Source organism: Rhinoderma darwinii, chromosome 5 (genome assembly GCF_050947455.1).
Source record: "Rhinoderma darwinii isolate aRhiDar2 chromosome 5, aRhiDar2.hap1, whole genome shotgun sequence".
NCBI classification, from domain to species: Eukaryota; Metazoa; Chordata; class Amphibia; order Anura; family Rhinodermatidae; genus Rhinoderma; species Rhinoderma darwinii.
Genome location: NC_134691.1, coordinates 86517559 through 86661737, shown reverse-complemented (window position 1 = coordinate 86661737; position 144179 = coordinate 86517559). Strand labels below are relative to the sequence as shown.

The 144179-nt window shown below is 41.5% G+C and overlaps 1 protein-coding gene across 1 annotated transcript; it reads left to right on the top strand.

The window, feature by feature from the left end:
* The first annotated feature begins 46062 nt into the window (after window positions 1–46062).
* Window positions 46063–124380, top strand: RGS20 (regulator of G protein signaling 20). The gene is made up of 5 exons (XM_075828326.1): window positions 46063–46535; window positions 103265–103413; window positions 120366–120452; window positions 120824–121058; window positions 123441–124380. Exons 1-5 carry the CDS (start codon window positions 46431–46433, stop codon window positions 123627–123629), a joined length of 765 nt encoding a protein of 254 aa, XP_075684441.1. The 5' UTR covers window positions 46063–46430; the 3' UTR covers window positions 123630–124380.
* Window positions 124381–144179: the final 19799 nt, after the last annotated feature.

Sequence of the window (144179 nt, the reverse complement as noted above, 5' to 3'; positions counted from 1 at the left end):
CTTTTTGTTTTTGTCTTACTATATTCAGTAATTCCATATTGATCCATATTGGTCTCCTTTTATTCCGAGATATTTTGTTACTAGTGGGTATAAACTTACTACACGATTCATGTAATATATCTTTAAAAGCTCCCCATTTAGCGTCAGTATCCCTATTTATCATTACATGAATCCCAGTTAATAAGACTAAGTTTTTCGCTCAGTCAATTGAATTTTGCTTTTCTAAAATTTCAGTATTTGTTGCTCCCCTTCGTATTGTTTTATTGAAAATGATATTAATTCCTAAACTATTTCACGTAGTTTCCCTCGCTACTACAAATCCCACCATGCACCCTGCTATATGGGCAAATTGTTCGGCGGTTAATGAAGGCTCCCAGGTCTGCCTTCTTTCTGCCTCTATTAAAGAGGCTCTGTCACCAGATTCTCAAATCCCTATCTCCTATTGCATGTGATCGGCGCTGCAATGTAGATAACAGTAACGTTTTTGTTGTTTTTTTTTAAAACGTTAATTTTTGGCCAAGTTATGAGCTATTTTATATATATGCAAATGAGCTTTGAAATGGACAACTGGGCGTGTATTGTGTTTTTAACTGGGCGTGTTTACTTGTTTTACTAACTGGGCGTTGTGAATAGAAGTGTATGATGCTGACGAATCAGTGACCAATCAGCATCATGCACTCCTCTCCATTCATTTACACAGCAGCATCACGTTCTTACTAGAACGATGTGCAGCCACATGCACAAGTGTCCTGATAATGAATACACATGACCTCCAGCCTTGGACGTCATGTGTACTCAGAATTCTGACACTTCTGAATCCTTTCTGTGAGATTTCAGCAAGCCGCGCGTAATCTCGCGAGATTACGAGGTAAACGAGATTTCGTTTCCCTTGCTGGAAATCTCACAGAAAATATTCAGAAGTGTCAGGATTCTGAGTACACATGACGTCCAGGCTGGAGGTCATGTGTATTCATTATCAGGACACTTGTGTATGTGGCTGCACATCGTTCTAGTAAGAACACTATGTGCTGTGTAAATGAATGGAGAGGAGTGCATGATGCTGATTGGTCACGGACTCGTCAGCATCATACACTTCTCTCCACAATGCCCAGTTAGTAAAACAAGTAAACACGCCCAGTTAAAAACACAATACACGCCCAGTTGGACATACGAATAAAAACACGCCCTTTTGTCCATTTCAAAGCTCATTTGCATATATATAAAATAGCTCATAACTTGGCCAAAAATGAACGTTTTTAAAAAAAACAAAACGTTACTGTTATCTACATTGCAGCGCCGATCACATGCAATAGGAGATTGGGATTTGAGAATCTGGTGACAGAGCCTCTTTAAGCTTAAAGGGACTAAAAGTGTCCACTATTACTCCTAGTATAGGAATCCAAGTGACTTAACAATATAATTGAATTTTCAATTCTCTGTAGAAAGGCCGCCCGAAAGCCCAATCACAAGATGCGGGAAGTTCTGTAGTTTCATTCTACATGAAGCGCTGACACAGCCCCACGTGACTTCTGCCTTCCCTTCTCCTGTTAGTGGCGCATCATCAATCAGGTGACCTAATGGGCTGGCACGGAGACTGCTCCTCTCTTAAGCCAGCCCCCTCCTTAGTTCTGGCCACATGCATAGCCTATCAGAGGCAAGGAATAGACAAGGAATAGGCTGCAGTCAAGTAAGAAAAGCATGATGGGATATGTAGAGGAAGTAGAGGAGCATTTGTGCCGCAATATCGTGGGATCGTTAATGGCACAAAATTATTATTTTCTCTTACAAAATGATGTAGTACCATAAGGGAAATTATATATGTTTTTTTCCTTTTGGGCCGTCGGACAACCCCTTTAACAGGAGCCTGTAAAAATGACAATGTACTACAATACATTAGTATTGCAGTGTATTGTACAAATCTCATATAGGGACTAATTAATTTTTAATGCACAGAAAATGTTAAAAATATTAAGTTAAAAAAAAGAATTCTCTATATTAACCCCTTTAGGACGCAACCTGTTTTGGCCTTGTGGCACAGCTGATTTTTTCAAATCTGACATGTGTCACTTTATGTGGTAATAACTCCGGAATGCTTTTACCTATCCAAGCGATTCTGAGATTGTTTTCTCGTGACATATTGTACTTTATGATAGTGGAAAAATTTGGTCGATAAATTCAATATTTATTCGTGAAAAACACCAAAATTTAGGGAAAATTTGCAAAAAAGTGCATTTTTCTCAATTTAAATGTATCTGCTTGTAAAACGGATAATAATACCACACAAAATAGTCACTAGTTACCATTTCCCATATGTATACTTTATATTTGCATCGTTTTTTGAACATCCTTTTATTTTTCTAGGACGTTACAAGGCTTAGAACTTTAGCAGCAATTTCTCACATTTTCAAGAAAATTTCAAAAGGCTATTTTTACAGGGGCCAGTTCAGTTCTGAAGTGGTTTTGAGGGCCTTATATATTAGAATACCCCAATAAATTACCCCATTTTAAAAACTGCACCCCTCAAAGTATTCAAAATAGCATTCAGAAAGTATTTTCACCCTTTAGGGGTTTCACAGGAAATAAAGCAAAGTAGAGGGGAAATTTACAAATTTCTCATTTTTTTGCCAAAATTCATTTGTAATAAAAAAAATTGTGTAACACAGAAGGTTTTACCAGAGAAATACAAATCAATATTTATTACCCAGGTCCTGCAGTTTTTAGGAATATCCCACATGTGGCCCTAGTGCGTTAATGGACTGAAACACTGGCCTTAGAAACAAAGGATCACCTAGTGGATTTTGGGGCCTGCTTATTTTTATATTATATTTTAGGCACCACCTTTCGAGTTTGAAGAGGTCTTGTGGTGCCAAAACAGTGGAAACTCCCTAAAAGTGACCCCATTTTGGAAACTAGACCCCTCAAGGAATTTATCTAGGGGTATAGTTAGCACTTTGACCCCACAGGTATTTTGCTATATTTATTGGAGTTAGTCTGTGAAAATGAAAATCTACTTTTTTTCTGAAATAACATAGACATTTTTAATATTTACAAGGAATAAAGAAGAAAATTCAACCAAACATTTGTAAAGCATCTTCTCCCGATTACGGAAATACCCCATATGTGGTAATGAACGGCTGTTTGGACCCACGGCAGCGCTCAGAAGGGAGGGAGCGCCATTTGGATTTTGGAGCACAGATTTTGCTGGATTGGTTTTTAGTGACATGTCGCGATTGCAACCCCCTGGAGGGAACAAAATAGTGGAAACACCCCAAAAGTGACCCTATTTTGGAAACTAGACCACTCAAGGAATTTTTCTAGAGGTTTAGTAAGCATTTATACCACACAGGTCTTTTGCAGAATTTAGTAGAATTAGGCCGTGAAAATGAATATAAACATTATTGTCCACTAAAATGTTGAATTTTTTCATTTTCACAAGGGATAAAGGTGAAAAAGTCGCCCTACATTTGTAACGCAATCTCTCCCAAGTACGTCAATACCCCACATGTGGTAATAATTTATTTTTTTAATAGAAATTAATTAACCTTTGCAGGACTGATCCTTTTTTGCTTTTCCATTTTAGTTTTTCACTCCCCGCCTTCCAAACGCCATAACTTTTTTATTTTTCCATGAATTGAGCGGTGTGAGTGCTTATTTTTGGCAGCACGAGCTGTAGTTTTTATTGGTACCATTTTTTGGTAGATGAAAATTTTTGATCACTTTTTATTACATTCAGTGATTTTGGCGTTTTAAATTCTTTATTTCTTACGGCGTTCATAATGCGCTATAAATAACTATTTTATTTTATTCTGCGGGTCGGTACGATTACGGCGATACTATATGTATATAGGTTTTTTTTATGTTTTGCAGCGTTTGCACAATAAAATTACTGCTTTATAAAATAATTTATTTTCTGTGTCACCATATTCTAAGAGCCGTAACTTTTTTATTTTTCAGTCAAAAAAGCGGTGTAAGGGCTTGTTTTTTGCGGGACGGGTTGTAGTTTTTATTGGTACTATTTTCGGGTACATGCGACTTTTTGATCACTTTTTATTCTATATTTTGGGAGAGGTGGTGACCAAAAAATAGTGATTCTGGCATTGTTTTTAGTTGGGTTTTTTTGCGGCGTTCACCGTGCGGTAAAAACAACATTATAGTTTTATAGATTGGGTTGTTACGAACGCGGTGATACTAAATATGTGTACTGTTTTTTAACGGTTTCATTTTTTTCCTATAATAAGAGACTTATTATAGGGAAAAAAAAACGGCTGACAGGAAATCTATCAGGAGGCTGATCCTGATAGGCTTCCGTACATGGCAGACACGGAGGCCATTACTTGGCCTCCGATCGCCATGCTAGCCATCTGAAAACCTCACGATTTATCGTGAAGTCTGCCGATGAGCTAGAAACCCCTGAATGCGGTGATTGCAATCAATCACCGCAATCAAGGGGTTAATTGCCGATATCAGCGGAAATAAGCCGCTGATCGACATACAGTGGAGTGTCAGCTGTCAGGGACAGCTGGCCTCCCGGTTCCCGGAGCACTCTGTCGCCGACAGTGTGCACCGGGAACCACTCAGTAAATGTACGTCCCTGTGCGCTAAGACAATGGCCGCATGGACGTACAGTTGCGTCCTCGTGCGCCTAGGGGTTAATGTAAAAAATAAAAACATAAACAAAATTGGTATTGCCACATCAGTAAAAGTTCGAACTATTACAGTATAATATTATTTAACTCATACGGTCAATGCCGTTTTTCAGTCACCTTAGCGCTAAAAAAAAATCATAAAAAGTGATCAAAAAGCTGTACGTAGGAAAAATTGTACCAATAAAATGTTTAGCTCGTCCCTCAAAAAATAAGCCCTCACACCACTAAATAGACGAAAAAATAATAATGTTATGGCTTTCAGAATCTGGCTTACAAAACTATTTTTTTTTTTACAAATAGTTTTTTCATTGTAAAAGTAGTAAAACTATTTTGTAATGCGTTTTTTTCAGAAAAAAAATCATGTGTTGCAAAGAGGAATTTTTGAAGCAAAAACTATGTGTAAATAGAAGACTTATATTTTTTTTTTTTATTATAATGCATTAATATATATATATATATATATATATATATATATATATATATATATATATATATATATATTAGTCCTTCTCAATTAATTCGAATATCATCAAAAAGGTAATTTATTTCATTACACACAGAGTGATCTATTTCCAGCACTTTTTTCTTTTAATGTTGATTATTATGGCCAACAGTTAATGAAAACCCAAAATTTAGTCTCTCAGAAAATGTTAATATTATATAAACCCAATTTCCAAAATTATTTTTAATCCCGAAATGTTGGCCTACTGAAAAGTATGTACAGTATATGCGCGCAATACTTGGTTGCAGCTCCTTTTGCATGAATTACTGCATCAATACGGTGGATAGGTCATAATTTGTCTGGTAGTGGTCAACCCCTTTAACCACTTCCGGACCGCCCATAGAATATAAACGTCCGGGCAGTCCGCAATTAACTCTGCAGGGCAGTTCCAGAACGTCCTGCAGAGTTAGCAGGTTTGCCGCTCCCCGGCGGCCTTTAGCTCTCAGATACAGCTTTCTCTAGACAGCTGTATCATGGAACTTTAACCGCAGACCACTCATGGGACATGCCCTATTTTCGGCCGTTCTCCCGGCCCCCATTGAAGTCTATGGAGTCGGGCAATACATGGCCATCATTCATTTGAATGAGTTCAGAGTGACGGCCGTGTCTTCCGTCGCTCGCTCTCTTCCTCCTCACAGTGCGAAGTGCATGTGAGGAGGAGGCGGAGGGTATTTTTTTGCTCCCCGTAGGAGCGGAATCCCCAATCCCCGGCCACAGCTTCGGCAACACTCCAGGAGAAGTCCTTGACTTCACTGTCCATATATGGACACAGTGACGTCAGGGACTTCTGAAGCGGAATCCCCACTGCTATGGCCGGGGATTCCGATCCAGGAGAAGTCCCTGCCTTCACTGTCCATATATGGACACAGTGACGTCAGGGACTTCTGAAGCGGAATCCCCACTGCTGTGGACAGTGAAGTAAGGGACTTCTCCTGGAGCCATCCCCTAAAGGAAGGTAGGGGGGTACCATCTATGCGGGGTGACTTTGTACAAGGGGGCTGTGTAGCACTACCTACAGGGGGGCTTTGTGGCATTGCCTACAGGGGGCTGTGTGGCCGGGGATTCCGATCCAGGAGAAGTCCCTCACTTCACTGTCCATATATGGACAGTGAAGTAAGGGACTTCTCCTGGAGCCATCCCCTACAGGAAGGTAGGGGGGTACCATCTATGGGGGGTAACTTTGTACAAGGGGGCTGTGTAGCACTACCTACAGGGGGGCTGTGTGGAATTACCTACAGGGGACTGTGTGGCATTACCTACAGGGGGCTGTGTGGCATTACCTACAAGGGGGCTGTGTGAAATTGCTTACAGGGGGGCTGTGTGGCATTACCTACAGGGGGCTTTGTGGCATTACCTACATGGGCACTGTGTGGCACTACCTACAGAGGGGGCTGTGTGGCATTACCTACAAAGGGCTGTGTGGCATTACCTACAGGGGCATTGTGTGGCACTACCTACAGGGGGGGCTGTGTGGCACTAGCTACAGGGGGGGCTGTTTGGCACTACTTACAAGGGGGGCTGTGTGCCACTATCTACAGCGGGACTGTGGCAGTATCTACAGAGGGCAAAACTGATGTTTTTAATCGGCTGACACTCGGACCCTGTCGTATGAATAGAGCCTTAGCCATCAATATCTGATCGGTGGTGGCCCGTCTCCCAGCAGCCCCACCGATCAGCTGTTTTGAAGGGGCCGCGATGCTTGTCCCATCATCGCTTCCCCTTCATTTCCTTTACTGCTCAGACTGTGAATCGCGGACACACTTGTAGCGGCGGTTCACAGTATTACAGTATACACTTGAATGGGAGAAGGCTGTAATACTGTGAACCGCCGCTACAAGTGTATCTGCGATTCACAGTGTGAGCAGTAAAGAAAACAAAGGGGAAGCAGCGCTCGTATAAGCACTGTGCCCCCTTCAAAACAGCCGATCGACGGGGGTGTCGAGTATCGGTGCCTGACCAATCAGATATTGATGGCCTATCCTGAGGATAGGCCATCAGTTATTGTGGACCGGAAACGTCACAACATCTGTAATGGTCGTATGGTGTCAGCGAACCAGGTTTGGAAATTTTTTCTCAAAAAGACAGTTTGCGCACCATTCATTGAAAGCACCACCTTGCGCCCAGCGTCTAAGAAATGCACACATATTTGGTGTCATTGAAGTCGGTAGAAGTTGCCAAATATGTATTGTGGTGTGTTTACCCAGTGGCATGCACCAGATGTAAAAAAAAAACACCTAAAATCACACATTCACATTTTTTTTAACTTTATTTAACATTTTTCCTTCCATATTTTTAAGAAAAGTAAAATATATCTATTATTTTTTTACACAATATGGAAGCCCAATATGTTCTGAAGAAAACAAGACCAAATACATGTAGTTTGGAAAAATAATAGAACAACAATTTGCTTTTAAATTGGCACATGGCTAAAACTTAAAAATGGGCCTGGTCAGGAAGGGGGGTAAAGCTCCTGGTCAGGAAATGGTTAAAAGGGTTTTCCTACAGGATAGGGGATACATGTGTGATCGCTGGACGTCCGACTGCTGGGACCCCCAGCAATGAGGAGGGGACGGGGGGAGGCGAAAGTCCCCAGAAGTGCTCCATGAGAATAGAGCGCGGGTGTGCATGCTCGATCAGTGCTCCATTCATTTCTATGGAACTGCCGGAAGCGGTCCTGGAAGTCCCATAGAAATGAATGGAGCACTAGCCGAGCATGCGCACCAACTCTCCATTTTCATGTAGCGCACCAGTCTCGTTTAAATGACCATAACACTAAAAGCAATTAATGCAATATCAATAGAATGATAGTATTTGTGAATAAATAGCCAAGTCAGATGTCTTGTGGTTACATAGTTAGTACGGTTGAAAAAAGACACATGTCCATCAAGTTCAACCAAGGGTTGGGAAAAGGGAAGGGAAAAATTTCTACTCATTGTCATAGGAGCTAATATTTTTTCGTTCTAGGTAATTATCTAAGCCTTTTTTAAAGCCATCTACCGCCCCTGCTGTGACAGCTCCTGCGGTGACTATTCCATAGATTCACAGTTCTCACAGTAAAGAAGGCTCGTCGCCTCTGCAGATTGAACCTTTTTTTCTCCAGACGGAGGGAGTGCCCCCATATTTTTTGAGGGTGTTTTACATGGAACAGGATTTCACCATATTTTTTGTATGTGCCATTCATATATTTATATAAGTTAATCATGTCCCCCCTTAGTCGTCTCTTTTCAAGGCTAAATAGGTTTAATTCTTTTAATCTTTCCTCATAACAACTTAGATTCTCCATGCCCCTTATTAGCTTCATTGCTCTTCTTTGTATTTTTTCCAACTCCACGGCATCCTTTCTATGAACTGGAGCCCAGAACTGAACTGCATATTCTAGATGAGGCCTCACTAATGCTTTGTAAAGTGGTAATATTACATCCCTGTCCCGCGAGTCCATGCCTCTTTTAATACACGACAATATCTTGCTGGACCTTGAAGCAGCTGATTGACATTGCATGCTGTTATTTAGGTTATGATCTACAAGTGCACCCAGATCCTTCTTAACAAGTGACTCCCCCCAGTATAGCCCCCCCCCTAGGACATATGATGCATGCAGATTATTGGTACCCAGATGCATAACTTTACATTTATCTACATTAAACTTCATTTACCAAGTGGACGCCCAAACACTTAGTTTGTTTAAATCTGCTTGCAATTCACAAACATCTTCCATAGACTGAACATTACTACATAGCTTGGTGTCATCTTCAAAAATAGAAATAGTGCTATTAATCCCATCCTCTATATCATTAATAAATAAGTTGAATAATAGTGGTCCCAGCACTGAACCCTGGGGTACACCACTTATAAATGGGGACCATTCAGAGTAGGAATCATTTACCACAACTCTCTGGATACGGTCCTTGAGCCAATTCTCAATCCAATTAACAAAGATACTTTATAAATCTATAGTCCTTAATTTACCCATTAGACGTCTATGAGGGACAGTGTCAAATGCCTTTGCAAAGTCCAAAAACACTATATCCACAGCGGCCCCTCTGTCTAGGCTTCTGCTCACCTCTTCATAAAAATAAATTAGGTTGGTTTGACAACTTCTGTCCTTAGTAAAACAGTGATGGCTGTCACTTATAGTACAATTTTTTTGTCACATAATCCTGTAAATAGTCCCTCAATAGCCCCTCAAACATTTTCCACACGATTTAGGCTTACTGGTCTATAATTACATATGGTTACAAAGGGATTGCTGCAATCGCCATTCACCACGACATTGCAAGGATTAAACAACCAGGATCAGAGATTTTTCAGGCCAGTGTCAGGGGGAGGTAGCTGACACATACACATGCACACACGCACACGCACACAAACACGCACACATACGTGATTAAAGTAAACAATGGCTCCCATCGCCGTGAATTAATGTGCATGGTGCCAATGGGTTATATGTAGGAATATAGGAGAACACTGAGTTGCACGTAGTGTTGCACAAAAAATATAGAAATTTTTTTTTAGCAAGTTCTACAAAAGTGATGAGACAGTTAAAATTGGAGCTGACACTCTACATATAGCTAGTGTGTAGCCCGAGCATAAAAGGGCTTGGCCAACCAAAAATATATATCACCTATCCACAGCATAGGTCATAAATGTATGATCGCTGGGATCCCACTGCTGAGACCTCCACCGATAACTAAAACAAGGGTCCCTTATCCTCAACTTTTAATGGAGCGGCGGTCAAGTGTGCGCACTACCATTCTATACAATGTCTATGGGGAGTGACAGAGAAAACTAAGCACTGTACTCCGCTATCTCCGCCATTGAATGGAGTGACCACTGCTCCATTCCAACAAAACGTCTATGATGGGTAAGGGAAATTTTGTTTAGGTGCTGCTTAGCTGTCTCTGTAGTTGCAAAGATTATTCATTAAAGAGTCTCAAGGAATCCTAATAAATAATTTCATTGAGAATCTAAGGCCCCATGCACACGACCGTAAAAATCGTCCGTAATTGCGGACCCATTCACTTGTATTGTCCACGGACACCTTCCGTTTATACACGGGAAGATGTCCGGGCCATAGAAGTGTACCGCAAAAGATAGGACATGTTCTATCTTTTGCTTTTTACGGCCCGTGCTCCCATACTTTGTGATTACGGGCACGGCCGTGTGCATGGGGGCCTAAGATAGTGGAAAATGTCAGTGAAATTCATAGTGGAAGTTAAGAGCCACTGATGGAGTTAGGTATGGGGTCAGATGCCTTGATAACTATTTAGCTGACTTGGCCAGCTGAGCAGCGTAGTGAGAAGCTCTATCTGTTGGCAGCACATGGCAAATCAGGATCACTGAGAGGGCTCACAATGCTGCTGATTGCCAAGAACCTTCACACAGAAAGGTCTTCCATTACTTTACCCGTTGTCACGCTGCGGGGTTTGGACCCACTGGGCCGTACCCTGCGTAGCGGGATAGCAGCTGGCCAACTAGGTAAAAAACAATGTCTATAGTCCAGAACAGGTACCTGAGGCAATGTAGACAGTAGCGGTGACGCAACTTGACTTTCACTGTAGATGGCACAGTAGATGCAGCGGAAGACACGACTTGACTTTCACTGTAGATGGCACAGAGGCACGTTAGCACGGGATACAGGGTACAGGCAGCAGGAATGGGTAACACTGGGAACTGGAAAACACTCGGAGACCATTTGCAAGACAAACTTTAGGTAAACAACAATGCTCAGGCAATGATTAAGTGGGCAGAGCCCCTTTTATAGTCCAGCAGCATTCTGGGCTAATAGATGATTAATGACAGCAGGATGCGTACTGGCCCTTTAAGGCTGTGCACGCGTGGGCGCGCGCACCCTGCGGGAAACAGTCCAAGAGCCCGGAAGTGAGTGCCGGCGTCTCCCTGGAGAGAGATGCCGCCGAGAACACAGATGTCCATGGCCGGGGCCGTCAGAGGGTAAGTCTGAACGACGGCCCTCGGCCATAGACGTTACACCCGTCACTTCAACTGGTATGCAAATGCAGTGTATAGCCCCCCTTTTTCATACATTATTGGACATTTTGCACATGTCTCTCTTTAGCCTTCCTTCGCAGCATTTTTCACAACAACAAAAAATTGCAGAAAATAGGCAGAAAAAGCAGCAACAACACGTCGAAATGCTGTGTGTGCAACAAGCCTTAAAGTGCACCTTGAAGTGGCTGCTGTACTCAGAACAGGATATGGATTTTTGCGTTTTATCTGCAATAATGTTCTGTTCTGATGCTAGAAAATGAGAAAGTGGGTTGTGTGTTACATGTAGAGAGTAAATGGTAAGCATTTTATGCTGTTGGTTGAAGGTTATGATGAAGGTTACAAAATATCACCTATTAGCACATACAATGGCCATTGTAATATGGTTTTAGACCCAGTTGCATATGTTTTCCTTATCTTTACAATTTTCCCCAAAAGACTACAAATTTGTCCTATTTAGTTAATCTTCCGATAATTGAACATAACAATCTGTAGAATCATTGGCTTGATTGAGAATGCTCCTGGGGGCATGATGGGGATATTTTATGGGTATAGGCATTGCAAAGTGTATATACCATGCTAATATTGGATGATGTACAACCATGTGTATCTAATGCCAAATAAACACAGAAAGGCTTAGACTAATGCACACTATAGAGCCAATTCCCCAGAGCCCTTTGTCATTAATACACAATACAATATGTTGATACTTTTAGGCCTGTGTTGTGCTATATCATACAGTTCATAGCTTTTCCTTATATCATTTACATCTACATGATTGGTAATCTGTTATATCTTCTTGTGTGTCCTAAAATGTAATTAATATTGTGACTTAAGCTTTAAATTGAAAAACGCAAACAATTAAAAACCCTAATCCTTCTGGAAATCAATTAGATCTATGCTAAATACTGGATCAAAGTTAACATTCCACTTATGGAGGTAAAGGTCAACATGAATTGAGAATGTGGCTTTTGATAATGTACATACAAAATGTACAAAGCTAATTTCAGCAATCTGATTGATTCATTCCAGTAGAGACAGCCATGTTATAGATTTTTAGTAATGATCTGTTCTGGATTTAGTTATACATTCTAATGCACTACTGGAAACATGGTCGACCGCATAGATGTGGAAAGAAGGAAATTATTCAGGTAATAATGGAGAATTATGCACAGGGGACATATCAGAGGTTTGAGGCTCAGTCTTTAATTTGCTTTTCCAATCCATTAGTAGATGAGTGACTCGAACATCTAGATAACGAAAAGAGATGACTTGCAATTTCAAGATGTACTGTTTCTGTGGTGTAAAATCAAACACTGGAATACTATTTGATTTCTCCATACTGGATTTGTGCCATGCCAGTTCTGTGGCCCAGCGTAAATCTAGATTGGATTTCTACAAGTGTACTCACCAGGGTGTACTGGTTTATACAGCAGGTAGCAGAGTTGTACAGATCTGCCTGTGCTGAGGCTGACCTGTTGGAGATGATAGCTGGAGATCCAAATATTTATAATGAAACTGCTATCATTGGAAGGGAATGAGGTCCTTCGGTTGTCACAGGTGTCCATCGTGCAAAGGATTCGGCACTGCGTCAAGGTTTCCGTTTATGTCGGAAATCATGCACAGAAGTAAACAGAACATAAATGGGCTTAGGTGTTTAGCATGACAGAAAAATAAGGACAGAAAAAAGACATGGACCACACATCCACTTTTTACTAAACATTTTTACCAAACTGTATAAGCCCACGGCAACCAGGGGCGGATTGGGAGCTTAAAGTGACCCTGGAAAAAATCTAAAAGTTGCCCCATGTTGTGGGTGTGGCCAGCACAAGTAGGCGGAGTCAGCAAACTGTTAGCTGTAGCCACATCACATTGGTGATAGATGTAATAATGCAGCCTTATTATCATTGTGAGCATTGGGCTGTGTTCACATCTGCATTGGACACTCTTAGGTGGCTTTCAGACCACAGTATTTCTATCAATATAATGTATATGCTGATAAAGCTCACAGGAGAGCTTTTGTAGCCTCCGTTGGGTGTATGGGGGTGTATGGATCCATTTATCTTATGTGTCAGGAGATTTCCCGTCACATACAGTAAACGAATATAAATACTATGGTGTGAAAGAAGCCTTAGAAGCTTCCACTGCAGTTAAAAAAATCTTGACCAAAATACTGCAGAATGCTGCGCTATTGTGTCCTGTAAAATGCCAGGCAGCAAGTGGTAGGGGTACTATGGGGAACAGAAAGTGTCATGGGGTTCTGATGGGGTGCATGGGACACTGAAGAGGATTTTGAACTTTATTTGTGGTGGGGGGGATAGATGGTGGCAGAGTCTCTGTGGAAGGAGGGAGAGAGGGGCATAGGAGGAGGCAGAGGTTAAGTTGGGTGCCAGGGGGAGAGTGTAGGTAAAAGCAGGGCCATATTTAGAGTTGATGCTGCTCTAGGCACTTTTAGTGCTGATGCCCCCTATAACTCCCGAAGTTATGGAAACAGCGTAGCTTGCTGACATTGTGGCTCCAGTGCGGGTCCCAGGAAAGGGAAGTATAATAATTGTTTTACTTTTTTATGTGTTACAAATTATTTATGTTTTTACAGGCTCGGTTGTTGGACTACTTTGGATTCGAGGACTACTTAGCTGACGGCGGTTTTCTATGCTCAATAAAATAGTTAATGAGGGTTGCGTGGGTTTTTTACTTCAATAAAATATTTTCTTTAATGTCTGTTTTTTTAAACTATATTACTACTGCCTTACTAATGGTCGCTGGCTGATTGAGAGCGTCCATTACTAAAGAGGGGCTAAGTGTTAGCTGTTGAAAAGGCTAACACTAACCCCGCATTATAACCCCAGTACCCACCGCCACCACGGGTACGAGAAAGAGCCAGGTACAATCCAGTATGCAACCATCTGTAGTGATGGTCGATGACTGGGGTGGCCGCAGGCTGGTATTAATAGGCTAGGAAAGCTCAAAACCGTGGCCTTTCCCACCCTGGTAATACCAGTCTGCTGCTGTTATGTTGTATCTGGCTAGTTATAAAAAATGGGGGGGACCCCATCTTGTTTTTTTCTAATTATTAATTTCTTTTTTTTTTCTTTTTAAATGCCGTGGGGTCCCCACCCCTCCATTTTTCATAACCAGACAGATACAACAAAGCAGCAGCAGCCTAGCATTACGAGGGTGGGAAAGGCCACGGTTTTTAGATTTTCCCAGGCTAATAATACCAGCTTGCCGCTGACCCTCAAGTCCCAGCCATCACTACAGATGGTCTGGTACTGGATGGTACCCGGCCCTTCCTGGTACCCCTGGTGGCGGTGGGCACCAGGGTAATAATGGGGGGTTAGTGTTAGCCTTTTCACCAGCTAACACTAAGTCCCTTCTTAGTAATGGACGCTGTCAATCAGACAGCGGCAATTATTAAGGCAGTAGTAATATAATTTTAAAAAATAGAGACATAAAAAAAATATTTTATTGAAATAAAAAACACCCCACACATTCCTTATTAACCTGTTTATTGAGAATAAAAGAAACTTTCTCATTTAAGTAGTCCTCGAATCCGATGTAGTCCAACAACCGAACCTGTCACAAAAAAATAAATAATCAGTAACACATATAAAAGCAAAACAGATATTATACTTACACTTCCTGGGTCCAGCACTGGAGCGATGGGAAACCACTGATGTCCCTGCCCATATATGGATAGTGACGTCAGGAACAGTGCTGGAGTCCCCCGGGCAGAGTGCTAGCTGATGCTCTGCTCGTGGACTTCAGGGCAGGAACCCATTCTAACGGCCGTTACTCGGATGGCATCCAAGTGACAGATGTTTTTTACACAGCCCCATTGAATTGTATTGGGAGCCGTGTGGCCGTGAGAACAGTCTGAAATAGGGCATGTTCTATTTTTTGACGGCCCGGTAAAACGGGGCCGTCTTTTTCTACCACACTTTTTCCTTCCTCTCAACTTTCCATTAATATGCTTGTGAACAGCCAGCTTCTTTTGCAATGTCCTTTTGTGGCTTACCTTCCTTGTGGAGGGTGTCAATGACTGTCTTCTGGACAACTGTTAAAGAGACTCTGTCACCACATTATAAGTGCCCTATCTCCTACATAAGGAGATGGGCGCTGTAATGTAGGTGACAGTAATGCTTTTTATTTTAAAAAACGATCTTTTTTCACAAAGTTAGGAGCGATTTAAGTTTATGCTAATGAGCTTTCTTAATGCCCAAGTGGGCGTACTTTTACTTTCGACCAAGTGGGCGTTGTACAGAGGAGTGCATGACGCTGACCAATCGGCATCATGCACTCCTCTCCATTTATTTACACTGCACTAGCGATATAGATATATCGCTATGTGCAGCCTCATACACAAGCCCTAACATTACTACAGTGTCCTGATAATGAATACACATGAAATCCAGCCTGGACGTCATGTGTACTCAGAATCCTGACACTTCTGAATCTTTTTTGTGAGGTTCCAGCAACGGATACGAAATCTCGCGAGATCTCGGAGCTAAACGAGATTTGGTTTCACTTGCCGGAATCTCACAAAAACAGATTCAGAAGTGTCAGGATTCTGAGTACACATGACGTCCAGGCTGGATTTCATGTGTATTCATTATCAGGACACTAGTAATAAATAAAAAGCATTACTGTCACCTACATTACAGCGCCCATCTCCTTATGTAGGAGATAGGGCACTTATAATGTGGTGACAGAGCCTCTTTAAGTCAGCAGACCATGATTATGTAGCCTACTGAACCAGACTGTTAGACCATTTAAAGGCTTAGGACACCTTTGCAGGTGTTTTGTGTTGATTAGCTGATTAGCGTGTGACACCATGAGTCTACAATCTTCAACTTTTACCCAATATTCTAATTTTCTGAGAGACTAAATCAACATCAACATTAAAAGAAAAAAATGCTGGAAATAGATCACTCTGTGTGTAATGGATCTATATAATATTAGTTTCACTTTTTGAATTGAATTACAGAAATAAATTAACTTTTTGATGATATTCTAAGTCCTTAAGAATGACTAGTATAGACACACACATATACATGCGTACACACACGCACAGACAACAAATGCACATATACACTACTGTTCAAAAGTTTAGGGTCACTTAGAAATTTCCTTCTTTTTGAAAGAAAAGCACAGTGTTTTTCAATGAAGATAACATTAAATTAATCAAAAATACACTCTATACATTGTTAATGTTCAAAATGACTATTCTAGCTGCAAACGTCTGGTTTTAAATGCAATATCTACATAGGTGTATAGAGGCCCATTTCCAGCAATCACTCCAGTGTTCTAATGGTACATTGTGTTTGCTAACTGTGTTAGAAGGCTAATGTATGATTAGAAAACACTTGAAAACCCTTGTGCAATTATGTTAGCACCGCTGTAAACAGTTTTTCTGTTTAGAGGAGCTATAAAACTGACCATCCTTTGAGCTAGTTGAGAATCTGGAGCATTTGTGGGTTCGATTAAACTCTCAAAATGGCTAGAAAAAGAGAGCTTTCATGTGAAACTCGACAGTCTATTCTTGTTCTTAGAAATGAAGGCTATTCTTGCCAAGAAACTGAAGATTTCCTACAACGGTGTGTACTACTCCCTTCAGAGGTCAGCACAAACAGGCTCTAACCAGAGTAGAAAGAGAAGTGGGAGGCCCCGCTGCACAACTGAGCAACAAGACAAGTACATTAGAGTCTCTAGTTTGAGAAATAGACGCCTCACAGGTCCTCAACTGGCAGCTTCATTAAATAGTACCCGCAAAACGCCAGTGTCAACGTCTACAGGGCAGAGTGGCAAAGAAAAAGCTATATCTGAGACTGGCTAATAAAAGGAAAAGATTAATATGGGCAAAAGCACACAGACATTGGACAGAGGAAGATTGGAAAAAAGTGTTATGGACAGACGAATCGAAGTTTGAGGTGTTTGGATCACACAGAAGAACATTTGTGAGACGCAGAACAACTGAAAAGATGCTGGAAGAGTGCCTGACGTCATCTGTCAAGCATGGTGGAGGTAATGTGATGGTCTGGGGTTGCTTTGGTGCTGGTAAAGTGGGAGATTTGTACAAGGTAAAAGGGATTTTGAATAAGGAAGGCTATCACTTCATTTTGATACGCCATGCCATACCCTGTGGACAGCGCTTGATTGGAGCTAATGTCATCCTATAACAGGACAATGACCCAAAGAACACCTCCAACTTATGCAAGAACTATTTAGGGAAGAAGCAGGCAGCTGGTATTTTATCTGTAATGGAATGGCCAGCGCAATCACCAGATCTCAACCCCATAGAGCTGTTGTGGGAAAAGCTTGACCGCATGGTACGCAAGAAGTGCCCATCAAGCCAATCCAACTTGTGTGAGGGGCTTCTGGAAGCATGGGGTGAAATTTCTCCCGATTACCTCAGCAAATTAACAGCTAGAATGCCAAAGGTCTGCAATGCTGTAATTGCTACAAATTGGGCATTCTTTGACGAAAGCAAAGTTTGAAGGAGAAAATTATTATTTAAAATAAAAACCATTATTTCTAACCTTGTCAATGTCTTGACTATATTTTCTAGTCATTTTGCAACTCATTTGATAAATATAAGTGTGAGTTTTCATGGAAAACACAAAATTGTCTGGGTGACCCCAAACTTTTGAATGGTAGTGTATATATATATATATATATATATATATATATATATATATATATATATATATATATATATATATATATATATATATATATACAAAAAATAGAGACCAGAAGCAGCACTCAAATAGCAAAAAATGTGAATTTATTTACCCAACAAAGCAACGTTTCACTTCCTCCATGGAAGCATTTTCAAGCAATCAATAAAAACACATAATGACATATATAGGAAGAGCAAAGCTTAATTAACAAGTGTTCTAAATCATAGTAGTTATACACTATATGTAAAAATATAGTAATGTGTAACAATGTAACGAAATATCAAGTGCATATGTGCATGAGTCAATCACTGACAATAGGTATGCTTTAACATTTCTGTCATACGCTTTAACATACGCTTTAACATTTCTGTCAAGTGAGATATGTGTATATAGAACAGTGAAACACATTAATTGCATATTAATAAATAATCACAATACAATACACAAAAGCTGACACTCACCAATCTGGATAAACAAGGAAGTTCTAGCCACGAGATATACAGACTGCGATTTCGGCGCCATCGTCACCGATCTGCGCATGCTCCAACAGTAACTATCTATTGGATACTGCTCGCATGTGTGAATCAGGTAGTGATGACAACGCACATAGACGTAACAGCTGACCCGAATGTGTAACTGCTTGGAGATCAAGATCCCACGCAGACGCACTAGGGTACAGAGCTTCAAATTACGCCATATTTAATAAGGGAAAATATGCCAATGTATTAACATTAGTCAGACTATAATAACAACTTAAGTTAAAGTTGTGAATATCATGCTCCCGGATTTATAGGTGAAGTATGTAAGAGCTATAACCAGACATACGTGGTAATTTTGTCAGCATTTAACTCCTTGTGTCCCTAGAGACAAGAAAACGTCCGCATATAAAATACAGAAGTCACAGATCTCACAAAGCGTACTCCCACCTATGTATCGATTCACCATCAGCACAAAGGTACAGGATATCACTTATTACCGGGATCTTTGGGAAAAATGAAGATCGATACCACAGATCCAGCTCTAAAAACTCCCCAATATAGAGCAAGCATTCACAACTATAGTGATGACTAAAAAACATCAATTATACTGACAGCTAAATATAGTAAAATAGTGCAAAATCAGCACCCCATATTCAAACATATGATTCAAACAGTATTTAAATTATTTAATTTTTCAAAATTTTTATTCTGAAATCAGTAGTTTAGACAAAAAACATATGTATATAGCATTCCTTGTTCCAGTTGGCAAACGTCTTCCATAAACAATTTCAAGTCTCCCATCTACAAAAGAAAGACAGATAAGTACATTAAAATCAATCATACTGAAATAACTACTATCCCCATACATCAAAACAAATATTTTTCAGAGTAATGAATGGAACATAGAAAGGTATCACCAGGCAAGGGAATTCCCAAGGGTAGCACAGGTACGATTAAACAGAATATGGGTAGACAATGGAAAGCTTCATAGACAATGACCGGACTCACTCTTCCTAGAAATAAAGATAAACATTATCTGAATACATTCAAAGGGTAATCCATATTAAGACCGTTTGGATGGAGAGAATTCAATCTATTGATCCATTGAACCTCCCGTTGTTTGAGGATCAATTCCCTATTACCCCCTCTCTTAAGGGGGGGAACCCTATCAATAATGCAGAATCTAAGCTGGTGTACACTGTGTCCCATCTCCACAAAATGTCTAGTTACAGGAAGTTCAACTTTCTTCGTCCGTATGCTCGATTTATGATTGTTAAAGAGGCTCTGTCACCAGATTTTGCAACCCCTATCTGCTATTGCAGCAGATAGGCGCTGCAATGTAGATTACAGTAACGTTTTTATTTTTTAAAAACGAGCATTTTTGGCCAAGTTTTGACCATTTTTGTAGTTATGCAAATGAGGCTTGCAAAAGTCCAAGTGGGTGTGTTTAAAAGTAAAAGTCCAAGTGGGCGTGTATTATGTGCGTACATCGGGGCGTTTTTAATACTTTTACTAGCTGGGCGTTCTGATGAGAAGTATCATCCACTTCTCTTCAGAACGCCCAGCTTCTGCCAGATCACGCTGTGACGTCACTCACAGGTCCTGCATCGTGTCGGACGAGCGAGGACACATCGGCACCAGAGGCTTCAGTTGATTCTGCAGCAGCATCGGCGTTAGCAGGTAAGTCGATGTAGCTACTCACCTGCAAACGCTGATGCTGCTGCAGAATCAACTGTAGCCTCTGGTGCCGATGTGTCCTCGCTCGTCTGACACGATGCAGGACCTGTGAGTGATGTCACAGCGTGATCTGGCAGAAGCTGGGCGTTCTGAAGAGAAGTGGATGATACTTCTCATCAGAACGCCCAGCTAGTAAAAGTATTAAAAACGCCCCGATGTACGCACATAATACACGCCCACTTGGACTTTTACTTTTAAACACACCCACTTGGACTTTTGCAAGCCTCATTTGCATAACTACAAAAATGGTCATAACTTGGCCAAAAATGCTCGTTTTTAAAAAATAAAAACGTTACTGTAATCTACATTGCAGCGCCTATCTGCTGCAATAGCAGATAGGGGTTGCAAAATCTGGTGACAGAGCCTCTTTAAGTCTTAATCTACATTCAGTTGTGGTTTCACCCACATATATCAAGTTGCAAGGGCATTGTAGGATGTATATTACAAAATCACTTCTACATGTGTAGTGTGAAGTAATGTTGAAGGTTCTACCAGTGGTGGGATGTGTAAATGAATTACCTTTCAGAATAATTGCGCAACTGTCACAGGACATACAGGGGAAGCAACCATTACGAGTCAAGTCCCGTGGTGTACTTTTGACCCGACTGTTCTTTATACTGACATCACTCCTAACAAGTTTATCCCTTAAATTCCATGATCTCCTATAAGAAAACAAGGGGGGCGATTGAAATTCTGTCACTCCATCATAGAAATTACTTAAGATCCTCCAATGTTTTTTAATGATCCCTGCCACATCCGAACTGTATATATTGTATGTAGAGACCATAGGGAGTCTAGCAACGGTCTGCTGATTTTTCCTGCTGACCTGTCTCAGTTGTGTCCTGTCAGCTTTCTGCACTTTATAGGTGTGTTTCCTCAAAAGTCTTACTGGATACCCTCTGTCCAGAAACTTCCCTACCATCATGTCAAGTTTATGTTCTAAACAAACCGGATCATCAACAATCCGCTTTACCCTCAAAAGCTGGCTATACGGTAGAGAATTGATCATACCCCTAGGGTGATGACTATCGAAACTAAGTAAGTTGTTACAGTCAGTCTCTTTAACATATAAATCCGTCATGAGTTTGTTGTTATGTATATATACCATGGTGTCAAGAAATTGGACATGGGTATCAGATACCACCATAGTGAATTTGATATCTGGGTCAATTGAATTCAAGTAGTCAAAAAATGTATTCAAGCTAGGCAAATCATCCGTCCAGATGAGGAAAACGTCATCTATGTATCGCCACCACCCCAGTACCGAGGTGAAGTGGTGGGATACATAGATCGACGTCTCCTCCATATCCGCCATAACGATGTTGGCATACGTAGGGGCCACATTGGACCCCATAGCTGTGCCACGGAGTTGCATAAAGTATTCATCGTTAAAAAGGAAGTAGTTGCAGGTTAACACTATATCGAGAAGGCCCATCAGGAATTCCCTGCACTCACAGGAGAACTCAGTGCCACTTAGAGCTTTATCCACACTAGTCATACCTCTCCCATGGGTGATTGAGGTATAAAGGGATGTCACATCAAATGAGACCAATAAGGCCCCAGTAGGAATAACAATGTCCCTAATCTTGTTTAAAAAATCAGCTGTGTCCCTAATATAGGATCTAGCTGACACAGCAAACTTTCTCAGAATTTTATCAAGAAAAATAGCAGGAGGATTAAGGAGCGAATCCCTACCCGAGACAATAGGTCTCCCAGGGGGATTCGTGATACTTTTGTGTATTTTGGGCAGACAGTACAGTATAGGGGTTATCGGATATAGTGGAGTTAAAAAGTTATAAAGATCCCTATCGATCATATCGTTTGCAAACGCATTGTCAACTAGCACCCTGATTCGTTTCTGAATATCCTTAATTGGATCTGACGCAACCCTCCTATACACAACCATATCATTCAGCTGTCTATAAACTTCTGTTAAATATAGGGTTCGGTCCATAACGACGACCGCTCCCCCTTTGTCAGCAGGTTTAATGATAAGGTCGTCATTGTGGACCAATCCATCTAAAGCCACTTTCTCTCTGACGGACAAATTATGTCGGGTATTTGCAGAAAGGCCCGAGAAGCATTCACGTTTAAATTCTGCAACATCTTTGAGTACAGATGAGATAAATGTTTCAACCACCTGCATACAAGTGGGTGGTTGAAAACTGCTCTTGTTAAATAAACCCCAACGTTTTAAACACAATTCTGTATCCAACTCTGTATTAATAACAGGATTAGACTGCTGGGAAAACCATGTCTTGATTCTAACTGATCTGAAAAAATTATTCAGATCAATGTCAAGTTGCAGCCAATCCATATTTTGAATGGGGCAAAAAGATAGCCCTTTATGTAAAACCGACATTTCATCAACAGACAGAGTATGGTTAGAGATATTTACCACTAATTAATGGTTGGAGGAAACTTCTTTTTCAATAGTGCTGTTGACCTTAGCTGTTTCACTTTCTTTACTCTTGTATCCTCGGTTGTACCTTCTGCCACCTCTCCTTGTACGTGTTGATTTGCCTCCACTGTGGTAGACGTCTCCCCTAAAAAATCAGATACAGGAGAGTCCTTATTTCTTTGGAATCTTCCTTTCATATCCCTCCAGGTGGATTTCTTCTGTTGTGGCTGTTGATCCTTCTTCCAGTTATAAATCTTGCCTGTAGCATAATCATCTCTATCCCGAAACCATTTATGCCGTTTAACCTCCTCCTGTTCACGTTGAAATTTGAGTAGAATACCCTGAAATTTGTCATGATATCCTGTAAGCTCATCATTCTCCATAACGGTATGCAATTTTTCTTCAAACTCTGCTTTTTTGGATCTACAGCATTCAATCTCCTTCTGGAGAAATTCAATGTTGAGTAAAATAACATCCAAGGCATACTTATTAGATAGACCTTCCAGACTAGTACAAAAGTCTGCATTATTCGGAAAAAGGTTAGGTTTCAAATGTGATCTTAATCCTCTTGGAATAATCTGGTGTCTGTAATATTCCCCCAGGATGGACAGATGTAATCTCAAGTTGATGTATCTTCTTGACTCATATTCAAAACCACGTTTGATGTCAATCTTAGCTGGAATCCCAAGGAAAGTCCCATCTCCTAATGAACCATTCAGGATCCTATCCACATCCTCTGTGGTGTAGGAAAAAATGTTGGGTGAAATATTCAGAGCCCCCGACGGCTCCATGTTGTAATATACACGTGCTAAAGACTCCTCGTCCCACTAGTATAAGCTCAAAAAGATAGTAGGAGCAGCACAGTGTAAATACCAAAAACGGCTGGTGCTAGCTTCAATAAAAGGAGGGACGCACTCCTCATGAATATACAAAAAATAGAGACCAGAAGCAGCACTCAAATAGCAAAAAATGTGAATTTATTTACCCAACAAAGCAACGTTTCACTTCCTCCATGGAAGCATTTTCAAGCAATCAATAAAAACCACATAATGACATATATAGGAAGAGCAAAGCTTAATTAACAAGTGTTCTAAATCATAGTAGTTATACACTATATGTAAAAATATAGTAATGTGTAACAATGTAACGAAATATCAAGTGCATATGTGCATGAGTCAATCACTGACAATAGGTATAGACGCTTTAACATTTCTGTCAAGTGAGATATCTGTATATAGAACAGTGAAACACATTAATTGCATATTAATAAATAATCACAATACAATACACAAAAGCTGACACTCACCAATCTGGATAAACAAGGAAGTTCTAGCCACGAGATATACAGACTGCGATTTCGGCGCCATCGTCACTGATCTGCGCATGCTCCAACAGTAACTATCTATTGGATACTGCTCGCATGTGTGAATCAGGTAGTGATGACAACGCACATAGACGTAACAGCTGACCCGAATGTGTAACTGCTTGGAGATCAAGATCCCAATAGTTTTTGCGTTGTCATCAAACGGATCCATTCACTTTCATTGAACGCGGACACCTTTCCGTAGCACTACGGAAGGGTGTCCGTGCCGTGGAAATGTTCCGTGAATTATGGAACATGTCCGTTCTTTTGCATTTTGCGGGCCGTGCTCCCATACTTTCTATGGGAGCACGGCCCGAAAATGCGGCTGTCAGTCGGCGGCCGGCCGTGCCCGCAATCGCGGGCCGTGATTGCGGGCACGGTCGTGTGCATGGGGCCTAAATGATTTCAGTTTGTTTTTCAATGGAATTGTACAGATTGTGGGTCACATTAAAGGTGAAAAAAGTACTGAAATGATTAATCTTGTACAGATTTTGTAACATGACAAAAACTGGCATTTTAACAGGGGTGTGTAGACTTTTTATATCCACCGTATATATACACACACACACACACACACACACACACACACACACACATACACATAAGATGGCATTCTTCCCTAGAAGCATTATCTCCATAATATAGTTCCATATGGAGCACAATGTAGCATCACAAGGAGGACTGTATGTGCATTGCCACACCTGTTATTTCTTGTGAGGTGACTGACTAATGCTACTGTCGTATCATTTTATCAGTAATGACCCAGATACATTTAAAGAAGGTTATGTTTGTGGGAACCTAAAAAAGACCTCATCACTACCATCATGTGTTCCATAATCTATGCGACTGTGTCCACTCTGCGGCTTGAAAGACTTAGCCTTGTAGATATCACAAGAAGAAATGCTAAATATTGTGTGATGATATGATTAGAATCTGTAAAATGGGAATGTATAAATCCCTTATTTTTATCAGATTACATGATAAATTGAGCTGATACCGATCACATCTAGGTTCATAACATATAAAACAAAAGGAAAGCAGCACTGCTTCAGTTGTTGGGTGCAAATCAATCCTCCCAGACTCCTGCAACGAGTCTATGGATGCAAACAGGAAAAAAATAGAGGCAGCATTCCAAGTTGTGAATAAAAAAAGTGGTGTGTATTATTCACCCCAGCAATGTTTCAAACCAACTCAATGGGATCCTTCTCTCTAGTTCATAACATAGATGTGATTGATAAGAGGTGGATCCTGCATGTCAGAGGCACACAGGACCCACTGACACTTAACCCGTCAGTGCCGCTGACCTGACGGATTAAGATCTCAGCGCATGATACAGCTGCTCTGTATACTGAATACAAATCAGATGTATCTCAAAAAGTAAAATATAATTTTTAATGAAAAGTAATTAGAAAGTTGCACCAAGCACACTGTTAGACATTTCTATTAAAAAAAAACAAAAAACACGTTTTCAAAGGTGTACATTGCCTTTATCTTTCCTATTCTGGGTGGAGCTTAGCTGGAGGAGACACCTGTGTGCGGAATGGCAATTAATATACAGCAGCACATTTTATCATACGGGGGAAAAAAATTGTAGTATCTAGTGTCTCTATGAGGCTTAAATCACACATGCAGTTTTTGATGTACTTTGTGGAGCCAAAGCTAGAGATGGATCCAACAGCAAGAAATGTGTAAATCCTTCTTTTATTCTTCTAGTTCCTTTGGGATCCACTCCTGGCTTTGGCTCCAAAAACGCAACAAAAAACTGCATGTGTGAATCTACCTCATGAAGACACTAGCTGCAACATTGTAGAAACCATACTGCAACAAACAATATAGTTAGAACAATTATTTTCCTATGTTTAGTGTATAGTATGGTATATGACATATGTGATAATGTGAGATAGAATGAAGACCTTACATGTTTTGATATTTTAAGGCTTTGTTCACATCTGCATTGGGACTCCGTTCATGGGTTCCGTCTGACCTTCCCTGTTTACACAGGGAAATTATCGACAACAAGCGTTCTATGAAAGCTTGTCTGCCCAATAATCGCCCAGTGTAAAACCCCCTTTACTTAACATTTATCCTTATCTTTAGAATGTACAGTGCTTACTTTTTTATTATTTGACTTCATTGAGAATTCGAACTTCTGAGAGAAATACAGTCCTTTTCACTGATATGTAAGAGGGAGGTTCAAACAAACAGAAAGTTCATCAGCTCACCAGTCCTTGCATGTGTCCAATCGGCTTTTGGTGCACAGATTTTAGTCTGGTAACTGGATCGATCAAAGTTGAGGAAATAGTATTAGACTTACCAGTAATTCGATTTCTATGAAACCCTCCATGACAGCACCACAGGAGGTAAGGGCTCTGTGAAAGTGATTAGAATATGTTTAAAAGATAACATTTTGCATGGACTCCATCTTGTATGGTAGGCGTCCATTTTGGATTGTTGGAATCCATCTTGTGGCCTGAAGGAGCCATCTTGAGATTAATAAGTAAAAAGTAATATGTCAGCAGATGTCTTGAAGCAATTCTATGTTATGTGTTCTTGAATTGAATGTTTTATTACTCTTGTGAGAAGCAGATCAAATAGCCTTGGCCGAATGAACAATGACATTGTTTACCATGAGGGAAGGGGATTCAGCCCTCTGTTTAAATGATTTAAACTTATCTGCAGTCTCCATTCTCTAGTGAGATAAGAAGGAGACAAATTAACTTGTGTCTCTGAAATGTGTGTCTTCCCATGGGACAAGGTTCAGGCCACCAGGGGCTTGGAGGGTGAAGAATTATTATAATGCATTGAAATATTCTCATTGGCTGAATCAGAGTCATTATCATATTGTAGATGATTGGCTGAAACCAAAGCCTACACCTTTCCTGTCATTATACTTATATACTTGTTTGGATCAATAAAGAGCAGAGAAGGATTTTGAGCATACAAGCATGGTCTCTTGTGTCGTCTTTTCTCTCAGATATATATATCTATCACCTATGATTTGGAAGCTGGATAAATCACTGGAGGGCGGGTATCGGTTGACATACCCATTACAAATTTCAGTCTAATATATTTTGGCCGATGATTGCGTTAACAGTTTTTGGTGCCGAAAACGCGGGAGATTGCTCGTCTGATACGCTGTCGCTGGAGGCCTGACGGCATTTGCATCAGTGAATGTCAAAAACCGGCCGGTACGTAAGAAGCTTATTCTTACAAACATGGTTCACTCATTCATTGCCGAGGCCGGAATTAGCGGTCATGACGTCACATCTCCTGATACGCAGTGTTTATCCAGCAGGTATGTTGAACGCTTTTAATGTGATGAATGATTGCAGATACGTACGTTATCTTGAGTTGTTGTACAGATGTGTGAATCTTGGAGGTTCATGGTATGGGAGAATTTTTGCCGGCATTGAACATTGAAATTGTTAAGATTGAGAACAGAAGCTGTGAGGAGTGAGAGCGTGACCCCCTCCTGTGAAATGTGATGATGTGGGAAGAGGGAAAAAAAAAAAAAAAGAGATAAACTTGTGTAGAAGTAATGTGAATCCATGGCATACATCTGTCTGTGTAAGATGAGGAAGCTGAATGCTGTAGTGAACCTGCAATGAACTGTGTATTGTTATTGGTCTGTTGAAAATTGTATTTATTATTTGGCTGTTGTGTAGAAACTGTTAAGGATCAAATGGGAATGTTTTTCTGTTACCTGGTTGTTCTGAGGGAGCCGAGTATCAGGGACGCCTGACTTGGCAACTGTCCGAATAGACAGACTGCGCGTTAATAGCAGAGAGTTGCGAACATCGACAGACTGCGCGAGTATAGCAGAGAGTCGCGGATAGACAGACTGCGCGTTTATAGCAGAGAGTCTGGGACAGAAAAGTTGGATATTCAGAGGTGATATCCAGTAGTATCATTAGGACTTCTGTGGTTAAGTCCTGATAATGGAGAACTTGGAGAGCAGAGCAACAGGGGAAACGCCGTAGTGTGACGTACAGCCAAAGATTATTGTGACAAACAGGGGAAGAAAACGCTATAACAACTAAAAGGGGTTCTGTAATAATAGGTTCTTTGTCAGGATTGTAGTAATCAAATGAATATATATGAAAGTGCATGTGAGATGTGTGATAAGGGTGTATGTACCATTACCCAGTGCAATAGGGAAAACTTTTTGAATGTTGTTTTGAATAATCATTGATACACTTTTAGCACACACTGCCAGCTTGTAATATTATGTGTAAGGGTCCTTAACAACCAGTTGTATGCATTGTCAGACTGGCATAAGGTGGGGATCAGTACAGACTGATTTCTAGCACGCATTTGATAATCTGGTATGGACTTTTGATGTAGTATAACATCCAAGTCAGTCAGTCTGTATTAATATGAGACCGCTGGAAATGAATACCGTTCTAACATAACAATCTGTGTTCAAAGCAAAGAATGACCCACATGTGTCGTAGTAGTATAACTACCTACACAATTACAGTGAAGGACATTGGTATTGGCGCACACCCGAGGCCCTTAAAGAAATAATCACCAACATACATAGCAAATCCCTGGACTACAGCCCACAGAGTAAATGGCTGAGTGGGGAGGATGAGATATGTGATCAAATGAGATGATTGTTCAAAAATGTAGGTGGATGTTAATAAATGGCTGTTTGTGAATAAACAGAGACAGAAAATGAATCCGGAGTGCTGCATATAAGGAATTGATGATGATGATGATGATGACAAATATCGATTGTGACTGAGAGGGGCTGTGTGATGTAACATGTGTGTGATATAACATGTGCAGTGTGAAGTCTGAAAAGCAGACTGATATAAGCTTATATATAGAGCATGGACTGATGAGACAAGTAATTACAATATTGGACTGATTTTAGATCTATATTGTGTACAATTTTTAGTGTTTTGTGTATAGGGTTAAATTGGAGTCATTTTAGAAAAGCATTGGCCTGAAGGAAAGGGGGGTTATATGTGTGAGACAGGGAGAAGACCGCTCGCTGGTTGTAGTGGTTAGGAATGTTTCTTATCTTTGCGCATGCGCTGTTGTCCATAAGTACCGAGTGTGTAAAATATTATGTCAGGATTTGTCTGCATAAAAGATAAAAGTTACGTTGCATATTTGTGTTATGGTGTGATAAGATTTAACGTTGGGATGTTTTGAACTTTATTCACATGAATTAAAATACAGATATTGTGAGACATGGGGTCTTTAAGATGTATGTACCCCTACTGTTCCCTACTCCCACATATGGTTTATTTGTTTGCAGTAATTAATATTAGCAGATATATTATTTTCTGTTTTATTGGATAAAGAATTATAGTTGTTGTTTTTGTTTTTACATATGGATAGGAAGTGCTCTAGTGCTGTCTAAGTGTAATTTTTGAAAATGTATGAGGTTTTAAAAGTATATGGTTGCAAGGTATCTAAAAAGATAACATGCTGTTTTGCCAGGAGAAAGTCACTTTTGTTTTAGGCTATTGTGTATTAAAAGGGGGAAAACTAGTGCCCCCCAGATAGAGTGTCCAACCTTATTATGTTGAGAGATATAGTTTTGAACCCTGCTACATTACTTTCGCAGAGTCCAAAAAGTGAGAGTAGTGATATGACTGATCAGGTACAATTTTATTTTGTTTGGAATTAATGAATTTGGTTTGAGGAGGTCTACAAAATGTATATGAGACCCCAATGAGTAATCCAGATTAAATGTGTATGAGAGTAACCTAAATTTTGAGTTTTTTTGCGTGTAGATTTTTCCAGAATGGTAAATATGGAACTGGTTATGCTGTGCTGTAGTCTCCACCCAATATGAGGTATTGTGTAAGAGACTATGAGTCTTTACAGATTTAGTTGGGAAGGAGGTGAAAATTATCTGAATATTGTTAATTTTATGCAAGATTTGAATAATTTTTATTTGTTTTTGTATTAATCAAGTATTTACAGAACCTGATAAAAGTGAGATTTACAAATATTCTGGATTATCAGATGAGTGTGGAGAAGTGTATAACATTTGTTTTTATTTTTGAGAATGAAGACGCCATCCTTTTGAAATGTTCTATCTATATGTGATATGGGTTTTTAATGTAAATTTGTAATGTAGAAATACTTCATAGAGTATGTACAAGACAGGATACGAGGCACAAGGTAAATTACCCAGAAACCACTCTCACCTTCTTGTTTATCTCAAGGATTGGAGCTGGAGGTGCTCGCTGAGGCTTGTAACCTGGCAGAAGGTAAGGCGGCCGACGTTTACACTGACTCTAGGTACGCTTTTGGCATCGCCCACAATTATGGGCCCATTGGTAGTAGGAACTTTATTGGATCATCGGGTAAGCCAATTGAGAGCGTAAGAGATGAAAGAACTGACAAGAGAATGTGCAGCCAGGTGTCAGTAAATTGGCTTGTCCCTGGATACAATAATGCCACCACTAGGTTTGTAGCAGCCGGCATGATGTGCGCACGGCATGACATAGGTAAAACAGCAAAGGTACCTGTGAAAAGTGCAGCCCGGCCAGATTAACAGTCCCAGCGACTGCAGAACATACAACTACCCGAGGTAGAAGTGTATGAAAAGGTGCTCGTGTGTGTAAACCTGTTCTCAGGGGGGCCTGAAGCCCGGCCTGTATCTTCCCCACTGCAGAAGTTGTGTGTAGTGACAGGGGAATAGTGTTCTCCCAAGTATTGAAGTGGTGTTTGTACAATAAGATATCAGCAGTTCTCTAGATGTTATTCCAAAGTTAGTTTGTTTGATAACGATATTCAAGAAGTATTGTGGGAATATTAAATACTGAGGTTGTTTTATGTCAAGTTCTGGACCAGCCTTAGCATTGGACTATTGGAGGCGTCAGTGTTATGTTTGTGTAAATGATAACTTCTCAGTGCAAGTAAATTCCCATTTGAAAATATTTTTGTTGTGATAGGATTCTGTGCAGTAAAAATATGTAAAGAAGAAGAATCAGTTTGTATATATCAGTTTTAGTTACTGCCCAGTGTGAACATTTAACATAAATATGTAATTGTTAATGTTTTTCTTCAATTGAATTATCTGATTAAGATCAATTAATGGTTATCGGATGAAAAAGCTTGTTCTCCACAGGAAGTGTTCAACTGGGAGCGGAAGGCGTGAAAACCAGATTCTAACAGAATGTGGATGATAAAGGAAGGTAAACCGGTAGGCATTCTTGATGGCACTTGTATTGATGGTGTATGACCTCACATATGCCCCAAGACTGAAAGGATCGATTTGGTAAGATCTAATTGGTATGTCCCAGGTTTTACAGCTGTTGCTGCTAAATTCTGTTAGAGCTGTTTGATTTGCCTAAAGAACAGTCCTGGCAGACCGGTGCCAACCTTATACCCGCCTCCCACGAAGAGAACAGATCTTGAGAGGCCTTCCAAGGCAATACAAACCAGAGTAGGAAAAAATTGGTTTGAGACACTCGTCAGATAAAACGTATGGTATCTGTGATTATTTATGTGAGTAGGAGCTGTTAAAAGTAATCAGCTCAGAATATGGTATAAATCCTGCTGAAAAGTGTAAACACCAAGTGCAAATGAAATGTACCCAGTAATTACACATCTTCTAGGTGCCCTGTCCAGTGGAACAGAGAAGTTTTTCTTACATAAAGGTGTTTGTTTGATGTAGTTTAAGGGCCTGTCATTATTATTGTATGTACTTAGAACATCGTTTATAGTGTATGCGGATGATGTTATCACCAGATTAGCATTTATTTTAACAATTGACGAGGGTTGGGGGTCCCCAGCAAGTGCCAGTAAACATGAACTAGAAGACTTTTAATATGATGAACTCCATCACTGAGATGCGGCAGGTGCAGCCTGAGCCAATACAACGCGTTTGTCATGAACTGACGGCAGTGTCACAATTCTAAGCAGCCTTGCAGACAAGTAACTTACCGGAGGAAGAGGACAGATACGGAGGGTTTGTGGTGGTCACAATAAAACCCCACTAATCCGTCTACGTGGGATCTCACCCCAGGCTCACAGCATGAGGTGCTATGTACAGCCCGGTGACGTAAACTAAAAGAGACGGTGTCTGACAGATGAGAAGGACCAAACCAAGTCCTGATGACATCAGCAAAGTTCAAAGTAAAGACCAAAGAAATGAGTGTATCCGTCAGCAGTAGCAGAAGACAGAAGAAGAAGATGACGATGATGTACAGGACTTGCAATGAACTGATGGGACCCAAAACCTGAGAGTTGATAGCATGAGATTGATGATAGCATTATATTATTAATTGAGGCCCTATTGTATATATTGTCTGAGGTTTATAATTATAATGTATGTAAACATGCCACGGTACTGTAAATTACGATCTATGGAGGTATGAGATGAAGGTCACTGGTTGTTGTCACTCATAAGTAAGAAGTACATGGCAGCAATGAGAGCCCGGAGGTTATGTTACTCGGGTGTCTTTAGGTTTGAGGAAGATGCTGCCCATGACCTGTTATATCTGCAGGGGTAGAAGTCCTATTAGGACAGTAAGTGACAGTGCAACAATTATTACCAATTCAAGTACCATAGAGGAGAAGTTTGGATTATTGCCAATATTAGTAGGTTTAACAGTAAAAAATGCTCATAATATAGAGAAAGTGGCCGACAGATGGGACACTTCACAGATTATGTGTTTGATGTTTTTAATGCTGCCCAAGGGGGGATGTGTATGTGCCAAGTAGTTGTCCCAGCCTGTTGCCATTATATAGACCCTACTGGCATTATGCAGGACAAGTATGACTGTAGATAAAGCTGAGAAAATAAAGGAAGAGTTCAGGAAAGACAATTCTAAAGATGATTGAACCTGGAGTGGCCGGATTGGTTGTCATGTCTCAATCCCTCTAACTGGTGTAAGGGTGTTGGGGGATGGGTAATGGGTCTGCTCCAGAGTGTCCTGCAGGTTGTGTTATTATGTATTACATTATATTTGCTTCTGAGGCTCATATTTTGAGGCCTGACAAAACACTTGCAATGCTTCGTAGCAAAGGTTAAAATGATTACCCAGCATCCTGGATCTTTTGATCAAGTGTACCCCATGAGTGAAACAATTATTGGAAGGAATTTTGTTGAAATGACCAGGGGATGAGGTGGAATGGTTAGGTAAGTCCTCAAGGGGGGATGAGCCCTCCTTTAAGTACCTGGCGTGGATGCAAAATATCCTCATATAAACAAAAGGAGGGAAATGTGAAAGTGATTAGAATATGTTTAAAAGATAACATTTTGCATGGACTCCATCTTGTATGGTAGGCATCCATTTTGGATTGTTGGAATCCATCTTGTGGCCTGAAGGAGCCATCTTGAGATTAATAAGTAAAAAGTAATATGTCAGCAGATGTCTTGAAGCAATTCTATGTTATGTGTTCTTGAATTTAATGTTTTATTACTCTTGTGAGGAGCAGATCAAATAGCCTTGGCCGAATGAACAATGACATTGTTTACCATGAGGGAAGGGGATTCAGCCCTCTGTTTAAATGATTTAAACTTATCTGCAGTCTCCATTCTCTAGTGAGATAAGAAGTAGAGACAAATTAACTTGTGTCTCTGAAATGTGTGTCTTCCCATGGGACAAGGTTCAGGCCACCAGGGGCTTGGAGGGTGAAGAATTATTATAATGCATTGAAATATTCTCATTGGCTGAATCAGTCATTATCATATTGTAGATGATTGGCTGAAACCAAAGCCTACACCTTTCCTGTCATTATACTTATATACTTGTTTGGATCAATAAAGAGCAGAGAAGGATTTTGAGCATACAAGCATGGTCTCTTGTGTCGTCTTTTCTCTCAGATATATATATCTATCACCTATGATTTGGAAGCTGGATAAATCACTGGAGGGCGGGTATCGGTTGACATACCCATTACAAATTTCAGTCTAATATATTTTGGCCCATGATTGCGTTAACAGGCTCCGTCTCTAATTGGGACACGAAACAACACAAGGGGTTAAATAGCCCCTCTCCGCCTCCCTCCTCAGTGTATTTCAAATTACCATATGGAATAGTGATTCAACATATTTATTCTTTCATAATCACATTGATCACTTATAAAAAATAATACAGGGGGAAAACTCAGGGTACTGTCAAGGAGGGTTTCATAAAAACCGAATTACCGGTAAGTCTAATTCTATTTTCTCACTTTCCCTCCATGACAGCACCAAAGGAGAGTTAACAAATTAAAAGTTATTAGGGGGGGGACTATGGCATGAAGAACCTTCCTGTCAAAGGAAAGATTTTCAACTGAAGCAAAATTAAGTCTGTAGTGGTTAATGAAAATGGACGGAAGATCAAGTAGCTGCTTTGCAGATCTGGTCCAAGGTAGCCTCACCTCTTTCCGGCCAAGATACAGACATTACTCTGGTGGAGTGAGCTGTTAGATTTTCTGGGGGATTAAGATTTTGGATCTGATATGTGTCTATGATTGCTTTCTTAATCCAGTTTGCGATGGTAGTTTTGGAAGCTTTTTTGCCTTTATTTTACCGCCAGAACTGAACAACGAGATCTGATATCTGTCCTCCAAGAATCTGTCAATTCTAAGTATTTTAGTACAGTTTTGCATACATCTAATGAGTGGAACTTCACTTCCTTTATATTTTTAGGATTTTGACAGAAAGATGGAAGTACAATGTCCTGGGACATGTGGAATTCTGATACCACTTTTGGTAGAAAGGTGGGGTCTGGACGAAAAATGATTCTGTTTTTCAGATATGGTTTTCTTATGGAAAGGGCTTGAATGTCTCCTACACTGCATGCCGTAGCAATGGCCACAAGAAGAGCTGTTTTCCAAGATAGTCTCCTAATTTCAGTAGGAGGTTCAAATGGAGGTAAAGTTAGTCCATTTAACACAATATTTACATCCCAGGTGGGAACTAAAATCTTCTTTTTTAAAGGTAGCCTGTAGGCTCCTAAGAAAAATATTTTGATCCATCTGTGGGCAGCAAGATCCTGATTGAAATATTAACTTAGTGCAGATATGGATGAAAGAAATGAAAATGCGGCACTCACCCGTTTGCAAATCTTTTTAACTTTATTGTGTCACCTTGGCGAGGGTAAAAGCATTACAGGGAGGACAGCTAGTTGTAGGTTACAGCCTGTTTCGCGCTGGAGATGGCGCTTCTTCTGACCTCTTAGTGCAGATATCTGTACTTTTGGCGTTCTTTGTTTTAAACACTTCTCAAGACCTGCTTGTAGGAAGTCCAGAATTTTTGATGTGTTGGGATGAAGAATGTTTGGTTTTTCATTCCCACAGGCGGGGAGGGGCTATTTAACCTCTTGTGTTGTTTCCTGTCCCAATTAGAGGCGGAGCCCTTACCTCCTATGGTGCTGTCATGGAGGGTAAGTAAGAAAATCTTGCGCTCAATGGAAATTCCATAAAAGATATCTTTAATAGACAAAACAACTTAAAATCCCCCTAGTAACAGCCTATGCTTTTCAAACATTACATGTTCTTAGTCATAGCCTCAATGACTAAGAACATGTAATGTTTGAAACTCGTAAGCTGTTACTGTTTGGATTTTAAACTGTTCTGCCAATTCTGGATACCTTTTATTGAATTTCCGTAGAGTGCTGGATTTTCTCCTTGTAAGAAGGAGGTTGTCAACTACTGCGCACACAAGTAGTCCCACTCGTTATAAAGAAATGGCATATTCTAGCGATATGCTATCACTTTCTAAGATTTGAAAATCCCTTTAATAGAAGTAATGAACCCATTCTGATCACTTATATATGGTCATAGAACATATGTTTTATTAAAAAAAACACATTTCTAATATGGTGAACTACAATGTAACACTTTTATGATTATGCAGACAAAACACATTGGGGCATATTTACTAATACTAGTGTATTGCAGGGTGGTACACAAGTATGGATTGTTAGGCTGGGTTCACATGGAGTTTTTTGCAGGCGGAAAATCTGCCTCAAAATTCTGTTTGGAATTTTGAGGCAGACTTTCCTCGGCCTGCACGCCGATTTTTGCGGCCATTGAGCGCCGTGGGCATAAAACGCTGTGAAATACGCTTTCTCTGCCTCCCATTGATGTCAATGGGAGGTCAGAGGCGTAAACGCCCAAAGATAGGGCATGTCCTTTCTTTTTTCCGCGAGCTGGTTTGTCTGCTCGCGGGAAGAAAACGCCAACGCCTCCGCCTCCCATTGAAATCAATGGGAGGCACTTTCGGACGTTTTTTGGCGCGTCTAGCGGCGCGGTTTCCGCGTCAAAAAACTCGCCACAAAACTCAGTGTGAACTCTCCCTTAGTGTAGTATGAGACATATTTAACAACTCAGTGCACAAAGATTGAACATAATGCAGTTACTAAGCCACACCAGGTTGCACTATGTCTGCATGATAAAGTGGTGGAAATCTGTAGTAAATAAGTTTCATAGTTAAAATATGAGTGTCAGAAGAAGTTGCAGGGGACTTGATAAAACTGGCTTAGCTGCATTGATAAACATCCACCAATGCATATATTAGGGTCTGTTCACACTTGTCCATTTTATCATCTTTTGTGACCAGAAGTCATTCAGAAACAGATGTCAAAATAGTTGATTTCAATAAGATTCTATTTTTTACAACATTGTTTTCATATCTGTCGTTTTGTCTGTCTGTTTATTTATGTATCTTTCCTATAATCCCTACGGACATCATTTGAACCAGGCAGGAAACATTGCATGCAATCTTTTCATGTCTGGTCCTGACGGCCATTGTCTTATTTGGTGCCTATTGTTTTCACACTAAGGCCCCATGCCCACTTCAGTTTTTTCCTTCAGGGTGCTAGCCGTTTTTCTGACAGCTAGCACACTGACCCATTCATTTCAATGGGGCCATGCACACTTCAGTTTTTTTGACGGTCCCGTTGCTCCGTTCCGATCAAAAGTAGAGCATGTCCTACTTTGGTCCGAGATTCCGTGACCGTGAGGCCCATGCAAGTCAATGGGGCCGTCAAAAAAACTGAAGGCACACGGAAGGCATCTGTATGCCGTCCGTGTGTGACGGAGCCGTTGCCTAGCAACGGCCGGGCGGGCAGAAAAACATTACAGAAATATTACACTAATCGGCAGCCACTTGTCTCTATCAATCACTGATAGAGAAAAGAGGCTGCTGATTAAAAATAAAAATCAGTTCATACGTACCCAGTCGTTGTCTTGGTGACGAATCCCTCTTCTTCCTCCAGTCCAGCCTTCCTTTCTGACGTGGAAGCCTGTGATTGGCTGCAGAGGCCGCTGCAGCCTGTGATTGGCTGCAGAGGCCACTGCAGCCTGTGATTGGCTGCAGAGGCGGTCACATAGTATGAAGCGTCATCCCTGGAGGCCGGCCTTCTGACGTCATCCTGACGTGCGTGACCGCCACTACAGCCTGTGATTGGCTGCAGCGGCGACATGGATGAAACGTCATCGCTAGAGGCCGGACAGGAGGAAAGTAAGTATGAACTTTATTATTATTATTTTTTTATTACATTAAAATGTTATTTTCCGAGCATGGTACTGTCCAGGGTGCTGAAAGAGTTACCGCCGATCAGTGCAGCCCATTAACTCTTTCAGCACCCTGGACAGTACCATGCTCGGTGCTCGGAAACACGGAGTGCACACTGCCGCTAAAACGGGACACGGATCCGTCAAAAACGGCCGTGACAACGGTGTCGGAAGTGTGCAGGAGGCCTAAAGTCAATTGATCTACTTTTTTTACGATGGATTGAAAAAACACGTGATAAAAACGTTTTTCCACCCAATGCTTTTTACAATGAAGTCAATGGGATGAAGGATGGAAAAACTGATGCAACTGATGACAACGTTCTCATCAGTTACATCAGATTTGATCATTTTTTATACCTTCTTCAATGGAAAAACTACAACAACAACAACAACAACAACAGTGAGGAGAACAGAACATTAGTATTTCTAACTTCTCCCATATAAAGCAGTTCAGCTCCATTAGATAGTGACGGTTGTTACAGGCTGTCATGTCCACGGGGAATGTGAACCCACTGGGCTACTCTGTGTAACAAAGTAGCTGCTGGCCAGACAAATATATGACAGTCACTGGTCAAAGGTACCTTGATGGCAGGCTGGTGCCGGAGGACTGGAAGCTGGCTTGTGCTGGATATCGGAAGCTGGCTTGAGCTGGATTCTCGGAAGCTGGCTTGTGCTAAATTCTCGGAAGCTATTTTGTGCTGGATTATCGGAAGCTGTTTTGTGCTGAATTATCGGAAGCTGTTTTGTGCTGGATTATTGTTAGCTGTTTTGTGCTGGATTATTGTTAGCTGTTTTGTGCTGGATTATCGGAAACTGGTTTGTTCTGGATTATCGAAAGCTGTTTTGTGCTGGATTATTGGAAACTGTCTTGCGCTGGATTATAGGAAACTGGTTTGTGCTGGATTATTGGAAGCTGGTTTGTGCTGGATTATCGGAAGCTGAACTGGTCACGAACACAGGACTGGTCACGAACACTGGGCATGGATACCGGTGTCGTCACGGACAGTGGAGTCGTCACGGACATGGATGCTGGACTTGTCACAGACACTGGACATGGACACTGGAGTCGTCACGGACACTGGAGACGGATACAGGACTTGACACGGACACTGGACTCAAGATACAGGACTGGACACGGATACTGGATAGTCACAGGTTTCAGGGAACTGGATACGGAACTTTCACATACTAACTCTGGGTTAGAACTCACATTGCTCAGGCACTGAGAAAGTGGTCCTCAAATGGTCCAGGATGTGCCAGGATACGCTGGGGGCAATATTCCTGGTGCGCGTGCTGGCCCTTTAAGAGCGGGAACGAGCGTACGCTATGGGCATAGGCCGGAAGCGGAGGAGAGAGTAGTGTGCGCCGGCGTCCCTGGGAGGGAGATGCTGGCGATGCGGACAAACAGGCTGGCGAGCGCTGGGGTGAGTGTGACCCGCAGCCACCAGCGCTACACACGTAAAGAAGAGGAAATACAGTTTTATATTGCCCTGCCCTTACTAAAAACTAGCATCACTTTGGTAGAAGTTTCACCAATGTTGTAATTTTTTTACCCTCAATAACTACATAATTATGTAGGCCCGTCAAAAAATTTTATTCCTTGAATCAGAAATGTACTAATGGCTTTTTTATAGAATGCAGCCACAGATGCAGCACCTGTCCTTCCATAAGGACGTGCATGCAGCACATTTTTCTATCTGGTTTGCATCTATTTGAATGGTTATCTCGGTCCTCCCGTTTCATCAGTACAATGACAGAACTATAAAGAGGACTGATACTTACACAGGCACAGCAGTAAGGGAAATGACACACGTAGGTATAACTTTGTGCAACATTGCAGATTTATAATCCATACAGACTCAAGTTGGCCTACAATACTAATGTTACTGGCATTGGTGGTTGTCACTCAGCTTTTGACACCAGTGTCAAGAAAAACAAGTCTTCACACGAGAAAACTAGTCAGACATTTCCTGGTAAGGCTCTTTCCACATGAATATCATGGCTTCTACTCTTAATGGAGCCATGACCGGAATAACAGATCCATTTTGAAACGGATCCTACCAAATCCTGGGGGACCCCTTTGACTTAATATGGGGTCCGTCGGATTTCTGTAGAGGTTCTGGTGTTTTTGATGGCAAGAATAGAGGTTCAGACTACAGTATTACATCATTTCATAGTAAGTACAGTTGAAAAAAGACATATGTCCATCAAGTTCAACCAAGGAATGGGAGAAAGGGAAGGGATTCTTAAAAAACCCGGGGACCCTGATAGAGCAGAAAACAACTATAATGTGAACCAAGCTATTTTTTAAGTGAAAGTGCTCTGTAATATTTTTGCTTCTGGGATATTTTATGTACATAACAATGTTCTGTTAACAAAAATAAAAGAAAGTGAATATTGAAAACATTTACTGTTAACAGGTTACATACATATGAACAAATCAAATGGACTGATGAACGTCATACAGTCTGATCAAAATATGTTGCCATGGTGGTGGGTGGCACAAATAAATACAAGGAAGTAATGAGAGGGAGTTGTCCATTATTATGTGCAAAGTGCTTGATAAAAGCAGCCAGCATCCATGTCATAGTCGCCTGAGATAGAGATAACCTGTGACAAATGAACACCAGTTACTGTGCACAATGTGTGCAGCAATATCTGCTGTCCAAGGTCCTGAACATGGCTCAGTACAGTGTACTCACATGGACTTCACGGAAGAAGAATGACTTGCTGTATGCATTGTGTGCGTCTTACTGTGACTGTATATTTAGATTACAATTGTTCCGTGTAATCTTTCTGATACATCATCATTTCTAAATTACATCAATACAAAAACATATGCTACTGACATAGAAAATTGTAGATAACTCCCCAGCGGTTATTATAATTTTGTTCTTGTTGTTATTACATATTTATCTATTTCTTTATATAATTTATAATACTACAAGAAAATTGTGTCTTTGAAAACACCAATGTAGAACAAAAGGTGTTAATTTTTATGGAATCCAAAAACATAATATATATATATATACACTACCTTTCAAAAGTTTGGGGTCACCCAGACAATTTTGTGTTTTCCATGAAAACTCTCACTTATATTTATCAAATGAGTTGCAAAATGACTAGAAAATATAGTCAAGACACTGACAAGGTTAGAAATAATGATTTTTATTTGAAATAATAATTTTCTCCTTCAAACTTTGCTTTTGTCAAAGAATGCTCCATTTGCAGCAATTACAGCATTGCAGAGCTTTGGCATTCTAGCTGTTAATTTTTCTGAGGTAATCGGGAGAAATTTCACCCCATGCTTCCAGAAGCCCCTCACACAATTTGGATTGGCTTGATGGGCACTTCTTGCCTACCATACAGTCAAGCTGCTCCCACAACAGATCTATGGGGTTGAGATCTGGTGACTGCGCTGGCCACTCCATTACAGATAGAATACCAGCTGCCTGCTTCTTCCCTAAATAGTTCTTGCATAATTTGGAGGTGTGCTTTGGGTCATTGTCCTGTTGTAGGAAGAAATTTGCTCCAATCAAGCGCTGTCCACAGGGTATGGCATGGCGTTGCAAAATGGAGTGATAGCCTTCCTTATTCAAAATCCCTTTTACCTTGTACAAATCTCCCACTTTACCAGCACCAAAGCAACCCCAGACCATCACATTACCTCCACCATGCTTGACAGATGGCGTCAGGCACTCTTCCAGCATCTTTTCAGTTGTTCTGCGTCTCACAAATGTTCTTCTGTGTGATCCAAACACCTCAAACTTCGATTCGTCTGTCCATAACACTTTTTTCCAATCTTCCTCTGTCCAATGTCTGTGTGCTTTTGCCCATATTAATCTTTTTCTTTTATTAGCCAGTCTCAGACATGGCTTTTTCTTTGCCACTCTGCCCTGAAGGCCAGCATCCCGGAGTCACCTCTTCACTGTAGACGTTGACACTGGTGTTTTGCGGATACAATTTAATGAAGCTGCCAGTTGAGGACCTGTGAGGCGTCTATTTCTCAAACTAGAGACTCTAATGTACTTGTCTTGTTGCTCAGTTGTGCAGCGGGGCCTCCCACTTCTCTTTCTACTCTGGTTAGAGCCTGTTTGTGCTGTCCTCTGAAGGGAGTAGTACACACCGTTGTAGGAAATCATCAGTTTCTTGGCAATTTCTCGCATGGAATAGCCTACATTTCTAAGAACAAGAATAAACTGTCGAGTTTCACATGAAAGCTCTCTTTTTCAAGCCATTTTGAGAGTTTAATCGAACCCACAAATGTAATGCTCCAGATTCTCAACTAGCTCAAAGGAAGGTCAGTTTTATAGCTCCTCTAAACAGCAAAACTGTTTACAGCGGTGCTAACATAATTGCACAAGGGTTTTCAAGTGTTTTCTAATCATCCATTAGCCTTCTAACACAGTTAGCAAACACAATGTACCATTAGAACACTGGAGTGATGGTTGCTGGAAATGGGCCTCTATACACCTATGTAGATATTGTATTAAAAACCAGACGCTTGCAGCTAGAATAGTCATTTAGCAGATTAACAAGGTATAGAGTGTATTTCTGATGAATTTAATGTTATCTTCATTGAAAAAAACTGTGCTTTTCTTTCAAAAATAAGGAAATTTCTAAGTGACCCTAAACTTTTGAACGGTATTGTATATATATATATAGCAGATATAAAAAAATGGCGACAGCACCCTGCAACACTAATGCCACCTAAACCACTAAATATAAATAGATATGCACTAAAGCTAAATCTACCTACAAATAGGGAGGTTCTTAGTGCACATTTTGATCAAAAAGTGTTAGCCCACCTGCCACGACAAGGCGACCTCTGTAAGGTGGGAACCTACGCTGCACATACACCCGGAACTGGGACTAAGCCTACATATATACCTGGGGATGGTAGGATCCAGCATTGAACTGATTAAAATCACCCATATATATATATAAATAGAATTCAGACATGATTTTCGGAGATGATTTCCACAGTGTGATAAATGAACACCAGGTAGCAGCAAGCTCAGATGGACAAAGATGTGGGACTGATTAGGTCACATCATAAAAATATATTTATAGCATGTACCCATATTTAACAGTGCTTAGGATGGGGAAAAAGAGAGGAGTAGTACAATCTCCATGTAACCTCCCACACCTAGTAACAATAGCAATATAACATTACAATTCCAATCAAGTAGTGTTGACCCATGAAGCAATTAATAAGAACATATATAGCATATATTAATGCATAATAGTGGCTCACTCATAAGAAGTGTAAATGGCTGCCTGGCGTCACAACCTGACGCGCGTTTAGCCATGTGAAGGAATGCTCCGCAAAACTTGACTGATGTGCCAATTGTGACCAGTGTTGATAGCACCCAGTAATGAGCATCTACAAATAGTGAAAGACTATTGGATGCTGTGCTGCATAATACACTACTCTATTAAACTAATGTGTGTGAGAGTGCATCACTAAAATATCAGAGAATTGTGTAAAGCTAGCAACAATGAAATGCCAGAATTACAGTATGTATTACAAGAAATGCCAAAAAACAAACAAACTCTGTGTTGGTTGCAGATTTTGTATATGACACACACACATGCACGCACACACACACACTGTAACGTCCGCGGTTGCTGACCACGAACTCCTTCCACCCAGGCGACGCCCTTCTCTCTAGAAATGTCTGCACATACGGCCATCCTGTTCCACAGTGACCACCAGGGTGCGCTCGCGAGCTCAGTCCAGACTTAAGAAGCCAAAGCGCACGCAGGTGGAAGATTGAGCTGATTGCTCCCAGAGCACCCCGGGCTATAAGAAGGGCTGTGCCCCTCCCTGCAATGCCTGAGCGTTGTTTGTCGTATCCAAAGTTTGTCTATGCAAATGGTCTCCTAGTGTTTTCCAGTTCCCAGTGTTCCCCATACCTGTATCCCGTGCTATCCTGGTCAAGTGTCGTGCTGAGCTGAGCTGTAGTCGTGCTGTGCTGTATTCCACGCATGTCCTGCTGCCTAGTCCCAGCCGAGCCTGCCTTGCTACTGTCCGAGCTGCCACAAGTACACTATACGAACTATAGACTGTGACCTGTGTCCTGTTGGCCAGCTGCCATACTGTCAAGGCGGTACGGCCCAGTGGGTCCACGAACCCAACGTGACACACACGTCGTGGATAGATAAAAAGGATGAAGAAGAAAGCTAAAAGTCAAAGGGATAAGGACAGGGACCATCGAGGATGGATCTCCTTTCAATCATATCAGAGTAATGTTCCAACCCTTCTGGTCAAGGTGACAAATACGTCACAATGGACTCATAGGATCATCCAATGGTAACCTGAAATAAAACTAAAAATACATAAACAATTAAAAATAACAATGGACAATATAATATTACTGGACACCATAATTGATATAAAGCCAACATATTTTGCAGTATTGCAGAAAGAACCTTTTCACTCATCTCAGTCCCTGTGCCTGCTGGGATTTACAGTATCATCCCTCTATCTCAGGCACATACACAAATAGTGCTGCTCGGCTGTTTTCGTATACAACAAAATAGAGAGAGAAACGCACGCAATGCGCAGCCCCCTCCTGGAATCTGCAGCCAGTGGCCGTCAGGGGGTCAGGTGACCGTAGTTCTCAATATATGTGAGGCTCCCAAAGTTGGGTCCCGAATCAATCAGACATTAATGGCATATCCTGTGGATATGCCATAAAAGTCTATATTGGGAATAAACCATTATCCAATTATCTAGTATGTTTTTGAAGTGTATGAGGGAACTCGAATAAACCCAAAAAAGCACAAGGTTCACATACACTTTATGTACAATATCCAATGGTTGGATTCTAATTTGGGGTCACAGTTCTGCAAGGCAACAGTGCTAACCACTAAGTCTATTATTATATTAATAATTCATATTACTACAACTATTAGTTCCACTTGGTTTATTGCATGCATGACCAGTGACTTTCCATCAATCAATGGGCGACATGGAAACAGCAGATCAGGCTCACTCAGTTATTATCTTATATCCCATTCACTTTAATGGAGGGTCACCAGATTTGCGTAATCTTGGGCTGTAATCCAAGATCACAGACCAGACATTGCTTTTCTCAGGATTGGTGGGGGTCCCCAGAATAATTAGCCTTCTATGGGGTATCACATTTATATGTCATAAATGTTTTTAGTGGAAATACCCCTTTAAGAGTTTGTTAGTGGTCATAGCTCTGCAAAGGTCACATATTTTGGGGCACCCCTGGTTTGTGCAAAAATGTGGGACTTTTTTAGGCTGCTCTTGCCTCTGCCATATATTTCAATTAGTGGTGCACGGACAGCCCAAAATGTGACAAATGTACAGTACACAGTGTACCAGAAATATAACATGGAGCTGTCCTCATCTGGTGTCCAAAGGAGCAACTCATCCTGGCGCAGGTATAGGACATGTAGTACTGTACTGTAGAGGCGCTACTAGACAGCCAATCAGGACATGCACTGCATTACAGCAGGTGTTTTACCAGTAAAATGCCCATGCTGATTGGCTGGATCTTCCAGCCAATCACACGCTCCCGGGATCCAGACCTTTTGTGGCATTGTATGCTGAATGTGGTTTCAAGTTACAATGGCCCAGGAAAGACCGTTGTATGGTGAAAATATTGTAACCTGAGGCCATTGTAACTTGATGGACCACTGTAATACGAGCATAAAATAAAAAATCCTCTGTAATTATAAGTCATTCTCCTGTGTAGTATCATTGAGCTGTTTCGTAAGCCGGCCACATCTGTCATTGGGGGAGTCAAGAGGCCCTCATACGCATTAGATCATCAGCAGATCCCTCAAAATTCGGGAGATTTGGTCGAGTTTATATGGCCACTTTTAAACTCTGTTCACACTGATGTCATTGTTTCCATTTTTACAGGCGCCATGATGGATATGACAGATCTGTTATGATTCATTACAATATACATCCTATTGACTTATAATAGGTCTGGTGTTTCTCTGATCTCCAATTTGGTTGCAGCACGCTACATCATTTTGGCGATCAAATTACTTGGTAAACAACGTAACTGAACAGAGATGATGAGAAAGCTGGGTGATAACAAATATGGTTGTCTTAAGACCTCTATCGACATAGTCACCCTGCTTTCCCAGAATCCTGAATGTCAGTTCTGCAGCTACGCAGCCCTCTCTATACTAGTGCTGCATGCACTTGCTGGGAGATCTCCATGTAATGGCAGTCATGGTTGCAAGCAAAATCAGATATAACTAGAATATATATTAAATATATTCTGAAATTATTTATAGACGGCGTATTGTCACATATCCCGGGACTTCCCTCTCCACAGAAACAGTTAACTGCTCCCAAACCCTTTCTTTGCTTTCCCTCAGTAACCAGGGAACCCTGATTTCTGTACTGGTGACACCAGAGGAAGTGACGTGAATGTTATTTATATATCAACTAAATTTTTGCTGCAGGAAAGACTGCACAGCCGCCGTGTGTGTATACAGCGCTGTGTGAGGGAAAGACTCCATGTTCTCCTTACATCACAGGAGCTGCTCCCGCCACATCGAGACCCTCAGGGGAATGACCATATAAGGAGATTAACCAGTGCACTGCCACGGGCTTCAGTAACCATTCCAAGACACGCAGATATACTGCCCGTATCCACCTGTATAACAAGTGACCCGCCATTTCTGCCATAACCAGTATATGCATATGCAAATAATATTCATGAAATAATGTGTCCACCTCATTATGTATGCATGAGGCTGGCTGACACACTCAGTTTTATGTACATACACCTTCCCTGGGTGCACACACTGCTGTGCGCCGCTGACTGTAATGTCTAGGGACTCCATGGAAAAAGCAGGCAATTCTGACAGAGGAGAAGCCTTTTAATCCCACTCCCTGGCATTCACGGTCCACTTCTCGTTTACTCCTGGATAATAATCACTGCCATCCCTGTGCTGGGCTCCATCCAGCCGCTGCACTACAGCACCCTGCACCAGCCTGACCACTCACCCGGCGCGACATCACATTTTATTTTTTCTTCCAAAATATTTGCCATAATTTGCAGTGGAATTATTAGGAATAACAATAAAATAATAATAATAATAACCATCCGTATACTAGAAGCAGGAGCCTGAGACGCATGCGCATGGATGATGAGCAGCCTGCCCTGGGTGATCAACCCAGCTTCAACGGATGTGATCAAGGCAAAGACTCGCAGCGATCTCCCAGCATTGATGGTGACATTGTAAGTATATTCCGGGCGGCGGTGACCATTACTCCGGATGTTATGCTCATCATCATCATCATCATCATCATCATCGCACACTGCCTGTAATGCATCGTGTACCACTACTTGCATGGATGGGGAGCTTCTTTATCCATCAATGGGCTCCATTTTTAGATCTCCTATCTCTTATTATGATGCGAGTGCACAGAGCATTTGTAATGGGGATGATGTATTTTGCATTGAATGAATGAGAAAATGCTGCTAGGTGAATATCGATCCGTGAATTCAGTCTATTACTCCATGTATATATGTGCTGCTTGCTGGTGTAGAGGTTTGTGATGGTAGAATCGGTGTAGAGATTGAGCATTGTATACACTGTACTGGTGCGGGGCTCCTCAGGTATGTATAGTAGCAGCACAGCCTTGCCTTGTGCAGAGGCATCCAGTGCAGGCAGCAGACACAGCCTAACACATGCCAGAGTGCTGCTTACATGTCACTACAACTACATGTCACACTACATATCACACTACATGTCACTACAACTACATGTCACACTACATGTCACTTACAACTACATGTCACACTACATGTCACTACAACTACATGTCACACTACATGTCACTACAACTACATGTCACACTACATGTCACTGCAACTACATGTCACACTACATGTCACTGCAACTACATGTCACACTACATGTCACTTACAACTACATGTCACACTACATGTCACTACAACTACATGTCACACTACATGTCACTACAACTACATGTCACACTACATGTCACTACAACTACATGTCACACTACATGTCACTTACAACTACATGTCACACTACATGTCACTTACAACTACATGTCACACTACATGTCACTACAACTACATGTCACACTACATGTCACTACAACTACATGTCACACTACATGTCACTACAACTACATGTCACACTACATGTCACTACAACTACATGTCACATTACATGTCACTACAACTACATGTCACACTACATGTCACTACAACTACATGTCACACTACATGTCACTTACAACTACATGTCACACTACATGTCACTACAACTACATGTCACACTACATGTCACTACAACTACATGTCACACTACATGTCACTACAACTACATGTCACACTACATGTCACTACAACTACATGTCACACTACATGTCACTACAACTACATGTCACTACAACTACATGTCACACTACATGTCACTACATCTACATGTCACACTACATGTCACTACAACTACATGTCACACTACATGTCACTACAACTACATGTCACACTACATGTCACTACAACTACATGTCACACTACATGTCACTACAACTACATGTCACACTACATGTCACTACAACTACATGTCACACTACATGTCACTACAACTACATGTCACACTACATGTCACTACAACTACATGTCACACTACATGTCACTACAACTACATGTCACACTACATGTCACTACAACTACATGTCACACTACATGTCACTACATCTACATGTCACACTACATGTCACTACATCTACATGTCACACTACATGTCACTACATCTACATGTCACACTACATGTCACTACAACTACATGTCACACTACATGTCACTTACAACTACATGTCACACTACATGTCACTACAACTACATGTCACACTACATGTCACTACAACTACATGTCACACTACATGTCACTACAACTACATGTCACACTACATGTCACTACAACTACATGTCACACTACATGTCACTTACAACTACATGTCACACTACATGTCACTACAACTACATGTCACACTACATGTCACTACAACTACATGTCACACTACATGTCACTACAACTACATGTCACACTACATGTCACTTACAACTACATGTCACACTACATGTCACTACAACTACATGTCACACTACATGTCACTACAACTACATGTCACACTACATGTCACTACAACTACATGTCACACTACATGTCACTACAACTACATGTCACACTACATGTCACTTACAACTACATGTCACACTACATGTCACTACAACTACATGTCACACTACATGTCACTACAACTACATGTCACACTACATGTCACTACAACTACATGTCACACTACATGTCACTACAACTACATGTCACACTACATGTCACTACAACTACATGTCACACTACATGTCACTACATCTACATGTCACACTACATGTCACTACAACTACATGTCACACTACATGTCACTACAACTACATGTCACACTACATGTCACTACAACTACATGTCACACTACATGTCACTACAACTACATGTCACACTACATGTCACTACAACTACATGTCACACTACATGTCACTACAACTACATGTCACACTACATGTCACTACAACTACATGTCACACTACATGTCACTACAACTACATGTCACACTACATGTCACTACAACTACATGTCACACTACATGTCACTACAACTACATGTCACACTACATGTCACTACATCTACATGTCACACTACAACTACATGTCACACTACATGTCACTACAACTACATGTCACTACAACTACATGTCACATTACATGTCACTACAACTACATGTCACACTACATGTCACTACAACTACATGTCACACTACATGTCACTACAACTACATGTCACACTACATGTCACTACAACTACATGTCACACTACATGTCACTACATCTACATGTCACACTACATGTCACTACAACTACATGTCACACTACATGTCACTACAACTACATGTCACATTACATGTCACTACAACTACATGTCACACTACATGTCACTACAACTACATGTCACACTACATGTCACTACAACTACATGTCACACTACATGTCACTACAACTACATGTCACACTACATGTCACTACAACTACATGTCACACTACATGTCACTACATCTACATGTCACACTACATGTCACTACAACTACATGTCACACTACATGTCACTACAACTACATGTCACACTACATGTCACTACAACTACATGTCACACTACATGTCACTACAACTACATGTCACACTACATGTCACTACAACTACATGTCACACTACATGTCACTACATCTACATGTCACACTACAACTACATGTCACACTACATGTCACTACAACTACATGTCACTACAACTACATGTCACATTACATGTCACTACAACTACATGTCACACTACATGTCACTACAACTACATGTCACACTACATGTCACTACAACTACATGTCACACTACATGTCACTACAACTACATGTCACACTACATGTCACTACATCTACATGTCACACTACATGTCACTACATCTACATGTCACACTACATGTCACTACATCTACATGTCACACTACATGTCACTACAACTACATGTCACACTACATGTCACTACAACTACATGTCACTACAACTACATGTCACACTACATGTCACTACATCTACATGTCACACTACATGTCACTACAACTACATGTCACACTACATGTCACTACAACTACATGTCACACTACATGTCACTACAACTACATGTCACACTACATGTCACTACAACTACATGTCACACTACATGTCACTACAACTACATGTCACACTACATGTCACTACAACTACATGTCACACTACATGTCACTACAACTACATGTCACACTACATGTCACTACAACTACATGTCACACTACATGTCACTACAACTACATGTCACACTACATGTCACTACATCTACATGTCACACTACATGTCACTACAACTACATGTCACACTACATGTCACTACAACTACATGTCACACTACATGTCACTACAACTACATGTCACACTACATGTCACTACAACTACATGTCACACTACATGTCACTACAACTACATGTCACACTACATGTCACTACAACTACATGTCACACTACATGTCACTACAACTACATGTCACACTACATGTCACTACAACTACATGTCACACTACATGTCACTACAACTACATGTCACACTACATGTCACTACATCTACATGTCACACTACAACTACATGTCACACTACATGTCACTACAACTACATGTCACTACAACTACATGTCACATTACATGTCACTACAACTACATGTCACACTACATGTCACTACAACTACATGTCACACTACATGTCACTACAACTACATGTCACACTACATGTCACTACAACTACATGTCACACTACATGTCACTACATCTACATGTCACACTACATGTCACTACATCTACATGTCACACTACATGTCACTACATCTACATGTCACACTACATGTCACTACAACTACATGTCACACTACATGTCACTACAACTACATGTCACTACAACTACATGTCACACTACATGTCACTACATCTACATGTCACACTACATGTCACTACAACTACATGTCACACTACATGTCACTACAACTACATGTCACACTACATGTCACTACAACTACATGTCACACTACATGTCACTACAACTACATGTCACACTACATGTCACTACAACTACATGTCACACTACATGTCACTACAACTACATGTCACACTACATGTCACTACAACTACATGTCACACTACATGTCACTACAACTACATGTCACACTACATGTCACTACAACTACATGTCACACTACATGTCACTACAACTACATGTCACACTACAGACATACATATGTAGCAGAGCTGCTTACATGTCACACTACAACTACATGTCACACTACATGTCACTACAACTACATATCACACTACATGTCACTACAACTACATGTCACACTACATGTCACTACAACTACATGTCACACTACAGACATACATATGTAGCAGAGCTGCTTACATGTCACACTACATGTCACTACAACTACATGTCACACTACATGTCACACTACATGTCACTACAACTACATGTCACACTACATGTCACTACAACTACATGTCACACTACATGTCACTACAACTACATGTCACACTACATGTCACTACAACTACATGTCACACTACATGTCGATACAACTACATGTCACACTACAGACATACATATGTAGCAGAGCTGCTTACATGTCACACTACATGTCACTACAACTACATGTCACACTACATGTCACTACAACTACATGTCACACTACATGTCACTACAACTACATGTCACTACAACTACATGTCACACTACATGTCACACTACATGTCACTACAACTACATGTCACACTACAGACATACATATGTAGCAGAGCTGCTTACATGTCACACTACATGTCGATACAACTACATGTCACACTACAGACATACATATGTAGCAGAGCTGCTTACATGTCACACTACATGTCACTACATCTACATGTCACACTACATGTCACTACAACTACATGTCACACTACATGTCACTACAACTACATGTCACACTACATGTCACTACAAATACATGTCACACTACATGTCACTACAACTACATGTCACACTACATGTCACTACAACTACATGTCACACTACATGTCACACTACATGTCACTACAACTACATGTCACTACAACTACATGTCACTACAACTACATGTCACACTACATGTCACACTACATGTCACTACAACTACATGTCACACTACAGACATACATATGTAGCAGAGCTGCTTACATGTCACACTACATGTCACTACATCTACATGTCACACTACATGTCACTACAACTACATGTCACACTACATGTCACTACAACTACATGTCACACTACATGTCACTACAACTACATGTCACACTACATGTCACTACAACTACATGTCACACTACATGTCACTACAACTACATGTCACACTACATGTCACTACAACTACATGTCACACTACATGTCACTACAACTACATGTCACACTACATGTCACTACAACTACATGTCACACTACATGTCACTACAACTACATGTCACACTACAGACATACATATGTAGCAGAGCTGCTTACATGTCACACTACAACTACATGTCACACTACATGTCACACTACATGTCACTACAACTACATGTCACACTACAGACATACATATGTAGCAGAGCTGCTTACATGTCACACTACATGTCACTATAACTACATGTCACACTACAGACATACATATGTAGCAGAGCTCGTTTTATCATTCATCTCTTTTCTTTCTGCACCATTATAATTCCCTAAAATAAGAAAACTGAAGTGTCCTATAGAAAATCACAGTTAACACATTCAGATATCTTAAGTGCCAAATGTCAAACTCATCTCTGCTACATATCTATTTATAATCACTTTATATGAGCCGCTGTATATCATGAAGCTCTTGGCACTTTCCACAGTAAAGGCATTGATGTCTGCTGGTGGGAACTAAACATACACTGACGGGTCGTGCTGGGACTTGTAGTTTGTCTTCACTAAGGGCTTGTGGTGCATTTTTCCCTCAGTTGGGAAGATGTAAATTGTTTGACTATGAATAAGATCTCACACATTTACTGATTGACATTGGTGATCATTGTGTGGGTCGCCTGTGTGCAGGTTGTAGAACATGGGTGCTCTCACAGTGTAGTTTATCCTCTGCACTATGGAGCTGTGGGATCAGTATTATAATATGAAGGTATTAAGACTTAACAGACCCCGTCCTCACAGTCCATTGTACGGATATTTCCTGCTGTATAATAATCCTACATCAAATGTTTTATCTATCTATCTATCTCTCTCATATCTCTCTCTCTCTCTCTCTATCTATCTATCTATCTATCTATCTATCTATCTATCTATCTATCTATCTATCTCATATCTATCTATATATCTCATATCTATCTATCTATCTATCTATCTATCTATCTATCTATCTATCTATCTATCTATCTATCTATCTATCTATCTCTATCTATCTATCTATCTCTATCTATCTATCTATCTCTATCTATCTAATATCTATCTATCTATCTATCTATCTATCTATCTATCTATCTATCTATCTATCTATCTATCTATCTATCTATCTATCTATCTATCTATCTATCTATCTATCTATCTCTATCTATCTAATATCTATCTATCTATCTATCTATCTATCTATCTATCTATCTATCTATCTATCTATCTATCTATCTATCTATCTATCTATCTCATATCTATCTATCTATCTATCTATCTATCTATCTATCTATCTATCTATCTATCTATCTCTATCTATCTAATACCTATCTATCTATCTATCTATCTATCTATCTATCTATCTATCTATCTATCTATCTATCTATCTATCTATCTATCTATCTATCTCTCTCCCTCTCTCTCTCTCTGTCTCTCTCTGTCTCTCTCTCTCTCTCTCTCTCTATCTATCTATCTAATTTTGACTTTTTCACTATGACTGACGGAACTCCATACATGTATCTCTTATATCTGTATATGAACGTCTTACACAGAGCATTATTCCGGGTGGTTTTGATTTTTATGTAACAGTTTATATTAAAAACCACAAAAGCCAAATGTTAGCTGTGGATGAATGGTGAAGTATTTTCGCCCCCACAATACCAGCAAAAAACAGCATTTCAAACATGTGAAGGTTGCTGCAGACATTTCTTCTGTGATCCTAGCGCGATTCTCATTCTCTTGTTGGCCCTATAAGTGTATTCCCCAATACTGTACGCCTGTTGCGCAATACTTGGCATCTTACGGAACACCCGGCTGTACCAGCCATTCTTGTCAAACACTTTTTTCTTTAGAAGATTGAGACATGAAATGCTCTGTTTAGCTGGAAGGCCAAGGTCCTTTTACAGATTCAAATGAAAATTGCTTGTCGGTAAAACTGTCAGGGGACCCCCATAAATAAGACATCTCGTACAAACACCATTCTCTTCAATGAACAGAAAATCCCCCTTAATGTATTATTATAAATTTACTAAACAAATTGTTAGCCATATACATCGGAGCGCTCCATATTAGTTTATACTATATACAGTTTACAACCTATGAAGACTTTGAAAAGTTCTAAATGTTTATTTGGCTCTTCAGATAAGTTTTAAAAAAAATATTTGACTATTCTTTAAATGTACATATTTATTTATGTGTACTGTTGTAACATATGTGAACATTGTATTGTATCTCCCATCCCTGTCACATTAGTTGATACATTTGACAAAAATATAGGCAGAATCTGTACATTACGGTGTGCATATATTCATCCCCAGTTTACACCTTGGTTCACGTTGTTTGCGGGCCACATCTTTCTATCCACTGTAAAATAATTTTTTTGTTATTGCTTATTGACACTAAAGGGGTTAATGTGATAAAACACCTCTTCTTTCCCCGGGCAACCCAATGATGACGCTCCAACAGTCCTCCAGGTCTTGGTTTACAAGCACCCAGTATGTGGCCGCTGCAGCCAATCAACATGTCATACTCTTGGCATCAGCGATGTGAGCCATGATGCCAGGAAAATACAGCACGTGACCACTGAGCCTTCTGATTGGCTGCAGTGGTCACATGCTGGGCACGTATAAACAAATAGAGAAGCGTCAGCGCTGGATCACCGGGGAAAAAAAGAGGTGAGTACAGGTTCTTTTTTATCTTATCACATTTGCAGATATTTGTAAAAAAAAAATGTTCAAGTCGAATAATCCCTTTAAAATGAAAAAGAAAAAATTGAACGAATAAATAAAAAAGAACTAATTAAAATTACTAGTGTGAATGTGGCCATAAAAAAGCAAATCTGCTCATGTTGTATTGACAAGTGACCTCGCAAGATGGCAATGGATTGATTATCCGTTACTGGTTTTGAAGGTACATCGGGTTATAACGTCTTGGACGTGAGGTGATTTAGTAATACTAGTACTCGTTGTGAGAACCGCTGCCAGTCTGTAGGCACTGGGACCCATCATAAGGGGGTTTTTACACTGGATGATTATCGGCCAGACAAGCGTTCATAGAGCGCTCGTTGCCGATAATTGCTCTGTGTAAACAGGGAAAGGATCAGCAGATAAACAAGCAAACGCTCGATCATCTGCTGGTCGTATTGTTTTAAAAAAGTAAAATATCGTTATCGGCAGCACATCTTGGTGTGTAAACAGGGAGACGCGCTGCCGATATGATAATAATGTATGGGGATGAGTGATCGGAGTAACGACCGTTCGCCCTATCCATAGCTTCGTGTGACCGGAGCAAATGAGCGCCGATCAACGATGCCTCGTTGATCGGCGCTCGCTGCATCGGCCGCTTATCGGCCAGTGTAAAAGGGCCTTTACACTGCTTTATTCTAAATAATTTTAAGGCATCTGTCATAGGACGATAAGGAGAATGATAGAGTGATATATAAAGCACCAGGCAAGCGAAAGTTAAGGCCCTTTTACACCGGCCGATAAGCGGCTGATGCGGCCGAGCGCCCATCAACGAGACATCATTGATCGGCACTCGTTTGCTCCTGTCACACGGAGCTATGGATGGGGACGAGCGGTCGTTACTCCCATCGCTCGTCCCCATCCATTATTATCATGTCGGCAGCGCGTCTCCCTGTTTACAAACGATAATATTTACTTTTTTAAAACGATACGACCAGCAGATGATTGAGTGTTTGCTCGTTCATCTGCTGATCGTTCCCCTGTTTACACAGGGAAATTATCGGCAATGAGCGTTATATGAACACTAGTCTGCATGATAATCTGCCAGTGTAAAACCCCCTTTAGGGATTAAAACAAAATCGTCTCTTTTTCCTGTAACTGTGGAATATCTGTCCATGGACTGTGTTTGGTTTTGTAGCTCAGCTGCTTCCACTTCAGCTGCAAAACCAGACAAAGTCATGGCCGGATTATAGGGAGCGCTAAAGGGGCAGTTACCTGGGGGCCTGGACCTCCCAAGTCCCACAATGCTTTGCAGTTACTTCCACAGGCAAGATATAGGAGATTGAAAACCTTTTTACTGTACCGATAATACATGTTTTAATATGTGTCAGAATCGGTGATTATGCAACTCTTACTAATATTTATTGCCTATGTATGGAACTCTGGCCGAGCGTTCATGTTTATTACCATAGGGAGAGGGGGATAAGTGGCTGCCACACATCTCCAAGTCCTCTTACTTTGGAAAGATCAAAGGATCCGGAAATATTAAAATACAACATGACCAATCCTTGTTTTTGTTTTTTTGGCGGACAGGCTGCCTCCATACACATTAGATTGTCTGCAAATCCTGTCTTACAAGGGCAGGATCTGAGAAAATTATCCAATGTGTATAGTCAGCTTAAAGAGCACCTGTCACTAGGCCATATAAGTTGAACTGGTTAACTGACCTGAATAGTGGTTCTCCCTGATTAATCGCTGCTTTTCTTTTTTTCTTGGACCCCATGCCCGTTCCAGAGACGTGGCCCACTGTTTTGTTGGCTCCCTATATTCTAATTTGCTGTAGCTAGCCAACGATGCTTTAACTTAACCACATCATTATATAACAGTATTTCTGGGGAGGGGGCTTCCACAAACCTTGATCCAGCTCTGTACATAGCCCAAGGACAGACATTGCACTGTTTCTGAAAAAAAAGCATTTTATTTTTTTAACGCCAGCTCAATACCCCGCAGCCACCACTCTTCTCACTTTGGAGTGTCCTTAATCCCCTCCCTTGCTCCTTCAGCTTCTCCTTCCCACCTACTCAGGATCTGCAGGGCTATGGAATACCTTCTCCATGAGTCACAAGGGAGAAGGCCAGCTCTGAAATGTCCCTTACCCAAGCGCTTGTAATAGGTACGGTTCAGAGATGTTTTTTTGGTCTGTCTACATAGAAGGTACAACGCTGCTGCAAAACCTGACAGTTTTTTTTCTAAAACATAAAGAGTGAAAACAAGAATGATGACAAATGTCTATCACCTCAGCTCTTCTGGGAAACTGAAGCACCACGCAAGGGAACGAGATGCAGCCAGAGTCAGCCCTGGTCTCTGTCTCAGGATATTCAGGAAACTCCATCAATATACAATATTGGCTTTAGGGAGAAATAATGTCAATTTCACTTAAAATGTAATGAATTTTTTTTGGGGTCAGCAATTGTTGACATGAAGAGCAGTGGCATCTTATATAAACCCCCTGATTTTATTGAAGACTATTTTTGTCTAAAAGAGTATGTACACAGGGATGTAATCAGCATGAAACAATAAAATCCAGGGGTGATTTAAAGTAGAAAAAAAAAACTAAATTTTATTTGCCTGAATCTGGGCAAAGTGCCAAATTGTAACTGTGTCTAGCTTGGCAGGTCTTCTACTAGATTAGAACCTCAGTCCTGCATTGAGTCATGCTGGGCAAGATGCACGGCAAGCCCTAGAAGAGCTGAAAGTGGCCACATTTTGTGATCCTTTTTGTTGCTTTGTTTATAGCAGTTGTCACGTATTCGTGACATTCACTGCTTAGCCTCCATGAGACTTCTATGGGACTATAGAGAGATGAGGGCAATTCCAGGTTGGTCTTGTCTCCGTTTTGATAGGCGGTAAGAACCTGCTTATGGATATGGTCTCCACAGGTGCCACAATGAAAGTGGGAAATGTACTTTAGCCATGAAAATGGGAAGGGGGCCCCAGGATCTCCTGTTACGGGTGGTTAGTAGTGTGGGAGTGTCAAGCAGCACCTGAAAGTGGTCTTATTTTTTTCTTTTTTCAACCATCCTCAATGTATGTCACTGTTGCAGGCTGTGAGGCATTGCACTTTAAACACAGATAAACTGTATTCCTCTGCCATAATCAATCCCAAGCATTGGTTAACATTGACTTTAGAGGATAAGAATTGTTCTTAACAGTGGTGTACAGTGAGGCGGCTTATAAAAGAAAGGCCAAGCTTTGTTCATCTGTCAGGCCTGGTATGTCAGCCTAATATTGGAGATGTCAAAACCTATAAAGCAGACCAAAAAAGTAGGCTAAACTCTCTATGTTATATAATCAAACATATCTTTATTGAATAAATATATAGCGCTTATATCAAAAATACAATTAAAAATAGGTGAGACAGAATGGAAAATATAGAGAGACACAGAAATACCCCACTCCATCAACTCCAACACCATTCATGGTGTATGTGAAGTAGGGATGTCACGATACCAGAATTTGGACTTCGATACCGATACTTCACTTAGTATTGTGATTTCGATACCAATTCGATACTTTGTCAACAGTAATAAAAAAAAAAGTTCTTCCATTTTCTGATGTGAGGCGCGTGGTATGATGAGGAATTTAAAATCCACGTGCCTCACATTAAGGCCCTGTTCACACAGAGTATTTTGACAAGCTTTTTGGTGTGGAAAACGCTCCGCAAAACGTCAAAAACCGGCCAAAAATTCCTGCCATTGATTTCAATTGGAGGCGGGGGGGCGGTTTTCTCCCGCGAGTGGTAAAACCGCCTTGCGGGAGGAAGAAGGGACATGCCCTATCTTTGCGCGGTTACGCTTCTAACCTCCCATTGACATCAATGGGAGGCAGAGAAGCGTATTTCGCTGAGTTTTTTGCCCGTAGCACTCAATGGGCGCGAGCGAAAAACACAGCGAAAATCGCGGCAAACGCCGTGCAGGAAGGTTAAAACCTGCCTCAAAATCCCAAACGGAATTTTGAGGCAGAATTTTCCTCCTGCAAAATACTCCGTGTGAAAAGGGCCTTATAGTAATTAACCCCATCATGTTTCTCAGTCATAATGGGTTAATATGTAAGGTACATGATGGGGTTAATTACTATTAATATGCGGCACATTGAGGTTAAATTCATCACACCTTGTGCCCCACAATAAGTGATAGAAAGCAGTTTTTATTTTATTTATTTACAGCGTACACATCATAAATGATGCAAAAAAATTGTTGTGCAGGTTATTACGGCCGCACCAATACTGAATGTGTGTATATTTTATGTATTGAGACTTATTTTAATGTTTATTGTAAAAAAGGTGTATGTGTATTTTTTTAAAATCTAACATTACTTTATGTTTTTACTTTATTTGTTAAACTTTAATGTACTGGCATATATCTATATACTGATAGTACACAGGCATATATCTATATACCAGTACATTAGCCTGTGTATCTATAGTACACAGGCAGCTGTTAGAACATACCTAAGTATGCCCTAACAACAGGAAATATGGTAGGACAGCCCTGGGGTCCTTCAATGGACCCTGGGCTGTCTGCCCATATATGGTATGTCCCTCAATCGCGTCACAGGAATTCCCTGTGATGCGATCCAAGGGGCATCCCCCTTCTCATTTTCCCCTTGAATGCTGCAGTCCGCTGTGATCGCAGCATTCACGGGAATAACGGCGGAGATGAGAGGTTTCTCTGATCTCCGCCGTTATAGAGCGGGGCTGGGGCTGTGCGGCGGTTCAGGCACTGAAGACAGAACATAGGGGTTTTTGCAGTGCGCCCTCCATGTTCTGTCTTCATTGCCGGCAATCATTAGTGCAGCGCCGGCCGCATCACATCATCCTGACGGCGCACACTTGTTATCAGGACTCAGGAGCGGGGCAATGGCTGTATTACACAGCCGCAGCCCCGCTCTCATACATTCATGTTTTTCTATATTGGGCTGTGCGGCCGCACAGCTAAGTATCGAAATACATGAAATAACGGTATCGAACTGTTTGAGGATGCAGAGTATTGAAACAGTATCGAAGTTTCGATGCATCGTGCATCCCTAAAGGTGCACGCATGCCTGTGCACACAAAACAGGAATATATATCTGCAAATACATATGCAAAAACTTAATGCAGAGGATGCAATGCAGAAAGAATGTCAATACAGATATTGAAAAAGACGAAATATATCTAAAATATCTGTCCAAACACAGGATGGGATCATGAATAAACATGAATTATTCCGAGTATTATAAACTGAATCTGGTCCGTGTTTGTTGTGTATGCATCAGTGTGCTTTGCGAGTGGCACGCGTTATTCACACACTTGCAAAGCACATCTTTTTTTTTTCTCAATTGAATTGATGCGCAAATCGTGCACAGCACACGGATGTGCATCCGTGTGGGGTGCGTGGTTTTCACGTACCCATTGACTTCAATGGGCGCGTAGGTGCGTGAAAACGCACCAATATAGGACATGCAGTGAGTTTCACGCCGCGGACTCTCACTGCGTGAAAACTCACGCATGTGTGAACAGCCCCATTGAAATCAATGGGTCCGTGTGCTGCGCGTGATTTCCATGCGCAGCTCACGGATGTTATTCACATTCGTGTGAATGGGCCTTACTGTGGCACGGCCTGAAAAAGGACTGTGCAACAAATAGAGATCACCCCTAAATAGTGTAATTAGATACAGATATATGTATATGCAAGCGCCCAGTCTGGATAGACCCAAGGATGTTGATAAATGACAAACATATGCAGCACTAATGCATATAATTGACCTCAAATTAAAAAAAAAAATGGACCCAAAACAAGGTGTATGCATAAGTGACAAATAATGGCACATATCCCAAAGAACTTGCACATACAGTTGACCCTGATGATGAGGTGGAGGAGAGGAAGGAGGGAGTATAGTTGCATGCCTCGACACGCGTTTCGCCTATGGCTTCGTCAGGAGACAAAGTCAGGTTATAGTACTCAGAATAATTCATATGGGTTTTTGCATGAGCTCAGCCTGGGTTTGGATGGATATTTTTGTGGCAATAGACTTGATTTTTTTCTATATCTGTATTAACATTCTTGCTGCATTGCATCCTCTGCATTTCGTTTTTGTATATGTATTTGCAGATGTATATTCCTGTTTTCTGTGCTCAGGCATGCGGGCACCTTTAGCATCGTCTTTAGAATCGTCTTGATGGAGTGGGGTATATCTTTCTCTGTGTTTCTGGATATTTTCCATTTTGTCCATGTTTGTCTCATATATTTTTTTATTGTATTTTTTAAAAGTGCTATATATTAATTCAATAAAGATATTTTTGATTATATAACTAGGGCGTTCAGCTTTCTTTTTGGTACGCTTTTTTGGTTTTGATGTCTATTTATAAAGGGCTCTACATGGTTTAGGTTGAGGTTAGTTGTAGGTTGTTTTTTTAATATTGGAGATAACCTCCAGTTAATTGATCAGAAGATGTACAGTATGTAGGATGTTTTCATTATGTTTATTATGAATCATGCATTAAGCTAAATGGGAAGATTTTCCTTTGATCTGAGAAACATCTCAACATTTTCCACGCTTAGAACGCTCATCATTAGGTGAGCTTACGTGGTTTGTTTTAAAAAATGGAGATGATTCTCTCCGTGGAACATTGTTTTTAAAGGGTTATTCTCGACTCAGACATTCATGGCATATCCACAGGATATGCCATAAATGTCTGATAGATGCAGGTACCAGCTCTGGGACATGCAACTATATTGTAACTATCATAGCCACATGCGTAGTTACTGCTCCACTTAGTCTTTGTCTAAAATCGTCAGCCAGCAGCCGACTCACCAGGCAAAACAGGGATTGGGTGACCACCGTTCTCGTTGTTGGTGCGGATATGCCATAAGTGTATGCGTTGGGAGTAGCCTTTAGGCTACATGCACAAGTTGCGTAATTTGATGCGAAAAATCCGTACCAAAACCGCAGATGTATGCACGTAATTTCGCAGCTAAAACCGCACCTAATGGTGTGTTTTTTGATTTTGCGTATGAACATACCATTACCCTGGCACAATCAGGCAGGTGGTCTGAAATATGAAATTTAAACATTTCCACATAAATCAGACATTGTTATCAAAACCTAAGGAATTGTATTGTGAGTCAGAGGTAAATTTTAGAAAGCAGCTACCCATGGAAAGTATAGCATTAGTCATTACAAGTGTAAGTAATTCTGTGAGTCAGTGTGCAATACACTGCAGTAAACAATATGAGTCAGGCCCTCATACAGTAGACGGTTATTAAATTCATTCATAGTACTGGTCAATAAACAGTTATCTTGAATGTTATTTCAGGATTACTAAAGGAAATCAACCAAAACTTCATAACTGTTTAGGTAGAAATAAACATGTACTATGCATGTATATATACGTAAAGAAAAGTATAACTTGAAGCTCCTGGGCCCCAATGCAAAATCTGATACAGGGCCCCACAACTACCATGTTCCTTTTATAACACTGGTGTCTACATATGGGGCCTTTGGCCACCCCCAGGCAGCAGTTCAGACCTGTACGTAAACCATTCAGGAGGTAGATAGATAGATAGATAGATAGATAGATAGATAGATAGATAGATAGATAGATAGATAGATAGATAGATAGATAGATGATAGATAGATAGATAGATAGATAGATAGATAGATAGATAGATAGATAGATAGATAGATAGACAGACAGACAGACAGACAGATAGATGATAGATAGATAGATGATAGATAGATAGATAGATAGATAGATAGATAGATAGATAGATAGATAGATAGATAGATAGATAGATAGATAGATAGATAGATAGATAGATAGATAGATAGATAGATGATAGATAGATAGATAGATAGATAGATAGATAGATAGATAGATAGATAGATAGATAGATAGATAGATAGATATGAGATAGATAAATAGATAGATAGATAGATAGATAGATAGATAGATAGATAGATAGATAGATAGATAGATAGATAGATAGATATGAGATAGATAGATAGATAGATAGATAGATAGATAGATAGATAGATAGATAGATAGATAGATAGATAGATAGACAGACAGACAGACAGACAGACAGACAGACAGATAGATGATAGATAGATAGATAGATAGATAGATAGATAGATAGATAGATAGATAGATAGATAGATAGATAGATAGATAGATAGATGATAGATAGATAGATAGATAGATAGATAGATAGATAGATAGATAGATAGATAGATAGATATGAGATAGATAGATAGATAGATAGATAGATAGATAGATAGATAGATAGATAGATAGATAGATAGATAGATAGATAGATAGATAGATAGATAGATAGATATGAGATAGATAGATAGATAGATAGATAGATAGATAGATAGATAGATAGATAGATAGATAGATAGATATGAGATAGATAGGTAGATAGATAGATAGATAGATAAATAGATAGATAGATAGATAGATAGATAGATAGATAGATAGATAGATAGATAGATAGATAGATAGATAGATAGATAGATAGATAGATAGATATGAGATAGATAGATAGATAGATAGATAGATAGATAGATAGATAGATAGATAGATAGATAGATAGATAGATAGATAGATAGATATGAGATAGATAGATAGATAGATAGATAGATAGATAGATAGATAGATAGATAGATAGATAGATAGATAGATATGAGATAGATAGGTAGATAGATAGATAGATAGATAAATAGATAGATAGATAGATAGATAGATAGATAGATAGATAGATAGATAGATAGATAGATAGATAGATAGATAGATAGATAGATAGATAGATATGAGATAGATAGATAGATAGATAGATAGATAGATAGATAGATAGATAGATAGATAGATAGATAGATAGATAGATAGATAGATAGCTCTGTATTAGAAAGCTTCACCCATCTCAATTCCAGCCTGTAGCTGCATTTCATATTAGTGTAGAACCCCTTCAAAAATGATGGTAAGAACTTAATCTAACTTGCAGAAAATTAATGATGATGAAGCAATTTCCAGCTACATGGGTAACGTTGCTATAAAAATTTCCCATATAAATTTTTCATGTGAAATACCCCAAGAAATGATCTTGATTTCAAAACCTCACAGTGCCAGTCACAGCGATTGTCCAGATTCTTGAAGTGCCCCATGCTTTTGGTCATTACCAGACCAGACTACCTCCGTGCCAGAGTGTTTCTCCAAAATGTATTCTTTACATGTAGAGAAGCCAATTATTTTGTGGACAATATTTGAGATCTTGTGGTGCAAGAAACCCAATTCCAGACAACACATGATATACTGTGTTTGTAAACTAGAGGGCAATTATTGTTATGATTCGTTTGTTTCCGAACAATTGTAACAATATTTTTTGTTTCTGTATAAAAGCCCAACAAGATCAATGATAAACAATTGTTGATCTAAATCCATTATTCCTACATGAAAAACGTATAATTGTATTGAAAATTTTAAAATGATTTTCACTGTTCATTTGTCACTGGTTCAGAGAAGTATTTCATGTAAATGAGTCTTTTCTAAGATCAAACTCCAAAACGTTACAATAATGTAATAAAATAACTTACAACTTATATTCTTTTGTATGGTTTCTGTTTTTAAATTTATAATAAAAAGAATTCAGTAAATAGTCCTAGATTTGACTACTTATAAATTATTTCAACTTTAAAAAAAAAACAGCAACAATTTGAGCAAAAATGATACACGGGGGGAAATTTATCAACAGTTTTACGAACTGGTCTAGAAAAGTCGCAAAAAGGTCCAAAAGTCGCAATTTGTGGACTTTTTAAAAAAAGAGTTGTGGTTTACAAAAACGGGTCATGGTAACCCCAGTCTGACAAATTTATTATAATTTATGTTATTGAACTGGCGTAAATTAAAGTGGAAATCACCAGCTCCTAGCTGGCGTAGAATTCACTCTGTAGGTCGTCGAAAGGTAGAGGCCTGTGCCGGACCTCGTACCATGGCCCCCCCAGATCAGACTATCCCCACGCCCGTCAGACTACCCATCATCGGGCAATAAAATTAATGAAAAATAAGTTCACTTACCTCACCACTCCTCTTCTTCCTTTCCGGGTCCCCTCAGGCTCTCACTGCCAGCCGCAGCTGTCACAACGGACTGACGCTGGGCAGCGTCAGGTCGTTGTATATGATGCAACACTCATGAGGTTGAGTGCTGCATTGCATATAAGGCCCTGACGCTTCTCGGCATCAGGACCTTATGTGAGCTGGAGCATACAGAGGGAACCCAAAGGGGAGAAGCGAAGAGGAGTGGTAAGGTAAGCATCCATTTTTTTATTTTATGTCCAATCTCTGGGGGGGTGGATGGCCCACCGCCCACAGTGTTCAGCCAAGTGTAGGGCTTAGGAGGCCCTTCACTAGGTGTTATACAATGTATCGGTTCTGCCCAGAATGTTTCTTTATTTAACTTGTTTCTTCGTTTCTTTTATATCTGGTTGAGAATTCTGGATGTGAATTGTACCTAGTTATAGTGTGATAAATTAAATTCCCTGATCCTGTTTTGCTGCATAACAAGATATATTTAGCATTTCGAATTCGGGCATCTGTGTGACAACTCCTGTTTGAGCTGTAATGATGGGTCGTCACCCAGTTTTTCTAAAAACAGATATAACTAACACAGAAGAATGCAATATTTAACAGCTTGACGGACTTAAGGACTTTGGGTGTATTCTCACGCATTTTACTGCAAATAACCACAGGTTTTGTTTTTGTACAAGTCAAACAGGTTGAAACCATGTGTTTTATCTGTATAAGCTGTACGGCCAAAATCCACATGGCAAAATAGAACTAATTCTCTGTAAAAGATCTGTGGTTTTCACGAGCGGAACACTACCACATACAATACATGTACATATACCCTACCATGTACATTCAATATATGGGATAACTCCCCTAGTGTTACTGGGGATATAATAATCACTATCTTTCATTACAGGACACTTCAAACTGATGCTTTGTGTAAGTGGGAAAAAAAGCTTTTCCTGGGAAGACAAATAGCACTTATTTGAAGTTATAAGTACCATGGGACACATGAGTCAATGAGATGGTGATGCAAACTGTTACTAAATTATTCAAGTGAAATTTGCATTTTTATGTGTATCTTTACTAATGTTAGAGGTTTAAAAGGTGCATCGTGAATAGTTACATAAGTTAGAAGCATCTATACCAGTTATTGGCACCAATGGCAGAAACTGCAGCAAACTGTATCTGTGGAGACCTATACACCCGTATTCTGCTGGGGGTAGGTGAAAGGTAAACATTAAAGGGGTATTCCCACTTCAGACAATTATGGCATATTCACAAGGTATGCTTTAAATGTCTGCTAGGGGGAGTCCCACCACTGGAAGCCTCACCTATCAGGAGAATTGGGGTCCTCTGTCCCCATTCAGCAAACCAGGGCACCCAATGGAGGCCACATATAGGAGGAGATTTAGTGGCCATGTACATGTGCACAGCTGTCTTTATTGAGCTCTATTCGAGTGACTGAAACAGCCGAGCAATAGTGTAACTCCTATAGACTTTAACGAAAAAAAACTGCGCACATTGGCCACCATCGCTACAATAAATCTCTATCCTATATTCGGCCATCGTAGGGTCGCCAGGGCACTCCCGTTCTTCTGATGGGTGAGGGTCCCAGAGGTGAGACCCCTTCTTATCAGCCATTTATGGCATAGCCTGTCAAAGATGTTTAAAGTGGGAATACCCCTGCAAGGAAAAATACCAAAAACATTACTATAACATAGTTTATATTGTAACAAAAACACCAACACTGACGTATTTACCCCGGTGGACGCATAGATCATTCTCTCATGAATATCTAGGTTAACTTATGCGATGCTTGATTGCTTACAGTGAGTAATCTGTGTAATTAGAGTAAGCAGACAAATATGTGATATAAAAGCAGGATCCTATTCTCAAAGCAATTATCTGCTTATCTACCCTGCTTAACAAGCTTAAAACAGCGCAGTTTATACATATATGTATGTGCTTGCTCATAGGTTTACACAGTAGCAGCATGTTAATGAAAATATCTTGGCCATGTATTCGGCAGCATTATTAATCTAATTACGAAAATATCCAAAACACAAGAAAAAAGAGAGTCAAGTGGTATCTAAACATATCAAATTTTATTAGATAACATAAACCGATATACACTATAAAAACATTGATTCACAGAGAGGACTCCAGTACAAAAACACTGAATGGTTTACAATGGCTCCTAAAAGTCATATCCGACTTGTTTACATACCTATCACATAAAACCTAGTGGTTTATGTAGTAAGACATGGGATGACTAGTAAGGAAGGGCACAAAAGTAAGATTAAGGGCATGGCCAGACAGGGCGGAATTGCTGTGGAATTCCGCTATGGACAGCCAGCAGTGGAATTCTCCTGCGGCCGTTTTTTACAGTTGATTCAATACATTTTTAGGGAAGGTAGTTCAGACGTTGCGGAAAACTCCGCTGCGGACCATAGGCTGTCTGTTGCGGAGAAGAAGCGGAATTTCACTGCGGATTATAGCCTTTGCAATGCAAAAACTGAAATCTGTGGCAAGTCCGCTGTGATATCTGCAACGTCTGAATTACCTGCCAAATATGTAAATGTTGGTGCAGATTCTTTGCGTAAATGCCCAAATCTGCACCAACATTTGCGGTGGAAAAACGCCGCCACGTCTGGCCGTGCCCTTACGGACATGCTATCTATTTAGGTATAAGTAAACCATTAGTGTGAACTTAATTCCTGGAAAGGATACTTTGTGTCAAAGACGTGAAGCAATTCTGAGGTAGGTAATTAATAAAAATGTGCCTTACCCATGAATTATAGGTAGTCAGCCAGTAAATCAATAGACAGTGTGCTCCCCAATGCGTGTTTCGTGTGGATAGCTTCTTCAGGGGGTGTGAAGTGTATCTAAAAGATGCAGATTGGAAAGGTGCAGAGTGGATCGGAGGAGCCTCCATCAGACTGTTGGCAATCCGCAGCAGAGACCTGAAGTCAGAAAAGGAGTGATAAGATGAGCAGACCCCTGCGCCTATTTACACCGTTTATTGACTCAATGACCCGCTCGTTTACCAGCGTCCAGATTGCAGTGTGATATAAGTCGCACCAAGCGCTTGCACCACACACAAACATCAATAAAGTTTGTACATTTTGCACTGTCCCTATTCTGTCCGTACCCGATCCTTAGCGTCAAATCTGCTTCCCATTTGCCTAGCGATACCCGTTACATGTTTATCACTAGAGGGGAATGTCTAGTACATTTCTGACGGATGGAAAAGATTTCCGTCAGTCAGGAAAAACATTTTCATCTACTGACAGTTGCCATAAACATTTGTTTTTAACTAGTTCCACTAAAGAAAAATCTGTATTAGTTAATGTAGGTTAGAGGTGAAGCTCTGTTGGATCTGGTCATTTCTAATAATGCAGATCTTGTTGGGAATGTCAATGTTCGTGAAAACCTCGGTAACAGTGATCATAATATAGTTACATTTTACCTATACTGTAAAAAACAAACGCAGGCTGGGAGGGCAAAAACATTTAATTTTAAGAAAGCCAATTTCCCCAGGATGAGGGCGGCAATTCAGGATATGGACTGGGAAGAACTAATGTCAAATAATGGGACAAATGATAAATGGGAGATTTTCACATCTACTTTGAGTTATTATAGTGCAAAATTTATTCCTACAGGTAACAAGTATAAACGACTCAAATTAAACCCCACATGGCTTACACCTTCTGTGAAAGGGGCAATACCCGACAAAAAAAGGGCATTTAAAAAATACAAATCTGAGGGTACAGCTGTAGCCTTTGTAAAATATAAAGAGCTTAATAAAATCTGTAAAAATGTAATAAAATTAGCAAAAATACAAAATGAAAGGCAGGTGGCCAAGGATAGTAAAACAAATCCCCAAAAATCTTGAAGTATATAAATGCAAAAAAGCCAAGGTCTGAACATGTAGGACCCCTAGATAATGGTAATGGGGAGTTGATCACAGGGGATCAAGAGAAGGCAGAGTTACTAAATGGGTTCTTTAGCTCTGTATATACAACAGAAGAAAGAGCAGCTGATGTAGCCGGTGCCAGTGCTGTTAATATATCAGTTGATATACTGAATTGGATGAATGTAGAGATGGTCCAAGCTATATTAAATAAAATAAATGTTCACAAGGCCCCGGACCAGATGGGTTACACCCTAGAATTCTTAAAGAGCTTAGTTCAGTTATTTCTGTCCCCCTTTTCATAATATTCAGAGAATCTCTAGTGACTGGTATAGTGCCAAGGGACTGGCGCAGCGCAAATGTGGTGCCTATTTTCAAAAAGGGCTCTAGGTCTTCCCCGGGTAATTATAGACCAGTAAGCTTAAAGAGGCTCTGTCACCAGATTTTGCAGCCCCTATCTGCTATTGCAGCAGATAGGCGCTGCAATGTAGATTACAGTAACGTTTTTATTTTTAAAAAACTAGCATTTTTGGCCAAGTTATGACCATTTTTGTAGTTATGCAAATGAGGCTTGCAAAAGTCCAAGTGGGTGTGTATTATGTGCGTACATCGGGGCGTTTTTAATACTTTTACTAGCTGGGCGCTCTGATGAGAAGTATCATCCACTTCTCTTCAGAACGCCCAGCTTCTGGCAGATCACGCTGTGACGTCACTCACAGGTCCTGCATCGTGTCAGACGAGCGAGGACACCGGCACCAGACACTTCAGTTGATTCTGCAGCAGCATCGGCGTTAGCAGGTAAGTCGATGTAGCGACTTACCTGCAAACGCTGATGCTGCTGCAGAATCATCTGTAGCCTCTGGTGCCGGTGTCCTCGCTCGTCTGACACGATGCAGGACCTGTGAGTGACGTCACAGCGTGATCTCTCGAGAACACGGCTGTGTCTGCACTGCCAGAAGCTTGGCGTTCTGAAGAGAAGTGGATGATACTTCTCATCAGAACGCCCAGCTAGTAAAAGTATTAAAAACGCCCCGATGTACGCACATAATACACGCCCACTTGGACTTTTACTTTTAAACACACCCACTTGGACTTTTGCACGCCTCATTTGCATAACTACAAAAATGGTCATAACTTGGCCAAAAATGCTCGTTTTTTAAAAATAAAAACGTTACTGTAATCTACATTGCAGCGCCTATCTGCTGCAATAGCAGATAGGGGTTGCAAAATCTGGTGACAGAGCCTCTTTAACATCCATCGTGGGGAAAATGTTTGAGGGGCTATTGAGGGACTATATACAGGATTATGTGACAATAAATAGTATTATAAGTGACAGCCAGCACGGTTTTACTAAGGACAGAAGTTGTCAAACTAACCTAATCTGTTTTTATGAAGAGGTGAGCAGAAGTCTAGACAGAGGGGCCGCTGTGGATTTAGTGTTTTTGGACTTTACAAAGGCATTTGACACTGTCCCTCATAGACGTCTAATGGGTAAATTAAGGACTATAGGTTTAGAAAATATAGTTTGTAATTGGATTGAGAATTGGCTCAAGGACCGTATCCAGAGAGTTGTGGTCAATGATTCCTACTCTGACTGGTCCCCGGTTATAAGTGGTGTACCCCAGGGTTCAGTGCTGGGACCCCTATTATTCAACTTATTTATTAATGATATAGAGGATGGGATTAATAGCACTATTTCTATTTTTGCAGATGACACCAAGCTATGTAATATAGTTCAGTCTATGGAAGATGTTCATGAATTGCAGGCAGATTTAAACAAACTAAGTGTTTGGGCGTCCACTTGGCAAATGAAGTTTAATGTAGATAAATGTAAAGTTATGCATCTGGGTACCAACAACCTGCATGCATCATATGTCCTAGGGGGAGCTACACTGGCGGATTCACTTGTTGAGAAGGATCTGGGTGTACTTGTAAATCATAAACTCAATAACAGCATGCAGTGTCAATCAGCTGCTTCAAAGGCCAGCAGGATATTGTCGTGTATTAAAAGAGGCTTGGACTCACGGGACAGGGATGTAATATTACCACTTTACAAAGCATTAGTGAGGCCTCATCTAGAATATGCAGTTCAGTTCTGGGCTCCAGTTCATAGAAAGGATGCCCTGGAGTTGGAAAAAAAACAAAGAAGAGCAACGAAGCTAATTAGGGGCATGGAGAATTTAAGTTATGAGGAAAGATTGAAAGAATTAAACCTATTTAGCCTTGAAAAAAGACGACTAAGGGGGGACATGATTAACTTATATAAATATATTAATGGCACATACAAAAAATATGGTGAAATCCTGTTCCTTGTAAAACCCCCTCAAAAAACAAGGGGGCACTCCCTCCGTCTGGAGAAAAAAAGGTTCAACCTGCAAAGGCGACAAGCTTTCTTTACAGTGAGAACTGTGAATCTATGGAATAGCCTACCGCAGGAGCTGGTCACAGCAGGGACAGTAGATGGCTTTAAAAAAGGGTTCGATAATTTCCTAGAACAAAAAAATATTAGCTCCTATGTGTAGAAATTTTTCCTTCCCTTTTCCCGTCCCTTGGTTGAACTTGATGGACATGTGTCTTTTTTCAGCCGTACTAACTATGTAACTATGTAATAACTATTCAATTAGTTTTAGGGATTTACAGTTATTAATCCAGGTTAGGCTGTGTTCACGGGTCAATTTGTGTTTTTGCCTTGATTTTTTCAGAATCTCTGCAAAATTAAGCGGTATTTCCACAATTTATTTCAAATTGCAACAAAAAATATGATTTGACTGTGACATGCGAACCCATCCATAGGGTGGTAAAAATTACGCAGTGTATCTGACCTGAACCCGTAGCACATTCTATCCGTAAAACCGCGCCACAATGTGGTGTGGTTTTTCGGGTGGAAATTAGCGCTAAAAAAACTAAACTTTTATACTTACCCCCTCCCTCTCTTCTGCGCGTAGTCTTGCCTCCTAATATGATGTTGCAGGCCATGTGACACTGCAGCCTGTGATGGCTGAAGCAGTCACATGGGATGAAACGTCATCCCAGAAGGCCGGACTGCAGGAAGATGCAGGGAGTTCTGGGTATGTATTTTTTTTTTTTTCCTGATTTGCGATTTTTGCGATAAATTGACATGCTGCGGATTTAAATTCCGCACCGCAGGACAATTTAGTAACGTTTACGCTGATTTTTTTTACCGCAGCGTGGGCATGAGATTTTCTAAATCTCATCCACTTAGGTACCCAGCCTTAGAGTTTGTATAGAGGGATGGAAAAATATAGATCTAATCACCAATTTAATTTGCAAGCAAAAATTAGTTGGTGCATTCCTGTAGTTTTGGCACCTGTGAATATAGACATAGGTGGCATGTATGAACAAAGTTGAAGTTTCATGCAATTTTTGCTTGTAATCACTGTTTTATGCAAATTTACATCAAAGATGGTTATATGTGGTTATGTGTATATATTATGTGTATAAATGATTAGGTTATATTTGTATTTGCTGTGTGCTTTTAAAAAGTATATATTTTTTTAGCATAGTAGCTGCTTTTTATGTGCAGTATATATTTTTAACACATTGTAGATGATGGCCAAATATTGCATGGCCCCTCTTTCAGTATTTTTGAGAGCACAGGCTCTAGTTGATGTAGATGGTATGTGGTATACGAGGTGTGTCCCAAAATTAAGTATAAGAGCTAACCCACTGATTTCCAGTATTAAAACTTTCAAATTTGTACAGAAACGTGCCCTTTTTTCCAACGATATAATATAGACCTTCACAGACCAAGTTTCCTTGCCTACAGCGATGCAGGTCCTAGAAACATTTGGCAAGGTGTCGTATTACTTAATATGTTAAACTGCCAAGGCCTCAATTTAGGTATTCCTGTTAGATCTCAAAGCTTTTACAATGTCAAGTATGAATCTCAGTGGGATAGAACCTATATGACTTACCTATAAACCCAACTAGTTTAGCCCTTTTCAGCTTTGTTATCTACGAACCATAAATCTCTCTATAATAAATTGAAAGCAAATATGCAGAGAATATCCGATTTTGAGGTGTCTTGGCTGGGCCACATCTCAACAATTAAGATGATACTTAAGTCACATATCCTTTATTTATTCAGAACTCTTCCTGTTTAGATTCCTATGAAATATCCTAAAGAATGTCAAAGGAAAGTTTATTTAGCTAATCAAACATTCTCAGGTTCAGGCTGACATTTTATATCAACCAGTTAAGAAATGAGGTGTGGGCCTCCTCATTTGAACAATATTACAGAACCTGTTTATTCGACCAAATGTGGCACCTGTGGCCTCAGGACTCAACTAAGCACTGGGTTTCAATGGATAACTCATTGGTTAAATCTACATCATTCAATTTATATTTACATGCTGAGACCATGTTTAGGATGCCTTCTCAAGGGCTCACCCCTACAATTCTGGCATTTAGTTCAAAAACACCTTTTCATAGTTTTCCACTTTCTAGCTCAATGAAAGATTTTAAACTTGGGATTCCATAATTTGTACCTATCCCAGTTTACTGCTATGCGAATTTCACATATAAGTGACTTGTGTGACCAGAAGCGACTTCTTCCCTTTTACTTTACGCTATTACATTTTGTTCGATGCATATCGATCTGTGCCTTACTTCTTTATGTGCAAAAGGGAGAAGGACTATGGGTTCCCTATTTCTGAAGATCAATGGCTTGAGGCATTTATAAAGATATCAGAGCTGTCCAAGGAGTCTAATCACCTTAAAATTCAAGGAAAATACAGTAAAGATGGTAGTATACTCCCCATAAGTTACCAAGAGTATATACAGAACTGACAATCTTTTGTTTGGAGGTGTAAAAAAGGATATTGTAACATCTATGGCCACAGGCCGTCGTTCTGACTTACACCTCGACGGCTGTGGCCATGGACTTTTGTGAAGCGTCGTCCTCCTGTGAGGCGCTGGCACTCACTTCCGGATACTGAGACTGTCTCTGGAGAGCACGCGCGCCCGCGCGTGCACGTTCTTAAAGGGCCAGTGTGCGCATATTGCAGGAAGTCTGCAATCTGGCCCTGGATGCTCTGGGCTATAAAAGGGGCTCTGCCCTCTTGTTCCTTGCCAGAGCGTTGTTTGTTTCCCGAAGTTTGTTGTGCTAATGGTCTCTTAGTGTCTTCCAGTTTCCCAGTGTACCCTGTTCCTGTATTCTGTTTCCTGTACTTTACCTGTTTGGCCAGCTGCCATCCCGCTACGCGGTACGGCCCAGTGGGTCCACACCCCGCATCGTGACAGATATGCAGACATGAAACAGCTTTGGTGGAGTTTCCCGATATTAGCCCAAATTTGGATTGCTATAGGTGACTTTCCTGAACTGAACGTTTGTCAAGCTTTACTATCCATAAATTTGGATTCCTTATGTTTTGAACATAGAATGGTCATATCTCATACGATTGTACTCACTAGAACTAAAAAAAGCCAAATATTGCAAAGATGCACATCCCCCACCTTTGAGGGAAATTCTAAACATAATTAATGAAAACTGTCTATATGAAAAGATTTCTGCTTCATGTCTGCTTCATATATAGCAAGCTTCTGTAGAAGTGGGAAGTATGTCTTACTTCATGTCATAATGAAGCAAAAATGGTGTGTAGAAAAGGCAGATCCAGCACTCGAATAATTAAAATTCCAATTTTATTTAGGTCATATTTAAAACCAAGGATAAAACAAAAATCCCGGGACCACGCTTACGCGTTTCAGACCGCTAGGGTCCTTAATCATAGCTTACTATATAAAAATTCAACCACGATAGGTAATAGAATTTCACCTAGTATTTTCCCTAAAATTCCTGATAAAAAAAGTACGTGGTTAAAATACACAGGTTCATGCAAATGTGGTGGCAATAAATGCACTATTTGTACATTTATGATGATTTCCGATAATTTAACATCTTTTTCCAGTAACATTTCTTTTCCCATAAAGTCCTTTATCAACTGTAACACTACTCATGTGGTATACGTCATATTTTGTAACACTTGTAATACACAATACGTAGGATGCACTATAAGACCTCTCAAGAGAAGAATAGCTGAACATTTAGCAGATATCAAGAATTTAAATAAAATTAACATCTCAGGAGCAGCAAAACATTTCAGAGAAACACATCAAGGTAACATCAGTACATTGAAAGTCTGCGGCTTGGAGAGAGTATTCTGCCCAAAAAGAGGAGGAAATTGGAGAAAACTCCTGCTAAATAGAGAAGCATTATGGATTTTAAAATTAGACACTCGTTTTCCAACAGGTATGAATTATAGGAATGATTTGATGTACATTTACTGATCAAATCTAGAGCATTTTAATTTAAAAAGTCCTGAATTTAAATAATCTTCAAATAATTTATGAAATTACAATTAATATCAACTTACTATTCAGGCAAAAACCATACTTAAGTTAAATTAAATTAAACTAATAAATGTCTATAAAAATCTGAGGAAAATCCATTTTTTCATTTTTCTCACTTCTGGACAGTGCTTTTGCAGTTTCGTTAAAGCGGAGCTGTCCATTCAGCACCATGGAGATAATATACATTGGGAATCTAAACACATGTATAGCACATTAGTTAGCTTTACTAAAGATAACAATTCTTGATCAATTTTTTGTTTAGATTATACCAATCATTTCAGCAGATACTACTTTCAATCAGATTGATCAATGAGATAGAATAGTAATGTTCTATACTCATATCTTCATTGGTCACAGCACCATGAGTGTTACACATTTAGAGAAATTCTGTCATCTTAATATCGAACAACTTCTATATTATTATTAACTATTATTGATGTATGATACATCCCTGATACAATTATAATGACACTTTTTTTATATAAATTTTTTTATACACTCTCTAAACCATCAACAGGAAAATCACCTGTCTCTCTTGAACCATGTCTGACTGCAACACACACCTGAAGTTTAATGAATCAATTCACCAAGTCACATGTTTCAATTTACAAAAACACAACAAAAAGATTATTTTTGGTGTACATTAAAATAGTTTTCTTTATGTGACAGTCATTTATCAATAAGCTATTTATGATGTTTTCACTACTTCAGTATGATAACTGTGCGATTTCTAATATTATAGGGTAACTACAACACAAATTTCGTTACATACAACATAGAGTTAAATTTTCAAGTCCAGCCCAAAATAGTCACCTGATTGAATGTCTTTGACTATATATATGTGAATCTTATTTTTATATAGTAAAGAGGCTCTGTCACCAGATTTTGCAACCCCTATCTGCTATTGCAGCAGATCGGCGCTGTAATGTAGATAAGAGTAATGTTTTTATTTTTAAAAAACGAGCATTTTTGGCCAAGTTATGACCATTTTTGTATTTATGCAAATGAGGCTTTCTAAAGTACAACTGGGCGTGTTTAAAGTAAAAGTCCAACTGGGCGTGTATTATGTGCGTACATCGGGGCGTGTTTACTTCTTTTACTAGCTGGGCGTTCTGACGAGAAGTATCATCCACTTCTCTTCAGAACGCCCAGCTTCTGGCAGTGCAGACACACAGCGTGTTCTCGAGAGATCACGCTGTGACGTCACTCACTTCCTGCCCCAGGTCCTGCATCGTGTCGGCCACATCGGCACCAGAGGCTACAGTTGATTCTGCAGCAGCATCAGCGTTTGCAGGTAAGTCGATGTAGCTACTTACCTGCAAACGCTGATGCTGCTGCAGAATCAACTGTAGCCTCTGGTGCCGATGTGGCCGACACGATGCAGGACCTGGGGCAGGAAGTGAGTGACGTCACAGCGTGATCTCTCGAGAACACGCTGTGTGTCTGCACTGCCAGAAGCTGGGCGTTCTGAAGAGAAGTGGATGATACTTCTCGTCAGAACGCCCAGCTAGTAAAAGTAGTAAACACGCCCAGATGTAACACACATAATACACGCCCAGTTGGACTTTTACTTTAAACACGCCCAGTTGGACTTTAGAAAGCCTCATTTGCATAAATACAAAAATGGTCATAACTTGGCCAAAAATGCTCGTTTTTTAAAAATAAAAACGTTACTGTAATCTACATTGCAGCGCCGATCTGCTGCAATAGCAGATAGGGGTTGCAAAATCTGGTGACAGAGCCTCTTAAGCTATGATTAAGGACCCTAGCGGTCTGAAACGCGTAAGCGTGGTCCCGGGATTTTTGGTTTATCCTTGGTTTTAAATATGACCTAAATAAAATTGGAATTTTAATTATTCGAGTGCTGGATCTGCCTTTTCTACACACCATTTTTGCTTCAATTGCCTGCAGTCGACACAGGATCAGTTCAGGAGTATCTACAAGCACCCACAGCTTTTGGATTAACTACATACTAAAAAAGCATTGGAAAACGCAACCATAGCGTGGTGGTTATGAGGTGAGCTAAACTTTTAGTAAAATATTTTTCATTTTTTCATGTCATAATACATAATGCTATCTACTTTGGTTGAAAGTATAAAGCACAACATATACATCTGAATGACGATTAAAGTTAAATGTCAGTATTGAAAATATATATTGCGCTTATTGAACCATATATCACCGGTATATTTTCTTTATCACTCTAGATGATTTTATTCATTGGATAATATGTGTACTATGTACTTGCTTGAAAATCAAGAAAAATGTATTGTTAAAATAAAAGTTAGGGCCTGTTCACATCAGCGTTGGGCTTCTTTTTGGCTTTCCATTTACCTGTTCCGTCAGATGAACGGAAAGACAAACGGAAAGTATTGTTTCCGTTTTCATTACCATTGATTTAAATGGTATTTTCTGTTTCAGTTTGCCTTTGTTCCGCTAGGTTTCCATTTTTTTTTTCACGAAAACAATAGCGCAGCACACTACCCTATTCTTGAAAAAGAGAACGGAAACCTAGCGGAACGGAGGCAAACTGAAACAAAAAATACCATTGAAATCAATGGTAATGCAAACGGAAACAATCTCTGATGGAACAGATGAATGGAAAGCCAAACGGAAGCCCAACGCTAATGTGGACATGCCCTTAGTGACGATTTAAATGAACATTCATAGGACCCAAAAAGAGCAGGTTTTAGAGCTTTTTCAAAATCAAAAACAGTGAAGTGTATTTTAATGTGTTTAATAATTTGCTGTAAATATTGTAACACATAGTTGGTGTGTGGGATTTTTCTGCACTACTTTTTTCTTAATAAAGTTTAGTAATTGTATAATTTGTGTTTCAATTCTGGCTTGCTGTCTGTGAATAGAAAATGTATTGTTTACATCCTGGGGCTGAAAACCTGTCTTGTAAGGGTGTGTTTACAAGGCTCTGATTTGCTGCGGAAAACGCTGTAGCAAATCCAACCCAGATTCCGCCGTGAATTCCGGACAAAAGTTTGCACCAAATAGTTTGGTAATTGGTGAAGAGGGGATTCTTTTTTTTCTATAGTCACCTCCCCTAGCGCTCCCATGGTGACGTGTCCCTGTAACAACGGCTAGTCTTTGTGCAGCCGGCCTACTGCGATGATGTTTGGTCAGTCACATGGGACTAAATGCCATCCCAGAAGGCTGACTATACGGAGACCAGCCAGGGGACTAGGGACGCATCGCTGCAAGAGCGCAACGATTGGTAATTTTTGGCACAGTTTTACTTTCCAATTGAATTCAACTGGAAAAATCTGCATCAAATGTCCATCCATTGCGCAGGATAAATTGACATTTAAAAATTAAAAAATCTGCACAACAGGTCAATTTCTGCACGGAAATTTTCCGCAGCGTATAGATGAGATTTGTTTTTTGCAAATCTTGTGCACTTTGCGGCTTTTGTAATACGCTATGGATTTTCCACCAACAAATCCAGATGGGAAAGCTGCAGCAATTCCGCTACATGTGAACATATCCTAAGGGCACCCACATAGTGGATCTGTTGCAAAAATCATTACAGGAAAATCTGCAGCATTTGCATCTCATGTGAACCCTTCTTAAGGCTGGGCTCGTCCTGTGCATTTTTATTGCATTTTTAACATGAGTTTTATTGTTTTGGGGGAAGAGGCATCGGGCGTTTTGATTGTTTTTTTACTGCAGTTTTGTAGCGATTTTCATGTGCTTCTTAATTGCTGCGAAAAATGCCGGTTATTACAGGTAAAGCACCAGGTTTCAGAGACGCGTCCCTTTTTTTTTCATTTTTAGCGTGTAGGATAAATTTTATGGTTTACATTACTTTACATAAAAGTGGGAAAATAGTTTAGAACTTTAGAATTTTTTTTTTACATATATTCTTGAAAATGTTAATAATACTCCCGTATGGCTGTATATTGTCCATTTAGCATACTCCTATTAAGGGGTTAAAGAGGTCCTGCCAGCTCTGATGTGTTTTGTCAATAAATTGACCACTGGGTGTTTACATTCCCTTTGTCAATGTGGGGTGGCCCTACACACTCTGACACTGTGCAATCAGTGCTGACAGTGTAGGGATACCTCCCATTGACAAAGGCAATGTAACACCCAGTTGTCAATTTATTCATACATTTCCAGGCAGAATAACTGAGGATTGACTCATCACAGAGTTCTAAGGAAAGGTGTTCCAGAATTGTTATTTTGCTAGTATTTACTAACAGTCTAACAGGCATGTCAGGAGAGCTGCAGGTCATCTTTAACCCCTTAGTGGCCAGCCTATTTTAGACCTTAATGGCTAAGCTATTTTTTACGTTTTTCCTTAGTCTCATTCGAAGAGCTGTAACTTTTTTATTTTTGCGTCGACATAGCTATATAACGTGTTGTTTTTTTTTGCGGGATAAGTTTTCTTTTTTAATATCACCATATTGGGGTACATATAATGTATTGATTAACTTTTATTAACTTTTTTTGGCTGGAATAGAAAAAAAAAACAATTTAGCCACACTTTTTTGCGTCCTACATTTACGCCGTTTACAGTGTGGTATAAATAACACCATAGCTTTATTCAGCGGGTTGTTACGATTGCAACAATACCAAATTTATATAGTTTTCTTATGTTTTACTACTTTTACACAGTAAAAACTATTTTTTTTCAAATTATTTGTTTTTGTGTCTCCATATTTGAAGAGCCATAACTTTTAGATTTTTCTACTGATGCAGCTGCATGAGGGCTTTTTTTTTTCCATATTCAAAATTTATATTGAGTTTCAATACACACAGATACAGAACATAGTGGAGGGAAGGCCTCCACACATTAAAGGAGAACAAAAAACAAGGCCAAAGCCAGGGGCGTAACTAGGAAAGACTGGGCCCCATAGCAAACTTTTGACTGGGCCCCCCCTCCCCTGGGTGTCACACAACCCCCCCTTGTAGATAGTGCCTTTTTTACAGCCCCCCCTGTAGATAACGCCATACAGCCCCCCTGTAGATAACGCCATACAGCCCCCCCCCCCCTGTAGATAACGCCATACAGCCCCCTAGGTAGATAACGCCATACAGCCCCCTCTGTAGATATCTGCAGGGGGATGTATGGTGCTATCTACAGGGGGATGTATGGCGCTAATGCCATACATCCCCCTGTAGATAACGCCATACAGCCCCCACTGTAGATATCGCCATACATCCCCCTGTAGATAACGTCATACAGCCCCCCCTGTAGATAACGCCATACAGCCCCCTTTGTAGATATCTACAGAGGAGGCTGTATGGCGTTATCTACAAAGGGAGCTGTATGGCGTTATCTACAGGAGGGACTCTGTATGGCGTTCTCTACCGTGGGGGCTGTATGGCGTTATCTACAGGGGGGCTGTATGGCGTTATCTACAGGGGGGGCTGTATGGCGTTATCTACAGAGGGGGCTGTATGGCGTTATCTACAGAGGGGACTGTATGGCGTTATCTACAGAGGGGCTGTATGGTGTTATCTATAGGGGGGGCTGTATGGCGCTATCTACAGGGGGATGTATGGCGTTATCTACAGAGGGGGCTGTATAACGTTATCTACAGAGGGGGCTGTATGGCGTTATCTACAGGGGGGTCTGTATGGCGTTATCTACATGGGGGGCTGTATGGCTTTCTCTACAGAGGGGGCTGTATAACGTTATCTACAGAGGGGGCTGTATGGCGTTAGCTACAGGGGGGCTGTATGGCGTTATCTACAGGGGGGGCTGTATGGCGTTATCTACATGGGGGGCTGTATGGCTTTCTCTACAGAGGGGGCTGTATGGCGTTCTCTACAGAGGGGGCTGTATGGCGTTATCTACAGGGAGGGCTGTATGTCGTTATCTACAGGGGGGTCTGTATGGCGTTATCTACAGAGGGGGCTGTATGGCGTTATCTACAGAGGGGGCTGTATGGCGTTATCTACAAAGGGGGCTGTATGGCGTTATCTACAGGGGGGACTCTGTATGGCGTTCTCTACAGTGGGGGCTGTATGGCGTTATCTACAGGGGGGCTGTATGGCGTTATCTACAGGGGGGGCTGTATGGCGTTATCTACAGAGGGGGCTGTATGGCGTTATCTACAGAGGGGACTGTATGGCGTTATCTACAGAGGGGCTGTATGGCGTTATCTATAGGGGGGGCTGTATGGCGCTATCTACAGGGGGATGTATGGCGTTATCTACAGAGGGGGCTGTATGGCGTTATCTAAAGAGGGGGCTGTATGGCGTTAGCTACAGGGGGGGCTGTATGGCGTTATCTACAGGGGGGCTGTATGGCGTTATCTACAGGGGGGGCTGTATGGCTTTCTCTACAGAGGGGGCTGTATGGCGTTCTCTACAGAGGGGGCTGTATGGCGTTATCTACAGGGGGGCTGTATGTCGTTATCTACAGGGGGGTCTGTATGGCGTTATCTACAGAGGGGGCTGTATGGCGTTATCTACAGAGGGGACTGTATGGCGTTATCTACAGAGGGGGCTGTATGGCATTCCCTACAGGGGGCTCTATGGCGTTCTCTGCAGGGGGGGCTGTATGGCATTCCCTACAGGGTATTTGAATTGGGCTGTGAAATAAGAAAAAAAAAATTTTTCCAGTAAGATGTCATTTTTGATCAAAATTTCTTATTTTCACAGGGAACAAAATACCCCATTTTATTGCCTAATTTCTCCTGAGTGCAGCAATACCCCATTTGTGGTGATAAACTGCAGTTTGGGCCCATGGGAGGGCTCAGAAGGAAAACACCACCATTTGGCCTACTGGAGCTTTTCTGGTGCTAAGTCATGTATGCAGAAGCCCCTGAGGTACCAGTACAGTTGAAACCCCGAGAAGTGACCCCATTTTAAAAACTACACCCCTTAAGACATTCATCTAGAGGTGTAGTGAGCATTTTAACCCCACAGGTATTGTGTAAAAGATAATGCGCAGCAGATGGTGCAGTGTGAGATTTGCAATTTTCTATATATCTATGCCATTTCAGTGTCCGATATAGTGTGCCCAGCATGTGCCACCGGAGATATACACCCCATAAACTGTAATGTGGGTTCTCACAGGTACGGCAATACCCTACATGTGGCTGTTATTATCTGCCTGGGCACACAGCAGGGCTCAGAAGGGAAAGATGAGGGGGATAAGCTGTGCGGAGTGCATTAGGGTGGATGAAAAATCTAAGGGATCTATGATAAATTTTAAAACACTTTCATACAGAGCCCTGGTTTTTCGGGACATGTGTCACATGGTTTATATTGTGTCCTCCCTTATCCCCCTCTTATAGCAGACTTTGCACCTCTTTTGACTTTTTCCATTCTTGTCAGTTTGGGGAACTTCTTCTGGAAAGTGTTGCCCTGGTACGATGCGTGTGGCCTCACTTCCAGAAGTACTGGGTGCCCCCTTCTTGGTCCCTAAAGATTAGGTTCTTGATAATGATGTGCACGGCCAGCTTCTTATACCACACCGCATGGCGCTGTAGGGCTTCAGGACTTCATCTGACAAGTCCACCCCTTCCATGTACCTATTGTAGTCCAGGATGCAGTCTGGTTTGGGGGTCTCTGTACTGGTACCTCGTACAGGTACATGGGTACTGGTGTGGGCATGTATTTTTGTCAATACAAGGACATCTCTCTTGTCTTGTACTTGACACACAATATGTTGCTGCTAGATTGTGCCCTGCTCTCACCTCTTCTTGTTTGCCCAAGCAGTGTCTTAGAGAGGCCTCTCATATTTCTTCTAGCAGTGCCACATGCCACAGTACTTCTGGAAGCGAGGCAGTTGAAGAGTGGGACGTTGGTATAAAAATTATCCAGGTAGGGTTGGTAACCCTGGACCAGCAGTGGGTGCACCAAATCCCACACAATTTTTGCATTAACTCCCAGTAAAGGGGGGGGGGGGCATTCTGGGGGCTGAATACTGCTGTCCTTCCCTTCATATATCCTAAATTTGTAGGTATACCCTGATGCACTCTCGCACAGCTTATACATCTTCACGCCATACCTTGCCCTCTTACCCGGCAGGTACTTGTGGAATTGAAGCCTCCCTTTAAAATCTAGAAAGGACTCATCAATAGAAATACACTTCTGGGGGGGGGAATCCTTGGGAAAACCGGGCACTGAAACGCTCTAATAAGGGTCTCCGTTTATAGAAACGGTCAAAACTGGGGTCATCCCGGGGTGGGCACGGCTCATTGTCAGTATAATGTAAGAAGCAAAGTATTGCCTAATTTAGTTTTTTTTAGGTTCCAGTTCAGTTCTGAAGTTGCTTTGAGGGGCCTATATATTAGACACCACTATGAAACACCCCATTTTAGAAAATAGACCCCTCAAAGTTTTTGCAACAGCATTTAGAAAGTTTATGAACCCTTTAGGTGTTTCACAGGAACTTAGAGCAAAGTAGAGGTGAAATTTACATTCAAAACAGCATCAGTTCTTCTAGGTATGCTTGCCCAAAGTCATGGATTTTGTAGGATTATAGTCAGGTGTATAATTAACCAATTATATTGGTTCAGTGTCAAAATATAACAGGCGATAATGATCATCATTTTCATACATAGGTTGAAATACAGTCATTACATGTAACAGAAACAGATGTGTATGAGGCTTAAAACTGGGTGAGGAACATCAAATCTCTGCTACAAAGGTTAGGTTGTGGAAGACAGGTTATGTCACAGGTCCACCAAGGCAAGACTGAGCACAGCAACAAGACACAAGGTAGTTATACTTTATCAGCAAGGTCTCTCCAAGGCAAAAATTTCAAAGCAGACTGGGGTTTCAAGATGTGCTGTTCAAGCAGTTTTTGAAGAAGAACAAAGAAACGAGCAAGGTTGAAAACCGTAGACGCAGTGGTTGGCCAAGGGAACTTAGTGCAGCAGATCAAAGACACATCATGCTTACTTCCTTTTGATCGGAAGATGTCCAGCAGTGCCATCAGCTCATAACTGGCAGAAACCAGGGGGACCCAGGTACACCAATCTACTGTTTGGAGAAGTCAAGCCAGAAGTGGTCTTCATGGAAGAATTTCAGCTAAAAAGTCATACCTTTGACGTGGAAGCAAGGCCAAGCGACTCGACTATGCATGAAAACATAAGGAATGGGGTGCAGAAAAATGTCAGCATGTGCTCTGGACTGATGAGTCAAAATGTGAAATATTTGGCTGTAACAGATGGCAGTATGCACGCTGAAGGGCTGCAGAGTGGTACAATAATGAGGGTCTGCAGGCAACAGTGAAGCATGGTGGAGGTTTCTTGCAAGTTTGGGGCTGCATTTCAGCAAATGGAGTTGGGGATTTGGTCAGGATTAATTGCGTCTTCAATGATCAGAAATACAGCCAGATGTTTATTCATAATGCAATACCATCAGGGTGGCATCTGATTGGCTCCAAATTTATTATGCAGCAAGACAATGACCCCAAACAAACAGCCAATGACATTAAGAAATATCTTGAGCATAAAGAAGAACAAGTAGCCCTGGAAGTCATGATATGGCCCCTGTAGAGCTCTGATCTCAACATCATCGAGTCTGTCTGGGATTATATAAAGAGACTGAAGGATTTAAGGAAGCCTACATCCATATAAGATCTGTAATAATTCTCCAAAATGTTTGGAACAACCTCCCTGCCGAGTTCCTTTAAAAACTGTGTGCAATTGTAACTAGAAGAATTGATGCTGTTTTGAAGGCAAAGGGTGGTCACACCAAATATTGATTTGATTTATATTTCTCTAATGTTCATTCACTTTTGCATTTTGTTAATTGATTAAAAAAAAAGATTAACACTTCTTTTTTTGAAAGCATTCTTACTTTATAGAATTTTTCCACAACTACCTAAATCTTTTGCACAGTACTGTGTATAAACAATATATTGGAATGTATTGATTTAATTCAGATGTTATGGGTAATGTACAATTCCGGTTCTACCAGAAAATCTATTATCTACTAACATTGTTGTATAAACTTCGGTGAAGTAGGGATATGTGAAGTAATTGTCCTTTCTATCGTTTGTCCTACAATGAATGATACAGCGTGGAATTAATAAATGTTATAACTGATTAAATCAAACAGCGGTAAGCTGCTTTTGTCCATGAAAATAACTTTTATCCCCGATTTTTGCCTGCAGCTGTATCTAAAAGTTTAAAGACTGTATTCTATAATCTTCATGTAATGGGGAGATTGGAATCAGTTTAATTCCTCTGCATTAAATACAGAAGACAAAACTGCATTATTTTTCCATTCCGGTATACAGAAAAAAATTGTATACACACATAGTGCATCCATTCTTTATAATCAATAAGAGAAGGTTCCATTAGGACATTATTTCAACCCATTTATATTAGTAAGCCAGTCACTCTTAGGGCTTGTCCACACGTAGCGGAATTGCTGCGTATTTTCCATCCGGAGTTGCTGACGAAAAATACGCAGCAGAATACAGTAGTAGCAAAGTGGGTTAGAGTTAATAAATCTCATCCACACGCTGCGTAAAATTCCTGAGCAGAAATTCACCTGTGGTGCGTATTTGTTTGTACCGCAGCATGTCAATTCCTGCTGCGGAAAGTGGACTGAATTGCTGCATTTTTCAGAGGAGATGTCACCATCTCCCAGCATTGAGAAAAACGCTGCAAAATCCGCACCATTTTCTCCAGTAAAAAACGCAGGAAATTGTGCGGTTTTTCCGCAGCTAAATATTTGCTAGTTTTAACGGAAATGCTGCAGAAATTTTCTGCAGCAATTCAGTTAGTTGTGGACAATCCCTTATACCTCTGCTTCTCCTGTCTTAAGAGCTATTGTATATCCAGAGTCATAGCCAGGCTTTTCATCACACAGGACATAGATTTAGTTCACTGCCCTAGCCCTGTGTCTAAATACTGTGGTCAAGTCAAAGTGACTTGTTGGCACCCAGGTGCTTTCCCGCCAGCACTTCCCCAAAATACAGCCCTGTATATCTGGTCCCTGTGGAGGAATATCACAATAATAAAGTACCAGAAAAGAGTCCTGAGATGAGTCCTGCTGTATCGGCCTCGGCTTCTTCTGAACATGTGCAGGATGCCGTTGGACTCATCTCAGGACTCTTCGCTGTTAATTTACATACAGCGCACGCTACATTATAACTTCCTTTTAGACTAAATGCTAAAACAGACTTGAGGGGGGCATGTTTAGGACGCTATTCCTCAGCAGTATAACTACATGCTGGTGGTTTAGTGCCCCAGAATCTAGCAACAGTTTCCCTCTAATATATAGATAAAATCCTGTTACGGTGCTCAGCGCCCAAATAGTCATAACATACCACATGTCAAGTATTAAAATTCAATCAGAAGTAACCATTGCAATGGCCAATTCAATGAATAACTTAACCTGACCACTGCAGTGGTTCCTCCTTAGTGAATTCGATTACTTGACATTATTCATTTATATATTTATTTTATGAATTTTAGATTGAGATTTCCTAGTAGGGCAATATATGGATGAATTTTATGCCCTGTGCCTTGTATGTTTTATTAATTTATTGAATCTATGGGCAGAGAGTCCTTTTTTATATGAATTTTGATAATAAAGCAACATATATATATTTTTTTATATGAATTTCTTCCAGCTTGAGTGCTTGATTTCTTTACTCAAAATACTTGTGGTTTTCTATGATGATAGGAAAGCACAATAAAAAATAAGATATGAAGCGCTGATAGCTGGAAAAAAAAGGAACCCGTGTGCTTTAATAAACCATTTAAATCCAGAAACTGTAGTGAACACAAGACAAGACTGATTCTTCTTAGGGCACATTCACACGTGGCAGAATTGCTGTTGAATAACGCTGCGGACAGTCCGCGGGAGAATTCTGCAGCAGCCGTTTTTTACATTTGTTCTATACATTTTTAGGAAACTTAGTTCAGACGTTGCAGAAAATAACTGCGGAAATCAGGCTGCGGTGCAGAATTTCGGAGAAGCAGCGGAATTTCACTGCGGATTTCAGCCTTTGCAATGCAAAAGCTGAAATCTGTGGCAAGTCCGCTGTGAAATCCGCAACGTCTGAATTAGCTGTCAAATATGCAAATGTTGGTGCAGATTCGTTGTGTAATTGCCCCAAATCTGCACCAACATTTGCAGCGGAAAAATTCCACTACGTCTGAACGTGCCCTTACTGTATTGTGTCATTTCCAGGAAAGATTAATATAGCCAGCTGAGACCGATGTCATTGATGATGTAATGACATGTCATTATACAAGGCCACTTCATTTGTTAAAACTCTGTTATTGTTCTCGGTGTAATGCCGTGTAATTTCCTGCCAGCTGCATTGTGTGGAAAGCGTAATTATATGTGTAGGACATTGCAGATACAAGACTGCTGTACTAAGTGTTTGGGATATCTAAGACTTGGTGAATTTGGTTTTCTTAGCAATTTAACCCCTTAAAGTCTATGTACACCTTTGGAAAAGTGGGGTTTTAAAAAAAACAAAAAAAAAAGTGTATCAGTGTGTTTGGTGCTACTTTCTAATTATTTTTTATTAAAAATTATCGTTACAGCTGCTTTGTATCCTGTATACAGAGAAGCTGTATCTAGCGCTTAAACCTGTATCCATCAGGTCAGCGGCACTGACGGGTTCAGTGTCAGCGGGTCACGCAGGATCAAGCTCTTACCGATCACATCTAAGTTCATAACTTAGATGTGATCAATTACAGGTGGATCCTGTGTGTCTCGCCGACACTGAACCCGTCAATCCCACTGACCCGACGGATTCAGGACTCAGCACACGATACAGCTGCTCTGTATACAGGATACAAAGCAGCTGTATCTCACGTGTGTAAACTGAGACGCGCTGCCGACATGATGATAATGTATGGGGACGAGCGATTGGAGTAACAACCGCTCGTCCCCATACATATCTTCTGACAGGAACAAACGAGCGCCGATCAACGAGCTGTCTCGTTGATCGGTGCTCGTTGCACCGGCCAAAATTAGCTGGTGCGATAGGGCCTTTAGTCTGGAAAGCACAAGGATATATCTGAAGGAAATATGGATATGTATATATTTTGGCTTTTTCCGGACGGCACCATGTAGCATTATTTAACTACGCTTTCATTGAGGTCATTTATTGGATTAAATATATACTTTATTATAAATACGGATAACACAATACATTGGAAGTGTGTATCTATACGATGAGTATTTAATTTTTTTTCTTTTTACTATAAAAGCCTCTTTTGAAATGCCACTGAATTGGTGTTTTAGGTGGCGGTCAGGGCTGTTGGCTCTATAAAACTTAGCCCTTATGCACACGACAGGGTTTCCCGTTCAAAAAACGGGCGTCACACGGCTGCAGTAGGAACAATAGACCCCTAATGGGGCTATTCACGCTCGGGAAACCTGGCCGTCAAAAAATGGGACATGCCCTATTTTCGGCCGTTCTCCCGGCCGCTCGGCTCCCATAGAAGTCTATGAGGCCGGGCAATACACGGCCATCACTTGAATGTGCTCTAAGGATACAAGGAGTTGCTTTTCCAATAAAAAATATAAAGCAAGAAAGATAGTTGTGAATGGAAATAGGTTGATATGAACTTTGTATTTTTGTTACAAAGGCTGAAATCTGCGGCAAGTCCACTGTGATATCATGTCTGAATTAACTGTCAAATATGCAAACCTTGCGTAATTGCCGCAAAATCTGCAGCGGAAAATTTCTTCCATGTCTGAACATGTCCTTTAGCCCTTATTCAGACGAACCTGGGGAAACTGACCGTTTTTCACGTCCGAGTTGCCCCCTGTGAGGGTCCCGTTTTCACAGATCCCCATAGACTTGAGTCTATGGAGGGATCCGTGAAAACTGAGGAAAATAGGACATGTTCTATTTTTCAACGGACCCTTCACACGGTCCGTTGAAACGATGGCCGTGTGAATGACCCCATTGAAATACATGCAGCCGTCTACCAGGGAATTTTAGAGCACTTCATGCTTCTCTCTGCTGACAAGCTTTATGGAGATGCGGATTTCAGTTTCTAGCAGGACTTGGCACCTGCTCACACTGCCAAAAGTACCAATCCCTGCAAAAGGATCACTTTAATCACCACATGTGAAGTTTCAGCCCTACTCCATGGGGCCTTTCTCAAGCAGAGACAGGCCCCATGGAGTAGGGCTGAAACGTTGCATGTGGTGATTAAAGTGATCCTATTTTTCACTAAATTTGGAGTGCTGCCTTGTATTTTTGAAGAGTTACTTACAAATTTTGAGACATTGGTCACGTGTTCAGACAAGGATATTGCACCTTCCGTTCATCTTAAACAGTGCTGCTTTTTTATTTATTTTGTTATATCTAATTCATTTTTTTCCAATATATTTTTTACTATTATCGAATTATACCAAAGTACTTCGTACCACATAACAGAAAAAAAATTGTCAAAAATTAACGTTATATTCCAAGAAAGTGTTATATAATACAAACATTTTCCCCATAGGGATTTATTGACATTTAATCCCTGAGATCCCTGTGAAACAACTCCGAATAGCCTGTAGCTGGGGTAAATCGTCATGTATACTCAATATTCCGCGATCACACCAATGACAACACTAAACTGGCCAATTACTTAATACGAAAGAAAGTTTATTATAGTAAAGAGCCTCCCGAGCCATGCCATTCTGCTGTCCACAGGCCCTCTTAGGGAGAAATAGACACAATTAGAGAGACTTTTCCCTAGAAAACCCTAGAAACTATCCTGTGGGGGGGGGGGGGGGGGAGAGAAAAAACCTTACTTGATCAGCTACTCACACAAATTATGTAACCAGACATTGATCCAGCCCTATGGTCGTTTTCTCCGCGCACACACACAGTTTCTCCAGTGGCCACTTACCGCCCCCATTGCTAGATTTATTGACATTCAATCCCTGAGATCCCTGTGAACCAACTCCGAATAGCCTGTACCTGGGGTAAATCGTCATTTATACTCAATATTCCGCGATCACACCAATGACAACACTAAACTGGCCAATTACTTAATACGAAAGAAAGTTTATTATATTAAAGAGTCCCCCGAGCCATGCCATTCTGCTGTCCACAGGCACTCTTAGGGAGAAATAGACACAATTAGGCTGGGTTCACACAACCTATTTTCAGACGTAAACGAGGCGTATTATGCGTCGGCAAACAATACGTCGGCAAACATCTGCCCATTCATATGAATGGGTTTGCCGACGTACTGTGCAGACGACCTGTAATTTACGCGTCGTCGTTTGACAGCTGTCAAACGACGACGCGTAAATTGACTGCCTCGGCAAAGAAGTGCAGGACACTTCTTTGCAACGTAATTTGAGCCGTTCTTCATTGAACTCAATGAAGCACAGCTCAAAATTTACGGCTGTCAGAGAAGCCTCGCAAAATGCGAGGAGGAGCAATTACGTCTGAAACGAAGCAGCTGTTTTCTCCTGAAAACAGTCTGTCATTTCAGACGTAAAAGCCTGCTACCGTGTGCACATACCCTCAGAGAGACTTTTCCCTAGAGAGAAGAGAAAAAAACCTTACTTGATCAGCTACTCACACAAGTGACCCAGAGCAGTAAGCGCATCTTTCACCATGGCGGACTGACCTGTTTATGAATTACATGGTCGGCTATTCATTTAACTGGTCAGCATGTAGTACAACATTTTCCCAATCATTGTCGTAACGCTAGCCCTGATACAATTACCCTAAAATAGAAATGTGATATATAAAAATGTATGGTAGACAATGACGATCACAAATAAAAAGTCTTTTTCAGAGTAACTATATTATTACCACCTGAAAAAATGAGCTAAATGTAAAAAAGTATATTTTTTCACTATTTGTTTTCAAACTATAAGCCTAATCATTCTAAAAAAGGCAAAAATGATGCATATAAAAATTATTAGAAAAGAAACCTGCATTGTTCACAAAACAAGTCCCAAAAATCGTTTCAAAAGTTGCAAGCTCAACAAATAAAAAGTTTTAGCCATTTAACGCGTGCTAAAATTGACTAAATGGTGTCTGGTCGTGAATCGGGTAAGTATGAAGGGGGGCATGTGACCCTGGGGCCACAGTAAATTATTTTTAATTTATTAAAACCAAATTCTAAGGCCTCATTCACACGACCGTAGCCATGTGCATGGCCATGATTTTCGGGTCGACCGGCAGCGGAGTGTCACCCGCAAGCCGCCCACAAGTCGCGGGCCGTGTACATGGCCGCGTGCATTATTTCCTATGAGCCTGGTCTGCAGAACACGGCCGTAATAAGACATGTCCATTCTTTCTGGGGTCCGGGCTCCTGGGCCATGCACGGACCGCGGAAACCACGGTCGTGTGCATGGCCCCATAGGAATGAATAGTCCCTCAATTCTCCCATAGATTTTCGAGGGAATTGCGGCCGCAAAAGCACGTTTGTGTGCATGGGGCCTAACAAAGGCTGATTGTTCCTCTGTAGAATCATAACCCCTGTGCGAGCAGTGGAAAAGAAAAACAATGTCCACTGGGGAATAAGTGCAAAACAAGACAGGAACTGGCTACTCTCTAAGGGGGCAATTTTCCAATGGGCTTCTGCTGTTAATAAATGGCCCTGTATACTTACAACCGCTGCTAACCATACTGTAGTGTATTGCACGCATAAAATCATTGAAAGTGTAAAGCTTGCTCATGTCTGACCTGCTATCATTTAGGTATCATATATTATTAGTCAGTCTCTTTGCTCTCTGTACATCTTTCTATCTAATCATATATTTTCTCTCCCTCTTTCCCTGTTTCTTTTATCCTATGAGTGATTTATAGATACAGTTGCAAGAAAATGTAAGTGAATTCTTTGGAATTACCTGGATTTCTGCATCGATTAATAATAAAATGTGGTCTGATTGTTATGTAAGTCACAATTATAGACAAACACAATGTAACTAACTAATAACACACAGTCGCTGTTCATGTCTTATTGAGCACACGAGTAAACATTCACAGTGTAGGAAGAAAGGGTATGTGAACCCTTGTATTTAATAGCCTGTAAATCTCCATTTAGCTGCAATCACCTCTACAAACGTTTCTTCTAACTGCAAGTAAGATTTGCGCAACGTTGAGGAAGAATTTTGGACCATTCCTCACTGCAAATGTGTTTTAGGTCATCTATATGTTTGGCATGCCTTGCGTGCACAGTCCTCCTCAGGTCATGTCACAGCATCTCAATAGGGTTAAGGTCAGGACTCTGACTTGGCCAATCCAAAACACAAATCTTCTTCCTTTTCAACCATTCTTTAGTTGATTTACTTGTGTGCTTTGGGTCATTGTCTTGTTGCGTCACCCAACGTCTCCAGCTTGAGGTCATGGATTGCTTCTTACATTCTTCTGTAAAAGGTTTTTATACACCTTTGAATTCATTGTTCCCTCAATCATCTCAAGGCCCTGAGACAGCAAATCAGCCCCAAACCATGACACTCCCTCCACCATGCTTCACAGTTGGGATGAGGTTTTGGTGTTGATGCGCAGTATTCTTTTACCTCCAACCATAGCGTTGTGCATTTGTGCTAAAAAATTTTAACTTTTGTCCCATCTGTTCATAGAACATTTTCCCAGAAGCATTGTGGAACATCCAGGTGGTCTTGGGCAAACTTGATATGGACCGCAATGTTTATTTAGACAGCAGCAGCTTCCTTCATGTTGTCCTTCCATGTCCCAGTGATTTTCTCTTAGTGGATATACATGAACAGAAGTTTTTGCAGTTTGTAATCTTCAGTAGGTCTTATGATAAAGAACCCTTGGGTTCTTTATCACTTCTTTCAGGATTGCCACTTAATCTCTTGGAGTGATTTTAACAGGACGCCCACTCCTAGGGAGAGTAGCAACAGTCTCTATTTGTAGACAATTTGTCCAACCATTTATTGATGTTCCCTCAGGTTCTTTAGTGATGCTTTTCTAGCCTTTTCTATATTCATGGATCTCTATAGCATGTCTTCTGAAAGTTGTTTGCCTTGAGGCATGGTTAACACTAACCAATCTTTCTTGCGAATAAAAGACTTGTCAGTAACCAGGCTTTATGTGCCTTTATTTAATTGGAAAAACACCTGTGAAACCCACACTTCCAATCTCATCTCATCATCTTAATCGAAACACCTTTTACCAATGTCATTGACACAGAGGTTCACTTACTTTTTCTTCCTGCACTGTGTATGTTTACTCAATGTGCTCAATAATAATCATGAACAGTACAACTAGATAGTGTTTGTCTTTAATTGTGACCTAGATTATAATCAGACCACATTTTCTTAGTAATCAATACAGAAATCCAGGTAATTCCAAAGGGTTAACTTTGCTTGCAACTGTATATAAACCCCTGAACCTCTTAACAGCCACCGATGCACCTTTGCTAACGGCGGTCAAGGAGCACCCAAAATATTGGCAGTCATGGATAGAGTGTCAGACTATCAGAGATCAGATACACCTGAATACCCAGAAGAGACGGCAGAAGTGCAATTTTATCATTTCTGCTTTCGTAGTTATTACATACACACATGAGCATGTGTATACAATAGAGTAACCACTATGCTGCTGCCTCCATTGATTCCAACAATCACATGATCGATTGGCGACTGGTCACATGACTGAGCTTCTGGGTCTGAGTAGAACTAACACCGCTCTGATTGTGACAACTATCACATTACCAGGGCTGTTTTCCCCTGTAACTGAGGCTGCTATAAAACTAGGCGTTCTTTTACTCGGAGCAAATATTCAGTTTGGAGCTTCTCCCTCACATAGTAATGCATAAAAATCTTTGTTTGCTGATGTACATACATGAATTTGTAATTCAGATGCCCAATCATCAGCCTCAGGCACTTCTATGGCTGGGTGGTTGCCCCACTTTCCTCCACAAAGTTTGTCAGCTACCAACATAGTTTGTTATTAAAACGTTATTTAAAAAAGGGTTTATTACTGGATACATTTTAAAAATCTATCCTGAGGACGCAAATACAGTTGACATAAGGACATACCTCCGGCCGCCCAGAATTCGGGACTGTCCCGCTGAATCTGGGACGGTTGGGAGGTATGTTTATGGCCTTCCACCACAACCCCCAACTTCTTCCTTAGTGGCTCATTGCATATAAACCTTGCAGTGGTATTATTTGGGCACTATTATGTAGTTATCTTATAGCAGTCTTATAAGGCAGGGTGGCATTATTTAGGCTCTGTAATTTGAGCAGAATTACTCTCCATTTCCTTCATGCCAAAATGGGGTCTCCACAGACCTTGATCAAGCCCTCTGACGTAAGAATGACATTTAACTTAGTCTTGGTTTATCAGAATAGTACTTATGGCAATTTCACCTATATTCCTTCAAGGATTATATTATAAGATTATTTTAATTTAGCATCCGATTCACCAGAATTTTGATAGTCCAGCATTTACCGTATTTCATGAATAAAACTGAAAAATAATCACAGATATTATTATAATGATGGGTTTAATGTTGAAATTGCAAATAATTACAATGAACTGAATGGATGGCGCGGCTTTCTGATGGACCTCATGGCAAGGGACATTGACAACCAAGCAACATCTGTTAATAGTTAATATATTGTTACAGGTCAAGGCTTTAAAAGGAATGTCTCATGTATATGAAATCAATTTCATTAATTCAATTCATTTCTGGAAGTTTGTAGAAATATAAATAATGTGTTAGCTCTTTTTTTAGCTTTTTATTTATAATTTTATTTTCACTTCCATAGTGGTGGCCATATTGGAGACACACACTTCCTTCCTGTATTGTCTGTATAGACAGTACAGCAAGTTATGTATGCTTTATGGCAGCTGAAATGAATAGGAGTCAATTGACAGAGGAATGTCAGAGATTATGACTTTCTCCAGGTAGTGATGGTGTACAGTTCATTCCCCAGAGTGACCGGGAAGATGCATACAGAGCCTTATCCGTGTGTATAGTGTTGCTATCCTATCTTATATAGGCCTCCAGCAGTACTATAGAGCTGTCATTAAATCCTATGCCCTCTAATGATAATCAGATCACAACTTATCCTACCCATTCTATACAGCAAAGCTAAAACATGAGCTACAGAAAACCCGAAGTGTCAGCTTATTGTTTCTGCTCTAGTGGCCAAGGTAAAAAATGTAATATTTAAACATTTTATTGAAGGTAGAGAGGTTAAAAAAATAAACAACGGCAGCAAAAAAATAGCAAAAAAATTTATTTGAATAAAAGCCATATTTAAATATGTTGTTTTCCTTAAAGAAGGTCATATTACTATTGAATGATGTTAGTAATAGGGATGGGTCTTTGACAAACTTCAATACATAATTTATTTAATAAAAATCGGGTGGACATCACCGTTATTGTAGATAGTTTAATATATAGCATGGTGACTTTCCTTGCCGAACAGTAACATCAGGTCATGAAGCTAATGCTGCTGTACTAGTAGTAATATTGAGCAGTGGGCATGCAAAATACCATGGCACATCAGTACTAAAAACATATGAAGACTTGGCTGACCCCTTCTATAAAGTACAGGGACATGAAGGCCATAGTCACATGCAGAGATGAATGTTTTGACAGCTGAACAGATCATGCCATGGTATCATGTTATTTTTACCAGGCTTGCAGGAGGTGATTGTATTAGAAATGATTGCACTTACAGAACTTTACTCCCTAGAGGACTGAATTCACCTTTGGCTATTTCCAGCCTGTGCACCTGGTAGCTGGCATGCAAATTGTTTTATCTCACGGATAAACATTTGTCTAATTCGCCATGTGAACAATGCTTCATTTTCCTGTCTCACTGCTGGTCGTTGTTCACCTTAATTATTCTGTTTTTTTTTTTTTGCAATCTAAATACCAGTGCATGTTCTCCTTGGTTGGAAGACTCTTTGTAAATACTGGAGTTTGTCAATAGCTGTTGGCTTTATGTTAATTTTTGTGTGACAAAAACAAAGTAGATGGAAAGAACACATATTTGCTTAGATGATTTGTGTTCTTTAACAAAAAAAAAAAATGTGCACCTCAAACAGAATCATATTCATAGGATCTGTTCTATTACACGTGCAATATTAAAGGGGTTATCTGAATTATTAAAATTAGGATAGTCCATCAATATTAGATTGGTGGGGGTCCGACTATTTGTACCCCCACTGATCAGCTGTTTGAAGGGGCTGCGGCACTCATACGTACGCCTCAGTGTCTTCATTATTTACATGGTTCTCCTTCTTGTTCGTACTTGCATGCACCGTTACATTTGTACCGGCTAGCGGCCGTTCAAGGTATTGCACCTATACAAGTGAATGGGACAGTGGTGCAATACCTTGCATGGCCACTATAAATGTAACGGCGCGTGCAACTGTGAACAGAGATAAGAGCCATGTAAACAATGAAGAGCCCCGTTGCCCTTCAAACAGACTGTCGGACCCCCACGAATCTAATATTGATGGCCTATCCAAAGGGTAGGCCATCAATTTTAATAACCCAAAATACACTTTAAGGCAATTTTGCCAGGAATTTTCAGGAGCTCCTATTGTCTTAAAGAATATTTGTCACCAGTTTATTAACTCCTTAATGACCAGCCTATTTTAGATCTTAATGACCAAGCCATTTTTTACGGTTTTCCATCGTCGCATTCAAAGAGCTATAACTTTTTTATTTTTGTGTTGACATAGCTGTATAAGGTCTTGTTTTTTGTGGGACAAGTTGTAATTTTTAATAGCACCATTTTGGGGTACATAGAATTTATTGATTAAGTTTTATTTACTTTTTTTGGGGGGGAATAGAAAAAAAACAGCAATTTCGCCACACTTTTTTGCGTCCTAAATTTACGCCGTTTACCGTGTGGTATAAATAACACAATAACTTTATTCAGTGGGTTGTTGCGATTGCAACGATACCAAATTTGTATAGATTTTTTATGTTTTACTACTTTTACACAGTGAAAGCACTTTTTTTTCAAAATCATTTGTTTGTCTCCATATTTGAAGAGCCGTAACGTTTTTATTTTTTTACCGATGCAGTTGTATGAGGGCTTTTTTTTATGCGGGACGACTTGCAGTTTTTATCGGTACCATTTTGGAGTAGATGCGACTTTTTGATCACTTTTTATCACATTTTTTTTAAGGCTGGATTAAAAAAAAAAAACAGCAATTTTAGCATGTTTTTTTATTTTATTTTTTAAGACATTCACCGTGCGGGTTAAATGATGTAATAAGTTTATAGTCGGGGTCGTTACGGACGCGGCAATACCAAATATGTGTAACTTTTTAACTTTATTTTGTTTGTTAATAATAAAGCAGTTTGTAAGGGGAAAAGTGGGTTTTTCATTTTTGTTTTCACTTTTTATTAAACTTTTTTTAAACTTTTTTATTAGTCCCACTAGGGGACTTCGCTATGCGATTATCCGGTTGCATTTATAATACACTGCAATACTTCTGTATTGCAGTGTATTATGCCTGTCCGTGTAAAACGGACAGGCATCTGCTAGGTCATGCCAGAGGCATTCACTACAGGCATTCACTACAGGCAGACCTGGGGGCCTTTATTAGGCTGCCATCGGCGACACAGACACTCGGCGATCTTATCGCCGGGTGTCAGTGGGATGAGAGGGAGCTCCCTCCCTCTCTCCAAAACCACTCAGATGCGGCGCTCGCTGTACTAATATCGATCTCACCTGGTCAAGCAGGGACGCCCCCAGCCCTCAGCTACCTCTGGCAGCTGAGAGCAGGGAAAATTAACAGCTCCCTGCTTTGTTTATTTATTCTGATGCAGCGCCGCCGTTAAAATTGCTATTGCATCGAAATAAAGCCCATTAGTGGCCGCCGTAAAAACACTATGAGTCGGTCACGAATGGGTTAATTTCCTATCTCCTAAATAATCTAATAGACGCTGTGATGCTGATAACTACAGTGTGATTTGTTTAAAAAAACAAAAAACCTTTGTTATTTGCAAAGTTATAAGCATTTTTATAAATATGCTAATTTAGCTCTAATAGCCAAATAGGAGGTGACTCTTTCTTTTCACTCTGGGCGGTGTAATGTTTTCTGTATGACGCTGTCCAATCAGCATCCAGCTTCTCCCCCTTCACTGCCCAGCAACACAGTGTGATCATATAGTATACAGCTTCCATTCCCAACTGTGTTTTCCACTGGCGATATCTCCGGTTGTGTCAGAGCTAGAACTGCGATCCTGGTGCCATATGAAAGATTAGAATCTCCTCACATGCCACCAAAACCGCTGTTCTAGGTGGTCCACAGTCGGAGATATGGCTGTTTTGAAGTGATCCCCTTTCCTCCAGCCTCAGTCTCTCATACTGTGTGAAGCAGCTTCATGCTGATAGGACAGCGTCAGAGGCTGTGAGGAGGCTCCACCTCAGGAGAATCACTGCTGTTACCTCCCATTTGTCTAGTATAGACTAATTTGCATATTTAGAAATAAGCTCATAACTTTTAAAATAATAAACATTTTGGGACACAATTTTACTGGTATTATCAGTGTGACAGCGCCTATCAGATTAGCTAGGAGATAGGGCATTACTAAACTAGTGACAGAGCCTCTAAAGCCTCAAGCATATGGCAGCACCGTGGAACACCGGGTCCCCACAGCTTTGTATGTGGTACCTCTGTAATACGCCATGCGATGCGGCATACCACAATTTTTTTCTGTTAGATCCCTAAGAAAACCTCCATATAAAATCAGAGGAACATTATGGCCACATAGTCTTGCATGAATGCTATATTATGGCTTCGTACAACGCTAAAACTTTTGTAAATGTTAGGATATACTTACATCACAGAAGTAATTTTTAATACAATATAATAAAACTGGGATTTATAAATAGATTGCAGCAGCCCTGGAACAGTTTTCGTTCTTGTGTTCTGCAACTTTGAATGAAATGTTATCTAGTAAACCAGTTTTAGGTTATTTCCATGCATATCCAATAACTCATCCACTTTAAAGAGGCTCTGTCACCAGATTTTGCAGCCCCTATCTGCTATTGCAGCAGATAGGCGCTGCAATGTAGATTACAGTAACGTTTTTATTTTTAAAAAACGAGCATTTTTGGCCAAGTTATGACCATTTTCGTATTTATGCAAATGAGGCTTGCAAAGGTACAACTGGGCGTGTTGAAAAGTAAAAGTACAACTGGGCGTGTATTATGTGCGTACATCGGGCGTGTTTACTACTTTTACTAGCTGGGCTTTCTGATGAGAAGTATCATCCACTTCTCTTCAGAACGCCCAGCTTCTGGCAGTGCAGATCTGTGACGTCACTCACAGGTCCTGCATCGTGTCGGCACCAGAGGCTACACTTGATTCTGCAGCAGCATCAGCATTTGCAGGTAAGTAGCTATATCGATTTACCTGCAAACGCCGATGCTGCTGCAGAATCATCTGTAGCCTCTGGTGCCGACACGATGCAGGACCTGTGAGTGACGTCACAGCGTGATCTCTTGAGAACACGGCTGTGTCTGCACTGCCAGAAGTTGGGCGTTGTGAAGAGAAGTGGATGATACTTCTATACACAACGCCCAGCTAGTAAAAGTAGTAAACACGCCCCGATGTACGCACATAATACACGCCCAGTTGTACTTTTACTTTTCAACACGCCCAGTTGTACTTTTGCAAGCCTCATTTGCATAAATACGAAAATGGTCATAACTTGGCCAAAAATGCTCGTTTTTTAAAAATAAAAACGTTACTGTAATCTACATTGCAGCGCCTATCTTCTGCAATAGCAGATAGGGGCTGCAAAATCTGGTGACAGAGCCTCTTTAAGGACTGAATTCAGTCTGATGTAGTCTTTGCCTTGTGAATGCTCTCACTTCATCTCCGATCTTCACAAATTCCATTGTGTGATGAACCATCTTTATCCACATTTGAAAAGGCTAGTAGCTTCACACCAGGTATATCATTAGGGTAAGGCCACACGGTGCGGCCACGTTGCGTTCATGTTGCGTTTTTAAACTGCAGCAAGTAATTTTTCAATAGAAGTCAATGGTGAAATTTGTGTTACGGACAGAATGCTGCTATTATATTACAATGTTTTTTTGTGCAGTTAACTGCATCGTCACAATGTTCGACCGCATGCAGTTAATGACCGCGCTGCCAGAGTTGTTGCTGAACTGCTTGCGTTTTTGCTGAGGGTAAGACCACACGGTGCGTCGTTGACGCGGTTTTGTTGCGTTTGAAAACCGCATGCGGTCAACTGTATGCGTTTTTGGTCTATGTAATGCTGCAGTTCTGTTTATGGACATATTTTTCACCCGTGTTGAAGTTTGTTAGGTGCTTCCTGTATATAGTTCATTACAATGCATTGCAGAGTTATTAGCAAAAACGCAAGCAGTTCAGCAACAACTCTGGCAGCGCGGTCATTAACTGCATGCGGTCAGACATTATGAAGATGCAGATAACTGCACAAAAAACACATTGTAATATAATAGCAGCAGTCGGTCCATAACACAAATGTCACCATTGACTTCTATTGAAAAATTACTTGCTGCAGTTTAAAAACGCAACATGACCGCACCGTGTGGCCTTACCCTTAATGTAGTTTTATATACTGCCTATCAAATGCTGCTTGTTAGTGGCTCTCCTCTATGGCTCAAGGAGGTGGTCCCGAGTGGGGGACCCCCTTTATGACGTTGATAATGAGGATATTGAAAGGTGTTGTCGAGATGAAACAATCTCTTTAAAGTTTACCTTCTAATCTATAATTAACTGGACAACGGACAACTCAAACCTTCTAGTCTTTAGTGGCAGCAGAAATTAGTGGTAACTCACATGCAGTCAAATTACCTTTAGGGCAAAGCCACACGTGGCGGAATTCCTCTTGAATTCCGCAGCGGACACTCCGCAGCGTTAATCCGCAGCGGAGCCGTTTGTCCATTGACTTCCACTTTTATTTAGCAGTGTTCGTTTAGACGATGCGTAAAATTCCGCTGCGGAGCATAGGCTGCGGAGCGGAATTTGGTGTCCGCAGCATGCTAGGGCTGTTGCGGAGTTGTGGCGGACTGGTTGCGGACTCATGGCGGAATTTCTCCATTGACTTCAATGGAGATTCTAAATTCCGCAATGAAGTCCGCAGCTGTCATCCACATGTTATGTGTGCTGCGAATGCGTCTTGCTTTTTTGACATGGCATTTCTTCATTCTGGCTGGACCTATGTATTTCTAGGTCTACAGCCAGACTGAGGAAGTCAATGGGGCTCCCGTAATTACGGGAGCGTTGCTAGGAGACGTCAGTAAATAGTCACTGTCCAGGGTGCTGAAAGAGTTAAGCGATCGGCAGTAACTGTTTCTGCACCCTGGACAGTGACTACCGATCCCAATATACAGCAACCTGTCAAAAAAATAGAAGTTCATGCTTCCCGAGAACTCCCTGCTTCTGTCTCCAGTCCGGCTTCCCAGGATGACGTTTCAGTCTAAGTGACGGCTGCAGCCAATCACAGGCTGCAGCGGTCACATGGACTGGCGCGTCATCCAGGGAGGTCGGGCTGGATGCCGAAAGAGGGACGCGTCACCAAGACAACGGCCGGTAAGTATGAAATTCGTTTACTTTCACTAGGGAAAGTGCTGTCCCTTCTCTCTATCCTGCACTGATACAGAGAAGGGAAGCACTTTTCCCGCAGTCCGCAGCAGCTAGTCCGCATCAATTTACTGCACATTTTGGGCAGATCCGCCGCAGAATCTGCAACGCAGATTCTGTGCGGCATTGATGCGGACAGTTGCGGAGGAAATCCGCCACGTGTGGGCATGCCCTTAGGCTGGATTACATGGGACGGAAATGCTGCGGATTTTCCGTGTGGAACAATTCTCATCCACTGCTGCTGATCATTTTCCTGCAGATTTTTAAATCCACTTCATGCTCATTCTGTTGTGGACATTCAACCTTTCAAAGTCAAACGGGCGAAATCTGCAGTAAAATCCGCATGTAACACATCCAAATTTTGCTGCAGAAACAATGCCGAAACGTCGCGGAAAATCGCTTCTGATTTTATGGCTAGGGACTGTAAAGCTCCTGACGCCACTGCCCATATGAGGACTGTAACATCATGCAACTTCCCCGAGCACAGACCTTTTAGTGTGCGCTCTGCCCAGGTGGTTCAGGCAACGTATTCCACTGTATGTCTATGTTGCAGCCTTCCATCAGAGGTATACATCGGGTGTCCTCAGCCAAATAGACATCATGAAGACAGATTGTCCTTATCAGTAATAAGCTGTGCCTCTCATTAGACCTCAAGCCGGCCATTGTTGGAAATAATGAAGAGGTTGTTGGTCATGGTGGTGTGGTTGGCATATATTTGTAGAACTGTCATGATATAGTCTTGTAGGGCAGTGTTTTCCAACCATGGTTTGCTTGAACCCAATGTTTCCTCATCCTCAGAACATGGAAACAGGGAAAATTATTCAGCGTGCCCAAAGATGATTGGCATGGGGACAGGGAAAGCAAAAAATCTCATCTAGAATATAAAATTATAAAACCAAGCTTCTTTGAGATAGGAATTTTCCCTTGATAATAAGATTGGAAATCCCTGTTGTAGGAAAATGAGCAGATTGTTGTTCTTCGGTATGAACAGTGGTTACGAATATCTTTCTGTTTTGCTACACAGCTACCACCCACCACCCACCTTTACAAAACTGTATATGAACAGATCACATATGTTGTGATAATAATGGTAGAGTTAGATATGCTAGAAATTACAAAATCATATTGGCAACTATGGAATTTAGGTGACGGTACAGGCTGATAATGTTTTATCCTTTTCAACAATCCACTGAGCACAATTTTAGAAGTCTATGGAAATTGAATACAACAAAGCTTAGAGTTTACCTTGTCAACAACATTTATGTCTTTTTTGTTCATTTATCTTACACGGTTGTTTGTTTTGGTTGCAGCCCATGGGATCAGAGCGGATGGAGATGCGCAAGCGGCAGATGTCAGTGCACCAGGAGACAGTGAGCTCCTCTCAAGCACAGCAGGGAGTTGGGAATAGGGGATCTAATGCGTGTTGCTTCTGTTGGTGCTGTTGTTGCAGCTGCTCTTGGTAAGTGTATTTTACCCTTTACATTATAATGTTACTCTAACACTATATACGCTGCACAGCGAACTATGTAAACAAAAACATGGGCCAACTTCAAACTGATTATATGGGCTTCAATATTGATATGATCACCAGCCATTCAAAATAAGCTCTGTAATTGCTGTAGCAGTAGTACAGCGATTAGATAGGGTACAGCGGGGCCGGTTACATGACGTCATAAAGTTAGACTGTGCCACTCGACTTCCGGTCCCCCGGCAGCACTATAAAAATCTATTAAAATATCATAATCAGCACGACGGGGGAACCGGAATGTATATTAGCGAGTGTACTCACATACTGCAATGAGAACAGTGCTAATAATTTCCGGTCCCCACATAACCACTTATAACTGGAGGAAATCCATTTGTGATGTCATAAAGGGGAAAAAATAATTTGTTAAACGTGGTATTAAAGGGCCTGTTTCTGAGCTCGATGGATTAACTAATTCCTCCATTAGAGCTAGAGTAAATATCACATATCTAATATTCATGAAAAAAAATGGAAATTACAGGGAATATTTGCCAAAAACATCCACCTCATTTTGCCTTTACCCATCACAAACTAACCAGTGTCTTCAAGCAGCAAAAACAAAGGATGAAAGTCTTAAAACCTCCTAGACTAAATACTAGGACTGGACGACTTTGCCCAAAAATATAATCTAGATTTTTTTTTTCAACACTAGGAGCGATTTTCGATTTGAATCTCGATTTTCTCATTTTTTTTCCGTTTGTTTAACTATATTACCAAGTGATAATTTAATAAATGATTTTCTTTATATAAATAGCTTTTTAACATATATTGCTATAATTGTACATAACAACTTTTAATCTGTGCAAATACATTTTTTTAATCAGAAATACAATTGGAAAAATGTATAGCTAATTGATTATAACTTCTGTGTTCTCCGGCAGGCAACAGGTTAACATAATCTATAATCAATTATGTATTTCGTGCACTAACATCCCCCTCTGCCCGTCACCACCTCAACTGATCTCTGACATTGCAGGCGATAGCAGGGTAAATTGCAGCAGGGCCAGGCAGATAGCGCCGAGCGGGCACTCTGGGGGGAGATTACATTATAGTGTCTGAAGTCTGAGAAGGACCCTGTGCCGTAGCGGCCCCACAATGGTGAATCAATAAATGATTCACACGACCATGATTGGACCATGAAAAACGGTCCGTGTGTCAGCCGGATTTTCCCAACCGATCACGGTACATGTGAACGGGACTCCTGGCATCATAGTTATTTAGGCTACAGTCACACGACAGTGAAAAAAAATGGGCATTAAAAACTGATCAATTGTCAGTTTTTCATGTAACATTTTGCAATAGCGTCTCCTAATGGATCTCCTTTATCAGGATTTTATTTGTCCTAATCCCCTAAAAACAAGTGCCCATGTAGATAGTACCGCAGTGCCCACATAGTGACACAGTGCCCACATATAGTGACAATTCCCACATATAGTGCCCACATATAGTGACATAGTGCCACAACCCCCATATAGTGACACACACCCTTGCAGATTACACCCCCTTGCAGATAGCACCCCCACCCCCCCCCCCTCTGTACTAGGCTACATGAACACGCCGACCTACGCAATAATCTCTTCTTAGAAGCTCAGATCATCGTGGGAACGGGGCCTAGGTGAGTAAAAAAAATTTTTGTTTGGGGGCACTGTCTACAAGGGGGCAGGTGGGGGGCTGATGGCACGATCTAGAAGGAGTAAGTGGGGGATTATGGCATGGTCTACAGGAAAGCTGTATGGCACAATCTACAGGGGGGCATTATCTACAAGGGGGGCCTGTGTGTGGCAGCCAGGGGAGGGGGCATTATACTGTGTGGGGATACTACAGGGGGCAATATACTGTATGTCGCACTTAGGGGGCATAATACTGTATGGGCACAATTAGAGGACAAAATACTGTGTCCTTGAAGGGGTTATAATATATGATATTATTAAATATTACTATTATACTGTATGGGGGGCACTATATACGGCATTATACTGTGGGGGGCATTATACTTTTTTATGGGGAATTTTTTTGATGATGGGGTGTGGCGTCGAAGATAATTTCATACGGGGCACGATCTATCCTGAGGCCGGCCCTGGTTACCATCATCACGCAGATTATCAGTGCATAAAGAGCAAATGTCGGATAAACAGTAAATGGAAAGGAAAACTCAGTCCGGAAAACAAAGACTTAGTTGTCACAATTAAAGACCATTAGGAAAATCTAGCAAGAGGAAAGTTTTTTGTTTTTTTTTAAAACGCAGTCAGTGACATATTCACCATATTTATATTCACGTGCCAGTTTTGTCATGTTTTCGCACTTCAGTACATTACCGTAGACGACAGATGTTGCACTGTATAGTGAGTGGGATGTAATTACATTTTTATTTAAAACTGTGGTTGAAAACTGCCTTGTTTCTAGGGCAAGCAGCCTTTTTCTTTAAAACTGCATCATGCTCTATTGATGGTGGTTTTGTGGTGCTTGTGAAGTGTTTTGACCTCAATGGGGACAACCACAGAATTGAGAACTTCATGTAAAAACTGTGATCAAATATATTCCAAGGACTATTTCTTTTCTAAAACCCTGATTGCACTTACAGCAAAAACTACATGTATTTACATGTTGTTTATTTTTTGCGGTGCGATAATGGTGCGTCTCTGGTGCACTCAGTGGGGTAACTATAGGGGTCGCAATTGCGACCGGGACCCGAAGCCAGGGGGGGGCCCGCTGCCCCCCGTACTACGTCTATAAGAAGCTACTATAGTAACTGGAGCCTATGTAATAAACTACAAGGGCACCCGTTTCTATAGTAACTGATAGTAAACTTACCCTCCTCGTTCCGGAGCGCAGCGGAGGTCCTGATGTTTCTTTGCGTCATGACGTTGCAACGATGTATGGTACGTCTCTGGATGGTCAGGACCTCCGCTGTGGCCGGAGCTGAAGAGGAGGATAAGTATACTATTACTGTCTGCTGGGGCCCGGGTTTTCCAGCCTCTATAAATTTACGGCCTATCCTCAGGATAGGCCATCAATAGCTGATGGGTCGGGGTCCGACTGTCGGGACTCCCGCCAATTAGATGTTCGAGCGCTGCGACCCCTTCATTCCGGTCACTTGCTCACACTGTGAATTGCGCTGTGTCGGCGTTTCAAAGTGTGACTGGACAACCCCTTTTAGGGACTGGACAACGCCTTTTTAGGGACTGGACAACCCCTTTCAGCCAACCATATGATAGGCTTAGATACATGGCCCATGTGTGATCCTGTCTGATGGGCCCTGTATCTAAGCCTACCACATGGTACAGTGGCCCTTCCCACCCTGGTAATGCTAGTCTGCTGCTGCTATGTTGTATCTGGCTGGCTATGAAAAATGGGGGGACCCCACATCTTAAAAAAAATAAAAAATTGGAAAAAACTATGTGCGGTTCCCCCATTTTTCATTACCAGCCAGATGCAACATAGCAGCAGCGGGCTAACATTACCAGGTTGGGAAGGCCCACTGTTTCTGGTCTTCCCACCCTAATAATACCAGCTTGCGGCCGCCTCAGTGTCCGACCATCACTGCAGATGGTTAGGTGCTGGATCACAACCGGCTCTTCCCAAACCCCTTGTGGCGGTGGGTACCGGGGTAATAATGGGGGGTTAGTGTTAGCCTTTTTACTGGCTGACATTAAGGCCCACCTTAGTAATGGATGCTGTCATTACTAAGGCGGTAGTAATAAAGTTTTAAAAAGCACAAGGACATAGAAAAAAATATTTTATTGAAATTAAAAAAACGAAAAAAACCTCATTAACCATTTTATTGAGAATAAAAAAAAAACGCACTCATCAAAGTAGTCCCCGAATTCTACGTAGTCCAACAACCGAACCTGATAAAAAACACCAAAATAAATAAATTCTTAACACATAAAAAAGCAAAACGATTATTACACTTACCTTTCCTGGGTCCAGCGCTAGTGTCAGCGAGCTGGGCCCTATATGTAAGCATATATGTTATACTGTCTGCTGAGCCACTGTATCTAATCCAATCATGTGTGATACTGTCTGCTGAGCCACTGTATCTAATCCTATCAACAGCTATAGGGTCGTAGTGCTATAGATAGGCTGTCTCATATATATATATATATATATATATATATATATATATATATATATATAAATATATATATTTATGTGTATATATATATATATATATACATACATATATAAATACGCACACACGTTTTTTTGGGGAGTATATATATTGGGGCTATTGCCTCTGACGTTTTAAGCCCTTAGTGATACCCCTGGCTGCTAGTGCTGCATCGTTGGGTCACTTAGGAGACCCAGCACTGGCGTAGCTATAGGGGTCGCAGCGGTCGCAATTGCGACCGGGCCCCCGAAGCCAGGGGGCCCACAGCCCCACTCACCACATCAATAAAAAGTTACTATAGTAACTCGGGCCGCGGGCCCGTCACTATAGTAACAGACTGTACTTACCTTCCTGGTTCCGGATCGCAGCGGAGGTCCTGACGTCAAGCGCTGTGCGCAGCGAATGACGTAATAGCGCTATGCGCCACGCACAACATCTAGAGGACAGAACCTTTGCCGCGGCTGAAGAGGAAGGTAAGATTAGTAGCCCTGACTGGCGGGGTCCGACTCCCGGGACCCGCCAATCAGCTGTTTTGAAGGGGGCCGCAGCACTCGTACGAGAGCTGCTTCCCCTTCATTCCGGTCACTTCATTCCGGTCACACTGTGAATCGGTGTCGGCGATTCACAGTGTGAGCGAGTAAGTGAAATGAAGGGGCCGCAGCTCTCGTACGAGTGCTGCGGCCCCTTCAAAACAGCTGATTGGCGTGTCCCGGGAGACGGACCCTGACACATCAGCTATTGATGGCATATCCTGAGGATAGGCCATCAATGTTTAGAGACTGCACAACCCCTTTAAGCCTACGATGTTGCAGGCTTAGAGGGCCCATTAGACAGGATCACAGATTGTGTGATCCTGTCTGCTGGGCCCTGTATCTAAGCCAATCAGATGGTAGGCTTAGATACATGGCCCATGTGTGATCCTGTCTGATGGGCCCTGTATATAAGCCTACCACACTTTAGGTTTAGATACAGGGCCCCAGCACACAGTAATCTTATACTGTATAAGATTACTGTCTGCTGGACCCTGTATCTAAGCCTACCTTGTGGTAGGCTTAGATACAGGGTCCCACAGACAGTATCACACATGGGCCCTGTATCTAAGCCTACCATGTGTTACTAATCGTTTTTTGTGTGTGTTTTCTTACAGGTTCGGTCGTTGGACTACGTCGGATTCCAGGACTACTTCGATGACGGCTTTTTTTTTTATTATCAATAAAATGGTTAATAAGGGTTGTGTGGATTTTTTTTTATTTCAATAAAATATTTTTTCTATGTCTTTGTGTTTTTTTTTAAACTATATTACTACCGCCTTAGTAATGGCCGCCGGCTGATTGACAGCATCCATTGCTAAGGCGGGGCTTAGTGTTAGCCGGTGCAGAGGGCAACACTAACCCCCCTTTATTACCCACCAGGGGTGCTGGGAAGAGCCGGGTACCATCCAGTACCCGACCATCTGTAGTGACGGGCGGCCACTGGGGTGGCCGCAGGCTGGTATTATCAGGAGGGGAAAGGCCAAAAACAGTGGCCCTTCCCACCCTGGTAATGCTAGACTGCTGCTGCTTTATTGTATCTGGCTGGTTATGAAAAATGGGGGGGGACCCCACGTCATTTAAAAAAAATAAAAATAAAACATAATTGGAAAGAACGATGTCGAGTCCCCCCCAATTTTCATAACCAGCCAGATACAACACAGCAGCAGCAGCCTAGCATTACCAGGGTGGTAGGGGCCTTCCCCAGCCTTATACTACCAGCCTGCGGCCGCCCCGTTACCTGACTGTCACTACAGATGGTCGGGTACTGGTTCGTACCCGGCTCTTCCCAGTACCCCTGGTGGCGGTGGGTACCGGGGTAATAATGGGGGTTAGTGTTGGCCTTTTCACCGGCTAACATTAAGCCCCGCCTTAGTAATGGAGGTTGCCAATCAGCCGGCGGCCATTACTAAGGCGGTGATAATAAAGTTTAAAAAGTACAAGCACATAGAAAAAATATTTTATTGAAATAAAAAAACACAACCCTCATTAACCATTTTATTGAGAATAAAAAAACGCCGTCATTGAAGTCCTCGAATCCGAAGTCCAACAACCGAACCTGTAAAAAAACACAAACACACAAAAATAATCAGTAACACAGAAGTAATAGAAGTAATAAAAGAAGTAATAAAGAAGCAAAATTATTATTCTTACCTTTCCTGGGTCCAGCGCTGGAGCCGCAATGTCAGCGAACTGGGCCCTATATCGAATCCAATCATGTGTGATACTGTCTGCTGGGCCCTATATCTAATCCAATCATGTGTGATACTGTCTGCTGGGCCCTATATCTAATCCAATCATGTGTGATACTGTCTGCTGAGCTGTGTATCTAATCCAATCATGTGTGATACTGTCTGCTGAGCTGTGTATCTAATCCAATCATGTGTGATACTGTCTGCTGAGCCACTGTATCTAATCCTATCATGTGTGATACTGTCTGCTGGGCCACTGTATCTAATCCTATCATGTGTGATACTGTCTGCTGAGCCAATGTATCTAATCCTATCCATAGTTTATAGGGTCGTAGTGCTATAGATATGCTATGCTGTCTCCTATACACACATTTTTTTGGGGCGGACACATATGTATTGGGGCTATTTCCCCTGACATTTTAGGCCCTCAGGGTATGTTCACACGGCAGCGTCCGTTACGGCTGAAATTACGGTGCTGTTTTCAGGAGAAAACAGCACCGTAATTTCAGCCGTAAAGGCATGTGCAGGCGTCTTTCGCTGCGTCCATTACGGACGTAATTGGAGCTGTTTTTCCATGGAGTCCATGGAAAACGGCTCCATTTACGTATGAAGAAGTGACAGGCACTTCTTTGACGCGGGCGTCTTTTTTCCGCCTTTTGACAGCGGCGCGTAAAAAAAATGACCGTCGGCACAGAACATCGTAAGACCCATTCTAATGAATGGGCAGATGTTTGCCAACGCTTTTGAGCCGCATTTTCGGACGTAATTCGGGGCTAAAACGCCCGAATTACGTCCGTAAATAGGGTGTGTGAACCCAGCCTTAGTGACGCCCCTGGCTGCTAGTGCTGCATTGTTGGGTCACTTAGGAGGCCCAGCGATGCAGCTGAAAGCTGCGGACCGTCGGCCATGAGGAGTTTGCCGGGGGGGGGGGGCCCAATAAGAACTTTTGCATCGGGGCCCATGAGCCTTTAGCTACGCCCCTGAGACCCAGCGATGCATCTGAAAGCTGCGGGCCGTCGGCCATGAGAAGAAGTTGTGGGGGGACCCAAGAACAATTTTTACACCGGGGCACATGAGCCCCTGGCTGCATTATTACCATCTTATATCAATGCACCCTTAAACCCTTAAAGAGGACCTCTCAGCTCTCCTGACATGTATGTTTAGCTAAATACTTGTATTCCCATGAAATAACATGCTGGAACATCTTTAGGTAGAACACTGCTTTGTATCGTTCCTCTGTTATTCCTTCTGGCTTTACCATTCCCTTTATCAATAGGGTGTGTCTCTTCACATTCTGACACATAAGCACTGTTTAAACAGTGTCAGACTGCAGGGACACACTTCATTGTCAAGGAGAACTGTAACACCCAGTTGTCAATTGATTCAGACATTTCAAGGATGAACTACAGAGGAACGGCACAGCGCAGAGTTCTAAGGAAAGATGCGCCATAGTTCTTAATTTATGAGAAATACAAATTCTAAAACAGACATTTCAGGACAGGTGAGTGGAAGTGAGCATAAACAGATATCATACATTATGGAGAATTTATTAAGATTGGAGTTTCATACGACAATCCTAATATAAAGAAAGTTGGCGCAAGATGTGACATACGCCTCTTAATAAATGTGTTGCATCTTTTGACTGGCTGTGCCCCCATGACCGCGAATGTGAACCATTCATTCCCCCCATCGGCCATAAAAAAAAAAAAACATACTCACCTCACCACTCTTCTTCGCCACTCCGGGTCCCCTCAGTTTCCCTCAGCAATGCTGCGGCAATCTCACATACAATGTCCTGATCCTGTTTGCCATCAGGACTTTGTATTAGCTGCTGCATGCTGAGGGAGCGGTTTTGGTGAACATCCATTTTTTAAAATGTATTTTTTGTTTGATGGGTGGTAGTCTGATGGGGCGGTATTCCAAACTGGGGGCGGGGGCAAGGTACGTGGCCCAGCACAGACCTCTACCTTGCTACGCCCCACAGAGTTAAATCGAAATGTCCACTCTAATTTGTCAGGTCGCTTTGGCCCCATCCCATTTGGTAAACCATCCCCGCTGTTTACAAAAGGGGCTAGGACGGCGTTAAAAGGCCAAAAGTCGCAATGGGCCCTATTGTAACTTTTCGACGTCAGAAAACTGGCGTAAAAAGGTTGATAAATTCCCCATTGTGTTGTGGCAGATTAAGCCCATATGCATTCTATCTGTGCATATATTTTACATTCTGCTGTACTCATAAGCAAATTCACAGCTTGCTATGTAGAACTGAGTGACCTTAGGGTATGCTCACACGGCCTATTTTCGGCCGTATTTCGGGCCGTAAACGCCAGAAAAACGGCCGAAAAATCGGAAGCAGAACGCCTCCAAACATCTGCCCATTGATTTCAATGGGAAAAACGGTGTTCTGTTCTGACGGGGCGTTTTTTTGCAAGACGGCCGCGTAATAAAACGGCGACGAAAAAGAAGTGCAGGTCACTTCTTGGGAAGTTTTTGGAGCAGTTTTTCATAGACTCTATTGAAAACAGCTCCAAAAACGGCCGTAATAAACGCAGCTAAAAAAGCGGCGAAAAACGTGAGTGGCTTAAAAAACGTCTGAAAATCAGGAGCTGTTTTACCTTGAATTATTTTCAGACGTTTTTTTGCTAAGCGTGTGAACATACCCTTACTCTTATGCCTTTCTGCATATGCCAGCGTGTTCTTTTCAATGTCCTCTGTAGAACTGATATTTTCCTTTAGCAAGAAAAAGCTGTAATTAATATACATATAATTATATTTATATGACTTTACATCACACTTTGTCATGTTTAGGCTAAATGCACACGTTGCGTATCATGTGCGGATTTAACGCGCAGATTTTCATCCTCAGCGCAATACAGTACCAGCAAAGTAAATGAGATTTCAAGAAATCTCATCTACACGGTGCAAATTTCTTCTGCACGTAAATTGACCTGCGGTGCGTATTTTAAAATTCGAAGCATGTCAATTTATCTTGCGTTTCCGCTTACGAATTGTGTAAAAAATCTGTCTATTTTTAAGAAAGAACGCACCAAAACACGCAGCATAAAAACGTACCTATTTCCGCATTAAAATGTAAAAACCGCATTAGGTGAGGTCCTAGCTGCAGAATTCCGTGTGTATACCTGCGGTTTTGATGTGGATTTTCCTCATCAAATTACGCAACGTGTGCATTTAGCCTCATAGGGGATGTAATTAATATCAACTGTGCCAAACAGACAGATGGCAAAGAGAAATATATGAACACATATTCAAAGATGTCTATACTGTCATGTATGTTATACAACTGCTCCATGACCCATATATCACTCACCCGTGAAGAAATATTTGATTTTAAAAAGCTGCATAAATACCAGAGTGCCCAATAAATACATTTATAAGACAGGAAGTACCCCTAAATAGTTCGCTCAGATCATGCATTAAATATTAAGTAGTACATAAAAATATAAGTACACACATGTGAAAAGTGTATGTTATTATAGTAATACTATATATTATAGTATAATGTTATTATAGTATAAGGATCATTATTTCATATTTGTTATGTTTCTACAGAGGACAAGAAAATGTTTGTGCACGGATATTTTACCTAAAATAGTGATATAAATAATCTTTTAATAATGTTAATATTATGTATTTTACACATTGTGATATAACAAAGAAAAACAAAATAACACCAGTTCACCACCCCAAAAAAACAATACTAGAAATCATTTAGACAAGAGAATATACAAGATGGCGATAATGGGTTAATCTAGAGCTGAGGTCTCAAACAAGCGACCCGGGGGCCGCATGCGGCCCATGAATGTGTCATCTGCGGCCCGCTGACAGCAGCACAGCAGAGTGCAGGCCAAAAGAGGAGCACCTCATACACCCCCCCTGTAGATAGTGCCATGCCACACACCCCACCCTGTGGACAGCGCTGCACCCCCCTCTCTATAGATAGCTTCATTGGGGCTCCCTCTGGGAGCGGAATACCCAGCCTGAGTGCCCTGGTCGGGGATTCCGCTGATAGACGAGGCCTCTGACGTAACTGTTCATATATGGACAGTGACGTCATTGGCTCCTCCTAGACCAGAATTCCCAACCAGCGCGTTGCCGACGCACTGGTCAGGGATTCCGCAGATAGACGAGGCCTCTCATGTAACTGTCCATATATGAACAGTGACATCAGGGTCTCCTCCAGAAGAGGAATCCCCAGCCAAGGTGCCGGAAACGCAGAGGGGTGTGTGTGGCACTATCTACAAAGGGGTGTGTGTCACTCTCTACAGAGGGCACTGTGGAATTATCTACGGGGTGTGTGGCATTATCTACAGAGAGCACTGGGGAATTATGTAGGGGCGGGTTGCAGTATCTACAGAGAACACTGTGGCAGTATCTACAGAGGGCACTGTGGCACTATTTTAAAAAGGGGCTGCCCAATCTTGACATTCATGTGTCTGCCAAATGCTGCCAACTGAGCAGCCAGACTGCATTTAGCGACGCTTAAACTGGATTGTTAAAATAAGCACGTGGAATAAACTTTCCAGTAAATTTAAATCTAGCGGTATTATTATAGTAATGTAGTATTATAGTAATGTAGTATTGTTATAGTAAAGTAGTATTATTCTAATAATATAGTATTGTTATAGTAGTTCAAATAACTAATTGAATAACAATAATTTTGTATTTTATCAAATTTGAAAGTAATGTGCGGCCCATTTACCCGGCCGAGTTTGAGACCCCTGATCTAGAGGGTAATTATGGTTCCCGCTATGCAGCAGGAGTTCAGGATGGCTCTACACGTTAATGTTTTAAGCCTTATGCACATATCGAGCCATGTACACGGGGCCTGTGTGGTGACACACAGACTCCCTGCGGTTCCATATACAAAGCCGTTGCACTCCACATGCCGCCATATGGTACCTATGTACAGCACCGCATTGTCCCAAATTACGAATTATTGTAGGAAAAATACCTACATAATATAGCATAGCAGAAATCTTACCAGAAGCCTGTGCCTCTTCTCTCTCTTTCTGCTCCTGCTCCACCCTCCCCTTTCTGTTGACTTTTATGGGCAGCAGTATCTTTGTGTATCTGTCTCACTCTGCTCCTGCTTCCCCTCCCCTCTCCATAGACTTGTATGCAGCGTCTCTGTTGCTGACTCACTCTTTCTCTCTGTGCTCCCTCCACTTGCTCCCCCTCCTCTCTCCATAGACTTGTATAGGCAGGCAGCGAAGAGACACACCCCCACTTTCTGCAGCCGTCAATTCTGCTCTGTAACCAGGGACGGACGTTGCTTGACAACAGGGGGTGGACAGCAGATTATAGGAGGGGAGACACCTAGTGGCAGTAACTTCACACAGAATTTGCATGGATAAAACAACTACATTTTAACAGTAATTAAATTAGAAAGTTGATATATATTAGGTATACCATTAGATTAATACACACAAAATAGTCCGAAACATGTGTAATTGTAACTGGGTACTCATAGGTGTTAGATCTCCCCCACATATTGATAGAAAATTCCATGAATAGTATAATTCAAAGCACAAGAAAAAGAGTCCAATACTATCATATCTATAAATACCATATTTTATTAAATTACATATAAAACTAACAATATATTCCATAAAAGACACAGACTACAAAAGAGGATTTCAGTACAAAATCACATTGTTACATAAGAAATGGCTGTTATAGGTCATATCCATACTATAACCGTATATATCATATTTATAACCCAAAGATTTTATAATTAGAACGTGGAAGGGATATTGGGGGAAAGTACAAGTCATATTTTGTGTAGACCATGCTATCTGTCACGTATATATTAGCCACCAGCACTAGTCCAAAAGGCTATATGTATCTATTGTCTCAAAGGGAATACATGTAACTGTAACACCAGCGACGGGTCCCACTCCTGCCAGAGGTCCCTGCCGCCAGGTCCTATACCTTGCTCGGCGGTCTCTTCTATCGTGTGGCCGCGAATGTCCTCTGACGTCTTCTGCTCGCGGCCGCCGGATCCCAAGTTCGCAAAATTAAAAAATTACACAGTCACCCCTGCTGCTCCCCAGGACTATCTAAGGCACCTCCACCATCTCTCAGGTGCCTGAGCAATTTTGAAACAACTTACAGTTACGCTGCGAAGGTTCCTGTATGCACCTGATCCTGTCCGCTATCAGTCTGTATCCAGTTGTTCGCTACCAGTCTGTATCTTGTGATCCGCTACCAGTCTGTATCCAGTGATCAGCTACCAGCCTGCATCCAGGAGTCTGGCACCAGCCTGTATCCAGTAATCCGGCACCAGCCTGTATCCAGTATTCCAGCACCGGCCTACATCCAGTGATCTGCTACCAGCCTGTTTCCAGTAGTCGGGCACCAGCCAGTATCCATTAATCCGCTACTAGCCTGTATCCAGTATTCCAGCACCAGCCTGCATCCAGTGATCTGCTATCAGTCTGCATCCAGTGGTCTGGCACCAGCCTGTATCCAGTAATCTGGCACCAGCCTGTATCCATTAATCCGGCACCAGCACCTGCATCCATTAATCCGCTACCAGCCTGTATCCATTAATCCAGTACCACCCTGCATCCAGTAGTCTGACACCAGTCTGCATCCAGTAGTCTGACACCAGCCTGCATTCAGTAGTTCGGCACCAGCCTGCATTCAGTAATTCGGCACCAGCCTGCATCCAATAGTCCAGCAGCAGCCTGTATCCAGTATCCACTAGCTGCCTATGTCCATCTACCTCCTTGTATCCAGCAGCCAGCTACCTGTCTGCGTTCCACTGTCTGCATCCAGCTGCTGTCAAGGTACCATCTACCTGTGCATGTCTAGCACCTCTCTGGCCAGCAGCTACTCCGCCAGGACCACCTCACGAGGTGGCGATCTGCCCGCAGGGAAGACCAGATCCCTGTATAGGAGTTAAAGGGGTCCATAAAACTTCTGGTTGTTACAATAACAGTAAACGCTGAACAGTTACAAGCGATTGGGATGAAAAGTGTACAACATACACAGGTGTGCAGAGTTTGGAGACGGCACCAATGGTTTCTCGGCGCATGCGTCCAGGGAAGCAAAGCCCTCCCCACTTCCGGCTAACGACGTTGTTGCGCATTCCTTGCCCATTGGTGCTTTGTAGAGCACATTGTTTCTTCTGTCTGGCTGATTACTTAGAACTGTGGGTAAGGTACACTTTTCATTCCGATCGCTTGTAACTCTTTAGCGGTTGCTGTTATATGTATTCCCTTTGAGACAATAGATACATATAGCCTTTTGGACTAGTGCTGGTGGCTAATATACATGTGACAGATAGCACGGTCTACGCATTATATGACTTGTACTTTCCCCAATATCTCTTCTACGTTATAATTATAAAACCTTTGGGTTATAAATATGATATATACGGTTATAGTATGGATATGACCAATAACAGCCATTTCTTATGTAACAAAGTGATTTTGTACTGGAATCCTCTTTTCTAGCCTGTGTCTTTTATTATATGTATCGTTAGTTTTATATGTCATTTAATAAAATATGGTATTTATAGATATATGATAGTATTGGATTTTTTTTCTTGTGCTTTGGATTATACTATTGGATTAGTAGTTGGGAAAGTCCATTTAAGCTTCTGTTATGTGTATAGAGTTCTATGCTGATCTATCTGCAGCTGCTGCTCCCTGGTTAGCAATTACAAACAAACCCTGTGTGTAGCCTGATCCCGCAGCCATATATTTCCCTCTGCTTCTTCCTACCCTACTCCTGAACACTAGGGGCATCTGCGGTCAGTGTAGGTTAGAGTTATACTCACACAGCATGTTGTATATGTCTGAAACTTCTGTGTTGTCAAAAATCACAGCTTGCATAGCAAAGTTAGGCCTGATGCACACTTGTAGGGGAGCACGGGACGAAAATTCAGGTGACTGTCTAAGGCTGCCAGCGGCTGGCCGTGCCCATAATTCCGTATCCATGAGGCGTAATTGTGTGAGCGGGAATCACAGGCACACCAGCAACAAAATTGAGAGTAAGGGGAGAGAGTGAGAGAGCATGCTTTACAAGGAATGTCCACTGAACTTGCAGCTCCACAAACAAGCACGTCAGAGAAAGTAGGTCTTCAAAAATTAAAGGAGACAAGGCAGAATTAGCCAATAACATAGCGATTTGATCCTTTGAGGGTACATAGATATAAATCAAACATCAATAACATTAAAATCACTGACAGGTGAAGTGAATAACATTGATTATATTGTTATAATGGCACCTGTCAAGAGGTGGGATATATTAGGCAGCAAGTGAACAGTCAGTTCTTGAAGTTGATGTGTTGGAAGAAGGAAAAATGGGCAACTGTACGGATCTGAGCGACTTTGACAAGGGACAAATTGTGATGGCTAGAAGACTGGATCACAGCATCTCCAAAACGGCAGGTCTTCCTGCATGTAGTGGTTAGTACCTACCAAAAGTTGCCCTAGTAAGGACAATTAGTGAACTGGCAACAGGGTCATAGGCACCCTAGACCATCCTCCACTGGAAAAAGCTGTTCTCTTCTGATGAATCACATTTTGTTTAATGTTATGTGGACGGCCGAGTGCATGTGCGTCACTTACCTGAAATAGAGATGGCACCAGCATGCAGTGTAAGAAGAAGGCACGCTAGCGGAGGCGGTGTGATGCTCTGGGCAATGATCTACTGGGATACCATGGCATTCGTGTGGATGTTACTTTGACATGTAAAACCTACCTAAACCTTGTCGCAGACCAAGTGCACTCATTCATGGCAGAGGTATTTCCTAATGGCAGTGGCCTCTTTCAGCTGAATAATGTGCCCTCCCACACTACAAAAATTGTTCAGGGATGGCTTTAGGAACATGACAAAGAGTTCAAGGTGTTGACTTGTCCTCCAAATTCCCTAGATCCATATCCAATTGCGCATCTGTGGGATGTGTGGGAAAATCAAGTTCAATCCATGGTAACAATACCTCACCACTTACGGGACTTAAAGGAGCTGCTACTGACATCTTGGTAGCAGATACCACAGGACACCTTCAAACGTCTTATGGAGTCCATGCCTCAATGGGTCAGGGCTGTTTTAGCGGTACAAGTGGGATTTACAAAATATTAGGCAGGTGGTTTAAATGTTACATCTGATCAGTATATATAGCTTAAAGGGATTTTCCAGGCCCTAAAAATTGATGGCCTATCCTAAGGATGGGCCATCAATAACTGATCGCTCGGGGTCCGACTGCCGTGACCCTGTCGATCAGCTGTTTTGAAGGGGCTGCAGTGCTCGTATGAGTGCTGCTTCCCCTTCATTGCGGTCACTGCTCGTATTGTGAGTGGCCGACAGAGCAGTAGCGGCGATCTACAGTAATACAGCCTTCCCCCATTGAAGTGAATGGGAGAAGGCTGTAATACTGTGAACCACCGCTACTGCTGTGTCGGCTATTCACAGTACGAGCAGTGACTGGAATGAAGGGGAAGCAATGCTCGTACAAGCACTGACGCACCTTCAAAACAGCTGATCGGTGGGGGTCCCGGCACTCGGACCCCGAGCGATCAGCTATTGATGGCCCATCCTGAGGATAGGCCATCAAAATCCCTTTAAAATATTTTTTTTCTATTACAAAGATGCACATATCATTTAAGTAATTTGCTAACATATTTACAATCATCTTACGGATACTACAAGGTATGCAGCATATTGTGTCTTTGGTGGTTAACATTTTTTTTTGCATATCAATACAAATATCATATCATCTGTTATACCGAGTCAAATGAACATGCTACAATTTCCAAGGGTGTACCATCGTTGAGGCGATGTGAGAACTTAAAGGGGCAGCCTGATAAGGACAAACCTTTTTTTTAAAATAAGCCAGTTTGGTGATCAACCTAGGTCCGGCGCCAGAAGAAGCAATGGCTAGCATTACATTGCGGGCAAATGTAGCATTACATGCCAGCTATTCAAATAAACGGCCGTCCATTTAATACCTGGATCCGCCGGGCCTTACAGAGCATCTCTCCGTTCTGGCACAACGAGGGGGTCCAAGCGGGGGACCCCCCCTCTATGATGTCCATAAGTTCTAATAGGGCATATGGACTAACCTTTTAACCTCAGGCAGCACCCTTCCATGGCTGCAAAGTAGGAAGCACGTTGAGGGATATACAATCTCTCCATGTACTTTTCAGTCCCTGATTTGGAGTGCAGAAGGACAGTGAAAACGCACCATTTTAACCTTTTGCAACAAAGCTAAAAGCTATCACACCACACCTCACAGTATCGGCAAATTGTCCTCTATTACTGATCTCCGTCTTAGTTAAGGCCCTAGAAAAGTCCACGAGTCAAGTTCACACACAGGAACAAACAAACAAGTGAATCAGGTCAGTCGAACATTGTATAAGAGTGTTCCAAAGGGCAGTACTTGCACCATATTCATATACGCCCATGCAAAACTTTTGAGAATTTTAATTTATACTATCTAAGCTACCAAATTATTATATGATTATTATATGATACATGATAAAAGTGTGTGATGTGTTTTTCACTCGTTCTTTTAAATGTTTTCAGTCTCACAGTCAGGAATCAAGAGGATGAGAGAACAAGAAGGTCTTCTAATGAAATCAGAGGCGCTGGCATACCAAACTGTGAAGAAAGGTAAGAAGGAGCTCTGTGCGCTGTGTTGAGCTGTGGCAGCACCACTCTTGTCTATGGGCTGTGTGTGGTATTGTGGCTGCCATATCAGACATGTCCTATTAACAACAATAGAACTGTCTCAAACAACTCCTTTCATTATTTCAATTGGCAAAATACTCAGGGTATCAATATGGATTGAAGCCTAATGGCATTTCCATTGCCCCACTTCTATCATTTAATTTTTTTAAATGGCTAAAACCATGCAACCTCCTGTAATGCAAAAAAAAAGTCAGAGGCTTTATTTTGCCAAGTCTAAATGAATAGGGCTGGTCTAATAGTCAATCTTATGGTAGAAGTACATCAAGTAAGTCTTGACTTTGTATTTTCTTTAGTCCAACCCCTACTCTTGAAGATGTGTACTCTTGGGGCCAGTCATTCGATAAACTTATGAATACTCCTGCGGGAAGAAATGCTTTCCGGGAATTTCTCAGAACAGAATTCAGTGAGGAGAACATGCTTTTCTGGATGGCTTGTGAAGATCTAAAAAAGGAAGCCAACAAAAATGTGATAGAAGAGAAAGCCCGGCTAATATATGAGGACTACATCTCCATTTTATCTCCTAAAGAGGTACGTTCTGCTTACATACAGTACGTTCTGATATTTTCCATATGTCTTGAATCATTTGAGTAGCATTATGCTAACTCACCAGCAATATTCTAGCAGTGTCTTTTGTTTCTTCCCAGCTCAGTTGCATCTATACATCTATACATATATGAACCCCTTCATTATGGGCAGCTCTGTCACTTGATCTCAGTCTGACCCTCAAAATAGACAATGCTCTCATGTGTGGCTGACTTCCTGTGAACTACAGGATTACATCAAACCCCTCCTGGCAGCTTTGAGACCCTTCCTCTCCCCACCCACCTACACCCTCCTTGTTACACTGTATGTCCCACTATTCATATAGTCAGTGGCGTAACTACTGCTGTAGCAACCATAGCAGCTGCTATGGGGCCCGCGGCATGAGGGGGCCCATGCCGCCAGCCGTCACGGCCCCCCCCATGCCCAGAGGCACCGCTAGCGCTGCTACAGCGGTTGCGACACCACATTCAAAAGTGTCTGCATCCTACACAGATGCTATTGAGCACTATGACTGTCACGAGGGGTCTGTGGACCCACTGGGTTGTACCGCCTTGGCGGTAAGACAGCTGGGCAAGAGGGCGCAGGTGAATGTCTATAGTTCATATAGGTACCTGTGGCAGCTCAGACAGCAGCAAGGCAGGCTCGGCTAGGACTAGGCAGCAGTTAGACGTCAGGCGAGGTGAAGCAGGTAAGACGTTGATACAGCACGACATGACTTTGGCACAGCACAGTGCTCGACCAGGATGGTATGGAATGCTAGGGACAGGAACAGGTAACACACTAGGAGGCCATCACATAGACAAACTAGGGAACAACAACAACGCTCAGGCATCAAAGCAGGGGGCTGGACCCCTCTAACAGTCCAGAGTACTCACGGGTCAAAGTTCGTCAAAAGGTCCGGTGCGGTCCTACGGGATCCGGCTGAGGTGAGTGGACGCTGGCGTCTCCTGAGGAGGAGGTTGGGGCCAGCGCTTGCCGACTCGTGGCTGTCAGGAGGGGACCGGAGCTGACAGCCCGCAGCCACGGACATTACAATGACAGAGCATATAACAGTGGCGTAGCTCTAGGGGTCGCAACTGTCATACAGGGCCCCTGTAGCCACACAGCCCTGACCGTGCTGGTCCCGCTTCCTGAATGCTGGATCAAGAAGCTGACGACTCCTTGCTCCAACATTCACTCTGCCGTGAGCGGCTCGGCGCAGGAAGGCGCGATGTAGTGACGTCATCCTGCCTGTCTGCGCCGAGTCACTCACAGCACAGACCAGAGAAGAAATACCCGCCACCCGTCGTGGGAACGGGAATAAGTAAGCAATTATGTTATTTTTCTATTAGGCACTATGTGGCACTTGCGGCCGAAATACGTCCGTCAATTACGGACGTAATGACCTCGTGTGATCATACCCTTACGCAGCGGACATACGCTGCGTGAAAAATCACGGACAATCTGAACGGGCCCATTGACTAACATAGGTCTGTGCGAGGCGCGTGAAAATCACGCACGTAGCACGGACGTATTATACGTTCGTCTGAATAAGCCCTAAATGTGGTATTTTATTGACTAGTTTTTCACTGAGTTGATTAAATGGATGCCATGAATATCCAGTACTTAAAATATCATATAGGATATCACAACACATAAAAGTAATACAACATGCAGCTTTATGATATCCAGTGCTCATTGGATTCATACGGAAATATTTCACCAGGGTCTAGAAATATTGAGCTATTCCACTAAGGGGAATATTCTGTAATGTAGCAGTGTAATCTCTGATGATGCTGACAGATGTATCTCATACTGATGGATAAACAAGCCATAGCTGGACGTGTGATCACATCAGTCGTGACATATGAACAGAATCACATATGGAACAGTCTCATCACAGCTCTTGGGACCGGGCTAAGCACTATTATTAGGATCCCAATATTTCAGCTACAACAATAAAATAAAAATAGATTAGAACGCTATTAAATTGTGAAGATATACCCTGTACAAAGATCTTCTCTGTTTATAAACAATGGAAAGACATTTAAGACCATCTCCATGTGAGATCCCCAAGGGGCAATTCTTAAGGTCTGGTGAGAAAGAGAATAATTATTCTCAAAACAGTTTGACCTTTCAGGTATTATATTCTCAGACAATATAAGATGGAATGATTAACAGTATTCGAGATAAGAAAACAAAGCTGTCAATCATCAGAGTTGCTTACCGTAAATCATTTTTGTATATCGAGATCGTGGCTTATTATAGCACAGCATGCACAGCCACGACTCTGCTCGCAGTGAGGGGGGATCAGTTAGGGGTCGTCTTCTTTGTGGAAAGGTTGCAGCAACAAAGAATTAAAGAAATCCACTCCTCTTTCTTTTTCAGGTCAGCCTGGACTCCAGAGTGCGAGAAGTCATCAACAGGAACATGTTGGAACCCTCACAACACACGTTTGATGACGCTCAACTCCAGATCTACACCTTAATGCACAGAGACTCTTACCCACGTTTCATGAACTCTGTAATTTACAAAAACCTTCTTCAGACCTTATCGGAAAACACCGCCGAGTCTTAGTTCTTTCACCGTTTTGTGTTTGTTTTGTTTTTTATTGTCATTTTTATTTATTTAAAGCAAACGGAAAAATGGGTATTACACCTGGCAGGGAGTTTAGAGCTACTATGATATTCACCTGATAATTCTACTCAGGCATATTTTAATATGGACTATGTTACATTGTCTCCGGCTGAGGGCTCATTGCCATGCCTGTTGCAGCTAGTGATCAATTTTAGTGATATTTTCCAAATAAGAAAAAATAAAAAGATGGAAACATTTTTAAATGATAGAATATATATAGTAGTTGTATTTTTACAACCGTACTTAGAATATGTTCAAAGACAAGCGTTACCCTGGTGGAAGTGCCTTGATGTGTTTATGTCTATTTCCTAGGACTAGATTGGACTATTACACTAAGACAATGTATATGATCTGAAAATTTATCTGTTTATAAAGGAGGGTACTTCCACTTGTCTTCGGGGATATATGTTTGTGTGTATGTGTATATATAGCTACGCTTATGTACGTACACACAACAAACAAGCAGTGTGCCGACGGGAACAGTTTCCGTGGGCACGGAACAAATCTGGCTTTTAGTTGAAGGCCAGTGATTCTAATATCAACAATTAATGTGTGAATGATTTAAAGGGTTTTAAATAAATATTCACTTTTCCTCTTTTGCATTGGGATAATGAAAAGTAGAATATGGACATTTACACAAGCCAACGATTCTAAACTGTAATAAAGCACAATAGTTTTATCCAAACAATGGTGTTGTTTTCCTATAGAAAGCTGAATGTAAGCATTAACCCCTTGCCACCGCAGCCATTTTTCAGTTTTTTATTTTAGTTTTTTCCTCCCTGCCTTCCAAAAGCCATAACTTTTCTGTCGACAAAGCCATAAAGTCTTGTTTTTTTTGCGAGTGTAATTTTCAATGGCACCATTAAAAACAGCGATTTGGCCACTGTTTCTTAGGTTCCGTTTTACAGCGTTCACCGAAATCTAAAAATGACATGTTAACATTATTCTGCAGGTCATTACGATTACAGTGATACCAAATTTATATATATTTTTTTTTTATGTTTTACCAATTTTACAAAGACAAAACTATCTGTTAAAAAAAAATTGTTGTGTCGCCATATTCTGAGAGCCATAACTTTTTTATTGTTCCGTCAACTAAGAGGTATGAGGGATTGGTTTTTGCAGGGCGAGCTGTCGTTTTTATTGGTGCCATTTTTGGGAACATACAACTTTTTGATTACTTATTATTCCTTTTTTTTTTGGAGCTAAGATGGCCTAAAATAGCAATTCTGGCTTTTTATTATTTTACAATTTTTCATTCACCCTGCGGGTTAAATAACTTTATATTAAGATATTTCAGACGCACCGATACCAATTATGTTTGGGAATTAGTTTCTTTTACATTACTTCAGGAGAAAAATGGGAAAAGTGTTTTGTTTTTTTTAAAGTTTTAATATTTTAATCTGTTACAAAAAAACTGTATTTAACGGTTGCGAATATATTTTTTTTTAGTCCCCCTAGAAGACTTGAACAAGCGATTGCTTGATTGCTGGTACAATACACTGCAATAATTATGTATTGCAGTGTATGGTAATTTTTACCAACTCGGCTTAATAGGAGCAAAAAAATGGCAGATCTCGGGGCCATCAATAGGCTTAATTTAATGGCTTAGCTGCCACAGTTGTTATTGACCACGGCATCTAAGTGGTTAAACGGCCAGGAGTAAAGTTATTTCCAATACCAACTGTTAAAGTGAAGTGTGCCATGAGCCCGCTCCATACTTCCCTTTTCCCGGCCATGACGTACAGTTAGGTCAAATGTCAGGAAGGGGTTAAAGGACCACACTTGGCGAAATAATACATTGTGTTTTGCCTAGTGCAGGGACTGAGGGCGGTGAATGACACAGGAATTCTCTCTTTTGTGTTCTTTATACCCCTGTGTCATACCCTGCACTAGGTAGAACACAGTATTCAGAAATCTAGTAGTGTTCTTTATACCCCTGTGTCATACCCTGCACTAGGTAGAACACAGTATTCAGAAATCTAGTAGTGTTCTTTAAATCCTTATATCACAAGAAATCATACGTGTAGGGGAATATAGTTTTAGTACTTACTACAGGTGCATTCATTTGCTCTAATAAATAATTCCTTCTCCACGCTGTTTCCATATCTGTGGTCCAAATACACTACACGGCCAAAAGTATCTGGAAATCCTTCCTAACTATCGAATTCAGGCTTTCAGCCACACCCTTTGCAAATAGGTAAAAAACATCAAGCACACAGCCGCGCAATCTCCATAGATAAAAAAAAACTAAAACCATTGCGAGTAGTATGGGTTGTACAGAAGGGCTCAGTGACTAAACGTCATTGGATGCCACAAGTTAGTTTGTCAAATCTCAGATCTGCTACATCTGCTCCTGACAACTGTAAGTGCTAAAATTGTGAAGTGGAAGTGTCTAGGAGTAATAGTTCAGCCACAAAGCGTAGAACCACATAAACATGACAGTGCAGGGCCGAGAGCTAAATGCGTGTGCCGTGTAAAATCACTCCAAACATCTGCTGCATCAGTCACTACAGAGTTCCAAGCTGCCTCTGGAAGTGACAAGAACGCTGCGTCAGGAGCTTCATGAAATGGGTTTCCATGGTCAAGCAGCTGTACACGAGCCTGAGGCTGGGTTCACACGAGCACATTACGTCCGTAATGGACGGAACGTATTTCGGCCGCAAGTCCCGGACCGAACACACTGCAGGGAGCCGGGCTCCTAGTATCATAGTTATGTACAACGCTAGGAGTCCCTGCCTCGCCATAGGACAACTGTCCCGTACTGTAATCATGTTTTCAGTACGGGACAGTAGTTCCACGGAGAGGCAGGGACTCCTAGCGTCGTACATAACTATGATGCTAGGATTCCGGCTCCCTGCACTGTGTTCGGTCCGGGACTTGCGGCCGAAATACATTCCGTCCATTGCGGACGTAACATGCTCGTGTGAACCCAGCCTTAGAAGACTATGGTCAGTGCCAAGTGTTAGGCCCAATGCACATGACCATAAAACCGCGGACCGTACCACGTCCGCGGTTTTACGGACCCATTCAGTTCTATTGGTTGCAGACACCTTTCCGTAGCGCTACGGATGGGTGTCCGTGCTGTAGAACCGTGCTGGGAATTATAGAGTATGTCCGTTTTTTTATGTTTTACGGGCCATGCTTCTATACTTTGTATAGGAGCACGGCCCGAAAATGTGGGCGGCCGTCAGCGGCCGGCCGTGCCTGCAATCGCAGGCCGTGATTACGGGCACGGCCGTGTGCATTAGGCCTTCGCTGGAGTGGTCTAAAGCACGACTCCCCTCGAATCTGGAGCAAGGAATCACATTTCATTATAGAACAGTCTGCATCTTATCTATATTTTTAAATGTTACATGTTTTTCAACTTCCAGCACCCTGTAGTTCACCTTTCCCTGCCTGTCCGTCGGATAGAAAAAACGCAGCAGAATACAGCAGCAGCATAGCGGATGAGATTTAACAAATGTCAACCACACGATGCGTAAAAGTTCCGTACGGAAATTGACCTGCGGTGTGTAATTTTCAGAAAGCAGCATGTCAATTCCTGCTGCGGAAATTGGACAGAATTGCTACGTTTTTCAGGAGATGTCACCAGCTCCTTGGATTTTGGTGCGTTTTTGCTGCAGCAGAAAGTGATACTTTTGCAGCAATTCCGTTGTGTGTGGTCAAGCCCTAAATATTCAGATAACTCCTCTTTCCATACAACATACATCTAGAGCAATACAGTAAATGGAAGAAAGGTAGGAGGGGGAGGGGGATGCAGATTCTGTTTCTCTCTCGCTTTGTGTCTATATGCTGTTATGGGATGGGAAGCAGAAGTGGGGAGACATCTGATTAACTTACACTGCTGAGCACACCAGATATATATATATATATATATATATATATATATATATATATATATATATATATTATATAATATCTGCAGATTTGTGCGGCGATAAAGGGTGTATTCAGTAATGGCCGCACGATTTTGCAGGTAAGCAGCCCTTTTACCTGCAACAACGCGCAGTAATTAAGTAGCAATTTCACAGCTGCACCGAACAGGGTGCTGGTGCGGCTGTAGGTGCGTCAATGCTGCACTGTGGGGGACTTATCCCACATGCTCCTCCGCTATCATGGGCAGGTTCTTTACTACAAACAGAAGCTGCTTAACCATATTCACAATACTATGGGTGAAGGAAGAGGAAACCACTTGGTTAGGTCACTTGACCAAACTAAAATCTGGACCCCACCCCTTCATAAGCCCAGGACAGTATTGTCCTGGGTTTATGAAAAGTATTCCATGGCTGGAACCCTGGGAGAATTACAGAGTCCATCAAATTGGTAATTTGAATAATCTTGTGCACTTTTGCATACTAATTTCTCTGCTCCAATGTATCTAGTTATAAAGAAAGCAACTTTGAAGATATTTGCTAAAAAATACCCAACCATTTTGCATACACAGCTCCCGTGCAGACCTATGTATGTGTACTTGGTTGATGCATCTTGTGCTCCATGGTAACAGACTACAAACAAACCCTTTATAGTCACTTATTACTTCATTGCTTCTCGTATACCCCCCTAGTGCACCAATTTCTTCAGTCTGCACCACCCAAGATCTTGGGAACCGCTATTACAAATGACAAAATTCAGCAGAATAGAATAGCCGATATCAAAGAAAGCACAATAGACTGCTGCCTTGTTCTCTTCACTGTAACTGACCGCATGCTAGATGACGAGAGAAGTCCAGCAAAAAAAAGTAAGTACCGGCTTGGTTCTAAGGGAAATTTGTTGCTTGTATAGGGGTAATATGTGTGGACAGGAAGTCAGTTTCTCCATTCATTCCTATAAGACTCACATCGAGGCTGTGATGGTAATGAACGAGCTTAACCTCTTAACGCCGAAGGACGGATATATCCGTCCTCTGCAGCTGCTAGTTCGCGCAGGAGGACGGATATATCCGTCCTGTGATGGCGCGGGTACTGACACTGTACCCACGCGATCAGCGGCAGGAGCATGGCTGTTATACACAGCCCGGCTCTTGCTGCAACTGCCGGAATCGAAGCGCGCTCCGATTCCGGCAGTTTAACCCATTAAATGCCGCTGTCAATAGTGACAGCGGCATCTAATGTGTTTGACAGAGGGAGGGAGCTCCCTCTGTCACCCCATCGGCGCCCCCGCAAAGAAATCGCGGGTCGCCGTCGGGTTTCCATGGCAGCGGGGGTCTAACAAAGACCCCCAGGTCTGCCTTCAGCATCTGCTTGTTAGGCGATGCCGGAGGCATGACCTAACAGATTGCCTGTCAGTTTTACACTGACAGGCAATAATGCTTTGGTATACGAAGTATACCAAAGCATTATATATGCGATCAACAGATCGCATAGTGAAGTCCCCTGGTGGGACTAAAAAAAAAATGTCAATCAGTTAAATAAAGTTGGTGAAGAAAAAAATAATAATAATTACAGTGAAAATCAAATAAAACAACTTTTTTTGCCCAAAAAGTGGTTTTATTTAGTAAAAGTGTCAAAACAAATCACACATACACATATATGGTATCCCCGCGATCGTAACGACTTGAACAATAAAATGAACACATTAATTAAACCTCCGGATGAACGGCGTCCAAAAAAAACAACGGCAAAATTCTCTCTTTTCTTCCATTCCCCCCATAAAAAATTAAATAAAAATTAATCTATAAGTCCTATGTACCCCAAAATAGTACTAATGAAAACTACACATTGGCCCGCAAAAATCAAGCCCACGTACGGCCACATCGACGGAAAAATAAAAACCTTACGGCTCTTGGAATGCGGCGATGCAAAAACAAGTAATTTTTTTCTAAAAGGCTTTTTATTGTGCAAACGTAGAAAAAACATATAAAACCTTTACACATTTGGTATCCCCGTAATCGTGCCGACCCATAGAATAAAGTGAACATGTTATTTACGCTGCATAGTAAACGGCGTAAATTTGTAACGTGAAAATCAATGCTGGAATAGCTGCTTATTTTCAATTCTCCTAAAATAAAGTTAATAAAAGTTAAATCGATATATTATAAGCATCCAAAAATGGTACAATTACAAAATACAACTCGTCCCGCAAAAAACAAGCCCTTATACGGCTATATAGACGGAATAAAAAAACTGTTACGACTCTTGGAATGCGACCATGAAAAAACAAAAAATAATCCTTGGTCATTAACGTGCAAAATGGCCCGGTCATTAAGGGGTTAATTAGGCCTAGATCTGAGCATCTACTCCCTATAAATTTAGATGTAGCATATGGGGAAGGCACTCGTGCAGGGGGGCACGACGGCAGAAGTCATCTCTGTCTAAGTGTCATACTGTCAAAGTGTCCTGGCAGTTATACATGGCAGGTAGACAGGGTCAGTGACAGGTAAGCTGCAAAACAAACAAACTATCACACACTCTAATTATTCGATTCCAAACTCTATCTGTTTACAAACATGTTTGCTACCACGCTCATCATTATAGCTGCACTTTGTTTACAATCCTATCGCCCATTTAGACCTTGGCAAAAAACAGTCCACATCAGTCCCTCTCTCCTTGCCTCGCCCATGTACAGTTCCCATGCACTATTCACTTTCCTCAGTCAACTTAACCCATCTCATCCCACTGCCCAACATAAAAAACGCTCTCATAAATCACAGAACCATCTGCTGTCTCTCTCCATTCTCCTGCTACTAGCTGCAGGGGACATCTCTCCCAACCCTGGTCCTTCCTTTTCTTCTGCCAAGCTCAACCACTTACCGGTCACACATAGAAACCCTGCAAATCTTCTTGCCATTCCTTGTATGTCTTCTCCTGTCTCTTTTAACTGTGCTCTCTGGAACTCTCGGTCCGTGTGCAACAAACTCACCTTTATTCATGACTTATTCCTTTCTAACTCTCTAAACCTCCTGGCTCTTACAGAAACATGGCTACACCTGTCTGACACTGCTTCCCCTGCTGCTCTATCTTATGGTGGTCTCCAGTTCTCTCATGCCCCCAGACCTGAGAACAGGCAGGGTGGAGGAGTAGATATACTTCTTTCCCCACACTGCACTTTTCAGGTCATTCCCCCAGTCCCCTCACTCACATTTCCCTCTTTTGAAGTCCACACCCTCAGACTCTTTCACCCTTTTTCCCTCCGAGTGGCAGTTGTCTACCGCCCCCCCCCCCCGGGCTCACCCCCCGGGCTCACCCCGCCAATTCCTGGATAATTTTGCTGCCTGGCTTCCACAATTTCTATCCTCTGAAACACCCACTCATCATTGGTGACTTCAACATCCCCATTGATAACCCAATCTCCCCATATGCCTCCCAGTTTCTATCTTTAACCTTGTCCCTAGGTCTGTCACAACTTACTAACTCTCCGACACATGAAGACGGGCATTCGCTTGACCTGGTCTTCTTCCGGCTCTGCTCAGTTTCTGACTTTACTAACTCTCCTCTTCCGCTCTCTGACCACAATCTTCTCTCCTTCACTAACAAATATTCTCTGCATTCTCAGGTCATCCCTACGTATCAGACATACAGAAATCTACATGCCATTAACACTGTGAAACTCATAGAAAGTCTACAGTCCTCATTGTCCCCTATCTCTTCCCTCTCCTGTCCCAATCTGGCTGCCAAACTTTACAATAACACTCTCAAAAATGCATTGGATGAAGCAGCCCCCCCTACGCTCTGAACCACCCGACAAAGACGATGACAACCCTGGCACACGCCTCAATCCCGCTTTCTTCACCGGTGCTTGAGATGTGCCGAACGACTGTGGAGAAAATCGCATTTGGATGCAGATTTCCTCCATTACAAATTTATGCTGAGAACTTACAACTCTGCCCTTCACCGAGCCAAACAAGTCTATTTCACTTCTCTCATCTCCACACTATCTAATAATCCAAAACGCCTCTTTGATACTTTTCACTCCCTCCTTAGTCCTAATGTGCAAACGCCGATCACAAATCTCAGTGCTGAAGACCTGGCCACTTATTTTAAAGTTAAAATTGACAACATCCGGCATGATATTATCTCCCAGTCCCCTAGTAACATCGATCCCCTTCCCTCCCGCACTCCCTCTTCTTCACTCTCAGCATTTGATCCAATAACAGAAGAAGTCTCTAGGCTCCTCTCTTCTTCTCGTCCTACTACCTGCCCTAGTGATCCTGTCCCCTCACACCTCCTCCAGTCCCTCTCCCCAGCTGTCACTAGTCACCTGACTAAAATACTTAAAGAGGCTCTGTCACCAGATTTTGCAACCCCTATCTGCTATTGCAGCAGATAGGCGTTGCAATGTAGATTACAGTAACGTTTTTATTTTAAAAAAACGAGCATTTTTGGCCAAGTTATGACCATTTTTGTATTTATGCAAATGAGGCTTGCAAAAGTCCAAGTGGGCGTGTTTAAAGTAAAATTCCAAGTGGGCGTGTATTATGTGCGTACATCGAGGCGTTTTTACTACTTTTACTAGCTAGGCGTTCTGACGAGAAGAATCATCCACTTCTCTTCAGAACGCCCAGCTTCTGGCAGTGCAGACACAGCCGTGTTCTCGAGAGATCACGCTGTGTCGCTACTCACAGGTCCTGCATCGTGTCGGACGAGCGAGGACACATCGGCACCAGAGGCTACAGTTGATTCTGCAGCAGCATCGGCGTTTGCAGGTAAGTCGATGTAGCTACTTACCTGCAAACGCTGATGCTGCTGCAGAATCAACTGTAGCCTCTGGTGCCGATGTGGCCGACACGATGCAGGACCTGGGGCAGGAAGTGAGTGACGTCACAGCGTGATCTCTCGAGAACACGGCTGTGTCTGCACTGCCAGAAGCTGGGCGTTCTGAATAGAAGTGGATGATACTTCTCGTCAGAACGCCCAGCTAGTAAAAGTAGTAAAAACGCCCCGATGTATGCACATAATACACGCCCACTTGGACATTTACTTTAAACACGCCCACTTGGACTTTTGCAAGCCTCATTTGCATAAATACAAAAATGGTCATAACTTGGCCAAAAATGCTAGTTTTTTAAAAATAAAAACGTTACTGTAATCTACATTGCAGCGCCTATCTGCTGCAATAGCAGATAGGGGTTGCAAAATCTGGTGACAGAGCCTCTTTAACCTCTCTCTTTCCTCTGGTATCTTTCCCTCCGCTTTTAAACATGCCATTATAAACCCATTACTGAAAAAACCAACTCTTGACCCATCCAGCGCTGCTAACTACCGACCAGTCTCTAATCTGCCCTTCATCTCCAAACTCCTGGAACGCTTGATCTGCTGTCGCCTTATCCGCTATCTCTCTGCTAACTCCATTCTTGACCCCTTACAATCTGGTTTCCGCACTCAACACTCCACAGAAACTGCCCTTACTAAAGTCTCAAATGATCTCTTGGCGGCTAAATCGGACGGTAAATCCTCTCTCCTGATTCTTCTGGATCTCTCTGCAGCCTTTGACACTGTAGACCACAAACTCCTACTTAACATGCTCCACTCTATTGGCCTCAAGGACGCGGCTCTCTCTTGGTTTTCCTCCTATCTCTCTGACCGCTCATTCAGTGTGTCATTTGCTGGTTCCACTTCTCCTCTTCCCCTTGCTATCGGGGTTCCTCAGGGATCAGTCCTAGGTCCGCTTCTCTTTTCTCTCTACACAGTTCCTATTAGACAAACCATCAGCAGATTTGGCTTCCAGTCCCATCTCTACGCTGATGACACCCAATTATATACCTCTTCCCGTGACATCACCCCTGCTCTAATACAGAACACCAGTGATTGTCTGTCCGCTGTCTCTAACATCATGTCCTCTCTCTATCTGAAACTGAATCTCTCTAAAACTGAGCTCCTTGTGTTCCCACCATCTACTTACCTCCCTAAACCTGATGTCTCCATCTCAGTGTATGGCACTATTATAACTCCTAAGCAGCACGCCCGCTGTCTCGGGGTTATTTTTGACTCAGATCTTTCCTTTACTCCTCACATTCAATCACTTTCACGCTCCTGTCATTTCACCTCAAAAACATCTCCAGAATCCGCTCTTTTCTTACGGAGGAAACCGCCAAAACTCTCATTGTTGCTCTGATTCACTCTCGTCTTGACTACTGTAACTCATTACTAATCGGTCTTCCCCTCACCAAACTTTCCCCTCTCCAATCTATCCTCAATGCAGCAGCCAGGCTCATCTTTATGACCAACCGCTACACCAACGCCTCTAATCTATGCCAGTCACTGCACTGGTTGCCCATCCCCTTCCGAATAAAATTCAAACTTATTACTCTCACCCACAAAGCTCTCCACAGTGCTGCACCTCCTTACATCTCCCTCATCTCTGTCTACCACCCTACTCGGGCTCTACGTTCTGCCAACGACCTTAGATTAAAATCCTCCATAATCCGAACCTCCCACTCCCGTCTCCAAGATTTCTCTCGTGCTGCACCCGTCCTCTGGAATGCGCTACCCCAGACAATCCGATTAATGCCCAATATCCACAGTTTTAAACATGTCCTGAAAACACATCTATTTAGACAGGCCTATAACATTCCCTAATCTGACTCCTTTCCATGGCTCTCCTTTTAGATTAGTCATCAGAATAAGATTCCCTCACACTCCTTCTCTTCATGTCCGTCATACACGGATACTGGCTGGTGACCGGCTCATGCAGCTTTATGTTACCACCGCACGTGTATAAAAATGGCTGGACTATTGTACAGAACAAACACTGTTACACTTTCTGTCTCCCTTATTTGCTCATAGATTGTAAGCTCTTGCGAGCAGGGTCCTCACTCCCCAGGTTTGAATTGTAAATGAACTTTGGCACTATGTAATGTCTGATATTGTTTTTTCATGTTCCCTCTAAATTGTAAAGTGCTGCGTAATATGTTGGCGCTATATAAAGATTATTATTAATGAATGGGGAAACAGACTTCCTGTCCACTTGAGACGCTGTGACAGTTGGAGAGTCCTATTGCTGGTCACATGACACAGTGGAGGACCAGAAGGGAGTGGATAACTCACAAATACAGCCACCGGTAAGAAAATTACCTTCACCACAATTTACATAATATGCCTCTCTAACGGGCCAGAGAATAAAAAAAATTGTGAGTGCTCCTTTAAGGGAACTTCAGAGGCTTACTGTTTCAAAAATGTGGGACTTTTTTTAAAGGCAACTAAAATTTGCATGGCATCGCATAATGTACTACTGTGAAACTTGCTGCAGCATGCAACAATGGGTGGTGGGCCGGTGAGTAGTATTCACACACAGCACGTTACATATTGCCGAGAGCGCTATATTTTCTCACATAAATCACGTCTTGCACGGCCAAGTCAACACTGACACAGGAACCCAGATAGAGCATTGATAGAAAGGAGGGAGAGATAGCATATTTCAGAGAACGCCCACTAACCTCTGAACTTGCAGCATGACAGGCAGCACGTCAGACAGCAACACAGAAATTGAACATCACAAGAAGTAGATGGACGGCAAGTGGATATGTGTGCTCGAGCAGCGGTTTAACATTTTAGTGCCAAAAATCAGTCACACATGTGATTCACGTCACAAGATTATAAATACTGCCCATACAATTTTATGCCTATGTGGCAGTGTGAGCAAGGCTCCAGGAGGACCAAAACGTCAATTACTTAGTCGCCACAACTGTCTAAAATATTTATTTTTGTCCATTTGATTTGGATTCTATTAGGCCCCATGCACACGAACGTGCTTTTGCGGCTGCAATTCCCCCGAAAATCCACGGGGGATTCATTCCTATGGGGCCATGCACACAACGGTGGTTTTCACGGTCCATGCATGACCCAGGAGCCCGCACCGCAGAAAGAACGGGCAAGCCTTATCACACCAGTGTTCTGCGGTCCGGGCTCATTGAAAATAATGGCCACGGCCCACGATTTGCGGGCGGCTCGTGGCTGTCACTCCGTGGCCGGCCGGCCGACCCGAAAATCACAGCCTTGCACATGGCTACGGTCGTGTGCATGAGGCCTTAAAGGAGGTTGTCCAGGTTGGGGTATGTTTTTTATGCTGATGACCTATCCACAGGATAGGTCATCAGTATATGACTGGTGGGGGTCAAAAGTAACCAGAAGGCTCCGTCCACTGTATAGTGTCCATGCTGCAGCTATGCTCCTATTCAAGTAAATAGGAGCAGAACTGCAGTAATGCAGGACAGCCGCTGTACAGTGGTCGGAGCCTTCTGCTTCTGGCGCCCGAAGCCAGCCGGTACAACTTATCAATGCACGGTCCGGGTGTCGGACCTCCACCCATCATATACTACTGACCAATCCTGTGAATAAGTCATCAGTATAAAAACAGGCCCCAACCTAGACAACCTCTTAAAGTATAAGTTTTTTTTTTCAATATTTGCATAATTTCAGAGAATGCTGTAAATTTACTACAGTATAAAAAAACAAAGCAGGTCTGTATGAAAGGTTTACACTGATCCGGAGAAGCAACTCCTAATTGAGAGTTTAACATGGTGGAATACATAGCGTGATTCAAAAGTCTCCATACATTGTATTCTCTTAAAAATGATCCATTATGTTCTGTACATTTATTTCATATTAAAAAAAAGAAATAGCAAACGAATGCTCTGTTCACAATGCGTATTGGTCCTATGTTTAGTATGCACGTCGGGAAACCCTATGTGCCCATAGAACTCCAACAGCCCAATGGAGGCCAGAAGAGTATGATTGTGGCCGCCGTCAGGCTGGTGCACCCCCCCCCTAAAGTATGGAATAGGGTTTTAGACGTCACTATTCCATACAACAGAATGACGCCAAAAAAAAAAAAGTATACCGTGTGATATATATATATATATATATATATATATAGTATAAAATATCTAATCTATTTTATTTTTTTAACATGGGAGCCTATAGGCGACATGCCACCATAAGGCAAACATCACAGAAATCTGTTTAACGTATAAATCATGGGCTTTCTACGACATATGTTTAACATTTCCCATAAGTCTATGGGTGATTGTTAGGCATCAGTCACAACCTGCATTTTATGTTTAAGTCAGCTTTTCCCGCCGTATACACTGAATATAGGCCAAAACCTTGATGTAAACATAGCCTAAATAAATAGGTTAAGAATATGTCGCATGATGCCTGACTAAAGACTGATCAAAACCTAAAGATAAATAGATGAGACTCCACTGACAAGAGCCACCTGCAGACCACACTGAGGTACTGCCCAACGTAACGAAAGGATATAATACAAGGTTTAGGGTATGTGCACACACACTAATTACGTCCGTAATTGACGGACGTATTTCGGCCGCAAGTCCCGGACCAAACACAGTGCAGGGAGCCGGGCTCCTAGCATCATACTTATGTACGACGCTAGGAGTCCCTGCCTCGCTGTGGAACTACTGTCCTGTACTGAAAACATTATTACAGTACGGGACAGTTGTCCTGCAGAAAGGCAGGGACTCCTAGCATCGTACATAAGTATGATGCTAGGAGCCCGGCTCCCTGCACTGTGTTCGGTCCGGTACTTGCGGCCGAAATACGTCCGTCAATTACGGACGTAATTAGTGTGTGTGCACATACCCTTAGTATAACGCACATAAGGCTTGCCTCAAGTTTCTGAACTACATTTGGCATATGTCAAACGGACACTCTTTTGGTATATGCAGGGTGGGTACGCTCTGCAAATGCGCCAGGAAAAAAAAACCGGGATGCGAACAGAGCCAAACCTTTACATGAGATTATAAGGCTGGATTCACACGAGCGTGTGCTATTTGCGCACGCAAAAAACTCGCCGTTTTGCCTGCGCAAAAGGCACTTAACTGCTCCGTGTGGCCTCAGCATATGATGCGCGGCTGCGTGCTTTTCGCGCAGCCGCCATTGTGACACTCCGTTTGGATGTTTGTAAACAGAAAAGCATGTGGTGCTTTTCTGTTTTCATTCATCCTTTTCACAGCTGTTGCGCGAATCACGCTGGTCGCACGGAAGTGCTTCCGTGTGGCATGCGTGGTTTTCACGCACCCATTGACTTCAATGGGTGCGTGATGTGCGAAAAACGCCCAAAGAACGGACATGTCGTGACTTTTACGCAGCGGTCACACGCTGAGTAAAAATCACGGACATGTCTGCACGGCCCCATAGACTAATATAGGTCCGTGCGACGCGCGTGAAAATCACGCGCGTTGCACGGACGTATATCCCGCTCGTCTGAATAAGCCCTAGCAGTGATTACAAGAACAGATTGAGGATAACTGGCCTGAAATAGTGATAGACGGACACATTATAATCTTATCACAAACAACGCCGTAAAGTATTTGTTTGATCAGGTTTAATCGTTTTGCATGTTCCTGTTTGTAAAAAGTTAATTTTATTAACGCAAGATCTCATGTTCTGACTCCATATTTGCTGCCGTGGAGCATGCTGGGAATCACCTAACCTAAGGGAAGTCTGTACATTTGTATACAAAATGCAGGACTAACAAGAATTAACCCCTTCCCATCAGACCATTTCCATTTTTTTCCTCCCCACAGTCTAAAAGCCATAACTTTTTCATTTTCCCATCGATATAGTGCTATGATGGCTTGATTTTTGCGGGACGCTTCGTTTTTACAGAATTCGCTGTGCAATTAAAACATGTTAACTTTATTCTGTGGGTCAATACGATTACGTCGATACCAAATATATCGTTTTCTCTATGTTTTACTACTTTTACATGGAAAAAATAAAATGTATTTTGTGTCGCCAAATTCTGAGAGCCATAACTTTTTTATTTTTCCGTTGATTAAGTGGTAGGAGGGCTTATTTTTTTCAGGATAAGCTGTAATTTTTACCATTTTGGGGTACATGCAAGGTTTTGATCACTTTTTATTCCACTTTTTGTGGGCGTTGAGGTGACCAAAAAAAAAAAAAAATAGCGATTATGGCGGTTAGTTTTTTTTTTGTTACGGCGTTCTCCATGCGAGTTAAATAACGATATACTAGTCCTTCTCAAAGAATTAGAAGATTAAAAAGTTAATTTCAGTAATTAAATTCAAAAAGTGAAACTCCTATATTATATAGATTCATTACACAGAGTGATCTATTTCCACCATTTTTTATTTTAATGTTGAGGATTATGGGTAACCGCTAATGAAAACCCAATATTTGGTGTCTCAGAAAATTTGAATATTAAATAAGCCCAATTTCAAAAATTATTTTTAATACCAATGTTTAATATTTTAAATAACATTGGCCTACTAAAAAGCATGTACAGTATATGCCCTCAATACTTGGTCGGGGCTCCTTTTGCATGAATTACTGCATCAATGCGGCGTGGCATGGAGGCGATCAGCCTGTGGCACTGCTGAGGTGTCATGGAAGCGCAGGTTGCTTTGATAGCGGCCTTCAGCTCGTCTGCATTGTTAGGTCTGGTGTCTCATCTTCCTCTTGACAATACCCCATAGATTCTCTATGGGGTTTAACCCCTTAACGCTCCATGACCTACTATTAGGTCATGCTAACTGTAGCGTTCGCGCTCAGTGACCTAATAGTAGGTCATGGAGTAAACACGGCGCCGTTCGCGCGGGGCGCGTTCATGAGCTGTGATAGCTGCTGTTTCCGACAGCAGACTATCACTGCTCAATGTGCCGGGACCGATCGCGGAGCTCCACCGCCGATTAACCCCTCAGAAGCCGCGTTCAATAGCGATCGCGGCTTCTTAGGAGTTAATCCGCCATCGCCGGCCTGCTACACGATAGCGGCCGGCGATGGTGACTATGGCAACCGGACACCAAACAATGGCGTCCGGATATGCCATAGACGGAAGCCTAGTGGGTCCTGACAACGTCAGGACCCACTATGCTTGCTGTCAGTGAGTAGCTGACAGCTCTGATACACTGCACTACGCATGTAGTGCAGTGTATTAGAATAGCGATCAGGGCCTCCTGCCCTCAAGTCCCCTAGTGGGACAAAGTAATAAAGTAAAAAAAATTTTAAAAAAAGATGTGTAAAAATAAGAAATTAAAAGTTTTAAAAGTAAAAGTCCCACTTTTTCCCTTATCACTCCTTTATTATTAATAAAAATATATAAACAAATAAACTATACATAATTGGTATCGCCGCGTCCGTAACGGCCTGAACTACAAAATTATTTTGTTATTTATCCCGCACGGTGAATGCCGTAAAAAAATATATTAATAAACCGTACCACAATCACAATTGTTTGGTCACTTCACCTCCCAAAAAATGGAATAAAAAGAGATCAAAAAGTCGCATGTACCTAAAAATGATACTGATGGAAACTACAGTTCGTTACACAAAAAATAAGTCCTCGCACGGCTTTATTGATTGAAAAATAAAAACGTTATGGCGCTTAGAATAAGGTAACACAAAAAGTGAATGATTGTTTACAAAACTTATTTTATTGTGCAAACGCCATAAGACATAAAAAAAAACTATAAACATCTGGTATCGACGTGATCGTATCGCCCCGCAGAATAAAGTGAATATATCATTTATAGCGTACGGTGCACGCTGTAAAAAAAAAAGTATACAAAAACAATAGTAGAATTGCTGTTTATTAGTCACCACGCCACCTAAAAATAGAATAAAAACTGATCAAAAAGCCGCATGCACCCCAAGAAAACTACAATGGATTCCTCAAGGGGTCTAGTTTCCAAATTGGGGTCACTTTTGGGGGGTTTCCAATGTTTTGGCACCACAAGACATCTTCAAACCGGACATGGTGCCTAATAAAAAAGAGGGCTCAAAATCCGCTAGGTGCTCCTTTGCTTCGGAGGCCGGTCCTTCAGTCCATTACCGCCCGAGGGCCACATGTGGGATATTTCTCTAAACTGCAGAATCTGGGCAATACGTATTAAGTTGCGTTTCTCTGATAAATCCTTTTGTGTTATAAAAAAAATGGTATAAAAAGAGTAAATTTCACCTCTACTTTGCTCTAAATTTCTGTGAAACACCTAAAGGGTTCATAAACTTTCTAAATGCTGTTGTGAATACTTTGAGGGGTCTAGTTTCTAAAATGGGGTATTTGATAGGGGTTTCTAATATATGGGCCCCTCAAAGCAACTTCAGAAATGAACTGGAACCTAAAAAAATAAATAAATGAGGCAATACTTCGCTTCTTACGTTATACTGATAATGAGCCGTGCCCACCCCGAGATGACCCCAGTTTTGACCGTTTGTATAAACGGAGACCCCTATTAGACCGTTTCAGTGCCCGGTTTTCCCAAGCATACACCCCCGAGAAGTGTATTTCTATTGATGAGTGCCTGGTACATTTTAAAGGGAGGGTTCAATTCCGCCAGTACCTGCCAGGTAAGAGGGCAAGGTATGGCGTGAAGATGTATAAGCTGTGAGAGTGCATCAGGGTATACCTACAGATTTAGGATATATGAAGGAAAGGCCACCCCAAACCAGACTGCATCCTGGACTACAATAGGTACATGGGAGGGATGGACTTGTCAAATCAAGTCCTGAAGCCCTACAGCGCCATGCGGTGTGGTATAAGAAGCTGGCTGGGCACATCATACAGATGGCTTTGTACAATGCGTACGTGCTACGTCGATGTGCAGGCCAGAGGGGAACTTTCCTGGAATTTCAAGATCTAATCTTTAGGGAACAGGAAGGGGGGCACCCAGTACTTCTGGAAGCGGGGCCACACGCATCGTACCAGGGCAACACTTTCCAGGAGAAGTTCCCCAAACCGGTGGAAAGGGAAAGAGTCAAAAGAGGTGCAGAGTCTGCTATAAGAGGGGGATAAGGAAGAACACAATATACCAATGTGACACGTGTCCCGAAAAACCAGGGCTCTGATTGTTTTAAAATGTATCATACATCCCTTGATTTTTAATTTACCCTGATGCACTCCGCACAGCTTACCCCCCTCATCTTTCCCTTCTGAGCCCTGCCGTATGCCCAGGCAGCTGATAACAGCCACATGTAGGGTATTGCCGTACCCAGGAGAACCCACATTACAATTTAAGGGGTGTATATCTCCGGTGGCGCATGCTGGGCACAATATATTGGACACTGAAATGGCATATATATATATATATTAAATTGCAAATCTCACACTGCACCATCTGCTGCGCATTACCTTTTACACAGTACCTGTGGGGTCAAAATGCTCACTACACCTCTAGATGAATGTCTTAAGGGGTGTAGTTTTTAAAATGGGGTCACTTCTCGGGGGTTTCAACTGTACTGGTACCTCAGGGGCTTCTGCATACATGACTTAGCACCAGAAAAGCTCCAGTAGGCCAAATGGTGGTCCTTTTCTTCTGAGCCCTCCCATGGGCCCAAACAGCAGTTTATCACCACAAATGGGGTATTGCCGCACTAAGGACAAATTGGGCAACAAAATGGGGTATGTTGTTCCTTGTGAAAATAAGAAATTTTGATCAAAAATGACATCTTATTGGAAAAAATATAATTTTTTTCATTTCACAGCCCAATCCAAATAGGTGCTGTGAAAAAACTGTGCGGTCAAAATGATAACAAAAACCATAAATGAATTCCTTGAGGGGTGTAGTTTCCAAAATGGGGTCACTTCTGGTGGGTTTCCATTGTTTTGATACCTCTGGGCCTCTGCAAATGCGACATGGCACCCGAAAACCAATCCAGCAAAATCTGGACTCCAACAAACACATAGCGCTCCTTTCCTTCTGAGCCCTCCCATGGGCCCAAACGGCAGTTTATCACCACAAATGGGGTATTGCCGCACTAAGGACAAATTGGGCAACAAAATGGGGTATGTTGTTCCCTGTGAAAATAAGAAATTTTGATCAAAAATGACATCTTATTGGAAAAAATATCATTTTTTTCATTTCACAGCCCAATTCAAATAGGTGCTGTGAAAAAACTGTGCGGTCAAAATGATAACAAAAACCATAAATGAATTCCTTGAGGGGTGTAATTTCCAAAATGGGGTCACTTCTGGTGGGTTTCCATTGTTTTGATACCTCAACACCTCTTCAAACCTGGCATGCTGCCTAAAATATATTCTAATAAAAAAGAGGCCTCAAAATCCACTAGGTGCTTCTTTGCTTCTAGGGCTTGTGTTTTAGTCCACGAGCGCAGTAGACACACATGTGGGACATTTCTAAAAACTGCAGAATCTGGACAATACATATTTAGTAGTATTTCTCTGGTAAAACCTTCTCTGTTACTAAAAAAAAATTGAATAAAATTGAAATTCAGCAGAAAAAATGAAATTTGCAAATTTCATTTCCACTTTGCTTTAATTCCTGTGAAATGCCTGAAGGGTTAAAAAACTTTCTATATGCTGTTTTGAATACTTTGAGGGGTCTAGTTTTTAAAATGGGGTGTTTTATGGGGGTTTCTAATACATAGGCCCCTCAAATCCACTTCAGAACTGAACTGGCACCTTCAAAAAAAGGCTTTTGAAATTTTCTTAAGAATATGAGAAATTGCTGTTTATGTTCTAAGCCTTGTAACGTCCAAGAAAAATAAAATAATGTTCAAAAACCGATGCCAATCTAAAGTAGACATATGGGAAATGTGAACTAGTAACTATTTTGGGTGGTATAACCGTCTGTTTTTCAAGCAGATGCATTTAAATTCTGAAAAATGCTATTTTTTGTAAATTTTCTCTAAATTTTGCAATTTTTCACAAATAAAGACTGAATATAATCGACTAAATTTTACCACGAACATGAAGCCCAAAGTGTCACGAGAAAACAATCTCAGAATCGCTTGGATAGGTTTAAGCATTCCGACGTTATTACCACATAAAGTGAAATATGTCAGATTTGAAAAATGGGCTCTGAGCCTTAAGGCCCAAACTAGGCTGCGTCCTTAAGGGGTTAAAGGACCAGTGTCACGAAAAAAAAAATTTTTTAGATCAATTTGACTTTAGTGTGTTATTAAACATTTTTTTATTTGTGTGTTTGTGTTTTACTTTTTTTTATTTTTTCACTTTTTCTTCCCTATGGGGGCTGCCATTTTTTTTTCCATTTCTGTATGTGTCGATTAACGACACATACAGTCCCATAGTGAATGCAAACGGGGCCCGTTCCATCCACTATGCTGTACGCCGTCTGTGTAGGAACGGCGCATGCGCCGCTCCCACACAGTCCAAGTTGAACTGTGCGACGTCCGGCGCCATTTTCCTGTGGACCGGAAGTCGCGCCCGGACAGTAAGATTACTACTTCCGGTCGCGGCTTCCGGACTTGTGCACTTGGAGCGGCGGTAGCAGACGGAGCGGACGGACCGGAGGGAGCGGCGGCGGCAGGAGCAGGTAAGTTATTTCTATGTATGTTCGTGTTTTAGTGTTTTTACTACTGTATGTAAACCTTCTACACTGTGTGTTAGCTCAAAAAATGGCGACACACAGTGTAGGAGGTTTGACCGTTTAATCCCCTCGTTTCTCCCGGCACTAGCCAGGATAAAGGAGGGGGGGATTCTGAGAGCTCACTAGAGCGAGTGAGTTTTCTCACATTTTGCAGCATAAAGCAATGTGGTTGCTTTACCACATGCAATGCTGCAATTTTGGGAATTGCTCCATCTAGTGACCAG

What these genes read in the sequence shown, in the direction of transcription:
- RGS20 (XM_075828326.1), top strand. Translation starts at nt 46,431, where the DNA reads ATGCGCATGGATGATGAGCAGCCTGCCCTGGGTGATCAACCCAGCTTC. An exon ending in CCAGCATTGATGGTGACATT is followed by an intron (nt 46,536 to 103,264) that starts GTAAGTATATTC and finishes TTTTGGTTGCAG; the next exon opens with CCCATGGGATCAGAGCGGAT. An exon ending in TGTTGTTGCAGCTGCTCTTG is followed by an intron (nt 103,414 to 120,365) that starts GTAAGTGTATTT and finishes AAATGTTTTCAG; the next exon opens with TCTCACAGTCAGGAATCAAG.